General features: G+C 45.9%; 2 protein-coding genes and 2 long non-coding RNA genes across 5 annotated transcripts; 1 reads left to right on the top strand and 3 right to left on the bottom strand.

Moving 5' to 3' along the window:
* The first annotated feature begins 4,595 nt into the window (after positions 1 to 4,595).
* Positions 4,596 to 17,315, top strand: best2 (bestrophin 2). Of its 2 annotated transcripts, XM_088931911.1 has the most exons (11): positions 4,636 to 4,987; positions 6,089 to 6,403; positions 8,980 to 9,215; positions 10,078 to 10,172; positions 10,377 to 10,610; positions 11,606 to 11,760; positions 12,300 to 12,377; positions 13,471 to 13,623; positions 14,389 to 14,469; positions 15,374 to 15,528; positions 16,128 to 17,315. In XM_088931911.1, exons 3-11 carry the CDS (start codon positions 9,064 to 9,066, stop codon positions 16,984 to 16,986), a joined length of 1,962 nt encoding a protein of 653 aa, XP_088788037.1. In that variant the 5' UTR covers positions 4,636 to 4,987; positions 6,089 to 6,403; positions 8,980 to 9,063; the 3' UTR covers positions 16,987 to 17,315. The 2 variants fall into 2 exon arrangements, with proteins under 2 accessions (XP_088788036.1, XP_088788037.1); XM_088931910.1 differs by lacking the exon at positions 6,089 to 6,403 and having other exon boundaries at positions 4,596 to 4,987.
* Positions 17,316 to 18,758: 1,443 nt separating this feature from the next.
* On the bottom strand, positions 18,759 to 42,853 carry hook2 (hook microtubule-tethering protein 2). The gene is made up of 22 exons (XM_088932912.1): positions 42,676 to 42,853; positions 41,099 to 41,181; positions 39,748 to 39,820; positions 38,651 to 38,701; positions 37,444 to 37,576; positions 37,161 to 37,228; positions 36,401 to 36,463; positions 35,712 to 35,792; positions 32,630 to 32,793; positions 32,116 to 32,256; positions 31,090 to 31,291; positions 30,239 to 30,349; positions 29,571 to 29,658; positions 28,682 to 28,748; positions 27,149 to 27,286; positions 26,347 to 26,434; positions 25,416 to 25,450; positions 24,585 to 24,667; positions 23,195 to 23,298; positions 22,373 to 22,477; positions 21,675 to 21,746; positions 18,759 to 21,222 (listed from the first exon to the last, which is right to left on the bottom strand). Exons 1-22 carry the CDS (start codon positions 42,718 to 42,720, stop codon positions 21,082 to 21,084), a joined length of 2,136 nt encoding a protein of 711 aa, XP_088789038.1. The 5' UTR covers positions 42,721 to 42,853; the 3' UTR covers positions 18,759 to 21,081.
* A 21,240-nt stretch (positions 42,854 to 64,093) lies between these two features.
* LOC148820805 (uncharacterized) lies at positions 64,094 to 67,952 on the bottom strand. The gene is made up of 2 exons (XR_016094122.1): positions 67,747 to 67,952; positions 64,094 to 67,159 (listed from the first exon to the last, which is right to left on the bottom strand). It is a non-coding gene; the product is annotated as an uncharacterized LOC148820805 (long non-coding RNA).
* A 34,885-nt stretch (positions 67,953 to 102,837) lies between these two features.
* LOC148820804 (uncharacterized) lies at positions 102,838 to 106,970 on the bottom strand. Its single transcript, XR_016094126.1, has 3 exons — positions 105,827 to 106,970; positions 104,519 to 104,658; positions 102,838 to 104,129 (listed from the first exon to the last, which is right to left on the bottom strand). It is a non-coding gene; the product is annotated as an uncharacterized LOC148820804 (long non-coding RNA).
* Positions 106,971 to 121,896: the final 14,926 nt, after the last annotated feature.

Raw genomic sequence — 121,896 nt, 5'->3', positions numbered from 1 at the left:
AGCGCGGTCCAGAACACTGTAAATCGCTTTAATTTCAGATTAATTCAGATAGACGCATTTGATTTGAAAAAACAAAGCTTAAATGACCTAAGAAATGTGTATTTTTGCAGTAGAAAGTGTCTGTCCCGAATAACACGCATCAACGACCGCTCCCCAAAAAATAAAAAGCCGGAAAATCCCTAAGAGAGTATCAACTTCTGGGCTTCTTAATAACTCCTTTTCGTTCTCCTAAAGGTAAACAGCATGGATGTCGTTCAGGTGGGCAGCTGCGTCAGCGTGCGTAGGCTGCAAAGGAACAAGTAATAGGTTTATTCCATGCTGAAAAGAGAAGAAAGAAAATACAACGTTTCGGCCGTGGAGCCTTCTTCAGGTGTGAGCTGATGTCACCGATTTAGGTTTTCACTGCAGCAGTCCGCCCTAGTATGCCCTTGAAGAATATTTTTAACAATAAATTTGCAGTCTTTAATGATGTAAACAAGTGTAATGGAATTCGTAACGTCTTTCGAACAATATGGAAACCAAACCGTTTTATATTCATACACAATATGTACACACTCGAGTTATTTTGCTGGTGTGAACGTTTTGCCGCAGGTAGGACAATATTTTTTCACACACAACGAAGCGGTCGCTTTGTACTGGTGTAGTGCCTTGGGTTTTGTGTTTTCTGCGGTTTGAGAAATAGCAAGATCGAGAAGGGTTTTTTTTTCTCCCAGAATTCCAGTTTCCATAACAATAGTTCCAAACTAGAGTTGGCTGTTGTATCTATCTAGTTTGTTTGGTCGTTAGTAGTTAGTTCATCTGAGGGGCTTTTCCACCCATTTCTGGAAAGAAACAAGGGTAATCGCTTCAACCACATGGTGGGGTGGCATGTTCCAGACACCTGCAACTCTTTGTGTAAGGAACTGCCTCCTTTTCATCTGTTTTAAATGCCATTTCTGCACATGAATGCAACCATGTGCAACCCTTAACAATATGTTAGTCACCACCTAACCTCATAAAATATTTTTTTTGCTGTAGTTAGACCTGTGAACACAGCGGCAGTGATATCACTGACAAAGGTAACGTACAGTAAGTGTTCGTTTCCCACATTACATAACTTCAGGAAACCGAAATGAGCACCTTCAGTATAATAGCACAGCACTGGAACATGTTCAAACTTCAGCTGGCACCAGGAACTCTTAACGGCGGGCTGTGTGAGCGTCAAGGGGTTTCTACAGGAACGAATTGGTGTTTTGACAAAACATCTCCCATGCTACTATTTTGTGGTCAGCAAGGTAATATCCAACACCGTGAATAGCTTGTTTTCACAAAATCAAAGACTCCTGAGTCTCTTATTAAACTTCAGTACTTTCTACCAACAGGGTGTGACATAGGAATCATTCTACACCCTTAGTCCAGAGCTGTTTCCAACCAGTCTGCCCCATTGCAGAAATTTGCTCCAATCATCACCTTAATTGCTGCTGTTGATTTCCAATTCAATGATTACAGACCAGGTAGGAGCAAAATCCTGCAATGGATTGGATAGGAAGGACCATTAGTTGATCTATGCTCTATTCTATACTCAGGGGTGTCAAACTCACTTACTGGAGGAGGGCATTTAATTAACACTATAATTTCAGATCCTGCAGAGTGAAAACCCAGTAAGAACACCTTACCTGCACTTTTCCAGGAGCAGATCTGGCCGTTCCAGGCCTGAGTAAACGAAATACAACCCATGCTGAACTGATCAGACTCTCACAACTGGTCCCAGGACTTATAAATGGATAGAAGTGACTTGCAAAACCAGCTGGGGGTGTTGTTACTTGGCAGAACTAGTGTTGGCTGACTACTGCAGTAGTTCACCGCCATTCTGCTGCAGCGCGCATGTGACACAACGAAATGTTAGTCCGATTCAAAATCCCTAATGCAGGGATTTACCAGCACCTACAGCCCTGATCACCATCCTAATACAGGCAAAGTGACGCCACTGTGTACAGTCAGCCACCAGACGTTGCAGAAAGCTGATGTCTTGGGCAGATAACTGCATACAATAGATCCTCCATAAACCCCCCACCACCACCCTTTTCTTACCCAAGCTGTCTCGTTGGCAAACAGTTGGCGTATTGCTTGGAGGGGCAGGTGTGGGTTCTGCCGATGTCCCTGCAAAGGCCAGTTCATGAGAATGGGCAGAATCTCCCACAGTTAGCTGAATAATGAGAATGCAAGCCGAGCTGACACGTTGGTGGACTTCTGCAACTTTGCGAGCTTTATGCACATTCAATCAAAAAACTAAAATGTTCCAAGGGAGCGTTATTTCTCCGTAGTTCTGGAAGATCAGTGTCATTTTGTCCATCCATCTCCCAGATAAGATGTGACAATCATTTTCAGTACTCTCTGCATCTCCAGGGGCCACACTGTGAGGGGCTATACTGTATGCCCAGTGTTACAGTATGTACACCGTGTGATGTAGCTTCCTGCTCTCACTCCATTACAAGGGCTGCCACTGGCAAAACAACCCAAGAATCATCCTCCTCAGAGGGCTAACTCTGCTAACTAGGACCTTTATTTTACAAACCTCCCACAGTTCATTATATCAAGACATCGCACAATCACACAGGAATCCACAAATTAAGACAGCAAATTAGACTTAGAGTTAAGAATCTAGAGTGTGAAAGCGAGGATTTTCAGGAATTGAAAGTGTTTTGGAATGATAGGGGCTGGTGGTTCATCCTACTGGACATGTTTTGTGTCTGTGATCGTGAAGTTGACAAAACTGCCTCAGTTGTCGATCTTGTAGGAGGTGTGAACAGTGCTGTCCGGTTCCGTGTCTGACAATGTGCTTCCATTGCTTTGCCATTGAAAGAAAAAGCAAAATAAAAAACAAACAACCTGCTGTCTTCTACGACCTGCTCTGTACCCCAAGGCCAGTGGCCAGGCTTTTAGAAATGTACAGCTACCTTGAACTGGGAGAGATGGAGCCCATATCTGTATTCATATCTGTGAACTGTAAACAGCTTCTGAAAACAATCAATCTATTGGCTAAACAGTCCCCAAGTGTAAACAGTACCCATGGTGGTTGTAATTTCAATAGTGATTGAGACTATATATTTTTACAATGCTTTGCGTTCAGTACCTTTTTGCCCACCTGCCTGACGCGTAGGCCTGTGTAGTGTGACTCTGACATTTGTAAATTGTGATGCGGTGATTGATCTGTTTACTGAAGGGGATCTGGGAATTATCGATGGCACTTGTTTGGAGTTCATTCATGTTTTGTACACACATTTCTTTGTTGCTGTTTTTTTGTAATGGGAACGTTATTCCTTTGATTGTTGAAGCAAAATTAATCTGGAGCTGCTGAATCGACCCTCTCTACCATATTTCACACACAATCTGTCCTAACACCACAGACTGCGTGTTTTCACAAGACGCCTACTCTACAGATTGACTCTAAATATACTTTCTCAGCCTCCTGTAATAAAAAATGATATGTGTAGCTGCAGTCTGTTAGCACAGTGCCATGTTGTTTTAATCCTATATCGACAGTATGGTGATACTATGATGTCAGTGAGGCGACTGTAGACATTATAAAGATCTATTTTAGGGCCTTTAATTAATATGTCTGCCAAACACCAGCATTGGGTGGTTTGAGTTATTATGTGAAAAGATTAAGTGTTTATCTTTAAACGATCATGATGTTCCACGGGTTAATTAGTATTTGTAAAGGTGGTGCCTGTTATCCAACACGCACAGTAGCTTTCTGTAGAGTCATCTAGCAGTGTGGCCTTCCCTAATGGAGGAGGAGGAGAATTCCTTCATCTGTCCTTCATCACACAATGGGAACATTTTCAATGAACAAGGGGAAGAGGAGATTGTGGAGCATGGCATCACGTGAGGGCATCATGACCAAAGATTCTTACAATGTTATTACACATGCCCGCACACAAATATATGTACTTTTATACAGTTCAAATCTATTTTAGTTCAAATCTGGTCACAGAATCTGTCCTAGTTTTCACAGCACAAGAATGTTCTCACGCGAGGGCAAGTCTAATTAGCCCACCTACAGCCCTAGACTCTGGCTCAAAGAAGGCTTTCGTGAAGGAAGACAGGTTATCGGCATCAACAAAATCAGCGCCGCTTGTTCCAGGCTACCGCAACTCTTCGCGTGAAAAAGCGCCCCCCGTTCACGGTCTTTATAGGCACTTCCTCTTAGTTCCCGTTTGCCTCTTTCGACTCGTGTTTCCCATTTTATTCTGAATAAGTCCGTTGTGTTGACGTTATAAGAGCGAAACAAAATGGTTTTAAAACGAATCTTTCACAACCCCCTCCCTTTGAAGACGACTAACAATATCGATTTTTTTTCTTAAGCACTGTGGGTGAAATGTTTTTGTTTTACTGCTGTTGAAAATAATTTGCTTTGTATCTATGCGGTGGGATCAACACAGAAGTGAATTTTTTGTGCTTAATATTCCACCTAGGCTAGCTGGGATAAAACAATGAGAGTGTGGGTCGTCTTAGAAGCAGTCTTGATTGGATTACGGGTGGTGAGAGATAGCAGAGAGGAGGAGGCTTGTGAACACACGACAGAGCGAGATGAAACAGGTTTCTCCCTCAGTGACACACACACCCCCAGCAGACAATGAAAAAGCTATTTGAAGGTCGGCGGACTGGCTGGAGCGCTCAGTCCCTCTCCCTGCCCACAGTGAGTTACTACAAGTACACGCCTCGCGCAGTTAACGGGGTTTTTAATGCGGGGGGCTAAGCACTTCGGGGCTTTTGAGAGAAAACCAACTTTCCTGCGCGGCTGCCGGTTGGGAAGGACGAGACACCTGTCGGCTTCACTCGGTTACGGAAAGAGGAGAAGACGCGCGCTGCTTATTCTGAAATAGCGCACACCGGTGGATAATCCCTTTACTCAGAAAACTTCTTGTTAGGCTTCGGTGGATGGTGATGCTTCGGGACATTTGTTTAACCAAGGTTAAGGAAAAGTTGGTTAGAGAAGTTCAAGGTGAGTGCTGAATGACTAGTAAAAGTTGCTATGTTTTCTCCGCGGTACCAAATTCAGTTGTGCGGGATGTAACAGTACGTGATTATTGTGTTACAGAGACTGATTTTTAAATGGGTGGGTGTGATATTGTTGCTAATGGTTCGTCCGATTTTAAATTAAATGCGACTTTTTTGGTATTCTAGAATTTTCGATGAAAATGCTTCGTTTGTTATAACAATCATTATTAGTCACATTTGTTTATGACACCATAGTTTTTTAAGAAAATGTTTCTTCCAGTTACTTAAATATCTGGAATCGGGGTTAATGCGTAGGAGGTGAAATGGGTGCGAGGTAAGCACTGAGAACTACATTGATTTTGTGATTTTCAGGAAAAGCTCCGGAATATTAGCACCCCAGCGTACTCACAAACTCACAAACGCCTTCTCGAACATTACAGCATATGAGGTTTGTTACAATGTTGCTGGGACTTGCTGTTACATTTCCGAGCTTGATGGCAGTGTTTATGTCCCGGGACCAGCTTGTATTTGTTCCTGGAAACAAACTCCGCTGCCTGTGCATTTGATTTTGAGGTTGTAATTGGGTTTCTGTACCAGACTTATTTTTCCTCGGTTTGTGCAAGACTCTACTCTACGACGCTCATCCTTAAACCGTAGGTGGCTGAGTAATTTTCAGTGGCAGTAGGTTAGTTTTAAGTGCCCTGTGATCCCCGGTGTAATGCTTTCACATTCAATGTGAATCACAGGGTCCCAATTGCTTCGAAAAGGCAGCCTTCCAGTTTGAAAACACGTGGGTTTGCAAGCCTCGAAGCTACTGCAGTACATGTAGAGTCGAGTATTTTTGCTGTCTGGGAGTGTTTCAAAGGGCTTGGAAGTGTAACTCCATCCTTGAGACTGCCGTTTAGTATTCATGGTAATAATCCTTACACTCATAGCGCTTTTCTGGACACCTGGATGACGGCGTATCAGCAGCATGTGCCCCTATGTGCGCTGTAAAACGACACTTCATGTGGCCCAGAGAACCCAGATCACTTCAGCAGCGCTCAGGCATGTACTGTAACAAACAGACATTTCTTATCCAGACATGATTCTCTCCGTCCCGCAGAGAGTAGCGGGTGTGGGCAGTCCCGGTCCTGGAGGGCCGGCCGGTGTGTCTGCAGCTGTTCTCGGTCTCTTGAAAGCAGCAGCCGCCGCACCTGAGCAGCTGGGAGACGCTGTTAATAACGAGCTGAGCTGGAATGAAACCCTGCAGACGCGCCGGCCCGACAGGACCAGAACTGCCGAACCCGGGATGAAGAGAATCGGCTGCGGATATTCTGCAGCTGCTTCAGGTGACTGCCAACAGAACCTCGGCTTCACATCCTGGGTTCAGTCACTGCAGTCCCCGATAACCGCTCTCCCCAAACGATGAGGCATGCCCGTAAGTATTTGTGATACTTTTGTCCGTTTTGTACATAGATATTTGGTACATACAAAGTTAATCTGCCATCGCAAATAGGGAGCACGGCGACATTCCTAACAGGGAATAATCGAGTTTGACTTCATAACGGGAAGTGGTTTGTGTGATGATGATGATGATGCGGATTTTGCTGTAGTCCTTTGTCGTGTCCTGCAACCTTCAGGCAGGTTGTCTGCAATCTAAGGCCTCGCAGAACTGAAGCCTGACCCGTTATTTCTGGAATACCAGTACGTTAGCGCAGATAGTCAGGTCCCATAGGTGCTGTGTGTTCATTTCCCATACGGTTAGGACCCCGATACACGCTCACGGCGTCCGCAAACTGTACTCCACACGCCAGCGCCGAGACCAATAGTTGTTCATGTGTTAATCCATTTTCTGTATTTTTGTTTCCAACCTGAGTAGTCAATTAAACAATTAACTTAATTGTTTTCTCAATTTGGCATGTACTGTATATTAAAGGTACAGTCCCCCTGTATATCTCCATGGATCCTGGTTCGATGTTTTACACTTCGGCAACTAGTTAAGTAATGAGATCAAGCATGTAATTGTGAGGGGAAACCCGGCCGGGCAGGAACAGTCTAACATGGCTGCTCTTGGCACACCAAGCAATTCGACTGTAAAAACGGGTCTTCCCAATCCACTTCCTCCTGATCCAGTGCTGTTTTTTTCTCCACCCGAGCTCTTCATTTAATTGAACCTCTGATTTGACGGCTTTGCTATACTGGTATTGAATTGTTTTTACTTCAGGAATTGTCAGAGGTTGTACATTTACAGCACCTATATACAGTATTTTCATAAGTATTTTTCAAACTGTGCCAGAAATCAGTCATTGAACGATCAATTACATTATTGATTCAATTGAGCAACGTAGTCAAAACCAGCTGCCATGAGTTTCAAGGACCTGGACTGAAAAGTGATGTAAAGAGTTGATTTCATGCTTTGATTTATGAAAATAATTATTTTCACAAACCTTTTGATATATTGGAAATATAGTGCAGGTGGGTCAGTGGTTTGCATTGCTGGGGCCCTGGGTTCAATTCCTGGGAGCTGTCTGTGTGGAGTCTGTACGTTCTCCCCCATGTTTGCAATGGTTTCCTCCCCAAGTCCAAAGACATGTTGCTGGGTTAATTGGCATCTGGGAAAATTGGCCCTGGTTGTGAGTGTGTGTGTTTGTGTCTGTAAGTCTGCCCTGTGATGGACTGGTGTCCCACCCAGGGTGTATCCTGCCTTGCAGTTAGAAAACATCTGGATGGAAATATAGTGCTTCAACAACACGTCGATCACAAATTGTGAGGATGTAAGAGACCTACACATGCCATGCAATCTAGATGAGTATTATCCTGTAAACCAAAAGTAGTTCTATCAGAGCACTTGGGTTGATGAGGAATGATTCCATTTACCCAGCCTGTTCTTAATGGTTTGAAATAGTGTTTTGTAGTATTGACATGAAAATGATTTGTATTTTTGGTTTCAAGAAGGGAGCTGTACCTTCCTTGGAGTTAGCTAGAAACCTACCCCGGTTCCCTTTAAAATATCCATTGGACATCTGGTGAATCAATATTTTTGTAAGGTGGCGTGTCCCTCATAGGGTGGGAAGTGGTGATGGGGTTCAGAAACTGGACAGAGAGGTGCATGTGTACACAGAGCCCTGCTCTAATAGGAGCACTGCTTGATGCACAGCTGATGAGGACAGGACGTGATTGATGTGCACACTAATCCTCGTTTGATTCCTGCTGTTTCTTTCACATTTGTATTTGGGCCTGGAGCATCCTGGAATGTTGTAGGTCATGAGGTAAACAAGTAAGTGAATGGTTTGCCACTTAATCAGAAGCCTGGAATGAGAAGGGAAATGGACACATTTAAAACGTTGGATTTCCACAACTCCGTAGTTGTGTGCACAAAGCCAGTAAAACATTAAACTATCCCATTCTGCTCTTCATCAGTAGCTGCTTTCCAAAGTTAGCTGGCTTCTTCAAACAGCTGAATCCTGTTCTCCATAAGGGTAATACTGTGCTAGACACAGGCTGGAGGAGAGCAGCTTTCCAATAGGTAATGATAGTAGACACTGCCATGTCCTTCAAAGCACATAAGCCCTCTGGATACAAGTTGTGGCCAACTGGCTCCCTCTTTTAATCCTGGAGAGCCCCAGTCCAGCAGGTCTTGTAACCCAACATGAAATTGGCAGTTTCTAAAGTAAGGGTGCAATTCCATGTTTGTCATTTATTAAATTATGTAATTTGGAGACTGTTTAGGATGATAATCTACATCCATGTTATTCCACAACACAAGTAGAATTTGCACCATGACGTTTGAGATGGACTTATAAAACCTGCTTCTCTGTTGTGCTCCAGTCATGCCAGTTCTACAGTGTTCCTTCATACTGGTGACAAGATGAATGCCTGTTGCTCTGCAGAACACTAACGTCATGTTATTTCATGTATGGCTTTTCTTCAGTCTACAGAACATCTGCCTCCAAAGACAGAGACCCAGGGGAACCATGAAATAAATGATCCAACCCATGTACCTTGTCTTTCCAGGATTGCTACGCCAGCCCTGGTAGAAGACCATCTCACGCCAACTCTTGCCAACCCTCCAGACCTGACCTTTGAACCCAGGACACCATGACAGTGACCTATACTGCCCGGGTGGCCAATGCCCGCTTTTGTGGGTTCTCCAAGCTGCTGTTGGCCTGGAAGGGAAGCATCTACAAGCTCCTGTACAAAGAGTTCATGGTGTTCTTTGCTCTGTACATGGCCATCAGCGTCACCTACAGGTAAGCCCATCAGCCCATCGGCTTGGCGATTGACCAGAACTGGTGCAGGAATCATCTGCATGTACCTGCTTAAATCGAATCAAAGCTGAATATTGCTCTTGTTTTGCAATCTCTGTGAAGTTTGCCTTTGCAATAAGACATTTGCCAGCAACTTTTGTATTGTTGTGCATTCAATAAATACACTTGATTGATTGACTTTACAGTTCGGAGTATTGCCTCGTTTTAAGACTTGGCTGAATGGCTGCCCTGTTGGGTCATGCCTGACGGTCAGAGTCGTCTGTGACTGCTGTGATCCCCATAACTCCCCACAAACAGCTGGTACCACCTGGAAGAGTGTTTTTCCCTGGTGTCACTGCCGGTCTGCAGGTGCTGCTATTCCCTTCGTGACTGACACCTCGCCTATCCTAGGCAGTGCTCGGCCAATCGGTTTCTGCTGCGTGGGCACTCCAGGTCCCTGCCAGCCTCCTGTCTGCTGCCAAGAGAAAGACCCAATCCCCATGTATCAATACTTTACACCCAAACTTGCATGTGGTACCTCAAGCAGGTACCAGCAAGAGGAGGTCACCTGAGAGAACATAGGTAGTTAGTTAATAGTCTATAGCCAGAAATAATAATAATATTCCCTGATAATAACTTATTTGGGTGCTTGTAGCTTAATGATTCAAAATCCCATGAGGCCATTTCCCTTGGAATGAGTTAGTACAGTGACGTGAGTAGGACAGCCAATCCCAGGATCCCAGAATCCTCTGTGTAAGGTAGGTAGTTGTCAAAAGTCATGAAAGTCCAGCCCTTTGCTTGGCTGCCACACTACAGATCTCCTGCTCCTCGCGCCACAGTGTCATGCTCTTTTCCCTTTCTTCAGGTTTCTGCTGCTGGAGGATCAGAAGAGGTACTTCGAGAAGCTGGCCATTTACTGCAACCACTACGCCAGTCTCATCCCCATGTCCTTCGTGCTGGGTATGTGTGCTCCCGTCCTCCGGGCGGGAGGGAGTGAGACACAGGGCCATTCTCTCCGTGTCATTCCCTTTTAGAAACGCTGAGTACAGTCTCGGGGGTAAGCAGGATCTCCAGTGCGGGGGGCGAACAGGTGCCCTCAGCCCTTTCCGGCATGCGCCTAGTGTCCTCTGTGTGTGTGTGTGACTGTCCCTCCTTCCCATGCAGGTTTCTACGTCACGCTGGTGGTGAACCGCTGGTGGAACCAGTACAAGTCCATCCCGCTGCCCGACAGGCTTATGTGCGTGATCTCCGGCGGGGTGCAGGGCAGCGACGAGAGGGGGCGTCTCCTCCGGCGGACCCTGATGCGCTACGCCAGCCTGTCGGCCCTGCTCATCCTCCGCTCTGTCAGCACCGCCGTCTTCCGGCGCTTCCCCACCATGGACCATGTGGTGGAGGCCGGTGAGCGTCCACCCGCCCTCCCCCGGCCTCCGGCCGGTGTCCAGAGGTCTGCACGCCCCGGGGAATCTCCAGTCTCTCAGAGCCTCAGTCCTCCTGCTGGCTCTCATGACATTCAGAGACGCTAATCTTGACGAGGCCAGAAAACAGTCTGAAATCTCACCTGGCTGGCATTCTCACTAGCTTTCCAGGTTGAAGATCCCTCTTCAGATACATTTGTCCAGAGCTGTTAACTCATATTGGGAATCTGGGGACCCCAGCCTTGCTCCCCAACCCATCAGCGGGGTATCAGTTTTAGTAGGGTAAGGGTTCTTTAAATGATGAGTGAGAATGGTCCTGTTATCAGTCTTCTGTCAGCAGTAGGACCTGGAAGATGTACAGTTCCAGCTAAAACCAACTGTGGTGTTTGTCTACTCTCTTTTGTGCTTGGTGTTGTGTTCCACAGTCAAGGCTGCTTAGTGTGACAGGATCTGTATAGAAAGTCTGCCGTTGTCTACAGCTGTTGTGTTAGGCCGTGCTCTCTAAGGACTGGAAATAAATTCCTGCTTTAGAACGGAGTCCCTGGAAAAGCTTCCTATTTGTCTCTGTTGATTCCAAATGCCAGCCTTATCAGATTTTAGATGGTGGACTGGATGGGGGTGATTTTTAAATCATGAATGGCAGAGGGACAAATTGAAAAAACTGGATCAGTTACATAAAGTTTTCTGATCAAGCAGGGTAGAAAGGTAATTTTCTATCATCAGGCTTAACTTTTAAGTGTAAACCTGCTCACTTGGACTAAAAACTATTTTTTATGAAGATCCATGTTTCTGTTTTTAGTCTGCATTCTGTATTCCAGATTTGTTAGCAGATCAAATAGGGCAGCTTCCTTTTTCAGAACAGGAAGCATGGTCAGTGCTGCTCTGCGGGTCCTGCGCCTTCAGTGCAGGTTACAGTGAGGTGAAAAACGAATCGGTCTCCGTAGGTTTCAGCTGGACTGCTCCTGTGTTTCTGTTCAGGGTTCATGACCAGAGACGAGCGCAAGAAGTTCGAGAGTCTGCAGTCGCGCTACAACAAGTACTGGATGCCCTGCGTCTGGTTCACTAACCTGGCGGCTCTGGCCCGCTGTGAGGGCCGCATCAAGGACGACAACACCCTGAAGCTGCTGCTGGAGGTATGGCAGGCCGCGCAGGCATGCGCAGGACACCTCGGCTTAGGAAAGACCCTCGGGGCTGAGTTTGAATTAGGGGTCCTCGGGTGGGACTCGGGAGTCAGAAGAGCTGTACATCCAGACATCCTCTTTAACTGGATTTCATTAAAACGGAGTGATTAACAGAGGCTGGATCGCTGTTCATCTCCAAAGACCACATTTGTAGATTAAGCCATGGGTAGAAATCAGTTTTTCTGGGATAAAAATGGAAGAAAAAAACAAAGTAGAATAAGATCCTGGAACATAATGAGCATGCATATAGTATATGCTAGGCTGAATGGGTCTCCTCTTGGATAGGAACCCCTGTCTGTACTGTCGCACTAGGGCAGTAGCCTTCTCTGGGGATAGAAATGTTCTCATATGAGTTGTACTATACTTGCAAGTCTGTGAGACCTAAAGAACTGCCCTTTTCCCTTTCCATACCCTGATTTTTGCTCTCTGCGTGATGCAGATTGACCCCAGTTTTTACAGTGGCTCCCTCTCCTGTCTTTCTGTCTGGCCAGGGGCTCAATGAGTTCCGAGGCAACTGCAGCATGCTCTTTCACTACGACATGGTCAGCGTGCCTCTGGTCTACACGCAGGTGAGTGATCTCTCTCTCTCTCTCTCTCTCTCTCTCTCTCTCTCTCTCTCTCTCTCTCTCTCTCTCTCTCTCTCTCTCTCTCTCTCTCTCTCTCTCTCTCTCTCTCTCTCTCTCTCTCTCTCTCTCTCTCTCTCTCTCTCTCTCTCTCTCTCTCTCTGCATGCTGGGTTATTAAATGGTGGCAAACCAGAAGCCCTCCTGGACTTTCACAGCAGACATTCACAGGGCTGCTGCAGATCTCCTGCTGGTTCCAGAAAGCGCTTGGCGTTGCTGGGTTTTGTAGGGAATTCAAAAACCGATAGAGTGACGACCTGGGATTGGGGATTGCAAGGTCTTTTCATTAGGTTTGTAGCTCAATTGGTTTTAGAATCCATATCCGTAGGCCCTGTGGCCTTACAGGGTCAAGAGAAGGGATCCCTCAATCACACATGACCATTTGACCTACTGTAATGCTTGATGGGAAGGTCATGACCCCGACCTTTCAGCGCGAGTTTTGAAATGCATCTTTTTTGGGGGTTTTAATCCCACATCTAGGAAATTTGTCACACCCACCCTAGGCATGTAGTAGATTAGAAGGTCTAAATTTATTCCTGATTATGGATCAGATGGATATTTTACTAATGGTTTTTTAGTTTGGTAGTTGCCTATAAAATTATTTGGGCATAGGTAGGAAATAAACAGCTCCTGCTAACTGTAGATTAAGTTGTGCTTTTAACTTGGCTGATTTCATATTTATTTTTTTTGTCTTAAAATGTTAAAACGCTAACCTTTTGGTTTTGTGACACCCTTTGCCCTGTATCTATACAAAGACAAGTAGAAATGGCCTGCTGGTGAACTGACTGAAAGAAATCAGCTGTGAATTGAGATTGTGAATTGAATCTTTTCTGAAACCTTTAAAGCTATGCAAGGTGACCCAGTCTGTACCAACTTGCGTGCTGCTATAAAACTGAGGATAGGAGTGCGTGTACAGTACGCAGCCTGAGCACCTGTCAGAAAAGGAGAGAAACCAGTCAGCCTGGCGGGAAAAAGATGTCCTGTTCGGGTGTTTGGTCCGCGGCTGGGCTGTCTGTGATGGAGGGTCTGTCCCTTGGCAGGTGGTGACCATCGCGGTGTACAGCTTCTTCCTGGTGTGCCTCATTGGCAGACAGTTCCTAGACCCCACCCTGGGCTACCCAGGCCATGACCTTGACCTCTACATTCCCATCTTCACTCTGCTGCAGTTCTTCTTCTACGCCGGCTGGCTGAAGGTAAGAGCAGCAGGCCAGGGGCGCGAATCTGGCAAATCCAGTGGCTTTGCTCCTGGGGAGTCCTCGATGATTACTTCATGGAAACCTGTGTTGCATCAGTTAAAGGGGAACTCCTACTTTTTTTTGTTAGATTTTGGGGTTAGAATGAAATGCACTCATCGATGCCAATTCTGACCACAATGAAAATAAACTGCACTTAATGCACTGTGTACAACCTCCAATTTATATAAAATATGGCAAAGTGCCATATTTGCCATTGTCATTGTCTGTGATTCAGAACTAGGCAACAAAACTTCTGGTGAGGTGAAGTAGCCCTATCACACTGTAAACAAGCAGTCTTTAGAATACATCTCTTTTAATTCAATAGAAATATTGCTCTTGATTTTGAGATGGTTTTGCCTACAAATACTACCTTCTTGTTAATTCTGAGTTGTAGATCACACTGGAACATTTCTGCAGTGAAATGTCTGCTGCACATCCTGTGCTTGATCGCTTGTACATTAGTCATTACAGGGACTAGTGATCAGGAAGGGCTGCATCATGTCACAATCTTGCAAACTCTCGCTATCGCCTGGGGTGAGCCCAGCGATGGCAACCATACAGTACTTTCACAAAGTTCACACATTTGTGCTTAATTCATACTTTTTTCAGAATTGTTCTATACCATCACTGAATTTATTTTGATGCAGAGATTTAATAACGACTCTGAGAGAGTCAAGACGAAGTAAAGGCTGTTTTCACTGACCTGCCTGCTGTGTCCCTCAGGTCGCAGAGCAGCTGATCAATCCCTTTGGCGTGGACGATGACGACTTCGAGACCAACTGGCTCATCGACAGGAACTTCCAGGTGCCCTCTTCGTCTCCAAAACTGCCAGGCAACGCTACTTAAGCCGCACAACATGATCAAGTAAACCAATTTCTTCCCTCAGACACGCTGTCATGATTGTACACCATCTAACTTGTAAGACAAAAATAGCAATGCGTGTTACTGACCGATTACAAGCTTTTCAGTGTGGCTCTCATTCTCGTTTGGTGGAGATCATAGCAAGGGCCTTAAAACTTTATCTTGATGTGTATTTCCCGAGATGGTGTGGACTGAATTAGGAAGGGGTTGACTCTTTGGTATTTCTGACAGATGATAAACAATTTGGGCTGACTGGTTTTCTGTGAGGGGCCCTGGGTTCAGTTCCTGGGCTGCTATCTGTGTGGAGTTTGTATGTTCTCCCTGTGTTCATGAGGGTTTCCTCCTACAGTCCTAAAGACATGCTGGTAGGTTCATTGGTTTCTAGGAAAATTGGCCCTGTGGTGGACTGGTGCGTCCAGGGTCTATGCTGCCTTGTGCCCGATGCTGATTGAGATAAACTCCAGCTTCCTCACAACCCTGAATTGGCTGAAGCCATTAGAAAATGGATGGATGTGTGACAGTGTGATCAGTGGTGAGTGTATTGAAGTGGAAGAGAACTTTGTAGTAGAATATTTAGTCTATTATGACTTCATAGTGTGGCCACATGGAGGGGGATGGATTAATTGAAGTGGTACAGTAATTGGCAGTGTCAATCTAACCATTGCAGCAAGGGAATTTGCCGTGAGTGAGAAGCACAACAGTAGCACCTTGCAGTACCTGATCCAGTTTGCTGAACAAAACCTTACTGTGCCAAGGAAGCATGGTTCTAACAAAGTGGCCAGACCCCCCTCTGGCCTGTAGCCGCCTGTTCTCACCCTGGGGGGCTGCCCTTGCTGTGCTTTGCCAGGTGTCCATGATGGCTGTGGATGAGATGTACGGCGACCTGCCTGTGATTGAGAAGGACCGCTACTGGAACGACTCGAACCCCCGTCCCCCCTACACAGCTGCTACTGTGTTTGTCCTGCGGAAGCCCTCCTTCCAGGGCTCCACCTTCGACATGACGTGAGTGTCTCCTGCAACAGCAAGGAGCCTTGATCCAGTGCACACAGCAGAGCAGACACAAACACCTCCCACCACTTGCAGTTTGTCAAGTTTAGAAATGTACGGCCTGAGGCCGTCTTGGGTTAAACCTAGTATAACAATTTTGCAAAGAGTACAAATGTACAAGTGGAATACTTTGAAAAGTGATTCCCAAAAGCATGACGGAAAGTTAGAAATTGGATTTGTACTTGTGTTCCGTGCAGGGGACGTACATGGCTGCAGGTGTTGCTCTAGGGACTGTGCAGACAACACAAACGCTGCTGCAGGAGTCAGAGTGAGAGAGGAGGCTGGGGAGAGCGAAATAGTTCTTATACCTGGAGCAACAGGACTTTTATTACTTGTGTCCCCCTGCTATTGCAACACACACAGAAGGGCAGATGTATTCCGAATGCAGTAAAGAGGCGAAAGCAGGTTTAGACCAAGTCGGAGGTTTCTGACGTGAACCCAAGCGATTAACAGCACATAAGGGAAGACAGGCAAACGCTGGCAGGGCCCTTTCTCCTGCCGGGGGGTTCTCCGTCTTAAAGCGCTGTGGGGGCGGCTCCCTGTTTTCCTCGCAGGGTCCCCAAAGAGGAGATGCAGTTCCAGCCGCTGGAGGACATTGCGGAGAACCTGGAGGAGCCCCACAATGCCCACAACAGCACGGCGCTGCTGAACCGGCTGCTGAGTGCCGCCCCCTCGCCCGCCAGCCTGGGCAGCGCGCTGACACGCACCACCGCCCGCCTGCAGCGCCTCGGCCGGCGGCCAAGCTGCGACTCCGACAGCAGCTCCCTCAACTCCTGCCTGTGCCCGGACACCCAGAGCACGCTGTGCAGCTGCGGCGCGGTCAGCCAGCATGTGCCCCTCAGCGCCATCCAGTTCTCCGCGGGCGAGGGCGAGGGCGAGGGCGAGGCCTGGCTGCGCCAGCCCAGCGAGGAGGCCGAGGCCGAGCCGCCAGCACTGCCCTCCGGTGACACGGCGACGCTCCCCTCGGCGGGTGGCCAGGGCGAGGAGCAGGCCAAACTCCCCTGCTGCCTCACGCCCACCCCTGCAGCTGAAAAACGAAACGGGGTCCCGGGGGCGAATCCCAAGGAGGGCTCCGGCCTGCGGCTGTCTCCGGCCCATGGGAGCTCAGTCCAGGATTTTGGCACTTTCCACGCGGGTGACAAGAAGCAAGCCCCGCCCCTGCTGCCACTGCCCAATGGGAAAGGGGCAGGGCGGTCCATGCTGTGCGTCCCAACCAATGGCAGCTTGAATTCTGTAGAACAGCTGGAGCACCAGCCCCCTCTTCGCTGCCCAGCTGTTGCCAAGTTCAATCAGCGCCTCCGCAGTGTCAGCATGGGCTCAGAGTTCAGCGGCCCTCTCCCGCAGCTACACCTCAGCACGGGAGGAATGCGTCTGAAGAGCCAGTATTGTCCCACTGAGACGAGCATCTACTAAGGCATGAGCAGAACGGACTGAATCCTGGGAAACGAAGTGCTACTTTCAACGTGCTATCGCTCTACAGAGAAAATAATACTCTGCACGTGGAAGCTGGGAAACCAAAAAAAAGGGTTAAGCTTTTATAATGGAGTAAGTCATGTGTATGTGAAAATAAAAATTTTTCCATTCACAGTAGGTGTTCTTGGTTTAGGAGTTAGCATCACTTTCTAACAAATTTTATAAATTTTATATTGCTTCTTCTTCCTTTTGTTAAGGCTGTCTTGACACAGCAAAAGTATTATTTCCCTGCTCTTCTAAAATAAAATTGTCTATTTTAAAAATAGAAATGCGGGTGTCGGTTTTCTTTCTAGGTGAGCTTAGACAGTGAGCCCTAGGAACCTCAAGGCAAAGGTTATCACGTAGTCCTGTTTAGAAAAGGTGGGGCCGCTTTCCAGATGAAATTGAATGATGTCCACGGGTGTGTGAGTCTTCAGCTATGTTCATGCTTTCATTTTTTGGTTAGTTCCATATTCGGTGATATCACCCTTTATTAAAGGGGTAGGGCAGGCCCTGCAGGCACGCAGAGGACACCTCCACTGAGAAAAGACTCTCAGGGCTGAGTTGGTATTAGGGGTCTTCTGGTGGGACGGATGAGCCAGAAGAGCTCTAGATCCAGCTAGTCTCTTTAACCAGATTTCATTTAAAAAAAACAGTAAACTAGGTTGAATCCCAGTCATTAATTTTGTTAGTTTTTTTTTTTTACTTCTCTTGAGTTTAAATACCATGACTCAACCCCTACAGATGTGCCGAATTTGGTACATAGGTTACATTCTCTAGAATGTAAATATAAGAAGAAACAGAATGAGACCTTGGATTGTCGATGATGAATAATGATCACAAGTGAGCTAGGGCTGCAGCAGAGGCCTCGCAGCCTCTGGGAAAGAGAGCAGAGGTCAGGCAACTGCAGCACGCCTTTGGTCTGCAAGCAGGCAAGTGATCGCACTCTGCATGCTGGGCTATTAAGTGTCAGCAAACATGAAGCACTGCTGGATTCTCACAGAAGACATACACAGAGCTACAGGAGTTCTGCTGGTTCCAGAGAGCTGTTAGCCTTACTGGCATTTGTAAGGAATTTACAATGTGCAGGGCTGAAGACCTGGCATTGCAATATCTTTTGATTAGATCTACAGCGCATTCAATTAGGTCAAGAAAAACCTAGAATCCCTATTAGCAAAGCCTGCAGCTGTGTAGGTTCAGGAGAATGGAGCCCTCAGTCACACATGACCACCTGACCAGGTGGTCACACTTGACATGAGGGTAGGACTATGACCTTTGAAATTCTATCGGACTTCCATCTGAAATCTAAGAAATCAGCCTCATCCAGCTCAGACGAGAAATAAAGGAGAAGGAGGTCAGAGTTTTATTCCTGATTGAGATTCAGCAGGATACTTTTTTTTTAGTTTGGTAGTTGCCTATAAAAAGTTTTGAGTATGCATAAGAAACAAACAACTCCTGTAAACTATGGATTAAACCATTTTTTTAAGTGAGGCGGTTTCACGTTTCATAAAAATAGGTTTTAATTTGCAGGGATAGGAAACTTTTGCCTACAGAGGTCTTACATGGCTAGAGAAGAATAGCATTTATTTACGGGTTGTGCAGAAACACAAACACAGCTGCATTTTAACGTGAACCTCTGGCTTTTCTTTTAACATTTCATCTCCCTTATTTTTATGATTCTGAACACAAAATGGATTTTAAATGTGTCAAAGGACAGAAACATGACCACTGCAGTATCTAGACCCTATTTTATTTGTAGTGCAAAAGAATTACTGACAGACTTGAGTTTTAACCAACAACAGCCAGTATATTTCCCACTGCCTAGATTCCCCATGTAGTACAGAAAAAATTAAAACATCTAGAACAAAATATACAAATCCCCCAAATGCTCTCTCACCCATCTTTAGAACCTGTTCATTTACAACAGAGCTTTCTAACGTAGCATAGGGTAGCAGCTCTTGAAATAGACATGACTCACATATCAGAAAGGGACAATGTTCAAGAGCAAAAGTATTACACCGAGCACAGTGGCAGTTACAGAGCTCATCATAAAGTGCTTCCTGTTACATTGATGTTTGTCAAACTAGGGCAGCAGCGGTGCCCGTTACGTTCAGGATGTTTGTACAGAGCATCATTCCTCCTTATGTAACAGTACAATTACACTTCGGAATGAGAAACGGACCTCAAACCAGAATTCCAGCAATAAAACCTGATCCAAAAAGCAGTCTTTGGTGCCTTTGAGATTGTCTTAAAACCTTAAAAACACATTAAAAACTCCAGTTCTAAAACAGAATCCCTACCCCAAAGCCTAAATCGGTTATTTATTGATTCTGAGAAACAGAAAATATTTGACCAGTGCTTTTGACTTGCTCATTAGAACAAAAAATGGTAGTGCTTGAAATGCCAAGAGGTGCCAACAGTATTTCTAGCAAGTCACAGACAAGCATTTTTCCCAGTAACATGTAAGAACGCAAGAGGAGCAGCTTGTAAACATGGTCACTAATCACAATAGTGTCATTCTGAGCTGCTGGTACAGTCAGTGCAGTTTTTGGGTCAGACCATCAATCTTAATTTTAATTTCCCCATTTGTCACCTTGATCTGAAAATCTGATCACCAGCAAAAATGTAGTGAGGATCTAAAATTTGATTTCCAACTCAATGTAGCTTGCAGGTAACATATTTAATTGTACCTATATGCTTGTCTTCATATAATGCCAAAAAAATGCTTCACTTCTGTAATAGTGTTCACTGCAAAATTAAAACAAGGCTTATTTTCATAATTCCTTCATAGCTGGTTTGAGATTAACTGTACATGATTGCAGTTACAATCTTGAAAATACAAGAAGACCGATGTGTAATACAAGAATTTAGTCCACAGTCAATGAAGACTTAAGCTTAAATTGATGTTGTGCATCACTGAAACTGTCCAGAGGCATTGTAGTTTGTAGAGATTATTTTTGTGATGGAAACATATAAAAAATATAATGTTAACTGGTATAATAATAATTTTCACAAAATTAAAGCTAAAAGGAAAGCAAAAGTAATAATTAAATGCAGCGACTAAACCATGATCAAAAGTTTTAAACCCAGGAAAAAAAAGCAGGGCACAGATTTGTTCTGCTGTTCCCCTTTAAGACCCTGTGTGCCCAATGTAGAAGACTGTTTCCTTCTCAACTGCAAAGCCACATTTGTACAACAAATTAAAAGAAACTGAGAAAAAGAGGCCACATTTTGCTTCTAGCAAATTAAAGAATTCTAGACTTTAAAATATATTTAAAACACTACACTAACTAAAAAGTCCATAAAATGGAGTGTTAAACAATATCAATTCTGAAATCTGACTTCAGTGTTTTGAGGCTGGAGACGGATACCGGATAAAGTACTGGATCAGATCAACAAGTATCATAATACTCCAAAGGAACAAAAAAATAAAAAACTATACTATGCAATTTGACTGACATGTTCAATCCCATCAACCCCTGCTTGAGAGAGAGCTTCATAGTTGCCAACATCACTCTAAGACCACCTGATTGTAAGGAGAGCTGGACCAGCTTCCTCTAAAACGAAACGGCATGGAGATCAATACAGAAAAATCACAAACTTCCGTCTCATTTCTTGTACAGTCTTTCATGTTGGGTCGAATGAGGAAAATTCTAACTTGGGCTGCAAAGCTTTCTCTATACACAATCGGTATTCTCGGCACCATTTTAGCAGCTCTGAAAATAAAAGTTACTCCAGGTCTTCCAGCAGGTCTTAAAGACTACAGTATGAAGAGTAGGAAAATGGAGAAGCTTCTATAAGTCAGTTATAGAGAAGGGGCTGTGCTCTTTTAAGCAGCTGAGCCAGTTAATTCAACACAGAAGGGCAACAGCCTAGCACACCCTCCCAGCTCCTTAGTCCAAACATATGTGCGTATCAGTCTGTAAACAGCACAGCTGTGTTGGTACAGTAGGAGAGCTCTGTACAAAAGGAGTCTGAATGGCGGGGAAGAGAGCGAAGCACACCAGCCCTCTTGTCCAGATGTGGCCAACCAGGAGACCAGGGATGCCCCACCTCTTATCTGGGTGAGCCCGGCTGCAGCCTTGGGGACAGTCCCCTCCTGGCATTGGTCGACTGCCTCTGCTGAGCCAGGAAGGACTGGGCCTGGGTGGAGCCGCCAGCTCTCTCCATTGTGACCTTCTGATGAAGGGCCATGCCCTACAGAAACAGCGAGCAAAAGGAAAAGCAACCATCATAGGAAAAATGCTGATAAATTGCCATCGGTGACAGCAGCAAATATCACACCTCCCACCCCCTCAGTCACAAACCGTGGTAAAATCAGGGTTTGGTTTTTCTCATTTTTAATTTTGTGAATTGAAAAGTGTCAGCAGATCAGCAGTTCCATCAGTCAGAACAGTTACAGGAAAAGTAAAAGGCTGATCAGAGCTCTTTGTCACTCCCTGCAATTAGACATCGATACTCATCTTGACAACTTTCTTTAAATTATATGCAAAACTTAAATCCCTGTACTGTTTTATAGCATCTCAGATTAAGATGGTCGGACTACATTAAAGCAAACAGACTAAATTGACAAGACTGGGTACAGTGTTTTGAAGCTCGCCCACATGCAGGGCCTGATGCAGAATGTTGCCTGCAGCTGCCAAACTCACCATGTTGTACCAGGCAGTGATGATGAGCTTCTCTTCCTGGTCGTGGCGAGACCTGGTCTTCTCAAAGTCATGCTGCAGGGATAGCAGATTTTACTGTTTGGACTCCAAAAGCAAAGGCAACTGCTCATTAAAAAAACTGGTCAATTGCCATGAAAGCCACAAACTGTCCTACTACTGGATTGTAAAACAATCCCACGCTGTCCCTCTGTAGGTTTGTGAAGTCAGTTGACTGCTATAAAGAGCAGCAGTTCAAGACAATGTCTAGTGTCAAGATAACAGAAAAAGAGAGGTAGTGGGAGCATTATTTTAGAAGTGGACAGTGAGTCCCCTTCCCACAAGCCTTGTGCTTGGGGACCCCATCTAAATGCGAGGAGTAATGTCAGCAGTGTCCAACACTAGACCTGCAGATCAATGCCACCTCCTGGCTCCCATTTACCCAAGCAGCTCTCACATGACTTGAATAAAACAACCACTGCCTCATAAGAATAACGTGATCTTCAGCAACTCTTCAGTCCCGAAGAGACCCACAGTCCTTGAGGTTTATCGTTATCCAACTATAAACCTCAAGGACTGTGGGTCTCTTCAGTACCTGAAGCAAAATATCACCCGGTGACACAGAAGAAAGATGCATTTGGATCCATGGGCATTTGTTGAACACCATTAGTCAAAAATAGAAGCACATGGTGACAAGCTCTCACCTCCAGATACTGGATCTTCCGATCCTTCTCGCTCAGCTGGTTCTTTAGTGCCTGGACCTCGTCGGACACACCCGGCTGCTGCTTGGGGCCGAGGGTTTTAATCACCTGTCAAGCACCAGAGTTGGGCCACAGGTCAGTCACAGAGCAAGAACGTAGAGAAAATGGACAGCTCAGGGCTCTGCTCCTTTTAGAACTGGACATTATACAAGGGTTCTGCCACAAAGTTTAACAGTGAAAAGGAGATGGAAGTCTTGATGTGGACATACCAAGTTACTAATGCAGGAAATAACACCTATGTATTCTTGATGCATTGCTTTAAATTTGCAGCGTCATATGTGATGCATGATTACAGTGCAGGATCCACAGAGACCAGACACATACAAAACAAGAAGCTCCACTACAGGCTGTCTAAATCACCAAGCTCAACCCGTCGCACTAAACTCAATGCCTGGAACTGGAATTGACTGCAGAAAAGGGCTCCTGATCTCATTCATACATGGCACAGTTTTCCACAACATGCAGGTGCCCTGTAACAATCAAAAGGTGGCACCATCCAATAGACCCAGTTAACTGTTTGCCAATCCTGCATGTGGCATTAGAATAGCTGTTTTTTCTAACCAGGGTATCTGCCTACTTGTGTCAAATTCTCTAGTTAAATCAGACTCTCAGCTCTAACCTTGAAGTACCAGTGTGTCTATGGAGCTTCTTCCTGAGCTGGGAAAGTCTTAGCGAACTTGCTGGCCCATGACAATGCTCTGCAAAGTCACAACCATGCACACCCTTCCCATCTGCCCTGTACAGTACCCCCTGCTGGTGACTGACCGTGCGTGCCTTAACCATGTATCTCTTGTAGCGATCCTCCATGGCCTTCATGTCCTCGTCTTTTTTCCGCAGGATCTCCTGAAGCTCGTCGATCTTTCTCGCCACTGAAACAGCAAGGAGGGGGGAGGAGTCTTGGTCATAGCATTCCAAACACAGGGTACTTGTATATAATAATTCCTTACACTCATATATTCTGGATACTGCACTCAAAGGGCTTTACAAGAACTCCCCTCCACTATGTAGACCCCCCCGCCAGTCCTCTCACCACACACCAGCTGTCAGTGGGGAGAACAGAGTGATGAAGCCAGTTCATAAACAGGGATTATTAGTAGGCCATGAATGACAATGTCAGGGGGAAATCTGTCCAGGACACAGACGTTTCTCTTTTCAAGAAACGCCCTGGGATTTTTAATGACCATGGAGAGTCAGGTCCTTGGTTTCATATCTAATCTGAAAGAACAGTGCCTTTTTTTTTTACAGTATTGTGTTCCCATTACTATACTGGGGCATTAGGACCCACACAGGGTGAGAGCTCCCTACTGGTCCCACTAACACCACTTCCAGCAGCAACCTTAGTTTTTCCTAGGAAAGTCTCCCAACCCGGTACTGACCAGGCTCACACCTGCTGAGCTACAGAGGGGCTGCTAGTTTTGAGTTGCAGGCCGGCCACCTCCTAAATTTCCCAGTACGATGGCACCCCCATTTCTACTTTCTAAAGCGAATTTTGTATTTTTCCATTTGAACTCGCTAAACCTGGACTCGCGAGCTATTGACAACATTGACACCTAGACTGCACTAGGAGAAGGAGGATAAGCAGACACTATCCCCTGACCTGCCCACCTAAAGTCAAAGCTGTTCATCACCTGACGTATCTTTCTAAAAACCACTGGATGACTAACCCCATCTCTGATCCTGGGAGGTTTGCATTAAAAATATGAAGACTGAAGGATGCACAATAACTTATTCCCACAAAAACTAGATTAGCTGGTGTTTCCCTGGGACTGGGAAGGACCATCTTATGCAAGGACTGTAAGACTATTACCTTCTTAACTCACTCAAAAGCCATTTAAAAACAGGAGAGAACTGGATTTTCTGCATGCTTCCCAACGATAACCTGCTGTAATGGAGCCTATCTAGCTGGTAAAAACCCCATGCAAGGACAGAGAAGCAGAACAGCGTCAAATGCAGCTGTCAGCTCCACTGCCAACACCGAGGCCTCAACTTCAGCTCACAAAATCAGCCCCATACTCGCTTCCCGAAATCAAGACCCTGAGGCTTTTCTGAAGCGTTATTTTTTCTCCCTCACTGGACACTTCCAAAACGAAACAAGAAGACGTGGTTTGAGGGTCTCCCCTGTGCTACGGTCTCAAAGGGGAAAGCATGAACGCACTGCCGCTGTCCACGCCGGGCTCCAGGTCATCAATGTACTCCTTCTTCTTCTGGAGGTCTGAGTGAGCTTCATGCAGCTTCTCCCTGGACAGGAAAGAAAAAAACTGCATTAACCAGCAGGCAATTAAAAAAAACAAAGAACTGCAAATAAGCCTGTGCTGACTTACTGCTTAGCGGCAAGGCCGTTCATGGGCAAAACGACCCGACTGAAATTGTTTTGCCCATATTTCTCAAACAGTAATGAGCTGCACGTACAGTTTTTTTAAACTGGGGTTAAGCAGAGAATACTTCCATGCATAGTAGCAGCTTCTAAGAGCCAATGACCAAAACACCTCCCATATACGCATTGCAGGGCTCAAGAACAAACTGCAATGTATGCGTTTACAGCTTACACAGCAGCACACTTAACTGGCTAGGCTCCACATGTCACAGGCGGTGACTGGCAACAAGAAATACTTGACCCTGCCAAACTGCTCCAAAGAGGATCGCTCTGATTTTCCCTAAGGGCAAGTTTTCCCCTGAGCCTAGAGGTATTTGCTACAACAAGCAGTGTGTGCGGTGGCATGGGAATGGCTTCATTGTCCTTGACATATCCTGGGAATGCTGGGGAGGTGTAACCAAGGTTCAAGCACTAAATCTTATCAACAATCCTTGCAGCACAAGCACCAGTTCCCTCCTGAAGTAAAATCTGCAATGACTGGTGTCAAAATAAGGAGAATAGAAATACAATTAAAGATACGCAGCTGGTATTCATTGGGTGGAAGAAGCATGGTGTGCATATGGGTGGGAAGGAGGGTAATCTAAAAAAAACACCACAAACAATTTTACTCACAGATGCTCCTCCAGTTTCTTCTTCAGCAAAGAGGACTAGAAATGAAAAAAAAGACGACCGATGAAGTTTTCTTTAAAAAAAACCCCCACTATAACTGCTAATGCACTCAGAACTCAAACTGGCATGCAGGGGTGGGCTGTACTTACGATAGCCTGTGTAGAGAACAGCAAGCAATCAGGGGGAGAAAGAAAACTCAGGTTAGTGATTCCACAGCAAGGCAGGGTGCGTGTTAACTTTCACACACCCTGCAAATCACAGCAAATCACAACAATCAGACGAGCAGGGTACGAGATGTGTTCCACACAAATAGTTCACTTTGATATGGCCTGAAAACACACAGGTCAATCAGGGCCTACAGCTCACCTCGCCACCCACATCTCCTCTGTTTCTGTAAATACGACCCAAGACAAGCAGTATATTTACAGGGCCTAAAAATATCCCGGCATGCCTACTGGCCCCTTCGTGTCTTTATGTTGCCTGATCTCCACTGGGTGTGACCAATATATTTCACAAGAGGGCTCGGGTTGATAAGGGTGATTTGAAGGAAAGTCCATGGTGGCCCTCGGCAACAAACAATTTCTAAGCAGGAATCGGTGAAGGTGACTGGCTAAGGGATGCAAGGATGTCAAGTAAAATTAAACTAAAGCAAGAAAAGGCAAGGTGAAGATGCTCATCTGAAGGAGTCAAGGTGCATCACATCATTAGCAGATAGAGGGCCAGCATATCACAGGCCTCATCAGTCAATCAAGGCCCTTTAAACAGGGCGAACCAACTCATTTAAGAAAGCACTTTTTTAAGGAAACAGATGGAGAGAAAAAGCACAAGATCCTGGGAGCCCCAGCAGTGCATACATACAGCAGTGCCCTTTGCAAGGAGACCCCCCACTTTCCCTTGGCAGAGAAACGGTGAGCAATCTCCGTCACGCACTCACATCCTCAGTCTTGCTTCCTTGCTCCTGCAGGGCTTTCTGCAGCTCCTCCACCTGGGACCGCAGCTCGGAGACCTGCTGCTGGCTGAGCCTGGCGGGGGTGGGGGATTGTGGGGGGAGACGGCATGGGATCAGAGAGAAACAGACACAGCCCCAACACACATTTCCCCTGCCTTCACAGCTGATGCCTCCTCACTGGTTCCAGCCTTCACAAGGGCTCAAGAGTTACTTTATTCCCCAAAACTGACTTGCAAGATCAAGTAGGAAGCACACAGCTGGGAGTTTTATGTATACAGCTGTTTTACTAATCCTCAAAGCACAGAGGCGTCATGTGGCACGTGCCATCGCCTCCTGTATAAAAGCTTAGATTTAGATCCTGAGCATAAAGTGTCCAAGCTTCCAAAGACCGTTGTGATTATGCAAGCTCCATTTCGTGTACATTATAGTCTCTGTGTAAATATAGTAGGCTTGGCACACTGTCATGGAATTGAAACTCCTGTTCCACATCACTTTTATCCATTTCAGGATTTGCAAGCTGCTGGCCCATGTGTTCAAAGCCAGGAAGAGCTGTTAGGATATTTCATGCTATTGATTGTTAGCTTCTTGTGGGTGCTTGGACACAGGACACACCTGGTGTGGTTCAGATAAGCATCATGGATATTTATTGGATTTTTGTTAGTGGAAGTGTAGTATTTCTTTTGCAAGAGCCTAGGGCTAAATTGAAAACACAGTTAAGAAACAGGAGGGCCAGCCAGGCCCACCAACAGATCCTGCCCCAGACTCGAGGAGGGACAGATGGACACACCTGTTCTCAGTCTCCAGTCTGTTCTGGCTGCGCTGGGCCTCCTCCAGCTGGCTCTCGGCCTCTCCCAGCTTCTGCCGGTAGCTCTCCTCCTGCGCACACAGCATCTTGTTCTCATTCTGCAGCCGGACAATCGTCTCTCTGGCAGTGGAGAGACGGCACACAGGACACAGAAACACCAATTTACATCCGCCAGCCTGAACACATTGATCCTGTATTAGAAACCCTACAGAAGCTACAAGGGTCTTGAAAATGTTATTGTTTAACACTTTGCAGTGCAGGTCCAAACTGGTTGCACAACACTATTTGTACCTTCACATGGAAGTCAGTGTACGGTACTTGGTATTCATATACCCATGCAAACGACAACATTGTGAACCCTATGAACACTATGGAACAATAGCATTTGATGCATGTGCAAATGGAACAAAGAGAACCACATTTGCATGGACATGGCAACACACACTAACTAGACGGTGTTCATGTGAACAAATCAATGTCCATAAAGACCAGCACATGTGGAAAGAGAAACCAGATGCACAAAGCTGTTTATTGTCAGCTGCCATCCTCCGGAGAAATGTTGCATTTGAAATGTGGTCTTGTATGCAAGCTGATCATATTACTTTGCTCCTCTTGGATTTTTCACAATAGTGCCTCTTGTACGGGTCTGCTGGCATCTTATGCTGCGCTGAATTGTGAATCACTCTACAGACACCATCAGGGTTTTTTTGCCTCGGAAGCTCCCGACCAGAAGGATGTGACGGCACCATTCTCAAGGACCCCAGTCATCCCAGTCACAAACTGTTTTCTCTCCTACTGTCCGGTAAACGGTATCGAGCTCGCAGAAAAGACATTTCATTGCCAGCAACTACTGCTGCACGCTGTATTGTTGTGTATTTGATAAATAAACTTTGATTGATTGACTGATGTATACAGAACAAGACAAGCTTGGTTCCCAATGGTAAAAAAATAAGGATCCTATATGGCCAAAGGGTCTTTTTGGTTTTTGTTGCAGCTTCATCTGTCAATCAACAAGGCTGATTGGCACAGGTGGAGGTTCTCACTCCTTGCCAGCCCCAAGAGGTCTCTTTCAGCTGAATGAAAAGACAGACACAAGACTTGGCCAGAAGACAGTGATTCGGTCTTGTTAATTAAACAATTTAGTAGCCGAGAGGAAAAGCCAAATAAAAAAATTAATTATCTTGGTATTCACAGTGGAAGATTAAAGAGAAAAAGAAAAACCTTTAAGTTCAGTTTTCATTAAGGAAAACAAACTAGAAAAATGCCTCAGGTAACTTCAATATTGAACAATCTCAGGGCACCTAAAATAGTTAAACAGGGCCTGACTATGTTGGCCCAAGAGATCTGGAAGAAACAAGGTCCGTCATTCAAGGATCATTAACAGCACTTTCAAGTGTCACATAAGAACACGCTGTAGACCTTCCAGACACCCAGGTTTCTCTGTGCATCTAGATTCCTTCCAAACAGGTAATGCTTTAGCTTTGTCAACAACAAATGGCGGTTTACAGGATTCACCTGAACTCTGTGGGCAAACTATGTGCCTGTAGGTTACCCAGTGTGCTGGAATCTTCATGGAGTGCGCCTGGAAGAGAAAACAAAAACATGCGAGATGCAGGTATGAACATACTTTAGTGACAACATAAACGGCAGCAATTTCCAACTCTAGTCCTAGGAAGCATTACATGGTCTAGATTTATAATCCAATTAGGTACTCACATACAAGGTAAATGATGATGCACACCTGTTTTATACAGAGCTCATGCGTACATAAAAATGTACTGGACTGCAGGCTCCCAAGTAGCTCAACCAGTAAAGGCAATTAACAGTGCACTCAGGTCTCACTGCAGTGATCTGAGCAGTTTGATCTAAAAGGAGACTGGATCATGGCTTCTAGCAGACTGTGGCTGAGATTACTGAACTAATATCCCACAACTGGCAGAGTGCCGTTCAGTCTCATTTTCTTCAAAGTGGGTACAGGAGTCCCTGCTGAAAAGCCCTACAAAACTATTGATAACCACAGGCAATGCCAAATTTCTGAAGATAGAAAAGCTCTGATGTGTTATTTGAATACCTCAGATATGATCTTAATCGGATTTACATCAACTTGAAGAGCCCCGACACACATTTGATCAAATGCATAAAATGCAGAGCGTAACAAGTAAAAGACTCCAGCTGACGTTTATATGAATGAAACACAGCAGGAGAAGTGTGGGACTCCACTATTTTTAGATGGTTCCCATTTTGAATATGGCAGGGCAGTGCACAATGTTTGTTACATGGTTAATGTATACCAGAATGTAGACGCAGAAGGCAAACTTTTAAAGTTATGACAAAGATGATTTCCCCGTGACTCAGCATGCCAGTGCTGCTGCCCCCATGCCCCGCCCACCTGTCCAGAGCTTACCTGCTTTGCTCAGGTACCTCTGCTGCAGGTGCATACAGCACAGCTCATCATAAGCCTCTCGCAAGGTGTCTCTCTCAGAGATCAGACGCTGCAACAACAGGAGACACTTCAATGAAGTAACGCCTGCGTCGCCTGTTTGGAGCTCAGGCAACAAGAAATAAAACTGCAGCTTTGAAAAACCTTCCACTACAACAAGCTGATCATGGGTTTTTTCTTAAATGCCAAAACAAAAAAAATTCCACAGTGGCACAAAATCAGCAACTTATGGAATCAGTAGTCAACAATAAGGCTGTTCTTCGGTTAGACAGTAGAGGTCAGTAATGATCCTTGAATGACTCCCACAGATCACAGTTCTATTACATAGCCTACCCACAAAGAGAACTCTACCTCAACAAAACACTTAGCACTAAACAGAGTATCTGGAGAGCTAAGCCCTGCATGACATGCTGGGCCTAATACCTCCACGAAACACAGAAGAGGCTGATGTTTTACGAGGCTCATTGGAAAAATGCAGTTTATACCTCAGCCTTTTCACAGTTACCACAGTAAATGCTTTTATATTTCAGTAGCACCAGCTTTACAACAAAAGGTCGCTGTGACACTGTAACTGGCACCAACCCACTTCACCATCTTAATTAATATCTGAAACCTGAAGGCCATTCGCCTACCTCCTTCTCCTGGAGCAGGGCCTCATACTTGACGTGGAGGGTCTTGTACTCGAACTGCCACTTCTCGGCCTTCACGGCCTCTGCCGAGTGCTTATCGCTGAGCTCGCGGACCTGCAGCAACAACACAGGCCTCTCAACGATACGCCTCTTCCCTCTGCATGCCCACACCCCCCCCCAAGGTCCCACAATACTGCCAGTACAACCACCAGCCCTCCCCCTTACAAACATCTCCGAGAACTAAACTGTCTCCCTAGTCCTCTGACACTGACACAAAGGTGGGGATCTAGTAAGAAAATACCCAGCTGTGGAATAGCTTCACTGGTCTATATTAACACTATACCCAAGTCTTGATTAAACAGTTCCTGTAAAACTCTATGACCAGGAATGAATATCACGGAACAGAGGAATGAAGATCAATGCAATATTCACTTAAGAACAGAGCTGGCCCCCCTGAACCCCCTCTCCTGGTGTTAGGCAAACAAATTGATGAGAACAGAAGAACTACCCAGTCAGGCTAAAGGTTCAGGTCAAATTCATGGGTGTGCACTTCGAGCAGACACCAGAGATATGACAAATCCTGCTGCTTTTAAATTCAGTCCTGATGTGAGCCAGGTCATAACCTTTACAGTGCACTTAAAGATTACCTGATATTTAGAAAACAGGAAGGGATTTGTCTGCTCACACATGCCTGAAATCTCAGATTACTCCAATGTTGGGACAATATTCTGAAACCAAGGTATTTGAGTTACATTTTCCTCTGTTTTCTGTTCTCTAATCAAAGAGCTCTGCCCGCCCTCCAGGACCGAGGCTCTTCCAGAACAGGGCTGTGGGACACTAGGCTCTGTGCGGACCTGTCTCTTGTAGCTGTCCAGCTGGCTGCGGACTGCGTTGGCCTTGCGCAGCTCCTCCTCCAGCTCGCAGGTCCGCGTCATGTAGACGGTGTTCCTCTCCTCCAGCAGCCGCACTTGCCTGCGCAGGTCGCCCAGGTCCTCCAGCTTCTTCTTGTAGGTCTCCACCATGGCTTCCAGCCGGCTCACCTTGTCCGAGGAGTGTCTGTGGGCAGCAGATCGGCAGATGGGCACAGCACCACAGCCAGCAGGGCCGGCTCAACCCCCTCTGACTGAGGCCACGGCAGCCAAGCATTTTAATCCAGCCCTGTTTTACTATTCTTCTGCATTAATCCAATGACTTGCCCAGCCAAAATAAACTCTTTAATTGGTCTCAATTGGTTATGAATAGGAGGCACAAACTAGCTATCTAAACCTGGTTCTTGCAATGCTAGAGCCCTGGGCTTTCCAATGCTTTATTTGTTTTTAAGCATCTAAAATATTTCTGATTTCCAGATGCTAATGAAATCACAATGTAAAGCGACACTGTGGGCTAAGCATTTAGGGCAGTGCAGTGGCTCTGTGGCTAAGGTTCTGCGCCTGCGGCTGGAAGGTTGCCGGTTTGTATCCCGCGGCCGGCAGAGGAATCCTACTCTGTTCAGCCCCTGAGCAAGGCCCTTAACCCCAACTGCTCCAGGGGCGCCGTATAAATGGCTGACTCTGTGCTCTGACCCCAAGCATGTGAAAAGAAATTCCTAATACAAGACATTGTATATGGCCAATAAAGTGATCTTATCTGTAAGATTTTAAAAAAAATCTAAGTCTTGCATCTAGATGAATAAATAAGACCTGTGCCTTCAAGCCAAATGCTTGGTAGTTGATACACCACTGCTGTTTGGAGACAGAAATCACCACACCTATTGATTTTTGCGGTTTTGTACACACGGATATAATCAAAGAACAGAACAAACAAAAACCTTTGTCCTTTAAAAGCATTAGCCAGTGACAGCAGGGGGCAGCTGGGAGGGACAGCAGTTTGGTGTGACTCACCGCAGGACATCCATCTCGTCCTTAAGGGACTGAGCCTCCTCAGCTAGGCTGGCCAGCTCCTCATTCCGATGCTGCTGCTCCAGCACCTCTTTCTCTAGTATCTCCGCACGGATCCGCAGATCATCTTTGGCATTCTCCAGCCTGTGTCATGCAGAATGTGCAAGAGGAAATACACTGATGAACATCCCTTGCAGACAGGTTCTAAGCCCAAGCCTGCCCACCTAAACATGGCAAGAGTTTGTCATGTTTAAAGCCCTAGCACCAACAATGTACTGGTATTAGCACTGCTTGGTGGACTTGCCTGCATTTGACTGGTGTCCCAGCCAGGGGGCACCCTATACTATCAGTTCAGTTAACAGAGAGACGCTCCAGCTACTAAGGCTTAACAAGAACTTAACCTAATGTTCAATTTAAAGCAAAACTTGATAATTTTTTTCATATTAAAGGAGATCTAGAGCTAATCTGGCACCAGAGGAGATGTGGGCTGTAAACACGGACTGGCGTTGCTCCCTACCTGTAGTTCTCCTCCTGCAGCTGCTCCATCTGGCTCTGCAGCAGCAGCAGCTTTTTGCCGGTGATCCCAGCAGAGACGTCCAGAGGGTCAGAGCGGCTCAGTCTTTCCTTCAACAACCTTGTCTCGGCCAGCAGGGCGTTCTTCTCCTCCATGATCGCAGACACCTGAGCCGGACACAGAGGAATCCAAAATCAGGAGACCAGTACCTGTATATTTATACTATTAAAAATGTAAAAAATTATACAGGTCCTGCGTTAGCTATGCCGTGCTGATAAGCAAAAGCTGCCTGCAGCTAGCAACCTTGATTTGATACATAAAAAGTACAATTAGAAGCCTGTTTAGATGGATAAGCATTCTACCACTGTATACCAAAATTGAATCAATATTCCCACGATTCAGTCAGTGCTTACTGTTAAAAACACCACAACCTCAAAAACACAAATACACTCCTGTGCATGTATATTACAATGCCGTTCTCTTTGTTTATAATAAAACTGACCTCCCTTTTTGTATGATATTTATTCTGACATTTTAAACTAATTTGGAACCACATGGTTTTTCCTCCCACCTCCTACAATCATGCTGATGAGGTTAACTGGGGTCAACATGGAATCTGTCCATGTTGCGATGGACTGGTATACTGTTAGGGGAGCAGTCCTGCTTGGCTCCAGGACAGGCCCAAGGTCTGAAGACAAGGCCCGACTTGTAACATTTTTCTCTTTGTAGAAAATCAGCATTGCTCTCACTGAAACATACACAGCCCCTGCCATATTGATCAAGAGCAGCCCCAGAAATGCTAACACTCACAGGGTAAATCTTAGGCCTTGGCATGACCATCTCCATCAGGCCCTGTCTGGCACAGAAGGCCAAGTAAGCAGACGGCCTGTGTGCCTGGCCCGTGTGCACTTTGTGTTGGAGCTACATTACCCAAAACCAGACCAAACCAAGGGAACAGCGCCTGCGTGCCTAAGTCTTCTCAGTTTCACAGGTTGGTTGTGCTTCACGGACGAGGCCACTGTGCTGGTTTGGCCTCCTGGAGCCGCTGGGAAGTTACACCGCAGTACAGCAGCAGACGAGCTTTAGTCCACATTCCAGATGCAGATGCACATTAACAGTCAGACATGCAAGGAGCTGGGTGACCCCAGGGAAGTGTCCACGTGGTTACTTCTGGACTGATCTTCAGCCAGCTGAAGTAGACCAGTAGCTGACAGGTTAATTCAAAGCGAGTTGCAGACCTAGGGGGTGTGGACCAGCTGCTGCGACAGAACCACTTATACCGCACCCTGGGTTTGTCTCACTCAAAGGGCCACGCATAAGGGGTCTGTGCAGTGCCAGAGCGGGAACCAGCCATCTGCACGTGAAAAGGCCATTTCCTTAACCACCTGCACCGGACACAGGAGCACGGCTTTAACGGATTTCGAATCCATTTTGACGTTCGTAGTGCTGGTGCAATTAGTCCACTCGCTGGCCGGAATATTAGCAACACCCAGTAAATAACGAACGAAACTGGGCCTCTTCCAGCTGCAGCAGGCGCAGAGCTGGAACTGGATGCATATTCCACAAAGCTCCAAGACATCTGGCCTTCAGATGACATTGGTATTCATTGCTATGGAAAGCGGATGAACGCACTGCGTTTCACTGAGGTAGTCTGCGCATCTCCGTGGGGGAGAGTGTGTCATTTTGGCTATTGAGTGCACACAGCTGTGAATAAAAAAAAAAAACTACATGCCTATACCATATGGCTTCACAGTATACAGGTAAAGGTAATGTCACACCTGTATGCACAATAAAAATGGCAAAATTATTCTGCTTCCAGTAGTACCCTTCCAGCTCCTAAATTCATATTGCAGTGGTTTATAAAATATTAATTCTGACCATCAAAAATACTTCAAATATCATTCCTAACACATCAGCCCTCATGGTTTCTGCAGGTGACCACTTGCTCTGATATACAGTGCCCGATTCCTTGCTTTTCTACAGTCTCCAGAGGGCCCAAGACCGTAACCGAAATTATAGGAGAGCTCGTGCATTGTACAAGACCTCCCTTCAGAGGCACATTATTCAAATATTCACACATTACCCAAAAGCAAGGCTTTTAATAAGTACAATAAGTTCATCTGAACCCTGAACCATGCACCTATCGGCACAGCCGATGTGTTGGTAATGAATGATATTTAAAGTCTCCTGAAAACATGCTTGCAGGCCTATGACAGCTCTGAGCGAGATAAGGACAGAGAAAGGAAGAGTGAGGGGTGAGTCACGTGCGTGCGTCAGCGCTCGTTGTTGGTTAGACAAGCCAGAATTTCTTCAGCCAACACACTTACCTCACTGCCATTAACACTGCCTGACTGCGAACTTCGACCCTTACAAAGTACATCTTTATGGGACAAACAGCGCTCTTTAGAATCACACAAAACATAAAATAGCAGATCTCATTCCTAAGTCATATCTTTAGTCTTCAAAGCACAAAAAGCTTGCACTCCTTCTAAAGAAGAGTTTAATTTGCTGTTATGTAACATGACATCTGTACAATGGTTTAACTATAGGTTCTAAGTTGTGTAACAGAGAAATTCAAAATCATCTTCCAGATGTGGTCCATGATGGTTGAAGTGAGTTCCCTCCTCTATGTATAAGTGTATTGGCATCCCCTGGTACGAAATGTGCTAAATAATTGCAAGCAATTAATTTCTTTAAAATGACCTACAAAGTTTCTGCTATTTTGGAGGAAATAATCAGTGTTGCAAAGCCAAATTGTACACCGGCATAGCTTTGGGTTTACAAAGGCTTCCACGTTAGTGTTTATATGACACTAATGTCGTAGAATATCACACTATATGACCATGTCTCGTGAAAGTGAATGTAGTGAACCAACGAAGCAGCACCAGTTAATAAGTCTATTAGTTAATACAGTTGTAGATAAAGGGTTTATATAATGAGAATTAACAAAAACCTTTAAGAATTAAAGAAATAATTTAGCAGCCAATTGCTCTAAAAAGGGGGAAGCCTGGTTTGGGTATCACACTCCACATGCCTGCGTGACCCATGCACTCTGACCCCTCCCATGACCCCAAGCTGGTCCTACCTGCTGCTCCAGTTCCCGACATCGCTGGGTTAGATCCTCCTTCTCCTCCATGTCCTCACTGAGAAAATAATACTTCCGGGACTGACATGGGAAAACACGGACACGTCAGACAGGAAGGAGGAGAATGTAAGTAATTGTCACTGGAAGAATGCTTAGCATCACAACAGAATATTAAAATCCCATCAGGCAGCTAACAGCTGTCTGATGCTCAAATATTGATGCATGCGTTTGTATCAAGAACTGATGTACAGAACTACTGTAGTGCCTTACGTACTGGGATATCTGTTAATACACAAGATGGACTTTACTATGCTCAGAAAAGCTGTATGTGATTCAAGTGCCACTTAAAACTACCGTCTTAGTGTATAACTTCCATCCTGCATAAATTACACTGGCTCACTGTCAGATTTAGCATAGCAACACTGCTCACATATAAAGCACTGCTGGGCTAGAGCTACATTTCATTGTTGTGTTGTTACATTTCATTTTGTCCCCCCAATACATCTCATTTTTACATTTTCTTAGGCCTGGGTATGTGTGCAAAGGCCTCACTCTTATAACATCATTGCCGTCTGCAGTTTTGCAACTGTGTTTGCTATCCTGATCCTAACCTGATGAGGTCTATGCAAACTCATGCCGTTCTAGAAGAAGGGGTTTGTAGAAGAGCCAGAACATGGAGCAACACACACCTGATAGTCAAAGTCTCCATATGTTTCAGGGCTTCCAGTGTCCACTGTGTCCTTGGTCAACAGCTACGTAATGACAGCAAGAACAAACAGAGGCATTAAAACAAAGCTTTGGTCGTGTACACAGCCTTCCCATAGTCCCTCCCTCCTACACCCTCGTGTCAAATGTCTTTTCCCAGACGTTACATTTTTACTCCCTCTTGGATTCCTTCTTCAAGGCCTTACAAGTGAAGTCATCAGTTTTCCAGGCTTTTCTTAACGTCTGCAGCTGCGTGTTCGAGGTGGGTAAAATTTAAGTCTTAAGTTTATGTTTAAACTGGATTTGATTTTTTCCCCGATTGTTTTACACATCCAATCATCTGTGATTACCACCATCACAGATTTCAACTCTACTCTTATCTCAAGAGGAATACTGCCGAACTGCATAAGAAAGTATGGGCTGTTGGTTCTTTGGCTAGATGTTGGTATTTTTTATTTATTTTGTGTTTTAAATACCTAAAACCAGATTTCCAAAACTCTTTCAAGGTTAATTTCTTTCTGAGGCTTTCTGAACACATTAAACTGTATATCACTTTATTTTTCTAGTTTAACATAAAATGAATCCCTATTGGGAGCAAAAAAATATATAAATCTTTACAAAAAGCCCTTATTTGGAGAAATATAACTTGACCTCCTCCCATCTTTGAAATGAGGATTGCAATTCTGGGAATGGAAAAGAACAGGAAATAATACAGATAGGAAAAACCGCACACACAGATCTCACCTCCTGGATTGCCGTCATCACCACATGCTGCACAGACTCCTCCAAGGTCATGATTTGCTGGATATGTTCTGCAACAGAGACAGACACTCAAGGGCTGACAGCTGGGGCGCTCCTCATGAGCGAACAAGATGGTCTTGTGCACAGATGAGTGCACCAGAGAAATCTTGCAACTGCCACGTGAGCACCAATCCAACCACTTTCATTCCCCGAAACCTGCAGGTGCCCCTCTGCTGTGGGGTCCCGCTGGGCAGTGCCATGTTGCCCCCCCTCACTCCCGGCTCACCTTGCTTCTTCTCGCAGCTGACCGCACAGCCCAGCACCAGCTGCACCAGTTTGCCCAGTTCCGTCACGTCACTCATCTCGCCAATGCGGTTCACGTCAGGCAGGTGGTCGTCTGACACCTGGTGACCCAGCACCTGCTCACACCAGGCGCAGGAGACAAGGGGGGAAACCAATCAGGATACGCACCTACATCCATTAGTCTTCTGACCTCTTTATACAATACAGGGTCGCGGGGGACCCAGAGCCTATCCCAGGAGGCAACAGGCGCAAGGCCTGGGTACACCCTGGACAGAAGACCAGTCCATCACAACACACACACACACACACACACACAACCAGTTGTGTGGGCCAATTTTCCAAGAAGTCAATTAATATACCAATTTGTCTTTGGACAGTGGGAGGAAAGCAGAGCACCCAGAGGAAACCCACACAAAAATGGAGACAACATACAAACTGCACACAGCTAGAAACCCAGGTCTGGAATTGAACCCAGGGACCCAGCACCGTGAGGCAGCAATACTAACCACTGCATCACCATGCTACCCTACGCACATACTGTAAACATACAGAAACCGCTTTAAATCTAAAGTCAAACTTTTTTTTTTAATCTCAGGACACCCAAATAAGCCCTAAGAGATAGTTTCCTTTCTGCAATAATGATCAATTTTATTTTTTCAAAAGTCAAAAGCAGAAAGTGAAGGGAGGAGCGATTGGAAAAAAAAACAGAACCGGTAAGCAGTTCTTTACACAGAGTTGTGGAAGTGTGGAACATTGTTGAAGACGATTCGTGGATCGCATCACGAAATAGCAAGATGAAGTCCTAACAAATGAGGAAGATGGACTCGAATGGCCTCTTCATTTGGAACCTTTGGAACCCAATAGGCACATATTTTGTAGTGCCAAACCCAGGTTTGGAATATACATAGTACTAAGGTAAACTCCACTTACTATACAAAGGCCTGGATAAAATCTTTCAACTCATCCACCAGTTTCTGCACACAGTACTTAATGGCAGATTTCCTTCAGGAAGACAGAAGAAACTGCCATCAAGTTCCAGGTTTTCACTCTGTAATAAGGCTGCGGATGGAGGCTCAGATACAATACAGACCAAAACTGTTAAATTAAATGAATTACATTCATGGCAAGAAAGCACATATTGAGGTGCTGTTCTTAGAAAGAACTCTATGGACACCCAACACAGTACTCACGTCATGGTAATACTCCAGCATGCTCTGAAGAATTTTCTTCAGGTTGCTCACCTGTTGAAACAGAAGTAGTCAGTATCAAAGCTCACAGGCTGGACAAACAAAAGCAACACATAAGCCTCCCTCCATAGATGGCATTCGCCACAAACAGGTGCTGAAACTGGAAAACAGCAAGGCCAGACAATGCTCTGTGAGAGAAACTGTCCAAGGAAGAAAAGTACAAATAAGTGAGGGAAGCATAGCTCTTGAGATAAAGAGGACATCCGTTTCCAAAAACTTTTCCCTCAAATCCCACCGAGATCACCATTGCCATTTTAATGACTCGCACCCACACAAAGACACAAAAAACTCCTTGGAAAGAATAGCTGAAACTTCCTGTTTTTCTTTTCTTGTGGATCAAAATGCCATACTAAGATGAACTCCCTCCTCCCCTCCTCCAAATATACTATTTCCTAGCATCTAAACACCAATGTTCTTTATGAGTATCTACTTCAGGGCCTGCATCTGCAAGCCACCAGATACAGAGGTGTTTGTGCCTGCACGGTTTTGTGCTTTGCTGCTCCTTATAACACATATACCCTGCACATCAAGGCTGTTCCATTTAACAAAGTAGGGATCTTACAGCAGTCTGCAGCCCATAGTCGTCAGAGGGGCTGACGAGTTACTCATACTTCCAAGAAATCACACCATCACACACCTGTTAGTCAGTTATTTATCCAGCAGCACCTCGCAGAAGGTGACTTAGAAGAGAATGCACTACCTTCATGACCAAAAAGCTGATTACTTAAGAATAGCAATTCCTAGGAAGTGAATGAACCCTCCATGTTTGACATTCAAAATCGTTCCAATGTCACCCGCCGAAGATTGTAAGGCGAGGAAACCTAAACGCAACTGAAAACATTTTGTTACGCACGTAACGCAGTCATGTCAGTCACTTCAGAATTCCTCGTTCAGTTGACACTAACTGAATTTTCCTCCGAACAACGCAGTGATCCTGGGGTTTGAACCAGTGAACCTCCTGATAAGAAACCCCTTTACCTTTAACCCCAGGACTTCCTTGCTGCTTTCTACAAAGACCAAGATCTCTGCCCCTTCCATACCTTCAACCTCCAGTTGGTGTTGCTTTCCTCTTTGATTCGACACAGCCACGCCTCATTGAACCAGGAAGAGTCTCTGAAAAGCACAGAGGAACGGGGGGGGATTACAGCACAGCCACCACCTTTGGTCTGCAGCAGAGCTGGGAAACCCAGGTATCAAGAAGAAAGTCAGGTTAACTACGGAGAAGTGCATTTAAAACCGAGAACAAAACAGAAGGAAATTCTTTACAAAATTTCCATGGTATTTTGGGGCCTTATGGACCTGATCTCATGATAACTTATTGACTTTACTCATCTAACTGGCCACAAACATGAAGTACTTTACACAAAGGGCTGTGGGAGTGTGAAACAAGCTGGCCAGCCAAGTTGCTGAAGTAGATCCCTTGACTTCCTTTAAGGATGGATGAGATTCTTGGATCAATAAGTTACATCAAATAGGCCAGATGGACCAAATGGCCTCGTCTTGTTTGTAACCTTACCTTTCTTGAAAAAAATAGGCTATTGGCTTCAACATCATTGCTGTTCCACACTCCCACATCCCTCCCACCTTTGGCTTTCCACTTGTGCCTTCTGGTTCATGAGTCACCATTCATTCCAAAACTCATGAAGTTTTGCTAATTTGTTTAGATTAAGAGATGTTATATGGGTTACATTAGGCTACTGCATCCAAACATTTGAAAGATAAACTCGGGCTTTAGCAGGGACTCACAGATACAATGTTACAAATGACACGCTCACATAACCAACACACACAGGAAGCCGAAATCACACCACTAACTTTGACTAAACCCACAACCCCGATTAACAAAGCTACTGATAAGGCTGCTTAAATATTAATAAATGTCTGACTCTGTGTGGCATTCCGGAGTTTCGTTTTTTTATAACTGAGGGAACCTATCTATTTATTAAATATTAAGATTCAACCACAACTCTGGATGATTTTCAAATGACATGTAGATGAATTTACTGCACTTTTCACTTAATGGGGAGTGTGAAAACTATTTGTTTTTCTTTTTACACAGTACTTGTAAAAGTGCATAAAAACTGGGAGGGTGTAAATAAGAAAGTGAAGAAAACAATACATGAAGTTTACTTTGTACTCTTTGTTATGAACTCCAAACCCCTGGTTTATCCTGGTTGTTCTGGTTTAATTAATTACTCTTTCAGAACGAATACACATCTTTAAGAAGCTAATTTAACCACCACTTGATTAAGTTAAGTATCTGAGACCTAACTTGGCAAATAAAGCCAAAAACACTGGAGCTATTTCACAGGCCCAGGATTTACTACCCCCGCCAACCAATCCACCTGTTCACGACCTTTGACCCCCCCACCCTCATTTACATGACCTTACATTCTGTGCAGCACATGTGCAATGGCAACTCCATTGGTCAGGTCCTGTTTGCTGGTGCAGCAGGGCACTTGAAATATCTGCAGCTGCGGGAGGGAAAAAAAAGGAAAGAGACAGAAAATGGTTATTGGTCCAAAAAAAGGAGTTTTGATTGTGATTGCACAACCTGGGACCCTTCATATGCAACACATTTCACATTTGTACGGAGCTTCAATTTAAAATATTACTGAGCCTTGAAAGTTATACCAAAGTTATGACTGAACCCTTCTAAAACACAATCCACCCAAAAGATCCTTGCAATCCCACACTATCCAAGATATGATAGCTCCAACAGTACTTCACACAGGTGTTGCTTGACTGCAAAACTACTCCCTTATTACATATATGATTCTGAAGATTAACACCCACTTCCAATTAGACCCCTAAGGCATGAAATCTGAAGTCAGCAAAACTTATGTTTATTTCCAAACATGACTACAGATTAGAAGATTTGGAATCCTTGTTTGGACTTGTTTTTAAATACCATATCAAAAACCTCCAATGCATCTGCCAGTATAATTTAGTTACAGACCCCTCAATTACAAATACCAAAGTCAGCTTTTCGATTTTGCAAAGGCTGGAGGAGTTCAGGTTTTGATTTCATCCAGGCCAAACAGCTATCGCTTCCATCTGCTTTTTGAACCAATGTATTATTTCAGATGGATTTTTTTTTTTTGCCTGGTGTTTTTGTCCGTCTTGTGCCTTCATTTTCTGTAGATAACCCAGCTTTCAACAAAGCAAAAACATCCTGTGAATATAACGCTTTTAATTAAAGGCTGAACCTGTATTCCGTGTTTTGTAACGACGCAAGAACGCATTTGCCTGTTCTTGTAATGGACTTCAACAACTAAAACTCGGATAGCTATTGCGCAGTGAACTGGATCAAAAAACTCGGCTGAATAAACTTCGCACGCAAGCTTAAATGAAGGCCTACGGTTTTTTATTTTAATTTGATTTGCCTTGATATGATTGGACTGTGACAGTTACAAAAGCTCGTTCTAGCCCAAAATGAAAAATATATTCTGGGAGGCATTACAAACACAAAACAAATGGCTAAAATGCACATTTGTTGCTCTTGTTAATAGGCACATGTACAGTATAGCTTTATATACATTTGCCTGACCTCGATATACATTTATGCCTTCAAAATCCCCACTAGAAGTGAAAAGTGTTGTAAATCTAGTGACCATTTAAAAAAAAAAGGTTAAACTGTAACGAATACCATAGCCACTGTGGTATAGGAAAAAAAACATGAATTATTTATCTCTTATTTTACTCATGGTTTTCTTGGCATTCGCTTGAGAATATTACAGAATTGTAGAATTTTCTACACGCACGGTTTTCCCGTCTTCATGATCTGCAGTCGGTTCAAATTAAATATCAAATTTCCTCGGAGGGCATTTACCACCTGTTTCTCTCACACGAATTGCTTCACACAAGCCAGTCATGCACGGATAGGGTCAGGTTTCTCCCCTGATTGTCTTTATCCATCCTAGCGTCCAACGCCGGGAGAAAAATCAAAGAAAAAGGTAATGTCTTACCCAGTTTAACAACGAGTCACACAGCTCAGCTTTATCCAAACTCATGGTGGTTTCAACGTGGGAAATATATGTACTGCTCCTCAATTTGGAGTTTGTTATTGTTGATGTCTTGGTCTACAGCCCGAACTTCGACCAGGAATGGCCGCCCCCCCCTCTCTCTCTTGCAGAATTTTCCTCTCGCCTTTTCTCTATTACTCGCCAAATAAACCCTGTGGGCCTCACCCTGCTCGGCTTCCGTACATGGGACGGAATCCATAGCAACGGATTAGTGAGGGGTGACCGATGAGTGCCTGTTTAAAAATGACGTTTTTTTTTCAAAAGAACGGATTTATAGCCATCATAAAAGTTTGTTTTACTAATTATGTTGTTATACAAATATCCATGAAAATAAATGGTCAGCGTCTTCTCCAAATATTAATCCGCTTAAAATATAAATGGAATTGTATGTTAAAACTATTCAAAACGTCAAAAAGCAGAAAGCAAAACGAACCTGTAACATTTTAAGTTGTGTTCTTTTGTTTCTGTCAAGTATTTAAGTACCAGTAACTATTCTTATAATGTATGTATACATTATGTATACCTACAAGTACGTAACTGCGTCAGCATGCGTAGGCTGCGAAGGAACAGGTTTATTCCACGTGGAGCCTTCAGATGTGAAGGAGGTTTCACAGCCTAAATGTTGTGCCTCTTTTCTTTTCCTTTCAGCATGGAATAAAATTTTACCTGTTCCAACGTACACATTTTTACAATTTTAATTATTGTTATATGTTTTCTGTTAATGATTATAAACGAATGTATTAAAAAAACATTAAGCGTCTGTTAAGTTGTAGCCCTTATGCAAGGTGACTTACATGAAAGACATCAAAATTTGTGCAACGGACTTGGGCGTATAGATGAGATGTGTAATTATTCTAATTAGTTGTACAGAAGCGCTGTGTGTCAATAAAAAAATGTCCCCTATGGGACAATAATGTTTATCTTATAGTACAATTTCTACTCCACCCAAAGTAACATACACTGCGACAAGAAGCAATAAAATAAAGGATAGGTTTACAGCATAATCTATTGAAATTCAAAAATACAGTTCAAAAAAGGGTACAGAATAAGTAACAAAGTGAACAATAAGGTATTATAATAAAAGCCAAATAAAACAACATTAACATTAATGGCTTAAACTTGTAGCTGGTATTAAGTCATTCAGTGCTAATGATGACTGGCAGATAGAGGGGCAGACAATGTCTGGGAATAACAGGTGCAGGAGAAGTGTGAGAAGACACAAGAGGTAGTCAGGGGTGAAGCAAGCCTGATGTGTGCAGCTAGCTTGTTCCATCATGGAAGAGCAAAAACAAAAAAAGACATTAATGCATGGAAGAGTGAAGCAGCAATGTTCTAAGTGGTTAGTAAGTGGATAAGTAGAATGGATAAGATAGATGACAAGATGAGACAAGGGATTGAAAGTAAGACTGATGAATGATGATGAGTGCATGTATACCTATGTGATTTTTGGAATCAACAGTTTCTTTCTTTGCATTTCACCTTGAGAGTGATGGCTCCTTTGCAGTATGATGAGAATTAAATAGGACAGACAATTTCCCATGAGCCCCTCCCCCTTCCACCTCATCAAATTAATCATCTTCTGAGCTGCTCCAAGCTCCACGATGCCTCACAGGAGAGCTAGTGCTGATTGGAGGAGAGGTGCAAGCCTTGCTGATGTCACTGAAAGGCTGCAGGTGCCTGTGGGGTCACAGGACTTCAAGTCTAAAAGGTTTTAGTTTCTTCAGGAATGTGCTACACTGATAGCCCAAAGAACTGAACATTTTCAGTCCGGAATAGAGAAGACTATAGCAAGCTGATACTAGCACTCAGAAACCTCAAAGAATTTAACAAAGTCAGCCTGGCAGATTTCTTCCGAATGATCAATGAAACACAAACCAGGGGGGACAAGTGGAAACTGCGTGGTAGTGTGTTTAAAACTGAAAATAGGAGGCGCTTCTTCACTCCCAAGGTTGTGGGAGTATGGAACAAACTACCCTGCTACATTGTCAAAACCAATGTCCTGGTTTCTTTCAAGAAATGGCTGGGTGAGATCCTGGTATCAATGAACTAATTACCAAGCGGACTAGATAGGCCAAATGCCCTCCTCTCATTTGTCACTGCTGCTTAGGAATCTTGGTCAACAGTCACATAATGACACGACCACATGACACCTGGCCGATAGAACCCACCCTGTTCTGGAGGCTGGGTGGAGGAAGTACCTTTTCTGGTTGAAGCGTGCTGCAGAGGAAGAAGCAGAGTTCCCCACTTCTCAGTGTGGAATTAGCCTCTTAATTGATCCATTAAAAGAAGCTGTGACAGAGAGTAAAATTACTTTCAGTTACTAACATCTAGGTGGATGCTGCACATTGGTGGTGGTGGAGGGGATCCCCATTACCTGTAAAGCGCTTTGAGTGGAGTGTCCAGAAAAGGGCTATATAAGTGTAAGCAATAATAATTATTTTTTTATTATTATTATTATTATTATTATTATTATTATTATTATTATGACAGCTGCCTTTATTGCCTTCTCTTCTTTAGGGTTAGCAATAGTAATAGTCCTCTTTATCATTTTTACTGATAACAGAAATGGGTGGCACAGTGGTGCACTAGTCAGCATTGCTTTGCAGCAGTGGGGCTCTGGGTTCAATTCCTGGGGTGCTGTCTGCATGGAGTGTGCACGTTCTCCCCATGTTTGTGTGGGTTTCCCTTGGGTGCTCCTGTTTCCTCCCACAGTCCGAAGATATACTGGTAGCTTAACTGGCTTCTGGGAAATTGGCCCTGGTGTGAGTGTGTGCGTGTCTGTGTCAGTGTGTGCCCAGTGATGGACTGGAGTCCCATCCAAGGTGTATGCTGCCTGTTGCTTGCTGGGCTAGGCTCTGGCTGCCCTGAGACCCTGTATTGGATATAAGTTAGAAAATGAATGGATGGATAACAGAAACCTGGAATCTTACTTGACCATTTACTTTGACTTTGCATTGTCTAAAACAGTAATAGTAATTATTATTAATGACTGTCATTAATAATATTTGATGTTTTCTTGCAGTATACAAAAATAAACAATGAGAAGGACTACAGCCGAACACAATTTATAGGCAGAAGACTAACAGAAGGACAGTCACAGGTAATGTAAGTCCAGCCATGATAAATGAAACCTCAAATGTGGTCTGGGTTATTCTGTGCTAGAATCTTTGTTTTTGTCATAAATGTGTGGTTGTGTGTTTTGGGACATCTCAATGTTGAATTAAAAGGTAGTAAAAGTGTACCCTTGAAATGACTGGTCTAGAAACTCACTAATGAAAACGTGAGTCATTACTCAAACCACAGCCCAAAAATATCTGCCTTCACTAGATATTTGGAACTCATTAGCATGTTGATTACTCCAAATACTGTGGTTTGTGTTCTGCTTATGAAAGAAACTTGAATTTATTTTAGGGTTGAAAGCACTAAGTTGCAGTGTTTTGTCAAACCTGAAAATGTGATGGTAAGGAAGGCCTTCCTTTCACATCCGTGAACTGCATTCTGTGGGACTGTTTAAAGTCTTGGCTGAATCATAAGGACAATTTCTTCACATTTAAGAATCACAAAAGAAATGAAATCATATGTCAACACAATTTAGGAAAGTCCTGATCTCTCAATATACCTTTCAGAAGATATGCGAGTTTGATCTGAAACTCTCTGAATCTGAAAGCTGATCTGAAAATGTGAAAGTGGATTTCTGTAGACCATGATGGTGCATGAGTGATTAAGATATTCCTAAACGGTTCACCAGTAACATAGTTTATCTCCTCTTCCTGCTTTACTACATCCAGTAGCATTCAAATTCACTAGTGTTTTAGGCACCAATGATTTTTACATTTTTGGTTCACTAAAATTAGAATCGCCCATCAGAGCAAAGCCCTACAGGCCCCCACCTCTGACATGTTCACTTGTCAGAGCCGTTCATCCCAGCATGCACTGTGAAACTCCACAGCCCCCAACAAGTGAGTGAGTGCTGACTGGAAGAGCTTTGCTGGTTTTGGTGCAGAGGTACCCCCATTGCACACCCCAGGAGTCACTATGGTGCTGAAAGCCTGGAGTATACTGTCCAGCTAGTGCCCACCCACAGTGCTGTGCTGATTGTGTGCCACTGTTTGGGAATCACAGCCACTGCTGGCTATTGGCATAACCCAGGCTGGAACCGGCGACATTAGAACCTCATCCTGTGTTCTCAGAGAACATCCGTCCATTTTCTAACCACTTCTTCCAATTCATGGTCTGGGAGAAGAGGCAAAAACGGATACATGGCAGGACACTCCCTGGATGGGACACCAACCCATCACAGGGCAAACACAAAGACATTCACACCAGGGCCCAAGGCGGCAATTTTCTTCTCTTTTCAGCATGGAACAAACCTTTACTTGTTCCTTTGCAGCCTACGCATGCTGACGCAGCTCCCTACTTGTAATGCTAACCACTGTACCTCTGTGAAGCCCTCTCAGAGAACAATTGTAGTAAAATCAAAGTGCCAGGTGTGAAAAAATGCCACAATGCATTTCTTCGAGGAGTGGGTCTGAACCATTTCCAGTCCTTCCTGGTCCTTCTGGGTGTGTGGAATCAGTGGCTGAATTATGATATTGTTCTGGACTAATCAAGTCCGGACATTGGCAGCGGAGACCCGAGTGTCCTTCTGCTTGAGTGGCGCATGCTCGTCCACAAGGTGAACTTCCAAGTAACTCAGACACGCCTTGAGAAGGCTCATCTTGATCGCAAGAAAAGGTCAAGCGGATTTCCCCGTCCCCCGCTCGGCACGACACTTTATTTATTGTTGGCTTCTGAGAAGTGTACACACACATCCACACTCAAAACTGCTTACACAAACAGCCGCGCTTTCGCAGTTGCGAATGGTGGTTTGAAGCACAAGGTTCCCGCCCCGCTTCAGTTCCACTGAAAGCGGGGAGCTCTCTCTCTCACACACACAGGACGCCTGCGTTTTTCGGAAGGTGCGGCGAGGGCATTCGCGACCGCAAGCGGCAACCACCGCGGCCAGACTTCCTCTCCGCGGTACGGTACCCACGGCAACGCCAGCAGCCTCTCCGAGACGAGCTAGGGAGAGACGGGGTTATTATCGGACCTGGCTGGCTAGGCCCTGCCAGCTTGCTTCTGAGAAGAACGATAGAGAGACAGCATCGGGAGGAAAAAAACAACAACCAAGCAGTGTCAATTCCTGACAAGCTTCAAAAGCCAAATCCGGGTTGACGCAAAACTCCCTCCCACGCTCCAGCTTGCGTGCCATTCAGTTTTTTTTTCTGGGCATCAGTAAAAGCGCATCTCCGGACTGAGCAACTGTTTTCACCTCAGAAAAGGCTCAACTTGCAAAAAATAAAATGCACCGACAGCCGCTAAGATGCTGCGTTTTAATGCGTATTCTTCTATTTATAACGAAAGAAAAAATAAACCTGGCTAAAGGGTCTTTATTTTTTTTAACGGGTTTGTCTATAAAAAATGGAAAAGGGATGTATGATGTATGCATAAGTCCACAAAAAGCTAAAACACTCAGTAGGTAAAATGCTGAAGTTCCTGACTCAGCAGGATGGACTTTCTTTGTTAGGAGGCAATGTCGGCCTGACAGGAGGGTCTTCAGACAGGCTTCCATCACCTTCATTGGCCAGAACACACCTGCGAAACGGATTGAAAGTGATGAACAGGAAGGGCATGTCAGGGCCATACAGTATCAATTGCCCTCATGATAGCCTCAAGTGATGGTGATTATTCTAGAAAAACAGGATGGAATGGGGGGGGGGGACACAAAATACCCTCCTGGTCAGCCTGTCCCAGCTGCTGAAAGGTCATTCAGTGGGACCTCCTAGTGTTTTTCCATGAGGGTATACTTGTTCTGAAATGCGGATTTGGGCCAGGAAAAAAAAAGTAAAAAAAGAGATGTTGGAGAACCAAAAGGCATAACTGGACATTCCATCAAAAGTAGAGAGAGACAAGACATGCATGAACAGCTGACCAGTTGTGACAGTTTTAATTTGACAACAGAAAGTCTGTCGCAGACAATTAACCTGCTGCTACAGGCTCTGAAGGCATTCATCAGCAACCACTGCGGGGACAACAGTCTTGATTGAACTGTTCAATCAGTTTTGTCATTTAGAATAAGAAATAACAGAATCATGGATGGTGTAGTAAGCACCATGGAGAGTAGGTTAAACTGAGGCGTATGTTTTCCTTGATTTTAAATTTCCTACAGTACAATGCACTTAGATACCCCCGGTATATGGAAAGGCAAACTGAGCCATCTGGATCTTTAATCCAAGTCTTTATTAATTGACTTGGATCAGTTATTGACGCCAGTCATTGCAGATTTTTAATTGGCTTTAAAACGATCCACGACCCGCAAGGATCTGTGCTGCTTTTTAAGGGTACAGAGCTGATTCCTTAATATGGTTTGTTAATAGGTCATGTGCCATGGTGTCCTCGTAATGCCACCTGCAGTTATTCTAAGCGAATCTCATGTCTAAGGGAGTCGGTACCAACAGGGAAAGATATCAGTGACGTACAGGTGTCCAGGCAAATTGGTTCTGTAACCAACAATTGCAAATTCCACACGAGACACATGATAGCAGCTTTGTGATAGCCATAGGCATTTAAAAGTGACCCAAAAGAAAAGCCAACAGCAACATCAGAAGACATTTGTGATTGTCAGGTGGGTTGAACTTATAATGACATGATAAACATTCAGGGTGTTTTGCAGACAAGAGGAACAAACAGTGTTTTTCCTTTGAACTGTGGTGTGCCTTTACGTGAAAGATTGGCCTTTTTCTTAAGGTTTCAAAGACAGGAGAATTTTGCATTTTTATGAATTTCTTCCTTCTGTAAGAACAACATTTCGTTTTGAGAACACCAAAGGCCAGACCTCTAAACGTAACAAAGGAAAGACATAGATTATACTTAGAAACCCAAGAAATGTCTCAGATCAAAAGACATCGGCTGAAAGAAACAGTACTTAGCTACTTCAGGGTGCAGCACTGGTTTGGTCCTTGTGGCCATGGTAACTGACAAAACATTAGAAGCAAAACGTTTCACACTAAACCCTCAAGCTTGTGTCTCTTCTTTTTCTTGTAGTCAATGTTTTGTGAAAACAGCCCCTTTTACATTACTCAGAAAAGTTACTCTTCCCTTCTGGTAATGTTCCCACTGCAAGCTCACAACAATTTTTTAATCTTATCTTCTTACAGCATCAGCCAGAATGATGCACACTGTGTGAAGAAATCAACTAACACCACACTGCCACTGATCAGCTGATAAAACACGTTCAGCTCCAGCAGCTGAACACCAGGGGGCCCAGTGTCTGCAGGTTCTCTAGGGTCTCTTTAAAGCTGCTGCACCTGAAGAGCTGGGAGGGGTTTGTAGATTTACCCAGTGAAGGTTTTGCAAGTTGGTTTGGGGTTATTATGAGCTGGGTTAGACTGAAAACCCAAAGACATGCCAGCCCTCCAGAACCGGGCCTGGACCACCCCCAGCTAGAAGCCCTTCGAAAATGAAAGAGACCCAGCGCTGCGTTGTGGAGCACACTGCAGTGAAAGACACCCTCCCTTTCCCCATGTAGGAATACAGCCGCGGTGTCTGAAACTCTAGTCGCACACCAGATGATCGAGTGGAGAGCTGTGTGGCTGCAAAGGAACAAGAAGAGGTTAATTCCTTGCTGAAACGTAGAAATGAGAAACACAGCACCTCTCCCGCCTAGCTCTCTTCAGGAGCCAGGGAGAGAGAAAAGGCTGGAATATAAAGAAAACACAGGAGAATGAAGGACAAAGCAGGGGAGAAAGAGGCTACTGTACACACGGAGACAGATCTGGGGGACAGATGGGAGAGAGTGCCTTGGTAGCTGTAGACCACTGGCACTGTAAGAACAATGCTATAACGGAGAACAGGAAGTGCTTCTTTACACCAAGCGTTGTGGGAGTCTGGAGCAATCATCCCAGGCACCTTGTTGAAGCTGTTACTCTGGTTTCTTTCAATCACAGCTCGATGAGAATGATGATTAATTAGATACAAACACCTAAATAACACACATGGGTTGAATGGCTTTTCTTGTGTTATTTTGTGTCCTAGTAATGTGGAGCACCTCAATTGACTTGAAGTGCCAAAGTTGTGGTCCTAGAGATGACTGGATTCCCCCCTCACTCCGCAACTCCGCCAGGCTAGAGAGCATCGCTGGACTTTTGGAATTTTCCCCCTTTAATTGTGAAAAGTATTCCACTAGGTGGCGCGCTTGGGCAACGGATTGATAATTCTGTGTACTCGCAGCGCGACACGTTAGCATTCGGGAACCGGTTTTATTTAGAACACAAACTGGAATTTTTTTTAATACGTCAGTCTGAGAGCACTGACGTCACAGATGCTGGAGAACAGACTTCTCATTAGACTGCTCTCAAAACTGCTCTTCAGGTCACCTACTGCACCAACTCCCCTCCCCCCCCTCCAGTTCCTTTTTCCATTTGAAGCTTCTGCTGTCACCTGTGATTTTTCCACTGCCATTGCTGCATGTGGGAGGATGGAGCAGTGGTTCGCATTTCTGCCCTGCAGCGCTGGGGCACTGGGTTCGATTCCACATCTGGGGTGCTATGGAATTTGTTGTATGTCTCCTCCAGGTGCTCAGGTTTCCTCCCACCGTCCAAAGACCAAGCTGGTAGCTTAATTGGCTTCTGGGGAAATTGACTGGGTGTGTGTGTCTGTGTCTGTCCTGTGATGGACTGGCGTCCTTTCCAGGGCGTGACCCGCCTTGTGCCTGTTGCTTGCTGGGATAGGCTCTGGCTCCCCCATGACCCAGAATTGGATGAAGTGGTTAGAAAACGGGGAAATGATGCTGACTGATGATCTTTCAATTCCCCACACTGATGTACCGTCACTTTTGACCCAGAAACCAGCTTTTCAAAGCCGCTTGTCAGGTGTTCCCTTTCTTACTACAATTGATTACACCACTGTCTTTTGCGGCACACAGTTATACATGGTTAGTTTTATTTCTTCCAGTTTAACGCTGACGGTGCATTAATTTTCAGAGTGACCAGTTCCCCCTCGTGTTAGGACAATGGCAAAATTACTTGTAGCTCTCAATCACATCTAAACAGCTTTTGCCTTACAGCAGTTACAAAGGGAGCACACCGTGTCCTTCAAGATCCTCTCCAATCTAACCCTAACCCAAACCTTAACACTAACCATATTACTAAACCTAACAAATCAGCCGCCAGAAAAGTCGCTCGTTTGTCAGACCAGCCAGTTTTCAGACCCCCACACTTTGTCGATCAGTTGCAAGAGTGTGAAAGCTGAGAAGCCAGAGTCAGAGACCAAACCCATAATCATGATAATCATTTCTCAGCGTTCCGAGCAGAGACACACACAGGCATTCTTGCTTAGAGATCTTCCATAGTACGTGGAAAAAAAGACCAGTCTTGAGTGTGGCAGCTGATGTGTTAGCGATGCTTTCTTGGAAATACAAGCTTTGGAAAGGTGCCTTTGAGCCTCCTGAGCTTCAGTGCAGCGTGTCCAAAGTTCAAGTTCTTGATATTTCCTGCGTCTACAGGAGACGTTTCTATCCTCTGCAAAACTGTCTCCTCTCCTGACATGAGGAATCTGGAATGAGCACAGCTGTGATTGTAGAACCCAGGGATTTTAATACATAATTTCAGAAAATTTGTGAGATGTTTCTCCTGTTTTCAGAATACATAGATTACATTAAAAAAAGCAGGACTAATACTGATAAGAAAGAATTATCGGAGATGATGGTAGGATTCACCAATAAGCTATAGACTAAAACATTCATTTTGTAAATAACATGAATGGTTATGTCAAGATTACATGTCAGGATTCAACAGACTGTTCACTTTAGCCTGCTGCAGTCTGACTTTGCAAAGATCGGAGACAGCGTTCATATTGAAATAAATGATTAATTTTATGTCACTTATCGTTTGTGGTGTCAGAAACAGTCCTAGTTAATAAAAGGACTTTTTTCATCGGACTTGTACATTAGGTACTGGCCACTTCAAGACTTGCCAGCCCACTCTGTGCTAATGGTCAAACATATAGGGTATACAGGAGAGATTGAGATCATACTGTAAGTATGTACTGACAGGAAACATCTGTCAGTTTTGATATATTTGGTAAACTAATTGGTTAAATTAAGTCAAGACAATTTATTGTGATCTAGATTATGTCAGTATTTTCATTTGAAATCATCTCTGAACTACTTGACTGATCAAATCACCTTCCAATGTTAAAAATGACACTGTTCCAGAAAACCACTGATTGATAGATTGAGAGATTGATTGATTAATTGAGAGATCGATAGAAAACCTGGTGGACTATGGTTCTCCAGGACCTGGGTTAGCCTAGCCTCCTCTAGTTTCTGCAGTCATTGGTCAGTATGTGTGTAGAGGCTGTTTGTTTTGAAAAAACACTCATGCTCAGGAAATGAGTTTTAAATTTAGTACAGGGGGGTACCAAATACAAGATGAGAGCCTTTTTAAAAATAAAACCAGGGCTGTTTGGATGTTGAACGCCTCCACACCACTTCTAGTCTATTAATAACTATGTACGTTACAGCTGCCATCTTCCCCCACCCCACCCCCCCCACAACAAAAAACATCTCTACTGACCACTGGAAAAGTGCCACCTCCCCCCCAGCACACAGCAGTGCGTACATACTTGTTCACACTCCTCCAAGCACGGCACTGTTCCCTGCAGTGTACACAGCGCGCGTGGCGAGTGGCGTCAGCAGGCAGCTTCCTGTGTGCCGTGTGCTGCTGACCTTGCCCACGTCCTGTCCGCCTACCTGCTCCTCAGCACACCTGTGTGTGGCAACATGTGTGTCACTTCCTCTTAGCCAGCCCTCCAAGTCACGCCAAGCCAATCAGCCCACACAGTCCTCGGCTGCAGGAGCTGAGTCTCTGCACTCCAGTCCTCCCTCCCTCTAGACCTGCACTGCAATGACCCCTCTCCCAGGCACCTGAACACCTGCACTGAGCTGCTCCTGCAAGGGTGATCTTGATGCTGTCTGTGATTTATTGAATTTTCTTTGGTCTATTGCTTCTTATCCATATTGTTTATCCATTTCTTGGCTGGTGTGTGCAGTAAATACGCATCATTTGTTGCATATTGACTCTATGCAACTTTACGTCAGCCAGCCAGTATAAGTGTTTCTAATTGGATGCATACATCTTTACACTGAAGGAAATGAACCTTTTTGGCCCTGAGCAGAGACAACTACAGTCGGACCCGATGCAAGTTTTCAAAATCTTCAAAGGTCCCTGACGGAGCCACCCCCCAACGGATTTCTCCCGCATGAGCGGCGAAACACGAACCAGAGAGCACGAGTGGAAAGTACGAGGAAGTGCGTTTCAATCTGAGAACAGGTGGCAAAGCCTTACACAAGAGGAGGTGGGAGTGTGGAACAGGCTGCTCAGCCATGTGGTTGAAGTGGATACTGTGCTTGGATGAGGTCCTCGGATCAGTTAAGTGCTAACTGCCAAAACAGGCTGGATGGGTCAAATGGCCTCTTCACGGCTGTAACTGTTCGACTGTATTGAAGTGAATGCAAATACTATGAATCATCATCATGTAGCAATCAGCAGCCATGTCACCCTATAATTTCACACCTGGCAGCCCCACTGAAGCTCAGCAGGTGTGAGCCTGGTCAGTACCTGGATGGGAGACTCCCTGGGACCAAGTAAGGCTGCTGCTGGAAGAGGTATTAGTGGGGCCAGCAGGGGGCGCTCACCCTGTGGTCTGTGTGGGTCCTAATGTCCCAGTGAGGGGGACACTATAAAACATAAAATCGAGGTCCTGACTCACTGTGGTCATTAAAAATCCCAGGGAATTTCGCAGAAAGAGTAACAGTGATACCTCAGCGTCCTGGCCAAAATTCCCATTGGCCTTCACCAATCATGGCCTCCTAATAATCCCCATCTATGAACTGGCTTCATCACTCTGCTCTCCTCCCCACTGATAGCTGGTGGGTGGTGAGCGTTCTGGCGCACTATGGCTGCTGTCGCATCATCCAGGTGGGGCTGCACACTGGTGGTGGTGGAGGGGAGTCCCCATTACCTGTAAAGCGCTTTGAGTGGAGTGTTAGTAAAGCACTATATACAGTAAGTGTAAGGAATTATTATTATGTACTGTATTGCCTGACTGTGGATGATACTCTTACAAGCCCAGAAATAACTGATAAGACCTTTACTACACTCTGCTATGGTATGGTATGGTACCATAGTAAAGACTTGGACGGGCAGCTCCCCAGACGTGGGACACAGCCCCCGGGCTGCAGGCCCGAGCGGCTGCAGGCTTTGAGGAAGTGGTCAGCGAGGAGCTGCCTGAGTCACTCCGCACGAGAGGCAGGGTCCGCTGACTAACCCAGGGTCTGCACGGAGCGACGCTATTTTTGAATTCCCTGCCGGTCTCTCTCCCTCCCTCTCTCTCTCTTTTATTCCAAAGCAGCAGCGTTTCCTTCCTGAAAATAAAACGGGCACTTCTGCGGCCCGTCCTAACTCTTTTCTGACGCACATTGAGTTGGGCGGTTGTGTAAGAGCCTGGCAAGACTTCCCTTTTACCCAAACAAAAGCCTGAAAGCGGATTCACTGGGGAGGGCGCATTCACTTGGCCTGAACGTCCCGAACCCGTGCCGATTCCAGACCTTAGATGAAATCCAGGCTTAGAATACAAGTCACTGCTCGATAGCATACCACTTGGGAAGAGTTCTGAATAGAATGCCCTTTCTCAAATTAATATTATCTGATTTAAGAATATGTTTCGAGCCAAACGTGTACGTCCCGATGAAGACGTTTTTATGCCAGAACATCGGTTTTGTGTCATAAACGATTACGGAGCTGAGAGCGTCCTGCTTATTTTTACTGCTTTCGATCGATTTCCACTCTCATGGGACAGCACCTCGTTCATTTTGCGACGTGCCTTCTCTTTTTTATTCTCCTTCTCTCGTTTTCTCCTTCTATGAAAACAAACTTTTCGGATGAAGCCGGAGCCTGTAGCGACATACACGCCGCGCCGAGAGACACCTCAAAACAGTAGGGGAACAGCCCGGGCACAAGCCTAAAATCCCCCCCAAATTACCGGCGCTGTGCCTTTAAGACAAGAATCCCGGCGATGTCTGTCTGCGCTCGGGCTCCACAGCTGGAATGTTGGCAGGAGTTCCATATCCCGCAGTGCTATCCCAGGTGTGAAACTCCGACACACAAACAACAAAACCAGATAGCCACGGAAAAAAAAGCGCAGAGGGGGGAGAATCAAAGACATCGTTCTAGACATGAGGTCATCTCCAGGTACACCAAAGGCAAACACAACAACAATGGCAAAAAGAAAGAAGAGAAACGTTTGTTCCCACTGTTCTCCACCTCCTCCTCCTCGCCCACAGATTTATTGCTTTTAGCCGCAAGAGAATCGCTAACACTTGATAAGCCCATGACCTCACTGGCAAGAGAAATCACTGCAGCTCAGCAGCATTCCCCATCACAACAGCCAGCAAGCTGGCGCTGCTTCTGAGCATCACAGATCTAAACAACTGTGAGAGTCACATTCTTCCTCTCTAATTAGTTAATTAGCTCAGCTACGGTAAACTGAGAATCACGCCGCCCCACCCCCACCAGTATCTAAGTTCTTCCACAAGGTGCTCCTTCAGCCCTCTGCCCAGCTTCTGCATCAGATCCTGCATTAAGTGCCAGGCCTGACTACGACACATGTGCACCTGTTATGTTTCGTGCAGTTTTGGCTGCAGAGCAATGCCAAATCTGCGCAAGAGCCCATATTTGGAAAAATAATCATGTCTTTTACATTGGGCAAAGAAAAATTGCCTTGCAGAGAGATACACATGGCTTATATTGTGAAAAGCTGAAAAGCTGGCACCGATTCCTGCATTGTTTGGATTAAATCGAATGTAGAGAGTGTGAAGGATGTGTGGTGGCACAGCTATACGACTCCTGGGTTCGATTCCAGCTTGGGATCCTGACTAGGCAAAGTGGGGTCACAGGGAGAGTGTTCAGCTCAAGCACAAGCACAGCAAGACCATGTACGACCCTCTTCTTCTCCACAAAATGACTGTCAGGCAGTGACCATCTTACCAGCTGTAAATTACAAACACATGATCTCAACATCTGGCAAATGTAGAAGCTGCCACCAAGCTTTGGGCAGATGTCATAGGGAGCATAGTGCACACAGCTCATGTTGTTATAATAAACTTTATTTATAGCACCTTTAAGAGTGGCTTCACAAAGCGCTTTAAAGAACAGCAACAAAACAAAGCATAAAATATACAAAATATAGGCATTGAACATACAGTACACAATGAGGGGAGACAGCAGAAGGGGAAAAGAATACAATAGGAGCACACAGAACCAGTTAAATAAAAACCCTTTTAAAGGAAGTCTGATATGAAAAGAGCTCAGGAAATGTGACTCTCTGATATCCTTTGGTACAGAGATCTAGAGCTTTAGGGCACAGTAGGAGAAGGCCCTGTGACCTATAGAGTATAGACAGGCTAGGGGGACAGAGGGAGACCAGAATATATGGAAGGAAGGTTGCAAGAGAGGGGAGTAGGATTATAGTAATTTAGACAGGTAGTAAGGTGCCAAGCCATGCAGAGCCTTATAGATGAGCATGAGGATTTTGAAGTTGACATGAAATCTGATGGGAAGCCAGTGCAAGGACTCCAGGACAGGAGTAATGTGATCACTTGCACAAGATCTGGTCAGGATTCCAGCTGCCGAATTGTGGACATACTGAAGTTCGTTCAATGTGGATTTAGACACCCCAGCAAGTAGAGCATTACAAAAGTCAATTCGGGAATTGCAGAATGCTGGAACGCTATACATCTTTTAGTACATACCACGTGTGTGTGTGTTTGTGTGTGTGTGAACATTTTTTCCAGCTCTTGCTGCCAACACTCGGCTGATCGCAGCATGACTCACTGCCCCACATGCAGTGAGTTGTTAATCCCTGGGAGAGACCCACACACTCCTGGTACTTCCCATAGGATGGGCCCAGGAAGACGCATTGCTATCGAGGTGACAGACTGGCGGGTGTGGGATAGAGCAGTGGGAGGGGGATTCAATCCCATGAAATCTAATCCAGCACCCTAATCCTCACACTCCACGACACAAATGTCAGGCCAGCTGTTAGAATTGTTAAGCCAAACTTTACAGCCATTGTGAGTAATTGGCGATAATCCTTAATCATTATAATTGCAAAGCAATACATGATTTGGAGGTGTCTGTGCTTGGCCTGGCTTTTGCTGATTCTTGTTTGAGGCACACAAGGGAAGAACAAACCTGCTGCTTTCCTGGTATTTTTGGGAAAAGAATACATTTCCATTGGACTGAGATCAGGAAGCACTTCTTTACACAATGGGTGGTGGGAGTGTGGAACAAGTAGCCCAGCCATGTGGTAGAAGCCAATACCCTGGCTGTCTTCAAGAAACAGCTGAAATATGATACTTGGGTCAATTTGACAAATTAGGAATTTGTCTTTTCACATATCCCAACTTGCTCTCCATGAGTCATACAGACAGGGAGAGAAGCTTGGGGTCAGAGCGCAGGGTCAGCCATTTATACGGCACCCCTGGAGCTCTGCAGTCAGTAGACTTGAATCCAGACCTTCACAGAAAGCATTTTTCTCTGGGGATTTGAACCCAGACTCTCACCGATTGCAGACCAGTGCACTACACAATGATCCACAGCACCGCTCCAAACTACCAAACAGCCCTGTTGGGCTGAATGGTCTCCTCTCGTTTGTGACGTCTGTTCTTGCATGCTTCGGGGGAAAACAGGAATGATGGAATGGGGAAAAGCCAACAGGAATGCCATCAAGCATGAATCTGTTTCCTGGACAGGTAGCTCATACACAGGTGACGATTTCTACAGCCATTCCTCATGTTAATGTCACTCTTTGCCCAGAACAGTTCAGGGTCGAGTTTTCTGCAACAGGGTGAGGTCTGATCTCGAATTTGACCCTGAAGGCAGGCACTTCCCGCAATACCGTGCCCTCGCACACGTGCTAGGGCATCATTTACCTCTGCCCTGGGTCAAAGGTCAAGCATCACTGCCTGCTGGCACTCTGACCAGGAACTACCTCACAGGCATCACTCCCTTGGCACTGCCGTCTCCACAGGCCAGGATTCTTTCGATTTCGTGCCGCACGGGAACCGGTTTCCTCTGACAGCGCTCAGGTTAAAGCCATCGGCGTTGGCGAAATAATCGCTCAGCAGCGGCACGGTCACAAGCCGCACGTGCACACCCACACACAGCGGCATGGCAAACCCCAGGAATGAGATGAAATCGGACACTGGGGTGTAACAGAAAGGTGGGAGTACCCGTGGGGTCCACCCCAAGATGCCAAGCTGATCGGGATGACTGGGCAGGGCTGGGTACCAGCAGGCTTTGCCTGAGCTCGTTAGGAACTGGTCAAACCCTCTTTCTGCTAATTCCACTAATTGCAGGCTGCCTGCCTCCCCCCTTTAGGATGGTTAAGGACAATGGAGAGAAAAAGACTAACAAAAGAAGCACCGCAGATTGGATTTGATGAATCAGGGGGCGTGACCCCACAGACAATGACCGAATCCTCAGGTTTTCCAGTTCGGTGCTTGGATGGGGGAACATCGAAGACCTTGATGCCTCTCTCTCTGTGCACCAGCCTAGGATGGAGCCAGTTGTACAGCTGTACCATTGTACAGCTCGATCAGGGCTGTGCTGACGCTTTGGTTGTGCGTTTAGTAAAATTATTCTCTCCCACAAGGTCATTTCAGGCTTTCATTTCATTTCTGTATGAGCAACTGCCCATCGTAAGCTTTCAGAACAAGACTGTACTTAGAACAAGACTATACTGAATTGATGGTGTTTTTTTTAAGCAGGATGTTTGTTGTTTTTCTTTGTCTTTTCTTTGTCTTGCTGGACAAAGCCAGCGGCTTTCGGAGGATTGGGAAACCTGTATGAATCTGCTCTCCTGACTCCCAAGTCTCGTTAATGATTACAGACACACACCTGGGAGCCAGAATGAGCTCACCCATCCATTTACTAACCACTTAATCCAGCAGAGGGTCGCGGGGGAGCCAGAGCCTATCCCAGCAAGCGTCGGGCGCAAGGCAGGGTTCACCCTGGACAGGATGCCAGTGCATCACAGGGCACGCACTCACACCTGGGCCAATTGTCACAGAAATCCATTAACCTACCAGTATGTCTTTGGATTGTGGAAGGAGACCAGAGCACCTGGAGAAAACCTACTCAAACACAGGGGGAACATGCAAACTCCACACAGATACTCAAACACAGGGGTAACATACAGACTCCATGCAGGTAGCACCCCAGGAACTGAGCCCAGGCTGGCAGCAATGGTAACTCATAACCCATGAGCTTATCTTTAAATTTCAGACACTTGAAGCAGAAATAAAAGTCATTCACCAAAGCAAACCCAGTGTAGCTCTGAGTTCTGCTGTGCTCTGTGCCATTCTTTCTCCCTGGAGCACCACAATGTGGAAGAGCCTTGTAAGGGCTTCAATATCAGACTAAAGTGCTCACACAGATTAATTTAACATCACTGCGGGAGAGATTCCAAGCACTTTCTGGTTTTGAAGAAGGAACGCTTAACACAGATGTATCAGTAGTGTCTCAGTAAGCAGCAGTCTTTCACAATGCTAATTCTGGACAGCATCTGACAGTCTTTTTCCAAGCTCAAAAAAAAATGCAGAGTTCTTTCTTTTGCCGCCTGGTAGAGCACAATGACTAATTCCACAGGTTTACTGAAGAACAGATGAGAATGTTTTGATACAAAACAGTGCGAATTGGAAAATTTAAAAAAAAAATTAGGTCCTGGGCCGTTTCTTTTTCTGTGTGTTCTTGAGTGTTTGTCTTTTCAGGAGAGGAGCTTTATGTTTTTTTTTGTCATTGTGTAGATAAAAACAACAAGAAAAAAAAACTCCAAAAACCACCAGATGTTTTATAAATATATATTCAGATATATTTATAAAACAATCACTCACAGTGGTTCTTGTCTTTTGTCAGCCCCCCCCAAAAAAAGTAGCAAGTTCAGTTTTCTATTGTTAACTTTACACCTAAAGCAATGTGGCATAAATGGGCCGTTTTTTTAACTATATACTGGATTAAACTTACTAAGAGCTAAGGGCGTGGCAGCTATTGAAGTTGATCACATCTTTAACTCTTTCCTGGCCTGATGGGATTCGAAAGTCCTGCCATTACGAAAAGTCAGTGAGCAGAGACTGTGGAACCAAGGTGGTCAAAGAGCCAGGTGTGAAGTTTGGCCTTCAATACCCGAGTCCTTCTTAACTTTATTTGTAGGCAATAACCAAAACGCAGGCCGTGAGGGATTAAACACAGCCTTGATTGATGTCCTGCATGTTTTGGTCTTCTGGGTGTCGTTGCCCTTAGCGACGATGAAGGCCAGGACAGAGATGAGCTTGGTCCAGGCAGGACTGCGTCGCACCGACGAGCCCCGGTCCGGGCGGAAAACCGGTCTGGAGCTGAGGAGGCAGAGGAAAGCAGGGCGAGTCCAAGGGCACTGCTCCGTGCCCCCGGCGGCGACTGCAGCTGTCGTCCCGCTGAGACTGCGCCTCCGCCGGCTCTTATTTTCGTCTTGCGCCTGGCAGGGCAACCAAAAACAAACAGGGCCCCGCTGAGGGGAAACGGACCGCGTGCGTCACCGCCCGCCACTCCTCGTCGCGGGTTTATTTTCCAGCCGGCCGCGGCCCCAGCCACAGCTCCTTCTGCGGACGGCTGCTAAAGATGTTAATTGTACGTCCTAACGACCTTAATTACAGGGAGCTGGGCATTCAGGCCGTCAACAAGTGCTGTTTGTGGCTGCTGAAGCCACAGACCTTCACCGAAGTGACACCCCGCACTGACTCAGCGCTCAGAGCCTGTTTACTGGGACAGGGCCTGTCCCCCACAATCATCATTACTGTGCTGCAGCCAAACACGCTGCCCAAACACTTGGCCTTAAAGGTCTTGTGGCTACCCTAGCGAAACAGCAGTCCAACAACATTAACTGAGGCTTCAGATCCCTTTTTCTGCCTTGGGAGGCCTGACTACGCATGTTTTCCAAAGCGGCCCAGCTTTAATTAAGGCATTGTATTTCCAGTCTGTCCTCCACTGTGTGTTGTTACGACAGACCCCAATTTACTGTGCTATGATTGGGCAGTGTGGTGTGTATTGATAAATCTGAGAATTCGTTTTCTATCCTGCTTGGGGATTACAAGAGAGGGTCTGAAAATGAGTTTTCTCACGATAAAGAAAGGCTCTGAGTCTGATAGTGGCAGGGTGGGTTCACTGGTGAGAAGCAAACTGCCAGGAGATTGTTTCGCCAATACTAATGGTTTAAACCTTAGAGCTGGGAGAGGAACAGCTTCTTTTGTAGTACTGAAATTTAGCTATTTAGCATTCAGTCTACTTGAAGACGCGCGGTCTTCCTGGTGTATAACTAGAGATCAGGGGTATTAATGAAGTCCATTTCCTTTCCAAAGACAAGGCCAGCGGATGGTACAGTGGTCTAACACTGCACATTACACCAGTCCTCACTATACAGTTGGACAATGCACTTAATGGAGCTGTTCTCGGAGAACAAATGTGGAAACTAAGGCATATGTAAAAAGATATTTGGCTATTTCGAAAATCAGATTTAGAAATATGGTGTTTGAAGAACAGGTTATCGCCATCTTGTTTCTTCCTGTTCTTGCCTGTCAGAGATAACTTTTCCTGCCACCTGTCATTTAAACCGGCTGTGCACCAGCTAAAAGTCTTGTTCTTGTTAATCTGGTTCCGAAAAAAAAAAGAGTTTGCCAAGCGCCTAAATTAAGAGGACGGCTGTCGGAGTATTTCATGCCAAGTAACAGCTTTTTTTGGTGCTGCACCAGAGCCTTCTGCAGCTCTGCACAGCATTTTGTTTCACGCCCTGCTGTGCTCGTGAAACAGAAAAGGAAATGAGGCAAAGCGAATATTAGCTTAATTCTACACACGTGCCCGAGGCAAAATTTTACTCAGCGCAAGAGGACAAGCTCAAACAGAACCAGTCACCTGATGCTGGCTGGCATACAGGAGCCTGCAGTTGCTTAAAATCTTTAAATGGATCAAAACCTCCTGTGCAGAAAGAGTCCTGGTTCCCTCTGTGAGAAAGTTCCCCTGTTCTGACCCTGACACCCCTGTGAAAACCCACACAGAGCCAGAGTTTTGACTGCGGTCCAGATTCGATAAGGTAAATAGGGGCGTCCCACACCTGCTGCTTTCCCAGCAGTCCAGGGGCTTGGCAGCAATTAGTCGTCTCTGTCTGCCGGTCAGGGTATTTCCTGACATGGGCTTCCTGTCTGCCAAGCAAAGTGTTCTGAGCCCAGCAGACTGAAAGGCTGACAGCCTGACTGGTCAACTGATGGTTAACTGACTTTCTGGCTGATTAACTAGACAGATGAGTGGTTACCTGACTGCTGATTGTGCATATGGGTGGTTAACTGACTGGTTGAATGGTTAACTAATTAACTGTGCATATGGGTGGTTATCCGATTCACTGGGTTGATGGGTGGTTAAGTGCCTAACTGGTTAAATGACTGACTGGTAGTTGTACTGTTAGATAACTCACTAGTTCTCTGGCTGAATGGTTAACTGACTCAGCAACTGACAGGCTTACTAGCTGGTAAACTGACTGGTTGGTTAATAACCTAAGTGAATGGCAACCTGGTTAGCTGGTTGGTTATTTCAGCGACTGACCCCTCCACTCCACTTATTTACTTCATCTCCTTTGGGACCTTAAGACCCAGAGAGCCGACTGGCCCAGAATCCTGCATGATCTCATGGCTGGGCCTTCTGCCAGCCCTCCACACACTCAGCTCAGTCACTCCAGCCTTAAACCAGAGCAGCTTCTTTCCCAACACATACATAACACATTAACTTCTGTCTGCTTTATAGGATGTAGGATTATCAGCTCTCATGTGAATGTTCATGTGCACTCTTTTTGCGAACTGCATTTTTTATTAATGGTTTGAAGTGTCAGCTTCTTCAGGATGTCTTGTTCTTTCCTCGTTTGCGTTCTGAACCGCACTGCTGAGGTGACATTCCTTCACTGTGCCCTGATGTTGACACTATGTGAGCTGAACATGTGAGACTGATTTGGTTTTTAGTTATGTAGGAAAAACAGACCGACACAAAAAGAGTTTAATAATTATAACAGGGGTCTCAAATGCAGACCATGCATTCCTGTTTTATTATTTAATTAGCTGCACATAATTTGAATCGTTCTAACCAGGCTCCGAGGTGATTTTTAGGTAACTATACCTTTAATGAAGAGGATGTTTTGTGTAATCAACTGTGAAAGAGTCTTACAAAAACTCCCGTTTTGACAATAATTAGTGTAATTGTTTAATGGACTACTCAGGTTGGAACAAAAATCAGATGACACAAGGCACTGCAGGTCCTGAGTCTGTGATCCCTGAACTGGAATGGTAGATCTACTGAATATATTTTTATTGACTCTAGCAGAAGCAATATCTTAAGAGAATCAACAGTGAAACACAAACTACTTCACACAGATGGAAATTAAGTGCAATCAGACATGTGAACCGGAGGCACTTCTTTACACAAAGAGTTGTGGGAGTAGGACAGGAGCTACCCAGCAATGCTACAGCAGCCAATACTATGTTTTTGTAAAATGGACAGATGAGATCTTAAGACCAGCTGTCTGCTAAAAAACAAATGGGCAAGAGGAGCCAAATGACCTCTTCTTGTTTGCAAATGTTCTTATATTCTTGATTAATTCAAATAATCACAGTGTGATTCATACTTTGAGTCCAAACTGAAAAGCTCCTTCGGGAACACACACATGCAGGGTACCCATACATTGAGTACGGGCAATCAAATTAACCGTGTTTCAGAAACCACATCTTTTCCAGCAATTCAATGTAGCAGTGCACTCCCAGGGCCGCCAACAGCAGACACCAGAGACCGCTAACATCCCAGAAGTCCATGAGAAGAGGCGCGGCGCTGTTTTTAAAGTGCAACATAGATTGCAGCCCTGCCAGCACAGTGCACTCTGCTGCGTACAGTTACCCACAAGATCTCACGTGCACGTCTAAGGCATTGTCACAGTGCACAGGCGTTAAAATGACACAGAAGACTTGACATACCGAAAACACAAAGGTGGTGGCGAATTTTCTAGCGCGTATCCGCGCTGCTCATTCCTCGCCTTCAAGAATTGTCCTGCAAGACAGGAAGGGAGATGAAAACAACGACAGCAACGCGGCGAGTCATTCCAGACGGAGGGCTGGGACATTTCTGGAGTGCAAAGAGTGCCGAACTGGCCGACCTCGCTGAACTCAGTCAGGGCCCTCCTTACCCCCAGGCCTGCCACTCCAGACGGTCCCACAGTCCTCCCTGCCTGTCTGCCCGCCTGCGGGGCTGCGCCGGGGCCTGTGTTGTTGTCTGATTGTCTGTGGGCACACAGGTGGGTACCTGGCAAAGCCTGGCGGCTCTCAGTGTGTTTTTCTTTCCCTCCAGCCGTGCCACGCCTCAGCGCACGGCTCAGACACCACCAACCACACGCGCATTCCTTCGTCTGGAGCGCAGGGAATTTTTCTCGCACACACACGGATGCGCACTGGGCAGCAAGTCAGGCAACAAGGCCCACTCCCTAGCCATCACCAAGGAAGACCCTGGCGCGTCTGAGTCCTTGTTGCCCGGACGCAATTCCACAACGAGAACGCCATAAAAGAGCATGAGAACACGAGAGGAGTTACAAACAAAACACAGACCGCCCGGCCCATGGCGACCGTTTGCTAGTTAGTCGTTGATTCATCCGAGGGTCTCACCCGGCCTTTTCTCGAAAGAGAATTTAATGCAATTCAATTAAAAGCGATAACAACTCGTCTCTCCATGCAACACAGCAGCGAAAGAAAGCATGCCTCCGGGTTCAGCGTGGCACCTCCCAAACACCCTCCACCTGAACCTAACCTTTGACCCTTGGGCCACGCCCCCTGACATGCCTTGGGGCCGTTCCAATGAGCTGACGATCCTCCACCCTGCACACAATCCCGACTGCCTGAGGCGGGATACCCGCAGTGTTCCCTGAGCAAACTCTGCTGAGGAACGGCGCGTGTTCAGGAAAGAGTGGGAGATTTCTGCAGCGCTGGGAGCCCCTCTCTGGATGATCTTAGTCCTTTGAGGGCTCTGGGTCAAATGTGACTGAGGGCTGAAGCACAGCGATGTTTTCATGGCTGATGATAAAACCCAGAAGCTGTGTTACTTCATATCTACACCTCCTCCATCCTCCTCTGAATTGTCGTAATTTGACATTTTCTCCCCCAAGCTACAGTTGCAAGTAATGTATAATTACTGCTGATCTGCAGCCCTCACCCCTCCGTTGTGCGTTACTGTGGCACAAACACGAGGCTAGAGCAGATTTTCTTAAAGAAGCACACTTGTCTCTAACTAGAGATAGCACCATTTTTTTCCCTTTCCAATGGTTTTGCTCGCCCATGCGGTTTTAAATCCAAATAATTTAGAGTGAAAGAGTTAAAGACACACTTATCCTCCATGGTTAACCCACATAGACAATGAGCTCAGACACTAACACGCAGCCATTCACTACAGAGCTACACAGATTTTTCCATTATTTTCTTCTGTTCCTTGTGTTGAGCTTTTTTTTTGTTAGCAGTTGAAAAGTCCCCAGCCCCAGACGGTCTAAATTGAGCAAAGAGGAAACTGTTTTAAACCCTGTGCTTTTGGGATATTTCCCCCCCCCCTCCACTGGTAGAGACCAAAGGAGTTTAATTTGGTTGCACGGCACAGCAGACAATGTTTATGTGTCCCGAGTAGCCACTCCTGGCTGGAAAACCCCAGCTAGAAATCCACAAGTTTCCAGCCACCTGTCTGGGAGTCTGACTCCTGGTCTTGGAGAGTTTAATCTTGAGGCACAAAGTGAGCTGGGGGAACAAACCTTCTTCTTTTCACACAGGGACTCAGGCTGGCACAGTGGAAAATAGGATCGAAATGCTGATCCAACAGGACACAGGGATCTGATTGGCTACCACATCCCTGTTATTAAAAAGCTCTTTAATCCTCTCCCTCTCCCACACTCCTGACCTTAAAGCCTGAGGTGTACCCATATCTGAAGCTGTTACAGACTGCTCATCAGTAGGATGTTGGTGGTGTTTCGTTGTTAAGCAGTGATGAGGCTTCAACGCTGTCCCATCAGGGAATTGTCACCTTTACTGACAAACCCACAGGCTGCCTTCCTGACAAAATGGACGAATTTGTAAATGGCTTCACGAGAAGATATTACTTTTGATTGCGAGCAAAGCATAAAACACACTCTCCTGCCACAATCAGCACAGCTTCCAGTCCTACTGGGGGAGGAGAGAGCAAACTTCGTTGTGCTCTGCAGAAGAGCTGCAGCCCAGTATGTGATCTCCTGTCACAGCCTGCAGAACAGAGAGCTTGTTTAATAATCACATTTTATGAGATGTCCATAAATGTCAAACACTACGTTTTTACTTTATATGTTTCTGCTTTGGCAGCACATTAATTCCCTGGCTATGCCAATAAAGCTCTTTGAAATAGATACTGTTTATACACTGACTCAGGGTCTGAGCTCTTACTTTTAATGGACTTGCCTGCTAAAAATACCAGCTTCTCCTGGCCAGAAAGAGGTCGTTAGTCATGAAAGTGTTAAAAAAAAATAAAAGCTTTCAGTTTCAAGAACAGGAGAGCAGAGAGAAAACAGAAAGACGTCATTTAGTTTCATTCTGGACCAGAGCTGCCCGAAGTCCAGTCCAGTCCAGTCCAGTCCAGGCTGGTTAGTTCCCGGTTGTTTTATAGGTCTTTTATATTTATGAGATACTAAACTACCAAGGACGAGGTAAAGATGACAACTATGACCAAAGTAGCACATAATAAATAGAAATATATATTTAAGGACTTATAATTAAAGTTCACTGTTTACCGGTATTGTTGTACATATCTCCATTAATTAAAATGGAGTTGAGTTTTGGTTTATAAACCAGCATACCTTATAAACGCTCAAAATTTATAAGGTGGGAAACTCTCCCGTCCGCCAGCCCGCCGATGAACAAAGGGGGCTCTGTCTCCCGCGTGTGTCCGCCTGCTCTTCGCCTCGTCTCCCGGAGCTGCGAGCAGTAATTATCCGCCCCCGTGTAGATTAGACGACCACACAGACAAACATTAACCTGAGACTTGACCTTGTCGGAAAAAAAAAAGGGCGAAGAGAAAAAGAAAAACAAATTCCAGTTCCCGTAAACCGGGAAGTAAGTAGGGGAGGGGGGACGAGGGAGGAGGATTTGGGGAATTTTGGGAACTACAGTGAGTCATCACTTTTCTTTTTATGGAACATTCGACTTGGCCGGTTCACCCCCTGACAGCCCCAGCCAGCCAGTCAGGCGTGTCTAATCAGGGGCTTCTCACACAAACTGAAACAGCCCGGCCGGGCCCGCAGCTGCCGTCTGTACCGCCGCTCCGCCTCAGCTACTCACCGGGGGCCCAGGCTGTTTGAAGTGCAGGCGGCTTCTCTTGTGTAATAGAAGGGAAACAGAGATCGCATGTCACCGCCTCTACACGGGTTCCCCCCTCTCTTTCTCTCTCGGTGACTCTGTGGGCTCAAGGAAAAAAAAGACGTCCCCTTTTCGAGTCTTTAGGTCGCCAAAGAAGGCATTCGCAATTACAACAGAAAATATTTCTAAGATTGACCACAAATGCATATGCTAAACGTTAATAATAACACATCTTGAAACAGAGGGGACTATCTTTATGAGCGTTTTACGTTCATTACGGTTATAATTATTAATTTGGCTTGTGCTTGTATTCAAATCTGATTTACATAGTAATATACATGGGTGAAGGTATTTAGAAGTAAACAATTTTTATGTTAGCGAATTGAACTAATTCACCAGACCAATTAAAACAATTCCCCTGGTCTGAAGCAGGTGGGGACATCAGGAGACGCACAAGTCCTGATCCAAGCACAAGCACCAGCACCTTCAAGTTCTTGAGTGACAGGCAGCGGCAAAGACAGTAATTTAACCAATTAAAGGATCAATTAAGTGATAAAACCGGGATATACAAGTACGTGAATGTCCTACACTGATGAGCTGAAGCCACTGAATCTTTTAGTCTTAGACGGAGAACTGCCATTTTGACTCCTTTAATAGGATTCGGTCGAGTCCGAGGGTGTCTTCCGGATGAAGAGTGAAACAGGAAGCACGGGACACAGGTGGAAGTGTATTTGAAACGTAGGCGGATGGATGAGGTCTTTCGACAAATCAGCTACGAATGACCAAACGGGCAAGACAGATTACAAATGGAAGGTTCAAGGTTCAGCAGTGATGGGGCACTGGATGAGTCCCTGTGGCTGATCAATCCGCTGAGCAGGTAGAAGGCTTAAATAGGGACACTTAATTGTGGATAACGACTGCAATTAAGGGCAGTATGGTGGCGCAACCCTAAGCATTGATGCGTCACAGCGCTGGGGCCCTGAGCCCAGATCCCTGAGGGCTGTCTGTGTGGAGTTTACATGTTCTCTCTGTGTTCGTGCTATCATAAATAAATATTAAACATTAAATTATGAATTAACAACAATGTAATTTTAAACACAGGGCTATGCGACTCGATGAAAGGAGAGACTGCCTCAAGTTCTTTGGAGAAGTGGTTTGCAGATTGATAATATGCCTGTAACAGTCCACGAATCCCACGGATTTTCTGTTGTTTCTAGAAGAGACGTTCACTGTAGTTTAACCTCATGGTAGTAAACTCTCTTAACTGGCCTTTTAAAAGTGTAATTGTGTTTATACCACATTTATTTCTCATCGTCTCGTTCCCCTTGTTTTCCCAGGCGATGAGCTCCAGTCAGAAGTTTTCCCGCGTCAGGGTTTCTCAGCTGACAGCTGCGATCATCATCACCGTTTAGTTTGAAGTTACAATGGCACCTGCGTTTTCCTTCTCCTGAGAATGTTTAAGAACATTGTTGTGCTCGTTAGTGGAACAGCTCATATGGTCAAACAGTCCCTTCATGAACATTTCCGTGGACAATTGCTTCATGGATGTGATGAATATGTTGTTTTTCTGACACCTCGCACTTGGCGTTTTCCCGTCACACGGCTTTTAAATCACACGTTTCTCGCGAGTCATTTCCAAAGTACAGGTAATCTGCACCTATATCCGATTTGGGCATACTCTGGCTCGAATACACACATAACTACGAGCATGTACACGGTATCTGCTGCAACAGGAATCAAGATCAGCTGGAGAATAAGACTTAAACGAATCGGCGACATAATTTTAGCTTTGTTTTAAAGCCGCACACACAATCCAAACAGTTTATTTCTCGCCGGATCCTCTCTACATGTCTTTCATATTATACATGATGCGGTTTGCTTTAACAAGGGACACAGTGTTTTTACGAACTGCGGTTTTACAAAAGTCCGTCTGTCATCCCCAATTGCAGCGCCCGCCGGAGCGCTTGTCGGTTGGCGTTGGTTCGTCATCAGTCACAAACAGATATTGTGCTCAAAACAAAAGCAGGCTGGATTCCCACACGCGTTCCTTCATCCGAGCAGACAGCCCCACAAACAGACTCTCACAGGAACTCTCCCTGGCGCGGGCACGCACGACAGAAATGCCAGACACGCTGAAAGTTAACTTCACGTTATTAGTCACTTTTTTTAAAAAAAGAAAGGAGCGAGTTTAACACGGGGCGGCACGGAGGCGCGGTGAAGAGCGTTGTTTCCTCGCAGCGATGGGGCCCCAAGTTCAATTCCTGGGGTGTTATCTGTGTGCAGTCCGTATGTTCTCCTATTCGAGTGTGTTTCCTCCGGGTGCTCCGGTTTCCTGCTACAATCCAAAGACATGCTAATTGGTTTACTGGCCCTGTTGTAAGTGTGTGTCCTGCAATGCACTAGTGTCGCGTCCAGAGTGTACCCTGCCTTACGCCCATTGCCTGCCGGGATAGACTCCTGGGCCCCCCTGTATTGGATAGAGCGCTTAGAAAATGGCTGGAGTTTCATCACACAAGGAAATTCCTTTAAAACCATGTACTCTCTCAGATTAAGCAGTGCTACATTAAAACAGTGCTGTGCTACTATAAATTTGTATTAAACTATAGTAAATTACTATTGGACCCATTACACCAATTATAATAAACCCATTCATTCTTACAAGTACGGCCTTACCATGGGTCGCCGCTGTAATTAGTATATAACAGCGTATTACAGTAACTTGCAATGTCCCGAATTCCCTAGAACGTGCACTTCTCTATTAGTTTTCAACACAATTAGCCGTGATTCAAGTACAGAATTCAACATCCTGAAAGGTACCGACAACCCCACCGGGTACCGACGCCGGGAATCAGGAAGGGCAGCAGGAATTGAGAAGTGTTGAGAAAGACAATTTAGGACAGAAAGCAAGAGGCGCGTCTTCACACATATTGTGGAGGGCGTCGGGAACAAGCTTCCCTAAGGCCTCCTGGAAGGGGAATTTTCTGGAAGTGACCGGAGTAGATCCCGGGTTGGATCCCACAGATGCCCGCAAGGGAGTGAGGCAGGTTTGCGAACGAAGACCCTCTCTAATTCGCAGGCTTCTGTGCAGCTCATCTCTGAACTTTCATCAGTTCGCTACGGGCTTGATGGGACTAAAAAAGCTGCTTCTATTTCTTCAGGTATGGCTGCGTTGAAGAGATCTAGAAAACCAGCAGTCAGGCCCAGGACTGACAATTAGCGACTTAATTTCTCACGTGGACTGTTTTTCTCGCGGTTTGTGGGGAGGTCAAAGGTTCCCAAGGTGTGGCCAAGACTTCAACAAACATTCGCCTAACTAACTTCGGAAAAAAATCCCTATTCGCTACCCCACCCAACAGAAAAAAAAATAAATACGCTGCCCCCACTCAGGAAGTTGCGCAAAGGCAGAAAACTCGAGGCGCTCGCTGGTCACCTGCCAGTAGGCAGACTGTCCTTCACAGGTGATCCGAAAACTTTGTTGCGGCTTATCAATTCAAGAGAAGAGTTTATAATGGGGCGGCCCCGTTCTAAACGCACACCGTAGTAACATCTAGCATCTTAGCCAGCTAGCCTTCCTGTCCAAAGTTGTGATGCATTAAAAAAAAAAAAAATTGGACGGGATCGTCTATCAGTCTGGAATCTATTAACTATAATTCTGCAATTGCACGAAGGGGTTGAATCAGAAAGGTTTAGAACATGATTATTTTAGCGTTTAAGTTCTAGACGTATATACGGGAAAACCTGAACCTCTTTCCCATCGCGCCCAGAAGGTCCCCCGAGTGTTTAGGTCGATAATCAGGGGTTCACAAGCCCCGAGACATTCCCTTCTTCTGAAGCATCGAATGCGGGTCTAACTGACTTCCAGAGGGCGGACAGCCGGGGGCTCCAGTTCTGACGGGGCTCTGCCTGTGAGTAATGGGCGAATCACACAGCCTTGTAAAAACATTGAAAAAAAAAACTAACGCAAACACCTAGGCGAATTGATTCAATAAAAAATCCAATTTTTCAAAAAGATAAAGCAGCAAATTGTTTTTTTTAATTTTATTTTTTAAAGAGAAAAAGAAAAAAACTCCATCCAGCTTGACAAGACCACCATCACCCTGCTGCGACCTATATAATCTTGCAACTCATAGCTGGGAGCTCACTGAAGCTCAGCAGGTGTGAGCCTGGCCAGTGTCTGGATGGGAAATGCTGAGGTTGCTGCTGGAAGAGGTGTTAGTGGGACCAGTAGAGAGCACTCACCCTGCGGACTGTGTGGGTCCTAATGCACCAGTATAGTGAGAGGGACACTATACTGTAAACAGGCGCTGTCCTTCAGTTGAGACATAAAACCGAGGTCCTGACTCTCTGTGGTCATTAAAAATCCCAGGGCGTTTCTTTACAAGAGTAGGGGTGTAACCCCCATGCTCTGGTCAAATTTTACCCCTGGCATTTACCAATCATGGCCTCCCGAACTGGCTACATCACTCTGTTCTCCTCGCCACTGACAGCTGGTGTGTAGTGAGAGTACTGGCGCACTCTGCCTCTTCCAAGTGAGGGCTGCACACTGGAGGGGAGTCCCCATTACCTGTAAAGCGCTTTGAGTGGAGGGTCCAGAAAAGCGATTTATCACTGTAAAGATTATTATAGTGATTATTACCATCTCAGCTTTTTTTTGATTCTGCCGAATCATTCAGCTGGACGATGAACAATGAAGGCAGACTGACATATACCATAAACGCCAGCTTTACCGATATAGACGTGAGTGAAACAGTGATTAGACACAGAGCTCCACCTCTTCTGCCCTAACCAAAAAACCCTTCGCCCAGTTAAAAAACACGGGTTTGGCTTCAGCCCTTCACCCCCACACATCTCTAACTGCTACAGGTGTGGATGATGGAGAACTAATGGGTTTTTACTGGCTTTTTATAAGGAACCCACCGCCAGTGTTAGTAAGGGCCGCGAGGCACTTTCTGTTCAAGAGCAAGACTAAGCACAGGGTATGTCCTGTACCGAGCCTGTCTAGTGCTCTGGGGCGCTGTTGTATCTGCAGGTTGTCGTGTTAATAAGAGAAGTCTGCTCGTTGTTGCCTTAATTAGGTCGATTTAACAGGTGCTGCTCTTTGAAGAGACATACCGCGGAAAGCCTGCGGACAGCGCCAGCTCTTTAGGATCCGAGTTGGGTGACTATCTTACCGACCTCCCCGCACATCAAAGACAGGCTGTTCACTTGCTGCGCCAACACGGAAAATCTCAGATCATTCCCTGTCCCGGCACGGTCCAGCAGCGCAAAATACGAGCATCGTCATAATAATACCAATTTAGGAGTTCCGGCACCATAAATGCACGAATTTACTTATTTATTTTAAATTAAAGCATTGGTTATTCAGCGTCTAATCCAGTTTTTGTTTTATTTGAAAAGGAGAACTTGCTATACGAATGACCTTTCCGAGGGAAATATTTCATTTGACTTTGAACGCTGAGGTATGACCTGGGTGAACTGTCGGTGCTCCTGGACTCCACTCAAACGCTATTATCACCCCTATCGGGACAGAGAACCGTGCTGAGCAGCATTAAGAACTTCAGCTTCCTCTGCTACTGTCAGCAGTAAAACTACTGTTGATACAAATAATATTAAATAGGAAAATTACCTTTAAGCGATTAATTAAACCCTTTGATGTGTGAGAGTAATGCTCTTTAAAAAAAACACCCTGAAGCGAAGAACAGCATTGATGTTTAATAACCATTTTTCACAGTGTCACATCTAAATGCACAAGAAATAGTTTTGTTTGCATAGTTCGGCTTCACGTCGTCTACAATTAGACGCGGTTTTAATAAATTCTTTGATATCTTTCGATATTTGCCGCGTTCGGAAGGGTGGTTAGAGTCTGCTTATGAGCAAAGCCGAACAAAACACCCCCCCAAAAGAAATCTAAACATAAATTTAAAAACAAGTTGTTAGGAAAATCGTTTTTGTTATGTGATTCTTAACTGAAAATGTTTTTTTTTTTTAATAACAACGTGGCTTTTTAAAATCAGAAGCTTACATCTGTCAATCTGTAAACCAAAGGCATTATAGGGTTTCAAATCACGGGACTGGTGCACCGACCACATTAACATCCTGGCTCACTCTTCCTCTTCAAGGTCCCGGTGTGGAAACATTGGTGGAATTTTTTTTCTTTCTTTCACGGCCGAAGCCTCGGAACTCGAGTGTGAGTGAGGTCAGATCTTCCTTGCGGTTTGGGAAGTCGTTGAGAAACCTGTCGGTTGCAGTGACGTGCGATATGAACCCAGTGACTGACTTTTTTTTAATATACATATATCATTATTAACCCTTAACAGCCGCAGAAGGAAAGGTTCTCGATTTTCGTTTTTTATAGGCAAGGCTTTTCTGCGAAATCCTAAAGAGCTGTTTACCGATAGAAATGTAGATGGCTATCTCTCTCAGATTTCTAGAAGTATGCTGAACTTGACCTCCTTTTTACATCTGTAGCTGACAATGGGAAACGATTGACGAAAGTACCGAGGGAGCTGCCAGGTGAAGTCAGGGCAGAGACAGCCGGACGTGTTCAGCAGAGCGGATAAGTTCCTGTCGCGGCAAAACCGGTTAATATTAACTGGATGTCATCGTCGTTTATCAGGCTACTGTGAAAAGAAGGGAGTCAACTTTGTCGACTTAATTAGTCTTCGCGGAGGCTGAAGGAAGTTGTAATACAGTAGCCTCGGACTCACCTCTGTAATTCATTACGGACGCTGATAAAGAAACTGTCTCGGTGTCCGAGACGGTGCTTTATAAGCATTTTACTGGGGTGGACCGTGTGTGCTGTCTGCCTAACACACCTTAGGCTTCCTGCATGCTTAAATATGCTTTTCTGCCTTGAAGCTCTTCTATGAGTGAGCCCCCTGACTAGTTGATTCTTACTCATTATAAAGCACAAGGGCAGTTCATTATAAATCAAGAGGCAACCTGGATTTTCCAGCTAAGCCAGTCGCAGAGGTTTTCATGGGAAGAATGTGTGTGTGCCTACACATGTTAGTTGACGTGCTTTCTGTTTTTGGCTTGCGGGGTGATTTAGCAATGGTAATTTTGTTTGTACTATAACAGACCCCTCCCCCCCCTATGGTTCCAAGGAAGACACCCCCCCAGGTTTTATTGGCGTAATATACCAGAACATACACATCACAATGGCCTGAAACTGATCAACATCTATGGGCCGGAAGTCTTAGTGCCGCCTCAAGATTGCTTCACTGAATCTTCTGCTGAAAATGACTCTGTGACCACCAACATTGATGACAGGCTTGGTCGAGATGCTGTTCCAAGGTGCAATGGATACAAGCCCAGCAGTTTCACTACAGTGGCAGATGACTGTATCTGGAGGGAGATGCAAAGAATCAGATTACAGGAACCTGTGCTGTGCCTGTCCCACCAATCCAGCATTCACCTTCCGGGGGTGATAAAGTTCTTGCTGTTTCACTGACACAGAAGCTCTTTGGATATCACTTTCGTTTTCTGGGCAGAAGATCAAAAACAGGTGGCGGCCTGACTCAGATGCTCTGAGTGATGGCCTGACTCAGATGCTCTGAGGGCTCCGATTGCTGTCATTGTCTTAGAAGTGGCAAGGGGAGGGGTGGTGGTGGTGGTGGAGGGGTAGAAAAGAGAAAAAAGCAGACAGCAGTTCCTCACCATGTTTTACAGCTACTTTTGCCATGAATTTGTCACGAATTCACACCTCTGGGACATTTGAAGGACAGCTCGATCCCCCTCACTTTTTCTAAATGAAAAAAAAAGGTTGGTGTTCAAATCATTCTGGTTTGAGGGAGGAGATATGAGCATGCCAGTAAAGGCTGCTGTTTTTGTTCTAGGAACTGGGCCCTTCTCTCGCCGTTAGATCACTTGCCAGTCTGAAACAGATTTAAGCCAGGACAAAATCAAGGCTGCTGCCCACACACATCACAAAGCAGCTTTCCATTGGTTTCCAGTAAGAACTCACTCTAGCCAACCAAAAGCCTGTCTTCAGGCTCAGAATTTTTCATGTGCCATTAACAGATGGGTGCTTGGAGTCGGCGCAAATATCGTAATTAAATGGGACAGAGAAAAAAAACCTACACAGATGTGACACAAATGCTTGATGTCATGGCTGCAGAAGGAGTTGAGTCAAGCGCTTGTCATGTATCGTATGACTTGAGAGGAAAAGATCCCTAATGAGTTTGGGCCTCTTGAACTGGAATTGGACATCTTCTGCACTATTATGCATCAGAAACTAATAGTTTCAAATCATTCTCTGCCAAAGCGGTTTTGTGATTCTCCCCAATACATTAAAAAACTGATATTAGGTCAATTCCAAATCTGCCAGCTTATCAGGCCAGAGTTTAAGAGGATGAGAGAGCACATGTCTCTCCCCACTCACCCCCAGCCCTTCCTGGAGGTCATCCCTCCATCCCTGGGGGTCATCCCTGGACAGGACGTCAGTCCATCACAGGGATGACCCCCAGGAACGCTGAGCCCCATTTATACAGCTGGGTGGACTGGAGCAACTAGGTTAAAGTGCCTCACTCTAGGTGCCCCAGGGTTGTACTAATGACAATGTCATTTTAAAGGAAAAGACATTCTTGTGCCACAAACCCCCACTTACAGCACTGGTGGGTGAGAAATGAGTACAGACCATTTTAATTGTTGACGAACACCTAACCCAGTCATGTCAGAACAGATAGACTAACGTTTCCCCTAAGTGTATTTGCACGCCAGTGCGACTTAGAAGTTTGCTTTTCACATTAGGCCTCAGCTAACATGTGTCCCCTGAACGGGATATTGCATAACCATTTTTGTTTTCAGTTCAGCCAATAGTCAAATGCTAATAATAATTAGCACAGCTAGGAACAGGCAGCCATGCACAGTAATACTTTAGGTGTCTGTTTCAACTGTGAACAATATTTTACCGTGCTAATATTGATGCTATAAAAAATAACAAAGCATTATTCAAAACCCTTATATAAGCCTTAGGGTTAGGGGTGTGGTTCAGGCTACGGGCAGGATTAAGGTTGAGTTATTAACGCCCAATTAAACTACAGTAGTGGCTGGCTAATTATGTCACTATATCAATACTGAGATATGCAATGAGATATTGATTACTATATCGATAGACTGAGATATATTTTAAGGTGATACAGCGACTCCTAATTGCTATCAGGTATCCGGTGCTGTAGGTGATCGACATGTCTCTCCTCCAATTGGCACTGATCCTTCGGTATGAGGCTGTGCTGTGTGTGACATGTTAAAAGACTATTGGTTGAAGGCAGGCAGGCGGGGAAGAGGAGTCTACCTACGCTTCCTCATCCTCCCGTGTGCCTGGACGAGCCAAGCTGGGGAAAAACACTGGTGATTCCAAATCTTGAGTGAATGACAAACAATAGTCTCTGAATTGCCTTCATCACTCTGCTCTTCTCCCCACTGATAGCTGATGTTTGGTGAGCATGCTGGCTGGTGGTGGTGGAGGGGAATCCCCATTACCTGCATAGCGCTTTGAGTGGAGGGTCCAGAAAAGTGATATATCAATGTAAAGATTATTATTATTCCAAATTAAACCAGTTTAAAATAAAAAAATAAATAAGTTGTTATAAATGGCATTTGCGATGTTCCCATTCCATATCACCAGACAAGGAGAAAAGCTTGATCAGAAACAAGGCCGCTCGCAGAGCTCAGATTTGGGTCAGAGTCCAAAATAAGATAAGAACAGACAGTGCAAGAGGAAAAGACACATATGGAGAAACAATACAGCGCTGGAAATTGGAAAAAAAGGGAGAGGGGGCGGTGTGTGGAAGACATGAGTGTGGTATCTTGTGTTTGGAAAAGTACGGGGTTCGCTGTAATTGCTCCTCCGCGGTCGCAGTCAAAAGGGTGGCGATCTCAATCTGTACAGCTGGCCGGCAGTGCGTGCGTCACTCCAGCTATTCCCAGACGCACACTTCTTTTTGCTCTTTTCAGAAATAAAAAAAAATCATTCCCAGAAAAAAAAAAATATTCTGCAGCTGTTTTCTTCTTACCTAATCTCTCCCACACTGCTTTTAATGGCCCCGGTCGGTAACTTCCCTGTTGGCTGCCGCGTTTCCCTGACAACAGCTGTTTCCTGTTTGCTCGTTGAGCTTTTCCAGAAGCTGCGAAGCACAGCGCTGGTGGGGCGGGTGATGACAAGGCACGCTAGCTGGCAGCCGCACACTGAGGGGGAAAAGGCCGCAAAGCCGAGGTTCCTGGGGAGCAGCGGGGGAGACGATAATTAGATTGCTGTGCAGCAGGTGTCAAATAGTTGGCTTGCCAGAGCATGTGATATGTTCACATTTTCAGAAGGCTTTAAATAAAATGCCTAATAAAATGTTAGTTCACATGGGTGTCACTGTGGTCGCAGTGGCTGCCTTACTGTGCTGGGGCCCTGGGTTCAATTCCTATCTTTGAATGTTTTCTCCCACAGGCCAAAGGCGTACTGTTAGGTTAACTGGCTTCAGTGAAAACTGACCCCGCTGTGAGTATGTGTGTGTTTGTGTCTGTGTTATGCCCTGCGAAGGAGGGAATTTCCTGCCTCACTCCTGTTACTGGCCAGGTTAGGCTCTGGCTTCCCTGTGACCCTAAACTGGATAAAGCAGTTAGAAAATAGATGTTTGTTTACTAACTCTAATATTGCAGGAATGTGTAATAAGGTAATGTGTGGACTTGGATTAGGAACCAGTCAACGAACTGGAAACATAGAATACTGATTGGGAGTGAATGCTCAAACTGGGGTGAGATAACTAGTGGAGTACCTCAGGGCTCTGTTTTAGGACCTCTTCCCTTTTCTGGTTTATATCCATGCTCTACATTCTTTTCCAGTTTGTGAACTAGTCAATTTAGCAGATGACCAAACTAGAATAATCAGTAAACACTATAGAAGCTGCAAAAAAGAAGATTTAGGCAAAACTGAGGATTAGGGAAACACATGGCAGATGACATGTAATAAATGTAGGGTGTTGTATAAAGGAAGAAAAAATGTAAAATTTTAAACTTAGAGATACAGGCATTTATGTTGACACATCATTTTAATCTTCTATACGATGTGGGGAGACAAGAAAATGGCAGATAAAGTGCTGGAGTTTATGATGAAAAACAAAGAAAGTAAATGAAGAGATGTTATGTTAAAATTGTATGATACACTAGTAGATTATTCTGAACAATTTCAGCACGTTAGAAAAAATATTGCTGTTCTACTAGAGAAGTCCAGAGAAGTACAACTAGAATGAAGCAAGCAACCAACAGACCACCAGCCACTCAGTCAGTCAGTCAGTCAGTCAATCAATCAATCAATCAATCAATCAATATCTCTAATTTGTATCAGTAAGGTTACCAATGTAGCATTTCTGTCCTCAAAGAAATGTCCTTTTCTGACAGACTGAAAGAACTAACCCTTTTTAGTTGTTAACAACAAAGACTACAGGGGGTCCTGATACAGGTATTCAAAATCCTCAGGCATTGACAAAGTCAGCCCAATGGGCTGCAGCTGAATCAATGCTTAAAACAGAGGTGATGTGTGGAACAAGCTACCCACCCATATTGTTGAAGCTGGATGAGATCTTTAGACCAATTAGCCCTTGAAAAAAAGATTGTTAAATATGTATTACAGTATGTGTATGTGTACAGTATGTGTATGTATGTACTGTATCTGTAAATGTCTTCCTACCATTTGCATCTTATGTTCTTATAGTAAATAAAACAGTAACAAAATAGGAGTGAGCTCAAAGGAGTATGGGGGCTGATTTCTGATAGTACATAGAAAGGACAGTAGCTTAAAAAAAGACATTACCCTGTACTTCACCCTCTGCAAATATTATTTATGAAACCCGGCCTAGGTCTGCTTAGTTCTAGCCTAGAGCTAAGCAATAACTCCTTAATAATCAATCATTCAATCAAAACGCAAATCAGAAAGGTGTAATACCTTTCTTCATCATCATTCACACGGCATTGAACATTATTAGCAATTGAAATACAGAAGACATGCCTCAAAAATATACAAAGTGGATCACAGTTGCAACTCACCTCCACACCCCGATAACAGCAAACAAATGATTGCATCTTCCACTCTACATCTTGGTATTATGAGAGACTGGGGTGGCAGGGTACCACCTAAAGAGGAACATTTGCAAAATAACTCAGGTTGCCAGAAATATTATGCCCATCATGGAGGTGGGACTGGGGCCACATGCTGAGCATGCTTTCCAGTTAGATCTTCGGCTGTTTATCATACTGCAGTTCATTTGAGAGGAATGCAATGGAGTTTCTATCACAGCAAGCACTTTGGTTCATTGCTCAATCTTCTCTGATTGAATAATGGGGGGTGGACGTGATTTCAGATTATGTGGGAGCTTCAGGGCACCTTGAACTGTGAAAGCCCAGCCCCAGAGTGAACCAGGTGGTACAGCTATCGCGGGCTGGAGTCTAGGCTGTGTCATTACCGACTGTAACCAGAAGGCATCCAAGTGTCGGCTCCACAGTGGGCCAAGAATAACTGGAGCTGTGGACCATGTGGACCAACCAGAGCAGTGTGCAACTTCTACTCTAGACCTGCCTGTGATTTTACAGCATTGTCAGCGAGTCTCCTCTCCTGTCAAATCACTATGGAAATATTAGTGGGTTTCTTAGCACGATAGAAGCGTGTAAGAAGAAAAGACAGAACCAGTCCTGTGCTGGTCCAGGGATGGTACTGGGGACTAATCATTTTCATCAGGTTCAGTAACCTTCAGCAATCCCAAACTGGGGCCACACCAAAGAGGGAAGCAATACCAGGTGATCCCGAGAACGGGTCTGCGAGGACACCTCTTAAAATGAATGTGCTCGAGAAGACTCCATGCCCACGGGCCGTGAGTTCACGTCCCTGCACACTTGCACCAGTGATGAGCGCTTTCGCCACAGGAGGATCTTGATCACAATGTCAGGGCAGGTCCAAAGTGATGAATCCAGCCCTGTTTCCAAAGGCCCAGTGGAACCTACAGGTCCTTCGGGAATGTGTTCCCCCTTAAACAAGTGAGGTTCACACAGATGTGCAGCGAATCCTGTGGGGTCATTTCAGAGGATGGGAATTACCCATCACGGCAGAACCGATTGGAAAAGCTGCTGTCACATACCGAGATGAAAAACTATGAAGCGGAAAGTTCACCAATATAACTGATTTCATATGACATTCTTTCCTTTCAAGATCTATAGTGCTTCAACTTCCATTTTGTTCTTATAAGCTGTAAATGTCATGTCATTTGCCAAACTGCTTTGTACATTACGGTGTTGCGGGAAGCCGGAGTCTATCTGGTAGGCAACAAGCGATAGGCAGGGTACACCCTGGATGGGACGCCAGTCCATCACAGGGTAAGTGCAAGCCAATCATACATGGGGACAATTTGGAGGCCACGGTAAAGGCCAAGGGGGGAAATTTGGCCCAGACACTGGGATAACTCCCTATTCTTATTGAGTAGTGCCCGGGGATATTTAATGACCACTGAGAGTCAGGACCTCAGCTTAACGTCTCATCTGAAAGATGTCGCCCACTACAGTATAGTGTCCCAGCCACTATACCGGGGCATTAGGATCCACACAGACTGCCGGGTGGGCACCCCCACTGGTCCCACTAACACCACTTCTAGCAGCAACCATAGCTTCCCAGGAGGTCTCCCATCCAGATACTGGCCAGGCTTAAACCTGCTTACTTTCAGTGGGGAGCCAGCTAAGGGCTGCAGGGTGATATGGCTGCTGGCTTATAAGCTGCAAATGATTCAGGAACATACTGGATATGTACAAGGGTTTGGAGAATTTCAAGATGCTCAATGTGGGGTTACCCCCTGGCTTGCACACGGCAGATGCACTCTTTACACCATCAATAGAGTTACACTAAACAATGTGAATTTCTGTCGACCTCTATGACTCACAGATTGGCATTTTCAAATCCTTGTGTGAACAAGGCGGGGGAGGGGGCTGACAGTGTGTGGCTAAGAGTTTTTTTTTAAAAAAATACAAAAACGCCTATTGCTTTTCAGAGAAAAAAAAAACAAGCAGTAAGAATCAACAGAAATTCACTTTCTTTCTCTACGGAAGGCTAGACCGAGAAACATAGAAAGATAAAAAAGAAAGCAGAAGAAGAGAGAGAGAGAGACTTCAAAGCGAGGGAAGGAATTCTTAAAGAGTTTTTCTCAGAATACCACATCAAATAGGACAGAAGGGGAGGGGGTGTTATGTAACCTCCCTCAGCCACATCTGAGATCTGTGACTTGGCCTAATCTGTGTGAATGAAAGCTGCTGTCGGCTCCAGTAAAGCCCAGAGCTTGTTCGTGTGTCTTTGTCTTTGCCAGCAATCGCTCACCTATAGTGATCTTCTTGTCACACAGCCGGTTTGCTTGCCTCCCACACGTTTTGACACACACACGCACACACGCGCCCCCCAGCCCTTCTCTGCCTCCCCTCGCTCTGTATTTCATTGACTGCAGAAGTGAGGACAGGGAACATGACGAGAAGCCAGCGGGTTTTCAGCTTCAGCCTCCTGTGCCGCTTCGTCGCCGGTGGGTATTTTTTGGGGTCTCTGCTTCCCCTACAGTACGTCATTCACAGATAGGAACCCCAAAAGGTCGAGCTACCTCTCGGTGATTCACACAAGACCGCAAAAGATCAGGGGGTTATAAAATGCGCGATTAGCCAAAGGCACCTTTGAGAACGAGGCTTCCCGATCAGATCAACTGCCCTATAAAAGATCGCATGGGTCTCTCTTTCTGTGTTTTCTGGTGATTCCTGTGTCTCCTCCTCCTTACTTAATTGAAGCCTTAATTGAAATGGCCATTAGATCAATTGGACCGCCATACTACACACAAAGCTGCAAAGATACATGTAAAAGTTAACTCCACCCTGTAGGCCTTCCTTTCAAACATCAAAGTAATCTCATTATGATTAATTAGGAGTATTTGTTTTTAAGATCCTGCACTGCTCAAGATTAACTATTAAATCTCACGAAGAAGTCCAGTGCAGCCATTCTGAACCTTAGCTCTGCTGCTGTGTTGTGGGGACTCAAAGCCATATAAGATAAGATCACTTTATTGGCCATATACAATTTCTTGCATTAGGAAGTTGTCTTTTCACATACCCCAGCTCGCTCTCCATGAGACACACAGACAGGGAGAGAAGCTTGGGGTCAGAGTGCAGGGTCAGCCATTTATATGGCACCCCTGGAGCAGCTGGGGTTAAGGGCCTTGCTCAGGGGAACCAACAGAGTAGGATTCCTCTGCCAGCCGCGGGATACGAACCAGCAACAGGTGCAGATCCTTAGCCACAGAGCCACCACACCGCCCCAAAAAGTGGGGCTCCTGTCCTGCCGTGACCCGGAACAAAGGCAGACGGCTTCTGTGGACATTTCAGAGGACACGCGGATGCGGTCCGCCTCTCTCCTGGATTGTTTTATGCAGAGGACGTAGAAAGGAAACTTAAGGGGCATTCCGAGGCATTTTGTCCCATAACCGCCATTTATGGTGACACACGAACACACACGTTTCCCCAACACTACAATGTCCTGCAGCTACAGTGCATCACGACCCCTTTGTTTCACTTTCATCGCTCCGGAAGGCCACAGTGTATTGTTTCTTGGAAGAAGCGAAAAAGAAAACAGATGATGACCCCTGACATTCTCCATCCTTCCTGTCTGTTTGGGTGCCTGTTCCCGGACAGCTGCCTCCTCTGTCTGACAAGGTATCAGTCTCCTGGCCATCCCGTCTGTCCACTCGACTTCCATCTATTTATTGTTTTCCTGGTGTCTGCTTTTATCCCTTGCTGTAGATATTTGTCTTGCTCCTGGACAGTCTGGGTGATATCTCAGGGCCGCCAGCTCCTAGGGTCACTGACAGCTCTGCTCTTTGTTTTGTTGTCTCTGTGTTTCCTCTTCCTTTCTCTCCTCGGCTGTCTGAATCACCAAAGGGGATCTCCAGTGGGTCCGACAGTAAAGGGACACATTCAGAGTGAGGGAGGGGCCCTGCTCTCTGAGAAGTGCTCACTGCTCTGACAAGGACTTAACAAGTGGGGGTATACACCACAACTGACCACAATCTGGAAGGGCTGTGTGGGGATGTTAGCTTCAAAACCTGCAGGGCCGTCCTGCACAGACGAGCCTGCAGAGTTACTACAGAGAGCCGCATCTGTCCCCCTGCCTGCGCGTTAGTTCTGCTGTGGTGCTGAGAGGAGTGGGCAGGAACCAGACCGCCCCAGGCCCCAGGTGGGTTTCAGGAGGTATGTCTATCCCATGGTGGGTGGGATCAGGCGGGCGGAGAGGTGAGAAAAATCGGTCGGAACAAATAGCAAAATAGGCAGAGCAAGATAAGAAGAAAACACCACGAAGATTCAAAAACGTCACGCCGTCGTCTAAACGAAAACGCTAACGGTGGGGCACGAAGGCACTCCTGCAGGGCTGCGGTGATGGTGGGATTTCGATTCCCTTTGCTCTTAATGGAGTTAGTAAGGAAAGTTCGGGAGGGATGACAACAGCCCAGCCCCCTCGTCCTCTGGCCAGGAGGTCAGCCCTCAGCCAAGCGGGTTAAACCAGATTTGGACTAAAACACTACATCATCTTTTCAGTCCGCTTCGTTCTTGGGTGGTGTTATTCCTAGTGAAATAACATTATAGAGCCAATCATCACCTTCAATGGACCAATTGAACCTTTTTCAAATGTTTTTAGCTGTGTAATTTAATTCGATCTAGGAAACAAGTTGGCTGCTGACCCTCAAGGACTAGAGTTGTAAGCCCACAAAAAAGCCTGCATACACTCAGGGAAAACATACAGACGCCTCACAGACAGACACCAGAGGCCTAGGAGCTAAACCCTGGATCGTGGATCTGTCACGCAGAAGACCTAAAAGATTAAAGAATGGACCTCTTGTCAAATCTTTTGTTTTAGAGCACTTTTAACTCCTGCAACACTGCTCTGGGGTGTCTTCAATTCCAGAGACAGGCTACTGATCATTTATGAGTTTTTGAAAAGGACAACAAGAAGCCTTTTATACATTTTATCATCTGAACAGGATCATGAGTCAATAAGAAAGTCATCCATTGATAACAACACTTGCATCCCTCAGGATTCCTCTTTTCTTCCAATCTGAAGTTCAAACTGGCAGACCTGGAGTCTCACAGCGCTTTTTAATACTGTGGGTCTCTGTCTCCCTCTGACATGCTGTAGGCAAATACAGCACACACTCAGTGGAGACTGTCTCACTCCAGGAATGCGGCACGACAGGGGGCTAGTCAGACAAACCTGCTCTCTAAACCTCCACGATCTAAGAAACTATCCATCCATTTTCTGACCTCTTTATCCAAGTCAGGGTCGGAGGGGAGCTAGAGCCTATCCCAGCAAGCAACGGGCGCATGGCAGGTACACCCTGGATGGGATGTCAGCCCATCACAGTACACACACACACACTCTCTCTCAGACCAGGCCAATGAACCTACCAGCATATCTTTGGAACTGTGTGAGAATACCAGAGCACCTGGAGGAAACACACATCCTGAGTACACACGCAAAGAACATACAAACTCCACACAGACAGCACCCCGGGGTCTGGAATTCAGCCCAGGGCCCTGGAGCTGCAAAGCAGCAATGTTAACCATGCTGCCCCAAGAGACTACCATTATCAGCTTTAATTTGATATTTATTGCATCTGATAAGTGACAGATCAGTGAGAGAACTCTATAACCCCTTTGCATGTACTTGTAACGCTTACGGCCGACAGTGAGTGTGTCAGAGCCGGCTTAGCAGAGCGGTGATGTCACCGCCCTTCCCTGTGATAGCAGGACCACAGCCGCTGGGCTGAGGGGAGATCTCTCTTTAGCTCACCAGGCTGGGTCCCTGTTGAGTGACGCCAGAGGCCTGGGTTCGCGTCCCCGATGGTGTGGGGCCGACCTGTGTAGGCAGCAGGCGAGGGCGCCCACCTGAACCCTGTTGTGTTACATACTGTTTTTTTTTGGTGTTGACCACAACAGAAAGTTCAGTACTGTGGCTGTGATACAGTAGGAGCTGTTGTAGGTGTGGCACCTTTCATTTCCATTGCAGGTGGAGAGATAAGGCACTGCTTGTATCTGTGTGAGTGACAGGCCAAGGGGTTGAGGGGGTGGGTTTGTATTGCTGCCGATGAAGAGAATTTGACCAACTCCCTACACACATGTTTATGCACATGTGAGAGGTTGCATGTATGAGTGTGTTTGTATCTGTGTATGTATGTGTATCTGAGTGTATGCACATCTGTATACAGTATGTGTACATGTGTGTGAGTGTGTATGTGTGTGTATCTGAGTGTGTGTGCTTGTGTATTTATGTGTGTGAATGTGTATCTGAGTGTGTGTATGTGTTTGTGTATCTGAGTGTGTGTGCTTGTGTATTTATGTGTTCGTGTGTGTATCTGAGTGTGTGCATGCACATCTGTACACAGTATGTACAGTAACACAGCGTGTATCTGAGTGTGTGTGTATGTGTTTGTATATTTATGTGTGTGAATGTGCATCTCAGTATGTGTATGTGTTTGTATGTATCTGAGTGTGTATATGTATTTGTGTGTATCTGAGTGTGTGTATCGAGTGTGTGTGCCTTTGTATTTATGTCTGTGAATGTGTATCTGAGTGTGTGTATGTGTTTATGTGTGTGTATCTGAGTGTGTGTACTGTATGTGTGTTTATCTGAGTGTGTATGTGTTTGTGTGTGTATCTGAGTGTGTGTATGTGTGTGTATATGAGTGTTTGTGTGTTTCTGAGTGTATGTGTTTGTCTATTTATGTTTGTGTGAATGTATATCTCAGTGTGTGTATGTGTTTGTGTGTGTATCTGAGTGTGTGTGTATGTGTTTCTGTGTGTGTATATTAGTGTTTGTGTGCATCTGAGTGTATGCGTGTGTATATGAGTGTTTGTGTGTTTCTGAGTGTATGTGTTTGTCTATTTATTTGTGTGTGAATGTATATCTCAGTGTGTGTATGTGTATGTGTGTGTGTGTGTTTGTGTGTGTATCTGAGTGTGTGTGTATGTGTTTCTGTGTGTGTATATGAGTGTGTTTGTGTGCATCTGAGTGTATGTGTGTGTATATGAGTGTTTGTGTGTTTCTGAGTGTATGTGTTTGTCTATTTATTTGTGTGTGAATGTATATCTCAGTGTGTGTATGTGTATGTGTTTGTGTGTGTGTTTGTGTGTGTATCTGAGTGTGTGTGTATGTGTTTCTGTGTGTGTATATGAGTGTGTTTGTGTGCATCTGAGTGTATGTGTTTGTCTGTTTATGTGTGTGTATGTGTGTGTTGGCGGGGGACAGAGGGCTGAAATGGAGAACAAACCGAATGACCTGCCCATGTGTCATCATCACCAGGGTGGTGTGCTTCGCTGTGGGAGTTCTCTTCTCAAGACTGACCTCAGAACAAAGATATTCACTGAGTTCAGTAAAAAGAAAGTCTATCAGTTCTGTTCAAAAAACCATATAGCGTCTCTAACCCTGATCCCGGAGAGCCTGTGTCATCTAGTTTGCATTCCCTCCAAAGGCTGCTCGACTTCAATGGATCAGTCAGTGGCTTAATTAGGAGAAGCAAACCTGCTTCCCAGCAATCTGCTCATTGACTGAGGCGACTTAGAGAACCTGCAGGACTATGGCTCTTCACAAGCAGACATGGGCTCCATAGCAAACACATGCTTACCCCATTCCAGTCTGTATAAACACATCTGAATGATTCCTTACTTAATTGAACTATTAAATGGCATATTTGGAATTGTTTCAAGGTTTTCACAGTTTGCTTTCACCCTAAAGATCGAGATTCAAAGTCATTCAAAACATTTCAGTTAAAAATAAACAATGCCTTAAAAAATAAGAACTGAGGACAATTAGTGGTTAAATGAATCATAGTGTTATTTGAATTAACAGTTCAATTTCATCCATCCGTCTTTTAACTGCTTAATAATTCAGGGTGGTGGAGGAGATGGAGCCTAACCCAGCAAGCAATGGGTGTGAGGTGGTTAGGGTCAGGGTCAGGGCACCAGTCCAACACAGGGCACACTTACGCCAGGACCACTTTTCCCAGAAACCAATTAACTTACCCACGTGTTTGTGGACTCTGGGAGGAAACTGGAGCACCTGGAGGAAAACCATGCAAGAGAGAACATGCAAACTCCACACAGAAAACACCCAGGGTTCTGGAATTGAACCCAGGGCTCCAGTGCTGAGAGGCAGCAAGTGTGCAGCACATTAATGGTCTAATTATGCTATCAAATAGTAAGAATTGTCTTCTAAAGGTCTCAAGTCCTTCCTAACATACTTCCAGGGAGAGGCTTTTCGGCAGCTACCGCCCGCACTATTTTTAGAACTCATCTGACAGACATGGCATTGTAAGACGTATAACAATAGAGCTAGCCGGTGTGAACACTGCTGGAGAACTGCCTACAAAGAGCCTCGTCTCAGGGTAGGGTGTCAAGGGCTGTTCGCAGGAGGCACGCCGAAGCTCGGCTCAGCAAACAGAATCTGCATTGTGCTCACCTGACAGACTGTCTCTGCTGTGGTGCGGAACAAAGACGCTCAGAACATACAGGAACAAGACTGGGTGTACGAACAGTGCAGGCGGGCAGGGGAGTTCAATTCCTTAGTGTATAAGATGTTTTTGACAATTGACTGTTAAGTTAAATCACTCTGCCTGTGGTCCTTTTTTGCTCAGTTAATGATGTCAGGCCTTGGCACCATGACATCTTTTTTTTTTGGTTCTTTGATCATGGCTGATCTTCTTTTGACAGATCTTCTAAAGACTTGCCATAGGGGCCCATTCTTTGGCTCTTAGCTTCAGCCAGTGTGTGGCATCGGCCAGAACTGAAGGATTTTTTTTTCCCACGGCAGCACAGAGCTGCACCAGGTTTCCCCAAAACCCTGCACCCCACTGATGACTTTGCCCCAGGCATTACATTTTGTTGATTTTATTTTGAAGACCGTGCCGCTGACATCAAGTGACTGCCCTGACATGTTGTCTCGCAGGGCTGTGTGCACGTGCGCACACACATTCAGGCACATTTGTGTGTGACAGCCTGTGCTCCATGTGACAGGAACATAAACAGAATAAAGAACCCTGTAGCACACTTATTAAAATAGATGCACAATCATTAAAACATTACTTAATCTCAGGCTTTAAAAAAAATAAACAAATATACTAAAAATACATTTAAAATCACCATATGTTCTGATTGGTGCTGGCCGTGCATTCAGTTCTGTAAAATTTAACAGAACCGATCTTAGAGGAAGTGTTGTGGGGGGAAGCGAAAGAGTGTTGCACAAGCCTCTGAAGCCAAAGGCCAAAAAAAGATAGATAGATTCCACCCCAGAGTCTGGCAGCATGGCGCTGTGATGTCAATATCGTTGCACAAGGCCTGTGATATGCTCGGCTTCGTCAAGGTCCCTCGCAGAGAATCTGCAGGAAGTGGGTGAAGGTTCGTGCTCTCAGTTGCTTGCACAGCCATGTGGGCGTGACAGATGAGTACACAGACGCCCACAGGCTCGGAAGAGCACACACACACATACACGCACGCACACCCGCCCACGCTTTCAGCTAGTGCGAGCAGGATGGAGCCCTGTCCAATTGGCTGGCCACATCCTGTGCAAGAGCTGCACGTTTCCGCCTCACAGGAAGCAAGCTTTCAGGGAGAGAAGCTCAGTGACAAGGTGTGTGACAAGGAACGCACATATGGTCCTGCAAATGCAAGATTCTAGCTCCAGTCCCGATTCCAAGAGAGCCTGGAAATTGCTTCCTCTAATTCAGTGTTGCTAGCAAAGATGTAAACTGTAAAGCTTACTCCATGAACTTCCAATTCCTGCTGCTGGTGATCCCATCATTCGGATGTTCGTGTTCATGACCTAATTGAGCCCCTTGAGTGAAAGGACAATCCATTGAGGTTTTGTCTGTCTCCAGATATGAAAAAGGCTAAATTGGACCTATGTAACCCTCTTGCACAGGCCTGAAGCTGCCTCCAATCTAAGGAGATCTCCAAAACCTGCTGAATGGTCGCCCATAGGGAGTGTATTCAGTGAGCCTTGCTCTCCCAAGTGACCCATCATTTTGCAGCTTTTCCCACGGCAGAGACCTAATGTATGAAAAACAGTGATTTGGTGACTCAACAGTGAAACGTGGGCCAATGAAAACTACAGGGAACTGCATTTAACACTGAGATCAGAGGACACAGCTTTACACAAAGGGTGGTGGGAGTGTGGAACAAGAGCCCAGTGATGTTGTTGAAGTCGATACCTTGGCTTCTCTCAAGAAAAACGATCTCCATCATTTATTTACTATCCAAACATTCTCGATGGGCCGAATGACTTTCTCTTGTTTCCTAACACTTCTGTTTATCTCGTGAATGTGTTCTCTCAGTTCCCTGCACAAATAAGCCATGTCACTGCCCTGCATCTCTGTCTCCATACATTTACCCTGAACTGATGTTCCTCTGATGTATCAGAGTCTGTAAACCGGAGCCCCAATATAGCCGAGTTTGTTTTTCTTTGTTAGAGTGAGCATTCCATGGTAAAAGTGAGACATTATGCTGATTATAATTGGGAGCCAATTACACAGGTGCTCGTTAAAGCCTTCATCCTCAGATGTGGCTTTATGGAGACGGATCCTTTTCTCCAGGAAGAACATCTGGCAGAGGGAGGTGGGAGGGGAAACCTGGACTATCTAGGTTGTCTGAATTCCATGCTGGGGCACAGGTGTTGTTTTGGGGAGAATTTGTTCTTTCTTAATTGGTTTGTTTGTCTTGCTTGCGTGCTTTTCTTTTTAACTTCAGCCACACAATCAAGTGCCCCTGCTGTGTCAAGTCTGGTGACAGACGTTTTAACATCTGTCCTACCCTTGTTTTTCTGTGGTTGTAGTTCTTTTATCAACACTGTTTTAGTATATATCTATCTTCCCTATAAAAGCACGCAACTCACCTTGTATTGTCAGTTCACTAATGAATCACTCATACTTGCATCCTACTCAACAGTTTTCCTGATGTTTTCGAAATGCCTTACACTTACAGGAATTATTCAGCAGTTAACAAATTAACAACCGCCAGCCTTGTTGTTGCAGAGGAGAGGAAAAGGAAAACCAGTTGGGGGGAAACCTCTAAGGGTCCCAGGGCTGATGGCTGCAAAGTAAATACTTTTGGTGCAAAGTAAATCATGGACAATCTCAATTAATTAACAGAGTGGACTGGAGGAGCCACAGGTTGAGTAGCCCTGGTCTAAAGGCTGGGGAACACAGATCCTTTCTTTCCTTGAACCTGTTTTGGGAGATAATGGCCGAGCTGAAGGAAGTCATCTGCCATCCTCAATCCCACTGTTCTGAAAGAAGAGGATCCTCAGCCATCTGCTTCTTGGAACAGTCCTCCTAGATTCCAATCCCTGGGACCCTTTTCCACCTGCCAGGTTTTTTTTTCAACCACATCTTGAGTTATGTTAAGTTTGTTTAATGGGAAATTTCTCAAAAGTGCCGAAAGAGCTCCGATTAACTGCTTGGGGAGCTCAGTCAGCAACTCAATCATTCAGCAGAGAGCAGGGCTTTAGTGGACGCCAGAGGTGTCACGGCTCTCCCCAGACGGCCCAAATAAAACCCCATCCCTGCAAACTCCGCCTCCCTATCGGCGCTCTCTCTAGCCTGCACCCTCGCACTCTTGCAGTGCAGTAAAGGAACAAGTAATAGGTTTATTCCATGCTGAAAAAAAGAAGAAAGAGAACACAACGTTTCGGCCGTGGAGCCTTCTTCAGGTGTGAGAGAGACAGGGCAGTAGGCAAAGGTAAAGTAGCGGGAGAACAAAGGTTGGGAGGGAGGAGGAGTGAGAGGCGGGAGCAGGGGACAGAAAGAGAGGCCAATCAAGAGGTGTGAAGTCAGAATGGGTGCAGAGAGGTGTGAAATGAAACTTCCAATGAATGGAGAAAATTTAAAAGAACAGTAGTCTGTCGTTAAGGGAAGGGAGAAGGTGTGATCCTAGCTGCAGAATAATTTTAGTTTCGGTGGTCTTTCTGATGTATGAGTTTGGAAAACCGTCTTTGAGAACACAGACGGAGAGATTAGAGTGGTCGTGGCCGTCAGAGGTGAAATGAGAAACAATGGGCTTGGAGAGATCTTTAATCTTTACAGCCCTGACGTGTTCTCTGAAACGGTCTCCGAGTCTCCTTCCCGTTTCTCCAATGTAGATGGCTGGGCATTTACTGCAAGAGATACAGTAAATAAGGTTGCTGGAGGTACAAGATGCTGTCTGGGTGATCCGGAATTGTCCTGAGGGGCCTTGAATGAGTGTGGTGGTGGCTGTGTATTTGCAGGTGATACAGCGAGCTCTGTTGCAAGGGAAAGTGCCTGGTGTGGATGGTTGTTGAGGGCGGTCAAGGGAGCTGTGAACAAGGAGGTTACGCAGATTAGGTGGTCGGCGATATGAGATGATAGGGCGATCAGAAAAGAGGGCCCCAATGGAGGGATCATCCTGTAGGATGGAAAAGTTGTGGTTAATGGTCCTGGGGATAGGAAGTGTGTTAGGGTGGTAAGGAAGCACCAGAGGAATGCGGTTGTTACGGCGGGAGTTCCTGATCGGGTTGATGGTCCGGGGGGTGTTTTTGGCTCGGGCAAGGGCCCTGTCAATCACACTGCTGGGGTATCCTCTGTTGATGAAAAATGAGTACATTTCGAGGGCTTGGTTCTCGAAGTCGATGTCGTCGCTGCATAATCGTCGTAACCTAAGGAACTGTGAAAAAGGAAGAGAGTTTTTAGTGTGGTTGGGGTGAAATGAGCTGTACAGGAGGTAGCTGTGTGAATCCGTGGGTTTGTAATAAACTGAAGTGGACAGTCGGGGGTAGTTGATAGACAAGTGGATGTCTAGAAACGGAAGAGTAGTGGAAGATATGTTAATCGTATATTTGAGGGACGGGTGGAAGTTGGTGAAATGGTGCAGGAAGAACTCAAGCTGATCGTTGGAGCATGTGGCGGCACCGACGCAGTCATCAATATATCGTTTGTAGAGGTCAGGGACATAGCCAGTGTAGGAAGCGAAGAAGCATTCTTCTACCCAGCCGACAAAAATGTTGGCATAGCTGGGTCCCATTCTGGTGCCCATGGCAACTCCACTGACCTGTTGGTAAAAAAGATTATTGAAAGAGAATGCGTTCAGTGTGAGGACCAATTCTGCAAGGCGTACCAGGGTGTGGGTGGGTGGATCAAGCACTGTGCGTTTGTCCAGCATGTGCTTGAGTGCTGTAAGGCCGTCATTATGGGGAATGACGGTGTACAGAGATGTGATGTCCATGGTAAAAATGTAGCATTCGGTACCCTGAAATTGGAAATCATTAAAAAGTTGGAGCGCGTGGTTGGTGTCTTTGATGTATGAGGGAAGATCTTCAACCAGCGGTCTCATGAGGCTGTCGAGAAAGGCTGAGATGTAAGTAGTTGGACAGTTACATGCTGATACGATGGGGCGTCCAGGGGTGTCCGGTTTGTGGATTTTGGGGAGGAGGTAAAATTGAGATACCTGTGGATGTTCCATGATGAGCCGGTTTGCCTCCTGGGGGAGCTCATTACTGCTGATAAGAAGAGAAATGGTGGATACCACTTCCTTTTGGTAGTCAGTGGTAGGGTCCTGTTGGAGAGGGAGGTAGGCAGAAGTGTCAGTTAGTTGTCTAGAAGCTTCAGAGATGTATAGATCCTTACGCCACACCACAACAGCGCCTCCTTTGTCCGCTGGTTTGATGACGATATCATCCCTGTTGCGGAGAGACTGGAGCGCCTGATTTTCTCCTTGGGTGAGGTTAGACCTATGTTTACTGGGTATAGAGAGTGCCTTGGGAGCTTGATTAGTGCATTGGTTAATGAAATAATCAACTGGTGGAAAACGGCCAGAGGAGGGAGTCCAACAGCTCTGTTTGGGATTAATGTTGTTAATGACATCAATAACCGGGTTGTTATCAGCTGCCTGTGAAGAGGAATTGTCGGCAAAATGTGCTCTGAGACGGATCCTGCGGTAAAAGCGGTTAAGGTCGACATTGGTCTGGGGGATGTCCAGCTTCCTGGGAACTGGTACAAAACTGAGCCCTTTGCTGAGGAGGGATCGCTCATCCTGTGAAAGGGAAAGGTCAGAAGGTATGGTGACAACAAGGTTAGGGTTGGTGAGGGTGTTCGGGGTGTTGATGGTTTTCTTCTGTAGAAGATGACTGAGTTTTTTGTCCTTCTCTGTAGTGAGAAACTGGTAGAGTTTAGAGTTGAGAGATCTAATGAGGTTAGTTATGAAGGGAAGATGATGTGGAGCTGTAAGCCGTAGAAATTCCTTAGCCTCTTTGATGTTGTTGTTGGAAAGGATAATCTGTTTTTTGAGGGAGAAAATGGTAGAGAGCATTAGTTTCCTAGAAAATTGTTTTAGAAGTCTCTGAGTGTTACTCTGGGTGGTATCAGAGTCAAAAGAAAAGGTATGCAGTGCAGTGCGAGAGACCGCGGTGATGTCGAGTTTGTAAACGTGCACGGCAGTAAGTGTTCAGGCAAATCCCTTTTATAATGCAAGATAGAAGAAAAAAAATGCCAAAACACATCAGCACAGGTCATGACCTAGATAAGAGGAAAAGCAACAGTTAGGAAATTAATAATCAGGTTAACGATGATGTGCCTTTAATGCGGCGTTGGAGTTAATCTTCTGCAGGGCTGGCTGAGAGCACGGTGCAATGCACGGTTTCACGGTGGAAGAAGCCCCCGACTACAGAGCCCAGTCTACAACTGCTACATTGAATTATATAAGGAGGCCTAATGACTTGTCCTTTTTTAGATCGCGTGATTAACCCCTTTTAAACGGTCAAAGGAAACCGACATCAAAGTACAGCTGCCGACTCAAAAACACAACAAAACGTGAACATCATAGCGATGTGATTCTCGCTTTTTTAAAACAAAATAAAATAAATCGACGACCCTGAGTCAGGACGCGAACTCTAACCGTTCAGTTGAGCACCGGCACAGAAAGGGTTAAACAGACGTGAAATGGGGGGGGTGTAAGGATTTTTTGTCTCATTATTATTCTGTTGAACCTGCGGTTTCAGAGGTGTGCTTCCTATCTCTTGCGGTTGTTTCCGCACCGAAAGGAGCTGGAGACGCTCGGTCTAACGGAGGCAGGCAAGGCCCAGCCAGTCACAGTCGCGCCGGCTGCGAGCTCGGTGGTCCCACTCTGACTAAGAACGAGCAAAAGCCGATCAGAGTCGCGTTTTCTCTGCACAGCTACAATCTGAGAACCCTCTGGTACCGCTATGATCAAAACCGGAATTTCGGGTGCGACTCATAACAGTTAACCGTTTAAATGCCGGCAAGATCTGATTAACTGTGGTCTCTGGATTGAAACCTTTTTCTTCGCTGTTTCTTGTATTTTTCTACTGTTTTCAGCTGCGCAAGTTTCAGAAGCGCTGTAGAAATTAAAAGGTTTCAAAACGTCTGGCGGCATGCTGTTTGCCGTTGATAAGTTAATTAATTCAATTTAATTACGTAATTGATTTACTCGTGAGGTGCTCAAACTGGCACAACTGTCACTGATTTGTGCCTTCAGCGGTATTTTTGTTTTCCTTTAATATGAATCATTTTTAGCGAGCAATCGGTTCGATCGAAAATGCTAAATGAAATGAAAGATCGATCCAAACAGAAGACCTGCAGAGCTGGAAAACGGATAACGTTCATCCACACTGCGGGAACAGACAAAATAACAGAAGCTAACATTTGAGTCGGATTCCTGACATCATACAACCAACAGTGTGTAGGATTTTCTCTATAGGACCTCTGTGTAAGATTTGGCTCTGTGTGCAAGATTTTCTTGTGTAAAGGATATGTTTTACTGAAAAAGGCTGAACAAGCATACTGTTGTCTCATATATACGGACATCTGTAGGAAGAATCAGAGGTGAACTCTATATCCTAAAGTGTGCGTCATTAATACCATGTTGGGTACATAGAGGAGATGTTTTAAAGCATAAAAGGTTGCTTGTGAACAATGGTAAGCAGATCAGATTGGGACAAGAACACTGTCAGTTTGAGTCTCTTTGTTAAGAAATAAACTTATTTCAAATCTTCAATGAGTCATAGCTTAGTTTAGTGCATCTCTACATGGGGTTGTGGAATTGAATGACTATAAAGCGCAAGGCTTTTCAGGACACAACCAGCAATGTTTGCTCCCCCCCCCCCCAACACTGCTGTTAGAACTATCAGGATTATGGACATCATGCTGGTCTTTACACAAAGAGTTGTAAGGCCTGCAACAAGCCTCCTGGAAATGTTGCTGAAGCAGAGAGTCTGGACAAGATCCTTGATTCACAAGCTAACAGCATTGTGGGTCCAATGTTCTCCCATCATTAATGAGCTCTTGTGTTCCTAAAATGTTAATCTACAGCCATTTTCTTTTCCTTCTGGCCTGTGTAGAATAACAACGTACAGTGGCTTTGCTCAGTTCTCCTCCCAGGGCTGTGTTGCAGAGTGCAAAACAGCAGAAGGTTGCTTTCCATATCCCCAGTCCAGGTAAATAGGGTGTGGCACCTGAAAAAAAAAACACTGGCATTCTTGCCAAGTTAGTTTGCATATGTATTTTGTAGATACTGATCCAATCCCACATATCCTGCCAGTCACTGATAACACTTTTCCCCCTACCCCGTCACAGTACATTTGCGCACCTGAAGGCCTGGTAAACAGACTGGCCTATCCTGTTAATTATCAAGCAAATAATTAAGCTGGTTGACAGAAAAATACTGCAAGGCTGGAGGGGACACAGGTCTGAAAAGCCCAGCTCTATCGTTGCAAACCTGGATCTGTCATGTGGATTTCTGTGCCCACAAAATCTTTAGGGCCTATGAAGGAGGGAAACTAGCAACCAACAAGAAAAACAAGCTGCAACGTGCTTGCAATCGACTCTAGGTGTCAGGGAACCGATAGGTAGAATAGGAGGATCCTTATGCATAACTGTGAGCCCTGCGGAATGTGGAGTAGCACAGGAACAACCCAAAACATGTAATCCAGGGGCTTAGTCAATTGGAGAAGCAATGAGTCCAATAACAAGGGAAATCCAAGAAACAGAACCCAAAAAACAAAATCCAAAGAGCATGGTCAAAAAGGCAGGGGCAAAGATTAGGAACCAGGAGATCAGTCAAACAAAAAGTTAGAAACCCCCACACAAGAATACTTCAGGAGGCATCTCAATAGTGAGCATGGGTTGGTGTGTGAGGGAACTTGAAATACTGAAGGGAGAGGGATGTGGTTGCATAATTGGTCCAGGAGTGAGAATTTGTGGGATCTGGTGCGTGTGGGAATGTGATGGGTTCAGTTAGGAATGAGATTGTGAAACAGTGGTTTGGGAATGTAACGGCGTGTGGGGCGTCACTAGGTGCTCCAAATCAATTATCACGCGCTATCTAGCGGCTGTTCTAGGAACTAGAAGTATCGAAGTGATGGTCGCTCGACTTGCTCCATCCATCACGGGGTTTAGCGCTGGAATAGTTTAAAGTGCATCGTGTCAATCAACGTGATTCAACTGGCGTTAACCCCTCTTTTTGCACATTTTGGAGTGAAAGTGCCCAGGGCCTACGAACACCAAAATCCGGCTGTTGGCCCGAGCCAACCACAAAACTGAGCCAATGAATATATTCAAACACCACTGGGCTTTCGAGTGGCTCAAAAAGAAAATCGAATTCTAACCTGACTCAGGTCACCGGCCATCTGCGACTTTGATTCCCCAAGTGGCAGCACTCAGCTGGGAGAACGCCACCTAGTGGCAGGGTTGAGAGTCATCGGCTCGTGACAAAGGAGCAACTTCCCTGTCTCCCACTGGCTTCCTGTGACATCATGAGGGCCTGACCATTCCACCAATCAGGGCCAGCCGTTCTTTCAGCGGGTGGGTGGGTCAGAGGAGCATGTCTGCCCATCCCCAAACTCCCTGTGTTTGTGTTTGTGTGTTAGCCGCCAGTCAGGACACAACGGCACAGCCGGCGATTGCGAACTGGGTGGCAACAATAGGAAAAATAAGCAAAGAAACAAGTGATCAGTTTCTCTCCCAGTCTGGGGCAGCTCCACGTCTACTATGGTTGGGTAGCTGGACACAGGAAGTGGCAGTCCAACCAGGACCAGCAGACGGCGGTCCAGAGGCAGCCCCCTGCGATAGGCGACGCGACGAGGATGAGAAGAAAGGCCTAGAAGATGCAGAAGGATGAATCACACACAGAGGGGGAGTTTTACATCAGAAGAGAAGTCGAGGGAAAACTAGCAACCTCCCCTTTAAGACTTCCTGGTGAGACATGAAGGATGACAAATTTCCCCGTCCTCAGGTTAGCATTCAGAGTTAAAGGGGCCTGGGAAATAAAACCTCTCCCCACTGCCAACCCACCCCCAGAGACAGAGTCTCTGCTGACCACTTCACTGTGGTGCATCTGCTCCGTACTGGTGCTGATCTTTCTTAACCTAAACACACAGTGTGGTTTTATGCAGGGGGAGCAGGGAGCCCGATCACTAGTGGCACAGCTTGTGCAGAGAGAAAGCAGCATGGCTTGCTTGGTGCTGCTGGCTCAGGGGAGCTCGCAGACAGGCCTTAGCGCGCAGAGAGCGGCTGAGCCGCGATGGCAGAGAGCCGGGAGGTCTTGAAGCAGTGAGTTGAAGAGAGAAAGAGAGAGCGCCTCTCATAGATGTGGTTGACATGAAGATCGAGTGGTGGTGGTTTGGGGTGAGGGGGTGCAGTCTCATCAGACAGGAAACGATATCTGCATCTGCATGAGCTGAAAAGGCTTTGTAGATCACACATTTCTACTTCTTGTGAGAATGGGAACTCTGCTGCAGTTAATACCATTCCGACATCCTGGAGAGCTCATCACCACTCCTGACATTTATTAGAGTTAGATGTATAACTTTATATGGAGATATTTTAACAGAACATTCATTGGCCCAATTTAACAGCTGCTCTGAGCTCTTCAAGTGCTGCAGCTTTAAAGAGACCCAGAGACTCTGCAGACACACCAACCCTCCAGCACCAGGACTGGAAGCTCTGATTCCCAGCCAGGAACTGTCTTGTGAAAGAGTGTTAAGCTGCTGTTCACCAAGATCGACTGCTCCACCCAGCGCAGTCCAAAGCTCCTGGGGCCCGATTCGTGCACAAGGCCTTTCTTTTGTAGAAAGGCAGGCCGGCATTTGGAGGAACTCTTGTCACTTGGGTGCAGGGAAATCTTTAGATGAACCCAGATCCTTTAGGGATGTAAAGAATCGTGAACCGCAGGCTCTTCAGCACAGCTCTGAGCTGATGCATTCGGGGGGGAAATGGAAAACAAGTCACCAGATTACTACACAGACAAGCCAGAAAGAAAGCAAGAGGCATGACAGGCCAGGCCTGCAGACTCTGGTTGAAACCGGCAGGCCTTCTTCTCTGTGTGAAAATGAGAAACTTCTTTCTTTTTTTGTTTCTCTTGCTTTGGTTCAGAATGAAAAAGCTGGTGTTTGTATGAGTGACACTGTGGTAGGGGCTCTGAGGTTTGACAGAATGAGTGTGCTTTTTCTTGTGTGTCACAAAACCACAGACCTGTTACATGGGCAGAAGGTCTAACCTGCTTTGCAGCAAGAGAGTTGCTCTCGAAAGACGACTAGAAAAGCACTTGGAAAGCAGCCTTGCTCTCAGGGTGGAGGGGAGGAGGGCTGGGAGAGGGGACCCCAGGGGGTTAAGGGCTTCCTGACTGAGGTGACCCAGAAGCAGGCTGGATCCTCACTGTTACCTCCTGTCTTTTATATGACTCCTTTACTCTCACATCATAAGCAATGTGTGTAACACTAGTTTTTATCAGTTTAGTCTCAGGCTCCAGTGCAGTGATTGTGTTTTCCTGTCTGGGGAGGGTTAGTCTTTAGTCTAGTGATGCATTAGAACCTTTCAATACACATGTCCTTAATTATACTATCAAGGACTAGCGATGTCAAAAATCTCACTCAAATGTCTATTAATAATGCATTGGGAAAATGTGCATCATCATTTGAAACATTTATTATGATTAAGAACATAACAATCATATAGCATTGCAAGGATACTGATAGAGTTTTTATAAGCAGTTACTTCTTACTAAGCTGTAGCACTATCAAGATCTGGTTTGATAAGAATTCAATGGCAGTGGCTCCCACAAGATCTCCTGGATTTAATTCTAGTCTGATCTCTTAATAGTTTAAGTACAGCAATTAAAGGCTTAATTGGTCAACATTGCAAAAGTGTCTGAATCCTTGCCCAGCGTTGACCTAAACCTTTCACTATTTTTCCTGAAAACATCTGTGGAATAATGAAGGGCAGGAAAGGAAGAGGGGAAGATTATCTGTGTTACACCCTGCTTCTCTGTGGACAAGAGGTTTGGCTGCAACACTAATTTAGTTCCCCTGCCATTATGGATTCAGAAACGTTATCACTGTCTAATTATGTGTACATCGCGACTGTCTTGAATGACATACAAAGAACAGAGAAAGACCTGCTGCACATTCAAAGGACAGATAACAGGTTGCAATTCTGGAATCCAACAACCGCAGCTGGAACAATCAGGTCATTTCTGTTTCCCATAAGGCATCTCCTCGCTGCTGCCTCTCGTCGTCTTTCCTGGAAGCGCGCCGGCTGACTGGAAGAAGAGGGCTCTCAGACTGGAGCTAGCGCCTGGTTTGCATCGCTAGCCTGCGCGTCTAAATATACCCCCGTCCGCCTCTTCACTTTCACACGCTGTGTCACACAACCTGGCCTTGGCTTTCTCTCTTTCTTTTACGCGCGCTCAGAGCCGAAGCGATTCTTTCAAACGGTTTCTTTCAAAGGTGAGGGCAGTGTGGTAAGGAGGCGATAGCCAAGTCTCACGATTTACTGTAAACAGTGTTCTTGTCAGTCCAATAAACCCGGGCGGGAGCCGACGGGAATGGGGGCGCTGCTCCCTTACAGACTAATTTAAGCCGCCTCTGCGCTGGCAGTTCAGTCGGAAAGGGCGTTTCTCGGAAGGCGAGGCGCCACGCCCTCCAGCTCTCCCGGGAAACGAGACTGTGGGAAGTAACTTCGTTCCAGGTTTAACGTACCCGGCTGGCGCAGATTTGTGCAAGACTCCGTAGATTAGTAAAATAAAAGAAATGAGACAAAAAAAAACCCGTTTTCAGTTCAGGACACACCAGGCTTCCGTGGTCTTCAGTTTCCCCCGGTAACTTTGGTCCTGAAGAATTAAAAGATTTTTCCGAATGTTTTTTTTTCCTCGCATGCTCATTTTATTCTGCAGGCCGCAGCAGCAGTCCCAAGCGATCGCTAGAGCGCCTATATAAGAGCATAAGCGTGGTTATAAACGAGGGGAGGCCATTTGGCCCATGTGGCGTCCTTGGCACTTAGGATCTCATCCAGCTGTGTCCTCAAAGAAGCCAGGGTATCGGCTTCAACAACATGGCTGGGGAGCTTGTTCCCCACTCCCACCACCCTCTGGGTAAACACATGCCTCCTCTTCTCGGTTCCAAATGTTTTTTCATGGAAATAGCGATCATAAAGGAAAAAGGAATCTCTAAAAACCATGATGTCAGAAATTCCAGCTGAGGTGTCTGGAGTGACAGGGTGAAGGCACAATATATTCCACATGGGCTGGTGCATGTGAAGGGCAAAAGACTGCTGGATCCTCTGTGCATATCCTAGCAACAAAAACACACAACGGAGGCAATTAAAAAAACAATTAAAATGGTTCCGATGTGTTCATATTGGCTGATGTCTTTATCCATACATGCATCTTCTAATTGCTTTTATCCCGGTCTCTTCCCTGGAGCCAGAGCCTATCCCAGCAAGCGATGGGCACAAGGTAGGACACACCCTGGACGGGGTGCCAGGCCACAGCAGTGATATCCTTATTCAAGGTGAAATCATGTTAATAATGTATGCGGGTGTCATGTAATGGGAGGTTCTACCAACTTACAAGCACCTCTTTGTACAAAGGGTGGTGGGAGAGGGGAACAAGCTCCCAAGCCATGCTGCCGAAGCTGATACTCTGGCTTCTTTCAGGAGGCGGCTGGACGAGATCATGGGAACAGTGTTAATGGAACAGGTTGCCCCCAGTGACAAGGTGGCAGGTAGAGCAGGCTGAAGGAGCAGAGGGCAGAAGCAGAAGAAGTCAGATCAGGAAGTGGAAGTCGGAAGCCCAGTGTCCTATGGAGCGAATTACAGCCATGCAGAATGACTGTCCAGGGCGAGGCCACTTCTTCAAAGAACACAGCTGACAGCCTGCTGGGGCTCACCGCGCCCTGCTTAGGAACGAGATTCGGCGGGTCAAAGGTCAGAAAGGTTATGCTCCGGCTCTTCTAGCTGGTTCCAGTCTGGCAGCTCTTGAAACTTTGAGAGGGGGGGGCTCGGCTGCCCCTGGGCCGAGGGAAAATGGGAAAGCGAGTTTCAGCCGCTGCTGCGCGCATCTGCGCGTCTGCGGGAGGCTGCAGCAGGCCGGAGCCGGCTGCCACCGCCGCCGCGCCGTGTTTCCGCATGCTTCTGCTGCGGACGTGCCCTCCCTGTCATCGCCAAGCAAAACAGAAAGAAAACCAGAGAGAGCGAGAGAGAGAGGAAGAGACCGCCGCGCACGGGAAATGTGGAAATTCATCGAAGGCGTGGTTGACGGTTTTTTCTTTATTTTTTTTTTTACTGTTTACAAACACACGCGCCACTGCTGGAAGCTGTGCAGAGGCTGTTTTCACAGACAGGACAACGGGACAGACTGCCAGCTGGACGAGCCCAGGGTAAACATTGTGGCTTAAGTAGCTACAATCCTGGATTGGGTTGACTCATTAAGTATTACTTTAAAAAAATCGCAAACCGTTATCCCCCTGTATGTGCTTGCATGCTGTTTCTTCATCCTCCAAATTCAAAATCTGACAGGGCACTGAAAAATCCTTTGTAGTGCAACAGAAACCTGAGGGCAGCAGTGGAAACTACAGGGAAGTGCATCTTAAACTGAGTGTCAGAGGTACTTCTTTACACAAAGGGTGGTGGGGGTGTGGAACAGATGACAGAGCTATGTTGTTGAAGCCGATACCCTGGATTCCTTCAAGAAATGGCTGGAAGAGATCCCCTGATCCAATTAGCTAATTAACCATCCAATAGGCCTCCTTGATTGTAACTCTACTTGTCACCTACACACATCCTTCAGAAATCACCCCCAGCAGAAGTGAAAAACTAAAGAGAGACAGACACATAATACATGAAGCTCAGCTGAGGCCACCGGCACTCAGTAACCTCCATTTCAAACAAAACTTGCTCCCTGATCATTCATAGCTTGATAACTCTTGTTTTTTTTCAAGGAGCCAGGAGCCTGCAGAGAAATTTGGCCTGCCTTGTTACCCCCCTAACCCCCCCCCCGAGAGATGGCAGCCATATTCAGCCCTTCTGTAAGACCTCCCACCTCCTTCCACTCCAGGCAGGGTGCTCTGAAGGTCAGAGAGGTCTGGATAGGCAATGACTGCACAAGAATTCTCCCACTACTGCCCCATGCCCCCTCCCTCCTGCCCCCCCAGCTGCGTAGCACCCTCCCCAGCGCCACACCTCTCCGACCTCTGGGCGACCTCGCTGCGCCTTCTTGCACAGGATCCACACAGGCTGCAGTCTGTGCTGGCCAGTGACCTGTGCATGACCTACAGTGGCTGGCAATCCGAAAAAAAATAAAGATCTTTCTCTCTCCTTTGGGGCTTGTGTGCATTCGTGGGGAACGGTGCTTCTGAAAGCCATTTTTAAAAATTCAAACTGCTGAGAGGTGTGATGAAATATTCTGAGATCAAACTAAACGATTCTTCATGCTCCTGCACTGGATTCTGTTAGAACCCCTCCCCTGCCTCTGTTTTTCCCATCATGGAGTCACCTTTTTTGCAGCTTCTAAGCAAGGGGTGTCTGTGCTTTGTCAGCTCGCCCTGGAAAAAAAGAAAGGGTTGCGTTACTTTTTACATAAACAATGAAGACGACAGAAGCAAACTCGCACTGCTTTATGAAGTGGGCGATCGCATCGTCAACTGCGTAACTTAAACAAATACAGTCACAAAGCATTGTATGACCAGCCTGTGCAAAAAGAACCCTGTGATCTTCCGTTAATGGATTGGATTCTTTCTTTTCTCCAAATTTTGCTTCTCCTATTTGGCCAAAGAACCCTGCTTGAAAAAATCTGAGATTCTGATCACCTTGTTTCGTTCAGACCAGTCTCAATCACGTCTGGGCATCTTCTCTACTTTGTGTGTGTGTGTATTTGCCTTGCCGTTTGTGTTTCCACGTGTGTGTGTGCGTGAATCAGAGGTTGGTTACTCACCGGCCTGTAAATGTGAGTAAATGTGTTTTAGGAAAATGTGTTTCCCTGGAATTGCCAGCCTTTATCCTCTGTGACATCACTTCCTCCCAGGTGACCTGTGACCTTCCATGAGTGCCTTTCTGTTGACCTCATGGCTCGAGCTAGGACATACAGGAGACAGAAGCAGTAACAAGGGTTTAGAGCATGGCGTTACGAATTCCGGCAACTCACTCAGCGACAGGAAAAACGGCTGAGTGAAATTCAGTTTGTCAAGCGTGTAAATTTGTAACCGCTTTTTATTCAACAGTTGCATATATGCCAAGGTCATTTAATTTAAGCTACCTGGGTTACACTGTACTTAACAAGCATACATAAAAAAGCGATGTTTTAGCTTCTAAAGCTTTAAAGGAAGAAAGGGCACAGCATATACAGTACAGGCAAAAAAAGGCTTTGTATGGTCAGTGAGCTCAATTTGTTTTCCTGTCCTGACCATTTTTGTTAAACCTTTTAAAATAATGTTCTTAAATGCGTGTGCACAAAGGAACAAGACCACACAGACCATCAGGACATCCACATGCACGAGGAGTCGGAGGTAGGTTTGATGGGGCTATTTTCAGTCCAGGGAGAGGCCTGGAACAGAATTCCCAAAGGCTTCCGTTCCAGAAGCATAAAAAAACATAATGACTCTTTCCGAGTTGATGTTTTGCACTAAGGGCACAGAGAACAGGAGAAAAGGCTTTACACAAAGAGTTGTCGGAGTCTGGAACAAACTACCCACCCATGGCTGGATGTCTTTCTTATGTGCTTGTATACATCCTATATCTAAATAATGTGGTAAAGCATATTAGCATATATGGAACTACCCTTCTATAAGGGACAGAAATGTGTCTTTCCTTATACACAGATCGACTGACAACTCAAGAAGTCTTAAACAGAAGAGCTGGCAGACGAGCCGCTGAGGATGAAGAATTACAGCCATCTCGACCGGGACTCTCGTACTTGCCCTGTGGCGGCCCTTAACAAGCCTGCCGGTCGGACCGGCGATCTGGAGAAACGCTCCCCCGCGGCCCCGCGATGCTCGTTTCCAGGCTACGTGTGCCTTTCCGGAAAGGTCTCCGTCTGCCACTGGGCTACTGACAATTAACCCCCGGCCACACGGAACCTAATTAGGAACACCTTCATTAAAGCGATTACAGTCGGCGGCTCCCGCGGGCCGCGGAATAATGAAGGCAGGACGCACCTGCGGGCGCTCGCTGGGCGACCCGCGGTAACCAGCCTGCGCTTCCTGGTTCGTTAAGGAGAGATCCTCGGGACGTGCAGCTCAGCTACCTGACTCACTGCTCCCGCCGGCGGCTGGGGCTGCAGCCAGCTTCCAGACAAGCAGGGCACAGAAAAACACGAATTCCTGGATTCTCCCCCATCAGTCCCAGCCACCACTGACTGCTTCGCCAAAGAGGACTCGCTGAACGCCGCGCCAGAGGCTGCACTGTGTGTGACATACAGTACAGCAATGTAGGGAGATGAAACTGATGTTACCGGTGAACTTCTCCTGATTAAGGTTCTTCACTGCAATAATCTAGGTGAGGGAGAGAAGAAGCTGCAGAAACACAACAACTGGACAGACGGAAGACATTATTAATCTTTTTGTTTTTTATCGAGCTGTGAATACGCACCGTAACTCGCTGTAGCTGCGAGTTCCCCGTATTTCACACTTGCTTTGCTCACTGATTAAAATCGAAGGCAGAGCGAGAAGAAATTGAGCTGAATGTTTCTTTTTCACCCACCCATTTTCTAACCGCTTCATCCGAATCAAGATAGCAGGGGAGCCAGAGCCTATCCCAGCAAGCAATGTGCGCAAGGTGGGGTACACACCCTGGACGGGACACCTGTCCATCACAGGGCAGACAGACACAAACATAGATACACACACTCACACCAGGACTGACCCTACTTGTATGTCTCTGGACTGTGGGAGGAACTGCAGCACTTGGAGGAAACCCATGCAAACACGGGGAGAACATGCAAACTCCACACAGATAACACCTGGGGAATTGAACCCAGAGCCACAGTGCTGGAAAGCAGCAACGCAGACCACTGCACCTCCATGCCACCCATATCTTTTCACTCCCACGATGCAAATCTGATATTTTTCTCCATTTCCATCCATTAAACACACAATACCTGCACTGTCTTAACCTGTGATCTTGCCCACAGTTCTGCAATCAACTTAAAGCCTTTGTACCACAGTGAGACTTTTCTGTTCTCTTTGTCAGACAACCACAATCTGCCTTTTTAAAAACAAGTCTGGGTTTTAAACAGAGTGTAGGGATCTGCCTGCCCAGGACGGTAACGGCGGTAATGCCAGTAACACAGCGAGCAATTTCGGGTAGGAGGGTGGCGAGTTTAAAGTTTAACCCTTTTTCTATTTCCAGCCGATCTTTTCTTGAAACCAGTCCTGACCCAGACAGGTCCGGTCTGTAAGGTTCTCAGAAATAGAGACATTGGAACTGGACAGTAAGAACTGGAGCAGGACAGGCCTGGGGCAGGTGGCACGATGAAACAGACATGACCAGAAAACAGGCCTTGTTTCTTTGCCCTCTACGGTCTTAGTCATAACACACAGCCCTACCAAAAATATTAGAGAATGCTGTGTATCATGGAATTGCTCTTAAACTAAAACACACTGGGGCACTTTACAGGGAAAGACAAGTAAGTAGTAGCAAACCTGACCTTCTTCTCGGTGGGCTAGGAGTTTGTGCCTCTGATTGCTGAGGGCAGAAATGGACCTGGCTGTTGTGTTAGATCAGGCAGCCAGAATGGTTAGCAGGCATTGGCTGACGGGTTCAGAAAAATTAAAAGTAAAAAAAGTCGCCAAGAAGTACCAGGGAATCACTGAAGCACCATTCACATCCACTGCGGAGCTGTGACGACTGATGTTGATGGCATCCACGCTTTCATTCAACTCTCGAGAAGCGGGCTTCTGGATTAGTTGGATCAAAAAGAAAAAGATCCCAGCGCGATGATTCCACAACATTTCCTGTTCTTAATTTCTCCTTTTCTGATTAAGTCATCTCCGTGACTAAGGTAATACAGACTTGATCATGGGTGTGCATAGAAACTGCAAGACGGAAAAAAAGAAGATTCTGGCATCTGACTGCAATTCAACATCTGGAGCAGTCATTTCAAGTCTGATCCTGATAGATGTGATCATCTGTTCCCTGCTAATATATTATGACTGTATATGATGTCCTCCTTGTGATATACATATACAAGAATACACCTTATTGACCAGTGTTTCTCGAACACAGGCACAATGCGATTACTGTCAAGCAGAATTAGAAGGTCAAAATACACTCAAAGTCATGTGAGGATGACTCCTACATGCTCTTGTTTCTTTTCTGCCTCAGTCCTGACCACAAAAAAAAGTCCCTGTGTCCTATAAGATCAGACCTTTTGAGACCACGACAAAAACAGGCCCTTAAATAGGCCCCAGTGCCACTGAATGGCTGATGACCTCATCAGCGTAGCCCATGCTGGGATGGGGGGGTCTTTGAAGTTTGGTTAACAGGGCTCAGCCCTGACCAGACCGAGTTTGGGGGCCGACTGAAGGTCACCAAATTTGTTTGGAAGGCTGACCTCTAATTAGCATGGAGCCGTTGACTTGGATGAGTCACCAGTGCTGCCCGCTTGTAGCTCGCTGACAGAAGGCCAAGCTAGAGGACAACAAGTGCTGTCGAGCAGCAGGGCTTTCAGAACTGTGGGCTGCCATGCTGTGGGATAAATGTCAAGCCCCCCTCCCCTATATTGGATCAAAAACAAAGCTATTGTTCTCCTCTTCTTTGTCCTCTTTGCAAAACAAGCATATTCCTTCCCTGTGATGGACTGGCGTCCCATCCAGGGTATATCTTGCCTTGGGCCCACTGCTTGCTGGGATAGACTCCAGCTCACCTGAGACCCTGAATGGATACTCTTTAATCTCCCCCCAGGGCTCATGCCAAGTGCTCAAAACTCTGATCTGAGCTCCCCTGCAACAGCAGAAAAGGATCCGATTGGCTTTTCTCACTGCAGCTAAAAAGATGCTGGCATCGTGGTGGGTGCCAGGAGCTTGGGAACTCCCTTCCCTGGCACTGACTTTACATTATTGATAGGGAGCTCAGAGCCATGGTGCTGGCCACTGGGGGGTGGCGGGTGGGGGGTGAGGTTCCCACTTGGTCAGCTCATGAATGCCCAGCACTTCCTGTCAGAGCCAGCCAAGTTGATTTTAGGGGTCCTTGGACAGGTATTCATCAGCGATGCCCCCCAGGGAAAGATTCTGCACATGCGGGTGTGTGTTTTTCCTCGGGGTGTGTTGTGTGGCCTTAGCTGATTGTTATTGTCATGGCTTTGGAACATTTTACATATCTCGAAACCTGGGCTCACAAAGCACAAGCAAAGTGTTTGCATTTGCAGCTTCAGAAACAAAAAAAGGATTTGTTTCAGGGACCAGGTTTTTCCACGAGGCGCTGCCGACAAGTTTTCCTTTCGGGGGATCCCTTTTCAGGACACCTCTGTCAGTAAGGATCCCCGAATTAAATGTAAAACTGAAGTTTGAGCATAACTAAAAACCTCTCCGTGCTGTCAGGCCAGGTCTACAGGTCAGACAGGGGGAGAGGAAGTTATCCGTTCCTGGGGACCCCCTGGACAGAAGTTTAACCCTAACCCTCTCCTCCCAAGTCAACAAGCCCAGCAGGAAATATTTAACACAGAAACGGCCTTCTGCGTCTGCCTGGCATCACCGATTTTTAAAAAAGGCTTCCGCCAAGTGGGGCGTATCGCTTCTTTTTTTTTTAAATCCATGTGCTTCCAGGAAATCACGTATTTTATCCTTTCTCCTGTTTTGTGAAGCGCGCGGCGTTCCCCGGGTCGTCTCAGGCACTTCCCGCACAGATCTGAGCCCGAGCGAGCGCACTGTAGCCCCTAACACAGCGCCAGCCTATTAACGGGGCTCGCAGACACCCGCCGCATAGTTGTTCAAAGCCGCCAACATTTTTACAGTAGCCCTCTTCCCCCCCAGTTTTGTGTGAGTACGTGAAGGTGCTGTGTGAAATTAATTAGAAAAACAGCTAACACAGAAAAAGGGAGGCGCACAGAGCGATCTATGAAGAGGGCAGGTGTTACAGAGCACTGTGCATGGGTACTGCACTCTCCGACATTCATAGCTCAGGTCCGGGACCAAAATGCTGCAGCAGAACCAGGCATTTCCTCGGCTTGGATTATGTGTCGTTTTACACCACCCTTTTGATTTTGCTTGGTTCTGTGCTTCACGGTCCATCTAGTCTGATTGGCCCAAGTGGTCTTCCTCGCTGCTTCTTCACTGACACCCCGAAAAGTGTTTCTGCCTGTGACAGACAAGGCTGCATGACTCCTGGGGCTCAGCAGAGAACTTCTAAAGCCTGGAGATACCTCGATCCTAATCCTGTTCCTTGTTTGGAGGGGGGGGCATGTGGGACTCCCTGTTTTCATTCCAACCGAGCTCTTAATCACCGGTGCGAACCGGTGCCTTCAATTCAACCTCTTGCTTATTTATGGACTTTTCTTCCCCAACCTGTTTCTGCGCTCAGGCCCTCTCCAACTTCCCCCCTCGGTGTGCTTATTAAAACCTTGCTTCCTTGTTTCCGCCCGAGGAGGTGGTTATGTCTCAGCTCACGCCTGAACGGGGAGAGTTCTGAAACCCAGAAACTGGTACGGAGTTGACGCCAATTAGAAACACCGCCACGTTTCTTTTTCAAAACCAAATTTCAAACTTTCCCTCGGATCCAAAATAGAAAACCAATTCGCCTCTTTAAGGGATTATGAATTAATCAATTAGTTAATTAATCGTTTAATTAATCACCCTGTGACTGGAAGACAAACTAGGAGGGTTTAAGGTTGGGAGCCCCATTCTGTGCAAAATCAGCAAGCGGTGTGGAAACAGCCATAGATGAGGGACTCGCGTCCTGGCTTAACTGGTTTAAGTGTGACTTCCGCTTCTCTAAAAGGCGATCGAACGTGAAGTCCCCTTCGCGTCTTAACGTGGAAATCCGAGGCTGCCGAGAACAGGAAAGGCCGTTTGGCTAGAATTTAGGGGCCCGGTGTTCGCCAATGATGCGCGTTAAAAAACGTGTCAGCGATTTAAAAAAGCTGGCTGCAGTGAGGGTGTAGCTGTCGTTAGCACTCCTCAGACTAGGCCAAACCGCCAAGAAATTAAAAAAAAATCAAAGAAGAGAGAGAGAGGTAGAGAAAGCATGTTTTCCTGTCTGTTGTCTTCGATTCTCGGGTGTTCTCTGCTCTTACGGCGCTTTGTTTTTGAAAGCCGGAAGAACGGTACGGTTTTTTTTCTCTTTGAAAAAAAAAAGTGCTCTATCATACTTTCGCAATGACTCGGTAACTGTCTTGTGCTGGCAGTCGTAGAAGAACATAAAAAAATGACTAGACACAATCAATCAATTAAAACACAAACGGCAGCTTATTCATATTGGCAACCAGACGTAACTGGATACAACTGTCTTCTTTTTAACTGATCGTGATTAATATCGTTCGAGTTGTGGAATCGGGGAGAGACCCTTCCCGCACGGCTGGGAGAGGGGAATTCAGTCTAGAGCTGTGTGACGAGAGAAAGTTTCGGCCGGGTCTCCTCCGCCGGGCCGCGCCCCGCCCTGTGCTTTCGATACTCGGCGCTAATTTGCTTTCTCTTCGCTGCAGGTGAACAGCCGTCTGTCACAACAATACGCTCTGCGTTTCAAGTTGATTTACCATCTTAGATGCTTCTCCAGTAAACGTCCTGCAACAGCTCTCCAAGCCACATACCTCCGTCAAGCTAACATTTCGCTGTCGATTTTCTAACCGTTTTAGATACTTGAGGGTTGTGGGGGGGGGCACGCCTCAGCACGCCACGAGTGCACGGCAGGGTACACCCTGGAAATCCAGTCCATCACAGAACACACCCTCACACCAGGGCCAGTTTTCCCAGTAGCCAATTAACCTACCAGTGTGGCTTTGAACTGTGGGAGGAAATTGGGGGATCCTTGCCAACATGGAGAGAACATACAAGCTCCACACAGACAGCACCCCAGGAATCGAACCCAGGGCCCCAGTGCTGTGAGGCAACACTGCTCCACCATGCTGCCTGAAATTTACTATCTCCCTTAGGAGTTTCTGATCTCATTTCACAGACATGCATCGACTGCATTTGGGGGTCAGTATGTGTCACCTTGCACCTGTTTTTAATAAGACAAAGATAATAAAATAATATCACAATCTGGAAAAAGCTGTCAAGCAGAGAGGAGCATGCTCAGCAGTGCTGCACGAGTACTTCAGCTGTACTCCCCAAACAGGATGAAGCACATGGACTCTCAGTGACAAAGAGCGAGTCAGTGGACGAGCTGGGCCCACGACCAGGAAGTCTCTAATACTGACCACAACAGGTCAGCAAATCTGACACTTTGGGACACGTGCAAGTGCAGCAGAGTCATCCACAAGGCAGAAAGGCTTTGGAGATCCCCGTTTCCCCTACTGCATAGTTTTCGCACATTTTTCTTGCTTTCATGCAGTGCGGGTACTCAAGCAATTTCTCATTCCTCCATAGAGCTATTGTACAGTGGGGCCGTTGATGCAGGACGGCCACTGTGCACTTCAGAGTCGGATGAAGTGGGTCCCCACCTGTATTTTGGGTGCTATGGGAAGAAAAGAGCTACAGAAATGCAATTATTATTACAGTGCTTTATTGAACAGGACCTTGGCCATACGAGCCACTGCATCATTTCAAAGGACCGTTTGCAGTCATGCGCTATGATGAGCCCGAGATAAGTCTACGGTAGTGAAGTGAAGGTGCTAAAACCAAAGGAAACCACACAAAAAGTCAGGTAAAATACAGTATTTGTGGAAACAAAATCACAGAAAATGCTAACCCATCCTAAACTTCCATTCAGAAAGGGACAGAAAAAGACCTTATTTCATGGATAATTTGCCATTTATGGTCCCGCACAAATATCTGCTTCTCAATTTGAGAATGGAGACTAAATAAGTTCTCCTTCCAAGGTTATGTTGGTTTGGTTAAATTGGGACCCTAAATTGTCTCTGCGTGTGTCAACGCGTCCTGCTACGGACTAGGGTGAAGCCCACGTCTGGCCCCGCCTAGTGCCGTGTGTTTCCGGGGTGCTGCGATTCTCTCCAGACGTGGGCGGCTTTCTGAATTACGGATGAGGCAGTGATATCTACAAGGGCATCTTTATTATAGGCCGATCAGTCCGTGTCACTGTGATTGTCCGACGGAAAGGTGTGTGAAAAACCAGCCGCTCTAGTACAAAGTAAAAAAAGAAGGCAGCTGGTAAGGTTTAGATGACAGCAAAATGACCAACGGTATAAACTGATTTGGGGTCTCAAGATTAAGTTTCCCGTCAGACATGTAGCATACCTTCGGTGAATATTCACTATTTGCTTGACCCACAAACGCATATCGGACCCTTGTGGATATGGATGATGAAATTACAGGAAAGCTGCTGCTGTATAAGCGTTATCAATTTACTGTACTGTTCAAATTCTCTTTCTTTTCCCACAACTGCTGCCACCGCAGGGTTATTTATGACAAAAGCTACACACTCACAGAAATCATAAGTCAAATTAATATTTCCTCAAGTACAGTCTGGGCGAGCTGAAAGCGCTGTCCGGAAACGTCTCGCCACGGGACAATCGCCCTGATCCGTGAATGTGAGAGCGCATCCTGTTTTCCACGATCGCCCACACACACGCCGCGCTCGCCCGCTCCCCTCCTCTCTCTCTCCCAGCCCGCCTCTCGGGCTCTGCCTCGACTTCCACCGCCTCTTCCTTTCCTGCAGTCACGTTTTAACTCCCTCCCTGCCTCCCTCCGCTTCTCTCCCTGGTTTTTCGCCCGCCTTGTCGCACGCCCCCCCTTTTCTCTTACCGTAAATGACAGGGCCCCCCGAGGGCTTCGGCTTCCCAGACAAACTCGAAGCCGGTGCTCTCGGAGGTTAGTTAGAACTGGCGAGACTGCAGATTACCCGCCGCTCCTCGAGCTTCGCCCGTGCCAGAAATTCAAATCTTTTCGGAGTAACAAAAAGAAGCCGTTTGCATGCCAGGACAAGGGTAGAGGGCCGCGCGTTTCCCGCAGGCAGAAAAAGAAAATGTCGCAAATGAGAATGACGACGCCATCAGAGCACTTATTACAGCAGGAGCAAGCAAAGGAATAAGCACGAATAAATAAAGTCTTCCTGGCGCTCTTCAGGGCCAGAAGTCCCCAAATCCTGTCTATTCAGGCTGGTCTAGCAGCTCTCCATAAATCGGGGGTCTTACACAAAGTTCCTCTGGGTGGGTCTGGCGCCTTTGTTCAAGCCTGAATAGTCAAACTGATTGCTTTCACAGTAACACGTTTAAGAACGAGTCCCCTAACCCCCAAGAAGAGGGCTCAATTTAATTTGAGCTAAACCAATGTAGTACTTCCGGTGAGATTATTGTACACAACCGTTAGAGTAGCACAGTAAGGTTAAAAACTGTACCTTCGCTCATTCAGTGCTGAATGCGCCGCCATTTACCGGGGTGGCGACTTCCACTGCGTGACCGTTTAATATCTATGAAAATAGCGTTTGAGGTGAAAATGGTTGTACTCCCAACTGTACAGTTAGTTAACGGTGAAATTAAGACTATACTCAAAGTTCACTGCACTTCTCATGGCGAATCGTTTACAAGGCCGCAGTAGTTCATACAAAAAGCAGTCACACAGGCTATAATAAAGTGCCGGTGACAAGTACAAATTAATGCAAATTTAACACGCACGCAAGGGAAGGTTATCATTACGTAAGTCAATCAATAGATAACAGCGTGACGCCCTGTGCTTGGTACAAAAATGATGCAGGGCTCTGCGCCGTTGTACCTATTACCTTGTTTCGTCGTGAATCACCATAGCGAAATACAGTAAAAAAAAAAACAGTTGGGAATGAATGCATAAAACTCGACATAGCCTGTGCTAAAAAGTAATTTGTCGACTTCTTCCTCGCTGTGACGGTTCAGACTGTACCCAACAGAGTCGACAGGGGGGAGGGGGGAGAGGCGATGCGTGTGTCTCGCGGGGGCCGTGCGAGTGAAACCGATTCCCGTCGCAGGGTGCTTGTCAGTGCGCCCCTGGAAGTATTCGGGCTGCGGAGAAAGCACAGCGACTGTCCTCGCTGAAGAAAAGATGCAAACGTAGCAGACAATCCAGAAAACTGCAGTAGTGGTAGCAGCCGGCATCAGCGCTGGATGCCTCTGTAGGGTGGCCAGATATATTACGTGCTTTCCGGTTACAGATTATTTCGATGCCAAGTGGTCATTTACAGCAATTCCCCTCGTTTACAACCAATGGCGGCTGAACCGTACCAGTAAACCCTTATTTTTACGATTCCCCTTATAACCAACACGTGTGACATCATCGCAGCACAGCCACACTTTTAAAAGTCCAGATTTAACACCTTCGTTCTCGCACTGCAAGTCGTGCGTCCGATCGTTTTGCACACGATGTGTCAGGCTGCTCTGAGGGGCTGGGGGCTCTGATTCTGTTGACCAGCGCCAGTACAGTCCTGCTGCGTCCCTCGTCCCTGCTCTGCCAGATCTCCTTTTACCGAAACACGAAATCCGCAATGCGCTGGCCCAGGAGAAGATTAAAAATGAAAATAATTTAAAAAATGAAAAATAATGATTTTTTTTTAAAGTCTCCTGAGACGCGCGGAAGGAATCAGCATAATTTAATTTGGCTTGGCCTATTTGGTTCTCCCCTTGTGAAAATTTAAATTCTGAAATTACATAATTACCTATTTCTAAATTCTGTCAAGGACTGAGTCACCTTGCTTCCCCAGGGCTATAGCAGGTGGACAGTCCCAGTTCCTAACTCCTGGACAGACATCGGGCCCTCCATACAGCTGCGAGTCAGCACCGGTCTGAATCACCCTCCTCGGATTACAGCACTCCAGGAAACTCGGTATTATGTCACCAGGATAGGGGCTCAGATTCCGTATTCCATATCCCTTGGCTGGGATCATGTTCCGCATATCTGAATCCCTGAATCCTACCCCCTACTGCCAACTTACAGTAACAGAGACACTGGCAGAACTAAGAGACACCTGCATGGCTCTATCAAGCCAGAGGTGAGGCTAAAGAATATCTGTGCTAGAATGTGGGTGGTCTCCAAATACACATGCTGTTTTATTTTTTTACTGCAGACCCCTTAGATACCCCTACACTTCTGTACCCACTTGGCGGAAGGTTACAGATGGGTGGGGGGGGGGGGGGGGGGTAACTCATTGATCAGACAGGACAGCTCCATTAGCCAGCAGCCATATCACCCTGAAACTCACAGCTGGCAGCCCACTGGAGCTCAGCAGGTGTGAGCCTGGTCAGTACCTGGATGGGAGACCTCCTGGGAAAGCTAAGCTTGCTGCTGGAAGAGGTGTTAGTGGGGCCAGCAGGAGACGCTCACCCTGCAGTCTGTGTGGGTCCTAATGCCATAGTATAGTGATGGGGACACTTCACTGTAGAAAAGGCACTGTCCCTTGGATGAGATATAAAACTGAGGTCCTGACTCTCTGTGATCATTAAAAATCCCAGGTTGTTTCTCAAAAAGAGTAGGTGTGTTACCCCAGCGTTCTGGCCAAATTTCCCTCTGGCCTTCACCAATCATGACCTCCTAATAACCCCCATCTATGAATTGGCTTCATCACTCTGTTCTCCTCCCCACTGATAGCTGGTGTGTGGTGAGCGGATTGGCTGCACCACAGTGGTGGTGGTGGAGGGGAGTCCCCATTACCTGTAAAGCACTTTGAGTGGAGTGTCCAGAAAAGCACTATATAAGTGTAAGGAATTAATATTATAATTATTATCATCAGTTTCCTGAATAGAAAAGGCATATTAGGCACAGCAATCGCAGGGAGCACAGGGAGGTCTCACTGACTCTAGACTGCTGCCCCACCCTCCTCCCCCACAGCTCGAATCACACAGTGGGGGATTTTCATCTGCACGGCCTTCTGCTTCTGCACGCTCACACGTAAAGCACAGAACGTGCTTTTGTGCACGGACACGCCCTGCAGCCTCACCACTGTCAACCCCCCTTGGACAGAGAGCAGCGCAGCACTCTTCGACCTGCATGTGCAAATGGAAGAAACTGGTGAACACTCACCTACAGGCACCAGTGCGGTGAAGGACGGTCTGTTTCCACAAGTGTGAAAAGGCAATTCAGGGTTTTGATGACTCTTCTGACGAAGAAGAGGAAGAGTGACAGGGCTTTGAAAAACACCCGCTAGGTTCACCACATTGCTTTATGTTACTGTACAAGCAGCCCTGGCCACAGTGCAGCAGTCACTTTAACTGCCAGGAACACAAAATGTTAGCAGCCCGAATCTTGAGATTCAGCCAAAAGTCCGAATGAGGGACTTCACGAATAAGCAACAGGCTTACAAAAAAAAACCTGGGTATTCCTAATGACTTGGCCAGGGCTAGACCCGGCCTAGAGGGTGAATCACAATTCTGATCAGTGCTAAGAAGTGGTGGTGGGAGGTTGGGGTGATTCATAACATCTGTGAGCCACCAATGGCTGCGTTTTCAAAACAACAAGCTCTGTGTCAAACCAGCTCTTCTGACCGTGTCACTTAGTTACCTGGTTGTTTACTGTACAGTATATGGCTAACCTTGTCAGCAGAGGAACTGGTAAAGACGAGATGAGAGAAATGTCAAATATCCCCAAACAGCAGAAGAAGCAGTGTTTATAGGGCAACGCGGTGGCACAGTTGTTAGGATTGGGGCTGTGGCCCCGGGTTTAATTCCAGACCTCGGGTGCTGTCTGTGTGGAGTTTACATGTTCTTCTTGGGTTCACGTGGGCTTCCTCTGGGTACTCCGGTTAACTCCCGCAGGCCAAAGACACACTGGTAGGTTAATGGGCTTCTGGGAAACTTGGCCCCGTTGTGAGTGTGTGCGTGTCTGTCTGCCTTGTGATGGACTGGTATCCTGTCCAAGGTGTATCCCGCCTTGCACCTGTTGCTTGTCAGGATAGACTCTAGCTTCTCTGTAACCCTGCACTGCATAAAGCAGTTAGAAACTGGATGGATAGCATTAATAGTTAACAAGAGAGCAGCTGTTAAAGCTCAGCCTATGGTAGCTTCAATTTTAATGACACTGAGCAATAGCAGCGGTTCGAGAAGGCGTTTCAAGGTAACTGGGCAGTGACCTGCTCTCCAGTCTGACTTTTCTATTGCCTAAGTCCTCAGGAGGTCATATATATGATCACAAAGAACTTCGCTAGAAAGTCATGTTTGATTTAAAGGATATCCTCCGTGACAGTTAAAATTGTTATACCTGTCTTTGCGGACTCCATTAAAAAATAAGATTCCTTTATGTGCTCAACAGCTGCAGCTGCAGCCTGAGAAATGAAGATATTCAGCCCATCTAGTCCGCTTGGTTTACCTCATGGAGGCAGAACAATTCATCTGGGCCAACAATTACATATTACATAGATTCTGTTAATGAATGGCCAAGAAAGCCCAGAAGAGGTGGTGAAAGGAATAGTCCTAGAGGACTATAGGGAATATTCTTAACGTGTGGTCTTAATCGTAGTAAAGTCGTAATAGCAATGTTAGCAGTAGTGGCAGTCAGGTCTAGCAGTATTACCTTTACAATTAGTAGTGGTGGCTGTTGTAGCAGTAGTAACAGCAGAAAGCATCAACATTAGGATTAGCATTAGTAATGCACACTCTTAGAGTCATGGTTACCAGGGGTAAGGTAGTCACAGTAGTTGTCTTAGCGGTGGTAGTGTTAATCGGGGTATAACAACAGCAGTACAAAGATGACTGCTGACGCTGGTGGTTGTTAGTTAAAGTACAGGGAGGGCAGCGAAGGAAAATGCTGCCCCCTTCTTCAGATTTCATTCTGGGTACCAGTACGCAGGTGCAGGTGACTCAGCTCGCATTAGCATGCGAAGGAGACAGTAGCGCCTTTCTTTCGGCGTCAAACAGGTGTCGCGGGGCTCGCCTTGGCCCGCGTTCCAGCTGTTAGCTTCCCTGACTCCTGACGCTGCGCCTGGGCGGGCCTGGCCGACACTTGGCCCGGGACCCGAAGATAAGGAGGCGTCACCCAAGAAGAACACAAACACGCAGGCAGGCAGGCCACACCTCACAACCGAAGGACCGGTAATATTCCTGCCCGGATGAAGCGCCTCTCAACAGGGCGCTCGGTTACTTTTTGCGCACTTGTCTAATATTGATACAAAGTTTCTAAATGTGCAAAAAAAGGTTCTAACCCCGCTCAAAGGCGGCTGAAAATGCGCAGCTGGAAAGCTTTAGGCTCCAAAAAAGTATCAAATAGAAACAAGTCGGACTAGAAAAACGCCATTTGTTCCCCATCCAAGAAATCGTGCTGTTCCTCTTTACACTCAGTATATAGTGTAATAGTTGTAAAAGCGTAAAAGTGTAAATAGTGTAAAAGTGAACTGAATGATCATCATTTTAGGTAGGATTTATAATGCATTTACTGTTCATGCTCTTTACTTGAGCAGACAAGGAATGGAAATCGCTGCAATGTTTTGTAGTATTGATTTTGCCCTATCTTGGTCCAGACAAAGTCTGCAATCTTTTCAGTGCCCTCCACATAAAAACTGCCCATTTGTTACTGGTGTCATAATTTCCAGTTACGATCTGCGACGCACGTCTCTCCTTATCTCTCCCTCGAAGGCTCTTTGCACAACAGTCTGGTAACAAGCGCCTGAGCAGACGGGCGTGGGACTGCAATTCTCGCTGCCAAACAAGGATAAAGAATTCTCTGTGTCAATTTTCCCAACCCCAGGTGACTGCGGAGGGGCGAGTCAGCAGTTTTTTTTTCCCCGAGCGTGCCAGGACACGTTTCCCGTTCAGGTGTACAGGAGACATCTGTTTAGAGCTGCCCAAAACACCCCCCTCCCCTCGGACTACACTTCAAACACGCGCCCCACCCACGTCAGCCGCACCCCCTGTTAGTGCCACAAACACCCCTAACTTAAGGTGTGACGCTGTAACCGGTCCTACCTGGGATAGGCTTCTAGGTGTTTGATGGAGGAAGTGACGCAATGGTCAGCCCTTATAAGGAATGCACTGTACACAGCGCCCAGTGAGTCAGCTTCCTTCCTTCATAAGAAAAGCTCCGAGGGGTCTTTTTCTATTAAACAGCCTCAGCCGCCGTCGAGGTCAAAGGTGTAGGGCTAAACAATGGCCGAATTTGACCCCTGCTGAGCGTCAGGGATATGTAAAAACTGGACTTCTGTCCCCCCTTCTTAACTTATTCCTTAATTACAGGAGTCTTCCGAACGAAATGACAGATATATAAAGCTCAAAACTGAGCCTGAGTATTAACCTCAGAAAGCACGCGTAAAAGAAGCATTTTTCTGAAGGAGCGACCCTGATCTTGCCCACACCGCGTGTCTCACCCTGGTCCAGCTAAACCAGTGTGTCTGCGAGTTTTCATTCCAGCTGAGGTCTTAGGCTGGTGGCGGGTTAACCGGGTGAATTAAACTACTTCTTCAGGCACTGTAAGCTCTCCAGAGACCATGAAAACCTACAGACACCCCTGTACTGGACACGTTTTCAACAACAACATATTTACAATATTGTGGTTACATTTGTTTGGAAACAGATGAAGAAGGACTTTAGTCCGAGAATATCATTTTCTTATAATTATTTATTTAAACGTTGCGCATAGCATAAAACCGTCATTTCATTCATTCATTTGAATCCTGTACTATTCAGGTTACGTGTGGGTGGGAGGGGGTTACTTACAATATTTGAGTCCTTCCTTTCTAGTTAATTAAAATATTACACCTGCGCTCGACATCTTACCCAGTTGTCCTCAGTGGGCACAGCGGCGTGGAACTGACGGTACTGATTGTGGACATTGGGCCGGCTTTGTGCTGATGAACGTTTCATCAGAATAACGCGGCAGTGACAAGAAATTAATATAGAAACGCTCATGATTGTACTCAGCAGGCTGGAGTATGGTTTGCTTCTCAATCAACATTTGTCCTTTGACGCGTTTGCTACTCAAGGGACAAATGACTAGCTAGTTTGCTAGTCTGCTAGTGTCCCAGATCAGAATGGCAAAGAGAAATTGGAAAAGATCCCCTCCTTAATAAATTCGGGCGTGTTTTTCGAGTGGCGCTCTTCTATGGTTGGGATAGACACAATGCCAACCAGTCCGCTGTGCTTTTAGAGAGAGAGCTTTTTTATATAATATGGCCTCACAGGAGGCAAATAAACATACAACGGAAACAAAATCGCTTAAGGAGCACAGCAGCCCAAGCAGAAAATGTACCCCTTTCACATTCAATCGTTTATTACTTTTACTTTTTATTACTTCGCCTTTAGTTTTTCCACAGCGATTATACGAGTGGGTTTCTTCCTGGAAGCAGCGTCAAGACAAGGGGTGTTTTCTGGGCAAAAGGCCCGGCCTCAAGATCTCTGAATTTAAAAGCACAGCGCAGAAGAGGTGAGGGTCTTCGTGAACGTGAAACGTTCTTCGAAATTCCATACAACACGAATCGATTGACGGCAACTTCCAGAAATGGACTTGCTGCCCTCTATTTTTTTTTTTAAAGACGTTTTGTGCAGCCTTAAGGTGTATATCTACACACAGTGCTACAGTTTGACAGTGGAAGATTTCAGTAGCACGCCCTGTGTTATAGAGCAATCTCCTTTGGTTTTGGGTAGTACTGGGTAATTGGGTAGTTTCGGGTTATTAACCTTAAGACACTCCAAAGCACGAACTGATAATGAGGACCCACCTGTTAAGAGCCTATCTAGAACACATTATAGGCTATCAGATGCAAAAGTAATTCTGTAAATGTAATTAACTTTTCACCCACATCGGGAATATTAGAGTAGCACGTACATTGCGCGCCTGTATTATCGCTCGGATCCTATTCGATTCGACTCCAATTATAGTTTCTGACGCAGTTCAACAAATCCTGATGTATCTGTTATGTTCGCGAGGTTTTCTCTAAATTCAAGAACCCCAGATGGCAGTTTGATCCGGGTTTTATACAACTCGGTGACTCCGACATCGCCTGTATAAACGCGATATGGTTTTTCGATTAAACCTTAAGCATCACAGAGTTCGCCCCCCCCAGCCGTTTAATTAGAAATCTTTATCAGCATGTTAACACTGGTTATTATGGTCTTCTTGGAATGATCCTGTCGCCGGTGCCTCAGAGGTTGTAAAACGTCTCTGCCCACTACGGTTTCTCAAGAATGGTCGCTAAACAATGTGCTACACGTCCCCATGTGGTCTTCTTCGGTGAAAGTAGTAAAAAAAATCACTCCCTCAAGGAAGACCGGAGGCGTCAAAACTTATCTAGGCGTCAGGGAAGGCTGTTGTACGTGAT

Source organism: Atractosteus spatula, chromosome 14 (genome assembly GCF_055471065.1).
Source record: "Atractosteus spatula isolate fAtrSpa1 chromosome 14, fAtrSpa1.hap1, whole genome shotgun sequence".
NCBI classification, from domain to species: domain Eukaryota; kingdom Metazoa; phylum Chordata; class Actinopteri; order Semionotiformes; family Lepisosteidae; genus Atractosteus; species Atractosteus spatula.
The sequence above is the reverse complement of the archived record's forward strand: the minus strand, read 5'-3'. Positions and strand labels throughout refer to the sequence as shown.

Bases quoted from the DNA above. Each gene is read 5' to 3' on its own strand.
- best2 (XM_088931910.1), top strand. From the start codon at position 9,064: ATGACAGTGACCTATACTGCCCGGGTGGCCAATGCCCGCTTTTGTGGG. The intron at 11,761-12,299 runs GTATGGCAGGCC...CTGTCTGGCCAG, and splicing joins CCCTGAAGCTGCTGCTGGAG to GGGCTCAATGAGTTCCGAGG. The intron at 13,624-14,388 runs GTAAGAGCAGCA...TGTGTCCCTCAG, and splicing joins TCTACGCCGGCTGGCTGAAG to GTCGCAGAGCAGCTGATCAA.
- hook2 (XM_088932912.1), bottom strand. From the start codon at position 42,720: ATGAGTTTGGATAAAGCTGAGCTGTGTGACTCGTTGTTAAACTGG. The intron at 37,229-37,443 runs GTGAGCCGGGAG...TCTCTGTTGCAG, and splicing joins CAGCTGCGAGAAGAAGCAAG to AACATATCCAGCAAATCATG. The intron at 36,464-37,160 runs GTGAGATCTGTG...GTCATTACGTAG, and splicing joins TGATGACGGCAATCCAGGAG to CTGTTGACCAAGGACACAGT.